The following is a 115,356-nucleotide window of genomic DNA, read 5'->3' as shown; positions in this document are numbered from 1 at the left end:
GCTTAGCTATAGTAATCTTAGTCAAGGCTCTCTCTCACCTTAGTAAGAAGAATCGGCAAGCGTTATGTGTTTCTTTTGTTGTCTTGATCAGTTCAACAATATTTAAGTCCACCTGTACTATTCTTCCCCAGCTTAGCTATAGCAACCTTGGCCAAGGGTTTCTTACTAAAGTAAAGAGCACCAACTAAGAAAGAATTTTCTATTTTTTGTGTTGTTTTGGTCAGCTAAACAAAATTTGACTCCTCTTAGCTGTAGTTATCTTGGCCAAGGCTCTCTTACTAAGGTGAAGAGAACCATCTTATCAAGAGTTCTTTATTTCTCGTGTTTTTTTGGTCAACTCAACAATATTTGAGTCCTACTGTCGCACTCTTTCACAGTTTCGCTATAGTAACTTTTGCCAAGGTTCTCGTACTATAGTGAGTTGACCTACCTTAGCAAGAGTCCTTTATGTCCTTAATTTTCTTGATCATCCCAAGACTGCCTAATCCGAACATTCATTCGGAGGTCATCAAAGATGAGATCGTCCAATCGGCAATTTACCATTTTTGATTTTATTTTATGTTTTTTAGTTACTTGTAAATGTTTGGCTAAGATACATGAAGTTTAGCTACCAAAAGTACAACATGAGTAAAATTAGATGTGATCCAGTCTGGGCGTGATGTCCCGTAAGCTAATGTGTACGAGGATCGTCTTCCCATTGCTACCAGGTCACTTGTACGAGGACACTTCAAGCGACTACACCAGCACAATCCGATAATATGTCCCAAATTCAAGCACGATTGTACAATTATAAAACTCGAAAGTAACCGATAGATGTCCAAACGACCAACAGATCTTTTCACGTATGGCTTTGAAGCACAGTCATTGACTTTTATTGGCACATTAGGCGCACTGGGTGTGTGCTTCCACCCGCATGGGATTGTTTCAACAGTCTCCCGGTTATAAAACACACCTGTCAAAACTTTCCACTTACACATTCCATCATATCATAGCGCTGGAGCACCGGAGGTGTGTTTGTTGACTCTTTTATAGTGCTTCAGCTGGCACAAAGCAGAGAGTTCCATTTAGTTCGCGTGAGTGGACCAGTGTCTTTGTTTGAGTTCTTCTTTTTTTTGGAATCGGGTTTGTACAGAACTTTGTTGTAAAACGCATCACAACAACAAAAACCACTCACAGACACATTTGAATGTGGACACAAGCGTTGCTCTACCAGGTTCGGAGTATAGTGCGCTGGATGCATATTTCAATCAGGATGAAGCAATTTGTGTTTGGTTTTGGTGAACGTATCTCAAACCGATCGGTACTTTGAATCACAGGAAGAGTTCCCATCGGGACGCGGTTCCGAACCGCGCATGGAGACGCCATTGCACATACGCTTTTTAAAATGCGGTTAAAAGCGGACACACTGGAACGCGGGGTGCCCGAAAAAAACCGGACCAAACAAGGGGTGTCGCTTTTTGTTTCCATGCTGCCAAAACGTACCGTGCACCCAATTCCAGGAGTTTGTGAAGTGCTGGAAAACGCACGCCAACGCCACAATAAAATCCTCCGGCAATAAAGGACATTTTAGAGGCGAAGCACGTACACCAGATGAAAATGCAATTAATGGCTTGGTTCGTCGTCTCTTTCATTTGCTTTGTTGGCTGTTTTTCTTTCCCCCTTTGTATGATTTGAGCACTGACACCCTCGCAAACTTGATCCGTGTGCCAAACTACCGAAATAGAAACAAACCTGTCCAGCGTCGGAAGGAACATCTTTACTAGAACAGGTTTTGTAAAAAAAAAAAGTTAAGAAACCCCCCTCTTCACCCCCCAGCATAGGGTAAAAATTTTCTTCCATTTTGCAAAAAGGTGATCTTCCTGGAAAAAGGTTCGACCACTCCTCCCCCCCAAAGTACGGTAGGCTTTGTGGTGGAGTGTGCTGGAAATTCGAGACTTTACTGCCGAACGATATTGCTTGTTATTTTTGCCGTAACCCGGCAAAAATCTTCACCTACGAACTCGAATCCCTCCCCCACCCACAAAACACCTTCAAGTCCGATTGACAAAGAACGCGCGACAAAAAAGGCACCTGGGGCGTAGGCAAAGGTACACGCCAACGAACCGAGAGGCGAAGCGTGACACGCGTCTGGTCAGTCGGGACCATTCTAATCTTCGCCACCAGTCGAAAACCGAAGCGGCAGCACCAAACTTCGACTTTACGGCGCAGTTCACAAAGTTGGAAAATCAATTTCAACTGATATTTTAATGCTGTTCGCTTTATCGCTTTACCATCTTCGCACCGCTTTACGGCACCCGGCGGCCCCTTTTGCATTCACTGCACCTAAATCCACTATTCGTTTAGAGGGGAGGCAAAGAATTTAATTTCTCTCTTGACAATCTCTCCTCGAAGACGTAGAAGGAAAGGAAAAAAAAAGCAAAAGTGAAATCACAAAAGAAAAAATTGCAAATTCAACGCGCTGTGTCGCAATGCTTTCCACGCCGAGTCGATTTAATCGCCCGTAATTGTAGCCCGTGCGGTGCATGTGCCGCGTGCATGCCACGGCAAGACGAAAACCGATCGCATAACGGCGAAAGCCGTGCGACAATTGCCCGCCAAACCACCACCGTAAGCTCATCAATATTTGTAAATGAGTGTGCGAGACGCGAGGTCATGATTGTGTTAAGTTGCGGATGATCCATCAATTATTCATCGCACAACCAATGCGCGCGACACGCGACACGAGAGTGAACTGCTTTAGGCGCTGCCATCGGCAGCAATTGGGTTGAGGCAAGCGGCATTGAGGTTTGGGGTTGCGAGCGAAGGGCAATCGTGACATAAGTATCGTAACGAAACCGAAAACGATTAACGCTGGGTTGATACCTAACTTTCGACTGTTAAATTGCTTTCGTGTAAAGACGCGGAACCATTTTACTTAATACGGATAAAGGCGGGAGAGGTGGAGGTCGATAGTGGAGTGAAGAACACAAGTGTGGAAACAGACTACAGCTGAGACCCACTTGAATAGCAGCACACCTAAAAAACATCCATTTCTCCCGTTTCAACTCACCAGTGACATCAATTGGTTTTAAATTGCAGGTGGACAGTTCGAGATGTTCGAGCATTTTCGAGCATTCGAGCATATTGGACGAAACATCACATTTGAAGATATCTGGACAAGATATAGAGAAACTCTCTGCGTCGCTGTTATTTGAGGTTAGCTCAGAAGCATCTCAGAGATCCTAAAATGCACCAGCTGAAGAATGTCATCAGCTTCCATTTCCTTCAAATAGACGAGAAATTCGTGGCTCTCGGGATAGTTGAAACATCTATCAGATGTGAAGCCGTGATACTTCCACGTCTTGCTTTTCACGAATTCTTGAGGTACTGTTCCAACATTTTGGTCCCCAAGAGTTTGGAGATCTTCACTGATATGCTGTACAAGATACATTGAAATTAATCTTCTCTATAATGTGGAGTTTTAGTTCATAGTTGAAGATATCTAGGGTAGATATTGACGAACTCTTTGCGTCACTGTTATTTGAGGTAAGCTCAGAAGCAGAAAATCTCAGAGATCCTAGAAAGCACTAGCCGAAGAATGTCATCAGCATCCATTCCCTTCAAATAGACGAGAAATTCGTGGCTCTCGGGATAGTTGAAACATCTGTCAGATGTGAAGCCGTGATACATCTACGTCTTGCTTTTCGCGAATTCTTAAGGTACTGTTCCAACATTTTGGTTCCCAAGAGTTTGGGGATCATTTGTATCTTCACTGATATGCTGTACAAGATACATTAAACTAAATCTAAAATTAAACTAAATAAAAAGTGAAGTTTTAAAACAATCAACTACTCTATACGGTTTCATATTTACTTTTTAAAGTAAAGATAATAACTAAACTATTAAAATATGGAATAGATATCAACTTCTAATGTTGTACGGTTTGTCCAATATCTGCAACAACTAAAAAAAGTTCTCCTTTAACTTTCTGTCTATCTTCAACCGCTCATCATTCATCAGCCAAATACCGTCAGCAAATAAACTCCAATTCCCTTCACGCATTATACCAACCCTTAGTCACCGCCTGCACCAACGTAACAGCTCAGAATCTGCTCCCTGTCGGTGGATCTACCGTCTGGATTCCAAGCACACCAGCTCTCCCTGGTGGCAGCTACCTTGGCCGTAATTAAAAAAGCAATTTAAAGTCCCGAACTTTGCACCGCTCCTGCAGGACGGACACACCACGGGCGTGACGGAACCTGCTCCGTAAATGGCAATGCTTTTAACTAATAAAAACGGCCATTTTGCAGCACCCCGGGAAATCGGACCCGAAAATTCATTATCTTGTCACCGTGCATTAGAATAACGCTCGCATCCCGATTTGCTGATTGAGTTTAACCAATAATTGCTCTTTCGGGCGAAGTTAGCCCTGCGTTCTTCGACGGGCGCCCGCTCGGTTAAATGGGATGCCAATTATCGACCACCTTGCACAAAAAGCTGGCCCCAAAAACACGGGATATGCAGCCCGGCACGGGCTGCAACTACTTCGTTTGCTATCAGTACCTGGCAATCAGATAAATTATTATGATGTGCGTAAGGTGGAGTCAACCGCAAAGCGTACTCACCGAACGCCTACCGGGTAAACCAACCCGAACCGTTTTTTTTTTAGGCCGATCGGGGGGAGTTGGGAGCGTTTGTTGATGGGTGTTGACAGCAAACGCTCCCAACTCGGCAAAACCCTCCGGCATCCGGGTCGACCATTACCCTGGACACTAATTGGATGCGAAGCATCCATGCCATCGGGCGCCCGGGCTCTCGCTCCGTTCAGCACGGATCACCGCTGCCGGTGCGTTGTGCCGGATGCAAATGCCTATGCGTTGCTCCACGCAACACAGTCCAACCCATCGAACGCAGCACCCTGCTGTGTGTGCGTGCGCTGTGATCGGTCGGCAAAATCCGACTCGAACTTCATGCTTCTTGGAAACTCGCTCGTCCGAAACGAGCTGATAACATGAGCCGATGCCAAACGGTAAAATATGCCTTAAATTACCAGCACCAAATATTGTAACGCATATTCCAGCTGTAATTGGGAACTGCAGCGTTCGAGTGCTCGGACTGGTTCATTATGCACTGAGGGTAGCAGTCGTGCAGTGATCGGATTGCCAATTCCAGAACCTCTATTTAGCTAGGACCAAATTTCTCGGAAGTGCTTTCGAAGCTAGTTCCAAAACAAGCTGTTGAGAGTTAAACAGGTGATGCAAGCATGAGGAGAAAACTCAGACAGATAACCACTTCAAAGAAGATTAATATAACAAAGGTGTTTTATTGGGAACACTGGCAGTACATCCATTGAAAACAAAACTCCCAACGTTAGCTTACACAAAACTCCACCCCACTGCCACGCCACGGAGTCTAGAAGTTGTACTTCAGCCCACCGCTACTGAACTTCACCTGCGACACCTCGTTCGACGGAGAGTAGGCAACACCGATCAGCTTTGCTCCGGTGGAGACATCGCCCTCGCTACCCGGTTGCTGCTGATGGCCCCGCACACCGAACGGTCCCGCTGCCGGTTGGTACTGCGGCTGGTCCTGTTGTGCGTCCGCACCGGTTGGCTGCTGCACGTACTCGTACTGTGGCTGTTGCTGCTGCAAGCGATAGCAAAGAGTGGATCACCCGTGGAAGCTGGGGACGCCTTGGTCAGCTGGTCCTTACCTGGTTGGTGGTCGCGTAAGCACCCGCATCCTGCGCCGTTGGAACGGGTTGGGCAAACGTTGGGCCGGTAAAGCCTTGATATTTGTTGGTTTGCGGCGCGGTGTACTGTTGCTGGGGCTGCTGCTGCTGCTGAAGAAGCCGCTGCTGCTGCAGGCGTAGACGAATGTTGGGGTTAATGTAGTTCTCCTGCACGGTGTAGTGCGGCTGGTCCGGGAACTGCGCCACGTAGCGGTTGAGTGACTCTGGTTGAGGTTGTTGTTGGGTTGCTGGCTGCTGATAGTACAGCGGTTGCTGCTGCTGCTGATAAGCCTGTGCCTGGCTACCGATAAGCGACGGATGCGTCTGGAATGGTGGCGTGGAGGAAAAGTTTCATCATGCTTAATTACAACCGTATAAACTTCAACTTTTTAGATAAAGATACGGTTCCCTCCTCTTCTCATTGGGAATGATCTATTCTTCAACGTCTTTCGTGCGGAATGTTCCCAGAACTTTCCACCCCATATCGCATCTTGTGCTCCATTTATTATTCTACCATTTTTTTCCCAATAGAGGGCAGCACTGTACAAGCGTATCCTCTGAGAACCTCAAATGTACAGCAGCGCAACCAAATACGCAGAGATAATTAAGCGGGTTCCGAACATCGAGCTGAAAACTCTCAACTGAAACAAAATACGACGCAGCGCCTTTTTCACTGCCCCGGTTTGGATGCTAGTTAATGAAGCACATTTTCGGCAACAGCACCCCGTAGCATACAGACTGGCTATCAATAGCTGATAGGGTTGCAAACCGCGGCACCGAAGCAGCTTCATTTCCGGTGGTAAAATATCGCGCAGCAAAACTACGAAACATTCCCCAGTGGGAAAACGCACCGCAATGCCAAAGCGCAATGCTGCCCGCCATGGCGGCGGGGGTGAAACATTCCACTTTTTGCTCCTTGCCGGAAGTTCGGTCGTGAGGTCGGTGGGCACCGGGCTGGTAGCAAGACTTGACAATTTATGCACCAGGTTTGGCGTCATCCGGTCCAAGACGCGACGCGACAGTGTGGTGATACGTCACCTGCAGCTTGCTTGCAACATGTACAAATGGCACTGGAAACATGGAAAATTCCACCCCACTCCCACCGGTCCTACCTATGTCTCTATCCCTTCGGCAGTAAGCCTTCTCGCTTGCTGCAAAGGTGAAACGGGAATGAATGTGCATTTGATTACGGTTGCTGGCGCTCGGCCCGGGTGTTGGGCTCGCCGGGATACACCACGGCAAGTACGCCATCTTGTGCGGTTCGTGCGAATCGGACCGGAAAGAAAGAAACGAGCTGTTGCTCGTGGCAAAGTAACGAAACTGACATTAAAAAGAGGGGCAGGGCGGTAAGAAAGAAACGCATAATCAACACCGGAAGGAAGTTCTTCTTCGTCCCGGGAGCATCTTCACTGCAGCGCACCGGCATGATGGGGTTGGGGCGAAGGTGAGGGTGTACAATAGATAAAATTTAAGTAGACACTTTCCACCAGGTGCTGGGGAAAAAGAAGCGCGACAAAAACTGCTACACAAGATACACAAAGAATTTCGCCCCCAAGACTTCGCCGGCTACATTTGCAGCAATTGCTTTCTACCCGTTTTTGTTTCTCCTCCTCCATTTTTTTTTTTGCTCGTTGCGTAACAATCTGTACATCGCATCGATATTTATTTCGATTTCGTGCCGCAGTTGATTTCCAGTGCTCGGCGGTACTATTTGCGCAACGGACTGCAACCAGAAAAGGCGCAGGTAGCGATGGGTCGCCGCCAGAGGGCGCCCTGCACTGCTAATGCAATTATGCAGCCAACGTTGATGGATTTGCCGGCGGGGTGGGAAACGATGCAACGAAAGCAGTCAATATAAAAATATAAGAAAAGAGGTAGTTTGTTATTGCATGCGGTAACGGAACACCCAACGGTAGGACCATTCTTTGCTTCCCTTTGTTATTCCTTACTTTGCTCCCTCCCCCCTCCCCCCGCCAAGCGTTGTACGTACAGCAAGCGGAGACCGGGAAATCGTACCGCGGCATTCGAATATTGTTTGCAATGTACTTTCCCGTGCTCGGTGAACAGTGTAACAAGCAGCACTCGGCAGCCACTTTACCGCGCTTGATAATATGCACAGCTTGAAAGGATTCGGAAGGATCTGATCGCCAAGGAAGGGCGGAACATCACAATGCTCCACAGTGCCGAAGCCCAGCGCTTGGCAAAATGGCACCGTTTTGGGGATGATTTTATCGTAAACATCGCACAATAACCATGCTGTTGACGTGAAGGGAGTCGGCACCGTATCTATTGGCGATAACGCTACGCCTCCGCACTGGGTCCGTATCCAATTTAGCTCTCGTTAGCCGCCCGTGTAGTCAATTTAATCAACGGTTAGTGATTCCTTTAAAGTTTGTATTGTTCATTGATGCTCGTTCCGTGTGGACATTTCTAAAGATTAGCAGTTGAGGAGGTTTCCTTTTTTTCAAAGCTTTCGAGCACAAGTGAGAAAGTTTCCACTATTATTGAATTCTTGTCACGTTGAAGTAGAATATTTAATGATAGAAATGAATGCTACTTTCTTTAATATCAATAACAAGATTAAAGCGTTTCTAAGCATTCTAGGTTTCTTGCTCAACTCACACTGTTCACTCAGAATGAAACTACTGATAAGCAAAGGTGTTTATCAACAAAACTCCCGATAAACAAAGTGTTGACAACTAGGAACGACAGACAGAAGCGAAAACGATCCAAGCGTGAGGCGAAAACGGCAGGCAGCAGCGCCATTTCGCAAAGATAGGAACAAAACAGGAACACATCGTATACGTAAACTAAAGTGCAATTCTCGTAATAGTACCAAAAATCGTTACGCGGCTAGCGCGCGAACACACTCCTTTCCTTAGCTTTCTGATAGGACGGGAAGTTGTGTTGAGAATCAATTTCAATTTGTATACTGTCAAGAAAATCGCTAAGTGGTACAACATGTACCTAAGATATCTCTAATCTTATCTTCAAAAGGTTTAGAATTGCTCTCAATCGTGCTGTTTTTTCACTAAAGATGTCGCTAGTAGTTTACTGCATGTTTGCTTTTTTCTGGCAACACTGCTCTGCTGCTGTCATGAGGCTTTCACTGTCTGCTCTTAAGCTAATACTCAACGCAGATACTTCACAAACATTAAAATCTGGAGTGGAGCTGATAAAAAGCTTTCCAATCACACGGTGGGACCAACTGGAAATAATGTATTATGAGTCGTTGAACATTTAAACATTTTTAATTTAAACATATTCAAAACCCTTCATCACATCATTTTTTTTTAGTAACGACTGTATTAAACGGGGTACTACCAGTGTGCTTGGAATTTGTTGCTGTAGCTGTTGCGGTTGTTGTTGCAACAGTGCACCCTGCGGTTGATTGCCGAAGTAACGCGTAAACGATTGCTGGAAGGCGGGCAGCTTGATCGAGAAGCTGTTCTGCGTGGGATCGTTGTGGAATGACAGCTGGGCGTACGATGCGGATGGCAGCAGCATTAGCAACAGTGCCACAAGCGACGTGCACGATTTGATCATTTTGTCGTTAAAAAATTCGGGAACACTTTCGTTACAGAATATATCAATTGGATTCTCACACGGCTACACAAACACACAGAGAACGGCGCACGCACTCACACAGAACAGTACTGTAACACCAACGGCACAGCAACTTCACTTTCTCGCAGCGCGTGTCGGATGTGTCGGAAGTCTAAGTCTCGGAGCATACCGGTTGCGGGTTAAATACACATTCCCGTACGGTACTCCCACCCATTTGAATATTGCGAGCCCAGTTGGGTGGACGGCGTTTTGGGGGTTGCGGCTGCGGTGGTGGGAATGTTCAACTCGGTGACATCAAAACAATGGTTGTTTAAATGCGGGTTTTTTTTTTATTTTGCTGTGTCGGAGTGGGAGACGAACTTTAGAGCGCCAGAACCGTAGACGCTTCTCGCTGGGAAGAAAGCATTTCCGGGTACGTTAATTCACTTTCAATTTAATTCGAACAACCACGCCGATGTTCGGTGCCGCCCTCTCGCATCACGATGGGCGACTTCGATTCTGCTTTTACGGCTAGTTTATCGCGCCAAAGCTTAGGGTAAGCCAGCAAAACGTGCACCGCACGGTGTTGGGATGATTTTCTTTCCCTCCCTCCGTCCTATGCTCCCCCCGGCTCCCTTCTCTACCCCTCAACAGCATAGAAAGTCTCGTTCGAATTATGTCGTCTGCCGGGTGGGAAGCTTTAAAATTCACCTCTCGACTAAGTCATCGAACTAAGGGTGTTTTTTTTTCCTCCCTTTGCTGCTTTTATTATTACATTTTTTCTTTCAGATTTTGTTTTGCTTCCTGCAACCGTGCGAACGTGACTGTGTTTCGATAATCGAACATTCAAACCCCAACCTAGTGTTGCCTTGCTTTGGTCGAAACATAGCGAAAACAAAACAGCGCAGAGCAAGAAGCATGTGGCGGTGTAGGAAAGTAAGGCTAGGTTCTCCATTTGGATCGGCGTCACGCACGCACCGGAGATATGGGAAGGCGAAAGGATAAACCACCACATCCTTATACACCACCGGTGTTAGCGCTTGCGGGCGATGATCGATCAGGAACTTTCACCAAATGGGTTTGTCGTCGCACGAAAGACGGGGAAAAAAGCAACAAAAAAGCATAAAAAAGTTGTAAAACAAAATGGAGGGGTACCGACGGCAAGGCATGATTTCTACCCTCTCGATCTTACCGAACTTATTTGATTCGCTGTTCTGTTCGCTGCTGCCAACCAACACACAACCCACGGTAAACACACACATGTCGGCGCTGGAAGCTTTGCGCATTGGTTTGCATTTAAATTTACCCATTCTTCCCGCACCCGACCGGGCAGGGTTCTTTCGCTGATCAGCGCACAGTGGGAACAGTAAATTAAACACCGGGACAGAAATTATTTTAAATGTTTTTGTTTTTTGTTTGGTTTTAGATAGACGAACAGTATAACATCCGTATAACAACTGTTATGTAACAAAATGTCATAACATTTATAACATCCGTATAACAACTGGATATAACATCGGAATATATTCTTTTTTTAAACCGAATAAAGCTGTTGTAACTTTCTGCTAGGAGAAATTGAGGAATTCGAAACGCCGTATGAGAAACTCCTATGAAAGCCTATAATTAAAAAGAAAGATGTAGAATAAGTTATGGCATTATGGGCTGGGTTGTCCGGTGTTATTGTAATGACAGTAATCAGCTCGCAGCAATCGAAAAGCTCACCATTGTAGTGGCTCCTACTCTGTTAAAATTCTATGAGACGCCTGGTATATCATGTTAATAAACTAAAATTACACTACAGACAGTATCTAGAATTTCCGCGTATGTCGAATCCTGGTGCAATATCATTTATACTTCAAAGTTACAGAGTCGATTTTCTTCTCGGCACTATATTTATTCAGCATTTCAGTCGACTTTTTTAATGAAAACATGAATAGATATTTAAAACATGTGACTTATTTGAAAATTGAAGGTATTTTTGATCAATTTGTCACCTTTTTAATTAGAGTGTTTTTTTCTATAACCTAACTTAACTGTCAAATTAAGAAAAAAACCTATCTCCGAATCTGCGTATAAGAGGAAACGCATATCTCGGGGACTGCCAGTTCGGAGACTACATGTTCCAAAACTTTCTGGAATCATTTTTTGTAAGCAATAAATAATTAAAATATTTAATTCCACACTTTGTTTTTGACGCTGACACCCGGAAAAAGACCACCGTGCGTTTGTCCCCCGTATCAAATGCTGTTTAAATCGCAGTGCTCCGTTTTCACTTTCGTACGGGGTTTGGTGCAGTACGAAGATTTCACCTCCACCTTCGAGCAGGAGCTGCCAAAATAATCCTTGCAAGTTTAATGCCGTTCAATTTTAAACGGTACAGCAAAAACCCCAACCCCCGGGGGGAAAGGGACGCGGGTGGCGTCTTTTTTGCATAATTTATGCCGGGCAGCAGATCGAATGGAAGAGTTCCTGCCCGTTTTCCGCACCGATATCGATGCAAAGCCCGCATCTTGCTACTGGGTTTTTGGGGTAGCACGGTCGGGTTAATGAACAGCTGACGAACCGGGCTCGAAGGCAGATGAGACGGCGCTCAAGAGCTCACGCAAATAATCGTACGTTGCAGCTAAGTCGCACGCTAGCGCCGGAAAGTTTGGCCGGCTGTTGGTAGAGCATCACCCAGAACAGTACACCCCAACCGGTGGCTGGCGGAGAGTTAGAAATTCCGTACCCCTTTTTCGTTTATAATTTATCTGCGAATGATTTAACAACCTGAATTGATTAATTTTTACGCATTTTAAAGCACAGCTGTTCATTTGATGGGTTTCCATTACTATCTTCCTGCCGCCTCGCGAATGGTTCCGGCATCAGGGCAGGATGCAACCTTCCCCAGCAGCCAAAGCCGCCCCAGTTGTGTGTCTTTCACTTGACGACATTCGCTTATTTAGATGCAAATCTTCGTGGCGTACATTCGCCGAGACGGCACACTTTCCGGTGCTTGACTTGAGCGAAAATTTACTTACTCCAGGGTTGAAGTGATTCATCTTACCGCCCGGGGAAGCTTTCGATCGCCGTGTTCCGCTGCGAAACTGGCGACCAAATTTTTGGCTGAGTGCGATTAAATTTTATTCCAGCAAATCCTGTCCGTACCATCATTCCCTCCCCCCGGCAATACAATTAGCTGTCAAGTGTAATGCTTCATTCTTTTGCCCGTGGCCCGCAGGCAAATGGAATTAAAATGCTGCTCCACCCAGCGGAACCATTTTTTTTTTTGAGAGTGTTTCATTTTATTTTCGCTCAAACTCAAACAGTGTCCATCGCGCGCTCGTGTAAAAAAATAACAAAGCAAAACAGTATCCTTGTACACCACCACGACCCCAACCGCTGTGGTTGTGAAGTTCAAGGGAGATGCGGGAACGGAGATTGTCGTTTTTTTTTCAAGCGACTCTGTTTGCTTCTTATCACCCAACATCGCTTCAGTGAGCATCCGAAGTCGATTTCATCGTTCGGGACAAAACAATTCTCCGTCATCGTCGTCTTTATCTAATCAATGTCGTTTGGAGTGTTCTCAGTAGTCGCGGTACTGGTATGCGCATGACAGTACAATTGTCAACAGGTGGTACGGTGTGTTTGTCCCTTTCAGGGAGTTAATAACCAGAGATGAAAGCTACGATAACATCACATCTTCGACTGTTACCTATAAATATGCTCAAATTTTCCTTGGTTGAATCAGTTGTTCGTATGCAATATCGTTGTCTTAGCATTGCCCTGAACAGTATGAAGTCCAATGTCCTTGGAAGTGATGTCCGGAGTGATTAATTAAGTCAATTAAAAGCAATGGAGGAACCGAAGAACATTTCAAAAGATGTTCACTGGAGGACGATTCCCAACATTTTAAGGACAAGTCAACAAGGCCAACCCAGTAATAATCACTTCTTCGCCGACGGATCCTCTTCGGAGGTCTTTGGGCTTTGATGTATTTAACACCGAAGCTTTCTACAAGCTTAGACAGCCATTCTCAATCTATGTGCATCTTCTTATAAGTGCCAGTCCTCCGAATCAGGCAGGAAATGAAAAGGCAATTTGGCTAAACGAGGTGCCTTCTGAGGGCAGCTTTTTTGAGAGGTCGACGATTCCCCCTCATGAGTTTCTCCGCACCCCACAACAGCTTTGTATAGTCCGCTAGCAGAGCATGTGGGATGAGCTCGAGAGGTTCTTTTATTCAACTTCAATACAGGTATCCGTGCGTCCCTGGGTTCACAGTCTCCAGGTAGGTCGTATGATGTGTCGGCTTATGTCGAACTTCAACGTATGTCCGACTCCAAGGTTTATAGCTTTGGATTCCATGACATCGACCACATCATCTGGTGATGTGAGGAATTCAATGCTGCAAGACCCGAACTTTGGGCATCAAGAAGGACCCCTGCTCTGCCAATGTCCGATATAGGTTGGGACAAACGCAACCATGACCAAGTAATAAATACAAACAGTATTTATCTGAGACATCAGCCCTCACGGACGACCACAAAGGCAAGGCCTCCAAGTTGCTGACTTGCAGGCTCGTCAAGACGTCGACTGTGCTTGACGATTGTAGAAAAAAATCAGTTGTCCAGTGTCTTTTAGTGAGAATCCACTAGTCAGAATGAGATGTACTACCGATACTATCGTATACTCAAATTTTCATAATTACTACAACGTCCTCGTCTGCAACGAAGAAACCACACCACACATCAAAACCAACTTCAAGCTCCAAAATCAAGCTAAAGAGGCTTCGCCATCTTGACTTTGTTGCGCTGCCTATTAGGGTCGGCTTGTGTCATTCTTCCTACAGGGTTCCTCATTGCCCACAAAAGCCCAAAAACCGAACCGAAACCGACCCACCTTCAAATACCTTTTAGATGTCCAACGGTTTGTCATTGAATTGAAGTTCATAACCACCGTACGCCGTTGAAGTTTCCTTACGTCCGGCGCACAACACTGCTGCGCCACTTCCGCATTTATTCTCATTCATTGCTCTTCTACGTTCCACTGCGTTCAGAACTTAAGAACTTAGGTACTAAGCTGCTGTTGACTTTGTGTGACTTGCTAAATGGTAAAGCTATTGCTACTGCCTGCCGGCGGCGACTCCGTTGTTCGTCTCAGCGCGGGTTATCAGTCCAGGTGTTATAGGGGGGGGGGAGGGGTTGTGAAGGTTGTTCGAGCTTCCTTACCAGGCGTAGCTGGCACCGAGACCGGCGAACTGGACGACCGATCCACCGTGCACGGCAGCTACAGGAGCGGCCAGCGGAGCCCTGCAAAGAGTGGAATGAAGACGGCATGTTCGGGTTGTTGACGCAACTCCTGGCTCTCAAATACTCACTTGTAGGCCAGCGGGGCGGCAATGGCTGGGTATGCGGCCTTAACGATCGGGGCGTGGGCAGCGTAGTGGACGGCGGGAGCGGCATAGTGGGCAGCCGGGTAGTGGACAGCGGGAGCGGCGTAGTGAGCTGCCGGGTAGTGGACGGCGGGAGCGGCGTAGTGAGCGGCAGCTGGGTAGTGGACGGCGGGAGCGGCATAGTGGGCAGCTGCGGATAAGCAGAAGAGACCGGAAGCACTGCGATTAGTCGGGTTCTCAGACGGCATCAAACCCCAACGAGATATCCGGTACAGCAGTGACGCTGAGGAACTCGGCACAACACACGTCCACACTTACCGTAGGCCGGAGCGGCGTACTTAACGGCCGGAGCGTAAGCGAATCCATCGTTGCTCAGACGAGAGCTGTGCACGCGGACCGACGAGTGTGCGGAGTCGACGGCTTTCGAGTACTGGGACAGCACATTCTGGCCGTACAGACCCTTGACGGTGTGCTCATGCGAGGCACCGACCGAGTGGTAGTCCACGCTCGGTGCGGCAATCGAATAGGCGGCCGGTCCACCAGCGCTGACGGCAGCGACGAGCGCAGCAAGGATGACAAACTGATAAAATGGACGGATCCATATTAGAATACACCAACGACAACACGCACGCGCAAACACACAGCATCCCAGAAACTCTCGACTATGAATAGAGACTTTGGAGAATTCTTGGCAAATCTAGCGAATTTTGGACAAACCTTGAGAGTTCTGACAATTCTTTAGGTTCATTGGCAATTCTTGAGAGTTCTTGACAATACTTGAGTATTCCTGACAATTCCTAATAACTCTTGGGAGTTCTTGACAATGCCTAAGAATTCTTGAGAGTTCTTGACAATGCCTAAGTTTTCTTGAGAATTCTTGATAATGCCTAAGATTCCTTGAGAATTATTGACAATGCCTAAGATTTCTTGAGAATTCTTGACAATTCCTAAGAATTCTTGACAATTCCTAAGAATTCTTAGGAATTCTTGAGAATTCCTAATAACTCTTGGGAATTCTTGACAATGCCTAAGATTTCTTGAGAATTCTTGACAATGCCTAAGATTTCTTGAGAATTCTTGACAATTCCTAAGATTTCTTGAGAATTCTTGACAATTCCTAAGAATTCTTGAGAGTTCTTGACATTTTTAGAGAATTCTACTATTCTCCAAAGAATACTAGCTCAGGAGCACTGTTGTACGCACTGTATCCACTGCAGTTGGAGAGTTTTGACCACATACTGGATGTACTTACCTTGAAGGCCATTTTTGCTAGAAGCTTAGGTTTTTTGGTTGATTGGAGTTGATTGAAGGCTGGAGTATACACTCGAAGAACTCAGCTGGTGAACTGATGCTGCCAAACCCTTCGCACCGGATCTTTTATACAGAGCAGCGATTTTCGACGCATACCCCTCTGCAGGCCACGATCGGGTTTTGCAAATCATCTGCCCCTCCCTTCGACCTCCTGGTTATCGCCGAGGTGCTTTGGAGCGCCTATACCCAGAACACACTCCCCAGCTCGGTATCCCTCCCATAGCCAACCGTGCATCTCACCATCCCCCAGTACGAACGGGTAAGAACTTATCTAAGCGCAGCGTACGTTCACTTTTGACACTTGCATTCAAAACTAGATGTGGACGAAAGCGAAGCCTGCAAGCCTGCTGGCGGGTTATCAGATCGCGCGCAGACCGTCGGCGGCAGGGCAACGCCTCTACGCAATACGCACACGCAATGTCGCTCTAGGGCGTGCCCTGCGCTGCAGCTAGCGCGTCCAACGCGTGGAGGTCAACGTGCGCCTTCGCCTAGAACCGGCTTTTGTTGCACCGGTGCAGCTGCAGTGCAACAGTTCCAGGCACCGCACGTGAGTATCACTTTCGCTTCTCTCTTTCTCCCTCTACCGCCGCCGATGTGTGCCGCACAGAGCGAACGGATGTTGGCCGAAATAGTAGTGCAAAGCTCAAAAAACATCAGCAAGCCTCCGTTCACTTCGGTGCGACCGCCCGACCACGCCAAAATCGAAGTGTGCAAAGTGCACGTGCAACTTACCGCCGCACTCCCGTACGCCATACCCGGCCCAAAACGGGTGGGGGCGCACCCAGTATTGCCGATCCGTCCCAAGAGGGCTGCACCGTACGACGGTGCGTCAGCGTGCGTCCAAAGTAGGTCGATCTCCGCTGTCTTGAGCGCCGCCTTGCGCTGGTGCGAGATGTAACCGCGTAACCTTTTTTTTGTTGCACGGGCGCCTTCGGCAAAATTTCAAGTAGATGCGGCAAAATTCAAACGATGTTCCTGTGAAGCTCAAACGCCCTTGGCTCGGTGTAAAAAAAGGCAGGCAGGAAGCAGAAATTCGTCCACATGATTTGCGTACGTTCTCGATTCGTTCTAGTCGCGTTGCTAGGGGAGGGGCAGCACTACGTCCCAACTCCCGGGGAGTTGACACAGTTATTTTCTATGTGAACCCTTTGTTGCACTGTCGGTTGGTTAGGGGATATTAAACTGATATAAGCAGAATGTTTAAGGATGTCTAATTCAGATATAGATGCATTCGGACCTATTGCCCACAGGGCCAAACTTCAAATTCTTCGCCTAGTGGTAAAACCAATATTGTTTTACTTTTTCTAGTTATTCTATGCTCCATTCACTTATTATTATTATAATTATTATTATTCTTCTTTATTGTTTGCCCCTTGGGCGGAACTTAGACCTTAGGCTCTAGAACCCTTAGGCTCTAGAGTAGTACACAGTACGAATGATTGAGAGATAAAAGAAAAGAAGTTCGGAAATAGGGGATAAAGAGATTGTAATGGAATAGATCAGAGAAACTGGAGGGAAAGACCAAGGAGCCTACGGACAACTAACCTGGCGAAGTAACGCTGAATTTGCTCCAGCTTAGAGATCCAAACTGAACCCGAAGGGCACCAGACGATGCTCGCTTATTTAAGGGTTGATCTTAACAAGCTGCAATAGAGCGACTTCAGGCAGAGAATCTGCGGATGAGACCCAGGATTATGTATGCTTTATGTTGCAATGTGGGTATAGTGGTCGTGGAAGGTCATTTTGAAGGTCGAGGATGACACCAAGGTCATAGACGACGTGTGGCCGGTTGAGGATTTGGGAGTTGATGGTGAGTAATATGGGGCTAGAAGATCTGCTGAAGGAAATTACGGAACACTTATCGAAACTTAAGGAAAGGGAGTTTGAAGAGCACCAAATGGAAAAGGAATCAAGGAGGCATTGCAGGGAGTTCATTTAGTTGGATGATAGAAAGGAAGATTTTAATGTCCTCAGCGTACATTAGGTGCGAGTTAGGAGGGAGAATATAGTTTATGTCATTAATTATGTGTTTATAGTTTATGTCATTAATTATAGTTTATGTGTGGGCCGCCTGACCGACATAACAGCACATGGGATACACAGGATTATTCTTGGAGAAACTGGTCACACCAGAAGGAACCTGAAACCTGAAGATTGGTCTGAAGCAATCAGGCTATCAGAAAGCGTTACGTCATGATCTGGTTGATTCCCACCATTTGTTCACGAAGAACGTCCTTGTGGAGATTTGTGATATGATCATCAAGTGCCTTCCCCGCAGCAGAAATGTGTTGTCTCTTCAGCTCCACGACGAATCTGATCTAGTCCACCGAACCAAGAAATCACTGGAAGATATGGGGCTGTTTAGACATACATATAGCATCGAAGAGGCCTTATCCTCCCAACAGGTCTCAGATGTAGCCCTGAGAACTCTTGTACAGAATCCTCAACCGGAGCATCTATTCCAAGAACTTTGAGGTTTAAAATGGAAGGTTACTCGACACTTCAAACTCTTTGAAATTATACAAAAAAAAATTGGAAACTCGTATCGTCTAAATCCTTGAAGAATTGTAGAAATTGCTTAATTAATGACTATTACATTATTCTCAAATCCAAAGTTTACCTCTCTGAGTTGTAAAGAATAAGAAGCGAATGCTTCACTCGAAAAGACTCATCCGGTAAATTGTATCGCATCAGGAAATGAGCTGTTAATTTCCATTCTGACATTTTTTCCTCCAAAACGCCCGGTGATGGTGGTGGCCTACACGTGCCGATGGCTTCATTGAGATGAATGTTTGCACACGCATCGCATAAATCATGCTTGATGCTTTCACTTTTAAATACCTTCCTACTTAAACGGAGCCGATCAAAACCATTTCATTTGCCACCATTCGTCGCCTAGTCTGCCAACGCCGGGCGGACCATTATTTACTTATCCCTCGCACTGGCAACCCATTTTGCCAGCAATAAATCACACTCAAAATCCCGTCTGCTCCATAAATATTAAAATCATCCGGCTACGTTCGGTAATCGATATGAACAGGCATCAAATCGAAGCCCACCCAATGAAAAAAAAAACATGGTCGGGTCGCTTTTCTTTTATTTAACCCCCACCCAACAGACACGGGCTCCTCGTCAAACCTTTGAAACACGATCACGGACGGCAAGGATCAGTATCGGGAGCCAGCGAGAGACACAGTGAGCAAAAAAAGTGTCTCGGATCAAACCAAAACACGGCATGGAACACAAGTCCCCCCGGGTGGGGGGAGGGAGGGGACAACATTTTCACTCCCCGTTCATGGCCCAAATAAACATGTGCAAACGAGGGTGTGTTTCCAATGTTGCTGGGAGTCCGAATGGAAATGTTTTACATGTTTGTTTCATCCTTTGAGCGACTCCACTCCAGACAAACATTGCCGGACGGCACTGCTAAAAGCAACCACTGTCCGGCGGTTGTGTTTGTTTCATTTTTATCGCTTTGTTTGCTTCCGTTTACCCCATTCGACAAGAGACGCTCGAAAAAGGGGGGGACGCATACAAGAAGCGAACAAATTAATGCAATAAAAAAAAGTACAACACCGAACACGAATTATCCGCCCATTACACAGCTGCGGGAAATTATCTGGAGAACCTTCAACAACGACAAACATATACAAAAAACACACACACACACACAAAACCACCATCACCATCGGATTCGTTGGGATGAATAATTGATCCTCATATCGCAGCGCCCTTGGCCCTTCGAGCCTTTGGGGAGAAAAAAAAAACCTCGGTGGGAAATTGTGACAAATATGGCCAGTATCGAAGCCATCAAAAGGAAAGCTAACTACCAACGGGCGCAACAGTCAGCCAGACTGATGGAAGGGGGAGGCGGGGCGGGGGGTTGTTGTTGCTTTTATGCGCTGTGCTGTCACTGTGTGAACGATAGATATTACTTTCATCCTACCGCTCTGAATGGCGTCGGTGAGGAAGGATACTGGATGGAGGAGAACGCATATTTTCCAATCACATCGACACTACCGAACACTTCACCACGTACGGATGAATCATGAAATGTGAAAACGATGTTTGTCCGACTGCTACTTTGCATTCATTTCTTCCGTTTGCACAGCTCTAGCGAAGCTAAAAGCTAATTCTTCGTCTTACTGGTTGGTCCTCTTCTTGTTGTCTTTAATATTACTGACAGCCATTAAAAACGTATTTGCTCTAAATTCACTTTCGTTTCTATTTTCCCAGATTTTTGTGTTAGTTGAATAATTTTTAAAGCAACCACAGTACAAGCAACAAACACCCCATCGAAACCATTTGGACGGCATCGGAAAATGACTGATTACATGCAATTACGACCTTACAATTACAAAACCCCCCAAGTGCCGGACGCTGGGGTCAGAAGCAACAACAGTCGAAAAACAAAAAGAAACAACCAAACCGAACCACCTGCCCTCGATAAGGGGCACCGGTTAATGAGATAATTATGGAGTGCGAACCATGGGCGCAGGTGAAAACGTGGTCAGGAGACGGCCCGCTGTGTTCGCCTTGCCAAATCACGCTGCCTTGTCACCTAGTCGCCGCACCGGCAACACCGCCATGTTGACAGTAAAGCGCCCATTGAATGTGCCGATGGAGTGGGCGTGCAGTTGGCGGCGGTTGGGTGAATGAACGACTCGCACAACGCTTATTGTTTAGCGTCCTGTTCGGGAGTGCACGTTGGGCAAATTCTTCAGGAATTTATTTAATTCATATCATGTTTCAAACACACCATGAAATAACATCAATATTCCTTCAAGATGGATAAAAGGATATTAATATATTGAGATGTTGAGAAATTGAGTTTATTCTTCACATTCAAACAATCATCTCAAAAGAGTCATTAAAGAGTGAAAGAGTATCAACAATATTTATACATTCTTCACATTGAAACAATATTGAATGGCTAAAATGGTTAAAAAGCGTTGGATGAATCTGATTCATATTCTGATTCATGAATCTGAATGAATCTTTAAACCCTACGAATGAATGGTGCTGAACCTTTCCTCATGACGCAGGAATCTCCAAGGACATTGCTCTTACCTCAAGTCTATGTTCTAGGCTTTTGAGTCAATGGTCTGACTTTTGATTCAGAGATTCATGAATCTTTTGAGAGTCGACTCATACCCATGGCGTTTCTTCGGAAAAGAGTCGTCAAAGAGTGAAAGAGTAGCAACAATATTCATACGCGCTTCATATTTAAGCAAGATTGAATGACTAAAAAGTTTAAACTAGCGTTGGGTGAATCTGATTCAGATTCGTGAATCCGAATGAATCTTTAAATCCAATGAATAGTGCTAAACCTTTCTTCATGACGCAGGAATCACCAAGGACATTGCTCTTACATACCTCAAGTCTATTTTCAAGACTCTTGAGCCTACGGTGTGACTGTCGATTCAGAGATTTATGAATCTTTTGAGAGTCGACTCATGTTTTTTAGTGACCCTTCTCAAAACATGTGATGCACTTCAGAAGCATAGCATTTAAATAACCCATTATAATAACGCTTGGAATTCCCGCAGCATTGAGTTTCTTTTTTTTTTTATAAAAAAGTCGATTTAAAACAAACTTCTGGCGAACTCTAGCCCAATAATGATGAATTTTGATTTTAACCTGTCGCTTGTACGCATGTTGCCCACTATTCAACGGCCCGCAGTTTCGCTGGTCATCCGCATGTCCACCGCCTAGGACAACTACGCGCAAACTGGACCGGGAGCCAACCGCCGAAACATTGTACTAATGCTCAGAAACTTGGAAAGCAATTAATAAACACCCGACGGCAGGTTTCGGTGCCTAACCAGAACCATTTGTTGTCGCGCACAATTACGCTTAGGAATTATGCATCAGTTTACCGGAGGGTGCGTAATCAATCAATTCATCGATTCGTTTCACCAAGTTTAATCTAATCGTTCGATACAGTATAATACGCTTTGTGAACTGCGTTTGGGGTTTGTTTGTTCCCTGCGTCCGACTGAACCGATCGCAAAAATCTTCAAGTTCTAGCGTCGGCAAAGCACCTTTCGCTACCCTAGGAACCCTCTGTTCACCACTCCTACCAGCCGTAACGGTGCCCACAATTGTGCAATCGCAAACCATCGTGTGCACCGCTAGTGTTCGCTTCCATTTCGAATGCTTCCAACACCGTTTGTCACTCGATAGGGTCGCCCATAAGCTCGCCGTCCTATTTTACCGTCTCTTCGTGCCAGTTTACCATTCCGTTCACGAGCGCAAGCGATGGAACGCCGTGACCGGCGCATTGCATTTGTAAAGCCAGGTCCAGTCCACGATGCATTTTACACTCCTCCGCTGATTTTGCATCCCGTCCACCCCCCGGGGGTTTGCATTATTCATCCAAGGCACGCGAGTGGCCCGGTCGAACTACGGCACGCGAACGAAGAATCAAACATCAACGGGAAAGGTGTTGTGTGTCGTTCTGCATATGCATATTTATTGACGTTGTAATCGATCACCAGCCCTGCCAGACACTGAGGTTTGCAAGATCTTAGATCAAACATGGTTTTTTTTTATAGCCCACACTTCACGCAATTAGCAAGGTTGTTCTTGAGGGCGCGATGAGTTATAGCAACTTCTAAATTCTGAAGTTTTTATTCTATTAAAATTATTTGTTCCAAGACACTTCGAGCTGTTCAGACAACTATAACTTATTATGTCGGAGCGGCCCGGCGGTTATGTTAAAGATTACGTGTTGGATGTGTCACACGTCATCCGAATAGGATATAATACTGATTTGATACAATGTATACTATACGTTGGTGCCGTGACCAGGATATATTCATCCTGCTCTAGCTATCTTTCAGGTCTAGTGATGAAGTCTATTATACTGCAATAAAACAAATATCGTTTTACATCTTACCAGAAGCGGTACTTCCGTACACTGTCACGGAAAATTATTTCCGTTTGAAATGCCAGCTCGTGACAGCGTACGGCCACACTACCCCAACACGTGACACTTTCTCCACCAGCGTTGACATTGTGCTGTGTGAGTGGATACCGGTTCGGGATGTATGTGTCTTTACGCACTGCATCGAAAGTGTCCTGTTATTCCAAGCAACAAAAAAAAAAACGTCTCCATTACAACCCGCGCCCGTACGAAATCAATAACACGGATCGATTAAATGGTGTCCCGCCTTTGACGGCGGTACTCCAGAGACTGTTTGTACACCGACAATTCAAGCCAACCGTGACATAAGTAGCAAAGCGGAATGGCGGGGCCACCCAAAATTTACAACCCATGCAGGAATCGATTGCATCACCGTGGATATACGATTACAATTCAATGCGCACACGTTTGTAGCGCAAGTGAAACCTCCCAAATAAAGTAGCCCGGTCTCTGTTCGGTTTCGTGTGCTCGTGAGGTTAATCGTACCGCCCGCACGAATCCAAAAAAAAAACTCCCGGCAAAAACCCGGAGCGTGTGCACGATTACGATCAAGCGGCACGCGTACTGGTGGCCGGTGTTGGCTGCGACACTCAGTGAATCAGTGGGTGAATCGACATGTCCGTTTGGAGTGACGTGCATGGGAGCAATGGAAGCATCTTTACGATTCATCTACTTTCCATGTCAGTAAGTGATTAAATGGACATGTAGAAACGAAAGGAACAAAGAGTGAATTTAAATTAGCACCAACCGAGTGTAACCTAGCTTAATTTACCTTTTGGAACTCGGAATTCATTTTCATATACCACCTTGGCGTGTAATATTGAAATAAAATAGCTAATACTCAAACAGATGGTAAACCTAATAGATGATCCCAAAATAAATGTTTCGCACGTAAATTCGTAGCTGCATATTTTTATATCTTTTAATTGAATTTCTTCACTTTTACTCCCAAGTCCCGCTGGGTAAGAATAAATGAGAAATGATAAAATTAATAGATACAGTGAAACAACACGTTCGCCTTCGCCCGGAGCAAACGGTTGGTCGGTGCCCTGATCATTCAAAATCAGAATGAAAAATGATGTTCCCTTGTGGGTGTTCCTTTCTGTGAAACATCTGAGCCAGGATTACGAGAATTCCTGGAAACGAAGCACTGCGTAGTGACAAAACATGTTCATCAAATACAAATTTGAAAAACTCCCACCCTCCGTCTTTCCCGCCCACAACGCCGTGCAATATATTACCAAAATATATTGCTGCCGAAATAAAAATAAAACATAACGTTAATTATTGACAACACAGTTTTGGGTTTTTGTTTCACCTTTTTTTCTTTTCTAGTCATCGCGTTGAGAAAACATTATTGTGTTTTTCGTGTAACATTAAAAACTACACCCACGTGAAGCGTTTCTCTTTGCAGTACAACAGCACGTTAAGCGTTTTCTGCTGCTCATGTTTGACGCTAGGCTATGGTCATGGAAAATAGAACCTTTTAATCGTTTCTTACATTATTTATGGAGCAAAAAAAGGGATCTAAACGTATATTTGCCCACTTTAGACGTACTCTTCAAAGCAAAAAGGTTTTTATGTTTTTATTTATCTTTTTTTTATTTTATTTTGTGGATCCAAACAGTCTCATAGAACATAGCCTAATCTGTTTTTATTTACCGCGCATTGACAGTAGAAATGTCATTTCGAGCGCAGGGGCTGTTATTCCAGTTTCAATGCAATTTTCCTCAAAAACTATTTTTACTAATGCCAAAAAGGTTAAAATAATTCGATTATTCTTTGGTTTCTTTGCATAACAGAGACATTTTCCAAATGTCTCAACGCTTACTCGGTCAAAAAAGGACCTAGGCAGGAAATTCAACTCGGATTTCTTTGTTCGCTTTGCGTACAAAGATGCGCGAACCCTGAGTCGTATGAATAAGCGGTGTTACGAGGAATAAGGAATTGTTTTCTTTAGCTACGATAGCGTTGTTTTAGGTTCGGCTAACATTGGCGACCGAAACTACGTAAGTTTTTGCTGAAAAAGTATTCAAAAGATGCGGAAAAATTAACCGAAACTTACCAAACAGCTGATCGTAAACGTAAACATAGGCACAAAGACGTCAAATCTGCTTCGGTTTATGCTGTCATACGGTCAGGCAAGAGATTCCGCGAATCCGGTCCACTTTCGGCTGTGTTGCCTGTTTTACTCACCTCACTCGCGTGCGTATGTTTCTGTGCCTTGGTGTGTGCTCGCTTTACTTACCTCATCCTCCGAAACCGGTTAAAAGTGAGTGGTCCGTCTAGATTGTCCAACATTAATTCGTGCAATCCGTAACCCGGCCGTGTGAGTTCGTGGTTCCCGTGTGTCCCTCGACAGGCAAGCGAGCGTTTCCTTTGTCGCAGTGTCCTTCGCGAATGTACGTGTGGATAGCCTATGCGCGCCTGTGCCACACTGCGGCACCGTAGGGGTTGCCGGGTCGGATAGCTGAATCCGTGAAGTGCATCCCTCGCTGTGCTCTCAAGCAACTTGTCCACCCTCCTCAGTTCCATCACTCAAACGTAGCTGCATCACCAGTGGTACACACATCTGCCACAAGAAAGAAACAAAGGCAAAGTTCCATTCAAACACAAACTACAGGTAAGCTTCCATTCGATTGTTTTTTTCATATCATCTTTCTTTTCCTATCACTGTCGCATCATCTTTTCATTGTACGACACGTTTTGCATTTGCTTTTAGTTTCGCCTGCGGTAATCCACAAATATGTTACTTTTATTTGCATAACATTGAAGTTGCATCAAACCGCATGGAAATATGCCAAGGATAAACACGAACGTTACCTTTACACGAACGTGAGATCGATTTTCCACCAATCGGTTGCAGCAAAAACACATATTCTAATTATTGCAGCAAAGATCCGTTTTTTTTTTTTTGTATTGGGGCCAATCCCGCGTAAGCTTATCTCGCCTCCCAATACAACGCGGTGACAACGATGGGATGACAATATGAAGCCAGAAAGCAGTATCGGAGTGTAAATAAGGTCACTGCGAAACACGTCGAGCGTATTTTTAGCGGCATTGCGATGAAATTAAAGATGAAAGATGTGTTGAAGACACATATCCACCCACGCTCCCATCTTTTCGGCGTGCATTCCATACGCGAAGGTCCCTTTTTGGCTGACCTTTACGTTTGGAGGTACGTTTGATGAGATGAGATGATGAAGGCTATTGGCGTACTCACGAATGAGAAGCACTCGGGGAAGTTTTCGAGGACATCAGCCACCATGCACTTGAAACTTGGACATCTATTCGATACTCGTTTGTCAATGTCAAACAGATAAAATTATCGTAATTTCTGAAGTCTGTATCTTTTCGAAGGTTAGCTGATAAAGTCCGGAGATATTTGAATTAACAGAAAACTAATTAAATCTTATCACCGTACCTTTGCAATCAAGTGAAATATTTCAAAATTTGCAATGGTTAAGCGCTTTATCTAGAGCAAAAACAAAGAAGACACGGTTGTAGAATATAGTTATTAGAATAACTTTTGCTAAAAAAAAAAACTCTCGTATAGACGATAGATGCTCATGCAACAGATTTATCTCTGTGGGTACGAAAATTTCAAAAGAATCGTCTCCAGATAACTAAGAAGTTTAAAAAAACAGCCACACAACAACAAAAAAACACATTTTCTCCATGTGTAAAGCTTCGCAAACACCATTTAGCAAAACTAGACCGTTGTCAACTGAACCATCGCAAAAGCTCGTGAAGGTACTGCATACATTCGTATCCCCCTTTTTTTTCTTATACGCACATCCTTTGGTAACTGTGGCCATGGGGACGATTCGCGGTCGACTTCCAAAATCGGCTTATCAGCTCCGGCAGAGAACAGCGGTAGGGAAAACCCATCGCTGCGCTGTCGTGATTTTCAGGCTTCTGGGCCCCCTTGCGTGGTGGTGTTATTATTATTTTATATATTTTTGGGCTATTCCGGTTTACGCCATACGCGACGGCCCCAGCAACCGGTTGAAATAGAGGGAGAAGAGTAGCAAAAGCATGTGGGATGGATTATCTTGGACTCGGTTTGCTACCTCATCATACCAGTAGAGATGTTTTCTCGCAGATGCTTTTTTCTTCCGCCCCGGAATAGGAATCCACACAGTGGATCCCCCCGAAGAGACGCTGTCCCAACGTACGATAACAAGCCGCAACTGGTAAAGTAGTTGAGGCAATTGTATACGCTGTTGTTGTTGGTTTTATACTTTATTTCCACTCCTATTTATCGCTCCGCATGTACTGTATTACACACCGTCGCTCTGTTTGTGCGCCGTTCTGAGGCGACATTCGAGCACGAACGCATGGCACAAAACAGCAAATCCACACGAGCCGTCCTCCGGTAAACTTCGCTCGATAAGGAGACGTCCCGTGTCTGGTAAATATGTACTTTACTGCAATGGTTGAATGAGTTTCTTTTCTTTTCCAGCTACGAAGTGTAACACAGCTGCGGTCGGTGGTGGAAGGCACACAGGCTGCAGCAAAGGGAAGAGCAAAACAAACGCAAGCCCCAGCTAATGGGTGGCATCGTTCATATAAGAAAGATATATCTATGTTCGGCATACTGGAATGATTAGATTCGACAAAATGAATGACGGCTCTCGTGGGGTGGTTGGATTTATAATGTCTGAGGAGCAATCGCCGGAAACTAGGTTAAAGCATTTTACACCAGACGCACCGGACAGCATTACTTGTTTTAGGTAACCGCAGGAAGAATATCAACTGCAAACCGTCATGTTTCGCTCGTAAGCAGAACCATGCCTGCCATAACTGACGTACTGAACTTAATTTTGGCACGTATGCCCTTCCTAAAAGGAAGTTCGGTATCTGGGTGGTAGTTTGTACCAGCTCTGTCGTGTACGATACCATAGGGAGATACAATTGGTTTGAATCTGTGGACCTAAACGCAAAAATGAGAGGATACAAAACACCATTTTACGTTTCTGGCTTCAAAATAAGCAGTCTCTGTTTAGCTACCTGTTGTAGATACCTCTTTCAGTGTGCCAAGTGGGTTAGTTTTCACAATTGAGCAACCAACGCATTGGGTGTGCCACCATTTCTCCATGGATTAACACCACCCAATCGGGTATCCAGTGTCGAGGCTCTAAATTGTATTCACTTAAGCATATAATCTCACCCGAACAGGATGGACCAGTTTTATTGTTTTAGCACAATAAAAAAGGCTTAACAGTGCCACATTATGACTCCCTTGTCATTCGTCCGGAGCTTCCGTGACTCTCGTGGGTTAGTTGTTCCCTTTTTTTCGCCTTTGGCTTTTGGGCCTTTCGGTGGTGTTTCATGGTACAACGACGTACCGTACGGCACTACGTTGGACAAATAGATTTTAATATAGATTGGTATAAATTTTTCTTTGTTCACCATACTCATGTTTTTGTTTTATCATATATTTTTTTAGGAAATGTTGAATTCTTCAAAGCATATCGACTTTCTTACCACCTGAGCCACACGGGAGCAAAGTGTGTAGCGTGACGTTTTAAGCCCTGACATAAGCTCATGATACGATTTGATACGACGGTTCCATGGGGTGGTGAAGCGTTATCGGCAGACAATAATGCACAAGCAAACACATAATACACCGAGTGAAAAAGCACCCAAGTAAGCCCCGAACTACTTTTTTCCGTTGAGCTACTCCTAAGCAGGTGTGTTAAATCTTGCACTATCTACAGCAATAGCGAAGCAGCTTCCACATATCTTCACCGGTGTGTATGTGTTTTTTTATTGTTAAACTTTATACGCACACATCTCAGCTGTAATCATGATTATCTGCTTTTCTGCGAAAAGCTTCACTCTCCACACAATTCTGAAATCATATTCCTTTAGGGCACCAAGGGACGGTGTGGAAAAATGTAACCCCACGTAGACTGCACATAAACAGGATCGTGCTGTGCAGAGATCTAGCTCTATTGTCGTATGATGAATTATCTCCATCTAACACAGGCTACCAAGTCTTTGATAAGAGCAAATTCTACTGTCCATAGGTGTGGCATCATCTCTTTTCATACCAACCAACTTTCCTAAACACGTGTTTTGCTGATTCTTCAATTTACAATCAGCGTTCTAGTTGCTACAAACGGTGATTGTTATCGTGCGTACTGCATCTGTGCAGGCTCGAGTGCGGGAAGTTCTGCTTCCAATTACGAGTACGTTCGCTTAAAATCAAACACCCAACCGTTCACGCTTACGGACTGCTTTGGTTCATAGCACCAGCATAATGAAGGTGAAAGCGATCCACCATGCGCGCTCAACAAAGCTTCATTGGTGAATGAGTGGTATCCGCAGCAACACTTTCATCATTCGTAATCATCGAACACGGGGAAATTGTTGGCAACAGTGCAGCGCTTCCCTAACGATTTTGTTGAAGAAAAGGATCCAGGAAATTATTGCTAATAACCATTCTGCAGCGGAGCAATTGCAATGCTAGCGGACACGACGCGGATGGAAACTTTTCCATTCCACGCTTGTTCAGGTTTCGTTCAATCATGGCACCCGGAATCGTTTCCGCGTTTTGCCATGCGGAACGTTGTATTCACGTGCGAGCAACGCATATAAATGCGGTACGCCCCCTGAGGGTAGTCAACCCGCAGTACATTAGCGCCTAACAGTATGCAATGTGGAACTTGTTTTGAATTTCATACAGTGTAACGACATTCATTATTCGCACCGCCTGGTTAGCTTCGTATTAAAAGAGTTTTCTACGTCTTTTCTTCTCTTTTTAGCTATCAATCAAAGCAGCTAAACGATCCAAACGGATATTGTTAATAAGTTACAAAAAAAAACACACAAACACACAGAAAATGTACTATCCAATATCGGAGCTACCGTCACCACAGACCTTCCCCACCAGCAGTATGGCCCCGGGCGAAGGTCATGTTAAAAAATACTACCGTAAAGCCGAACACAGGTAAGTTAAGCAACAACCAAAATAAGACTGAATTTTTTTAAATACAAAACCACCTCGCCGGGTTGATGGTCTAGTTCAACTAGCACCACTTCTCTTCGAATTATGATGTTAATTTTTACATTCATATTTTACATCAAACCCCCGAACCCGAATCCGGTACAGGTGTCCGTTCTGCTGATGATAGATGAACGCATACGCCGTGCCCCATACAAAGCGGCAAACGAATCTGACCGGATCACGTTCGTGGCGTGATTTTGTATCCCCGAAGAAGCAAAACTCTTTTGAACGGAAGGCACACGAGAGAAAAAAAATCGCGTTTGTATCCTTTTTTTTTGCTGGCCCGAGAACGGCACGGGATGGTTTTCCCAAATTTCCCACCGGTACGTGATCGAAAGATACGCCCAGGTCCGTCACAGTGAACGGCCGGGTGGGGTTGATGCTATAAACCGGTAACCGAGCGGATATACACATCGCGCAAGACAAAATGGGTTGCGGCAGGAAACACTTGGGAAACACGGTCGATTGGAGAGATAATGCACTATGCTGGCACGTGCGTGGGTGTGTCTCCGTGTGGGGTTTCGTTGCCAACGTTTCGCACATTTGCTGTGCTTTTAGTAGGAGGAATGAAATCGTTTGCTCAATCATATTCAAGTGCAAATACCGAATCGTAAATAGAATGCAATTTCCAATTGGTATACGCGTAGAACGGTAGAACAGCATTTGATACAAAGTGTTACAACCTCATCTGTTGTGATTGAATGCGTTAAACCATATCATGAAACAGCTGTAATGTTGGTCGAGACGTTCTCGTTGAGAAGTTGATAAGTTCATACAATAATAAAGTATTGGAATTGTTATTACTCAACCGCAAACGAGCAAAGCAAGTACGCAAATTGTGTTGTCCTTTGGTAGACAAGGACTTACTAAGCAGCATCCTTGATGTATTTAACGCACGACGGAATATTTGTTGGGACGCATACCAACCGATCGAGCTGAAGCACCATAATCACTGTGCTAAATCGCCACAAGCCACAATAAGGAGGCCACCAGCTTATCACCAACCTGACCCTGCGTCTCGGATACTGATAGTGGTGTGACCTTCACAAAAATATACGCGCAGCATCCCTTAGCTACCGTTACATATTGGTTTGCCGGCCCGAATCGGTTCTGTTGCTCTCGCTTTTGCTTCTCATTTTACAAACAAAAAAACTATTTAACCCTCATGCTTCGATGGTTGTTGAACCACCATTGGACCACTCAGCAGCGTTTCCTCGTGATCTGGTGCATTTATTTCGTTTGCTTCAGAAAAAAACTCTTGGCAAAACATTACAAATCTCACAAATGGCGCACCGTGTGTCGCGTGCCCCAGTTCCAATCGCGCAACACCGCGGAAGCGTTGCTCGTGCCACACGCAACATGGAACACTTGTTTGCTTCGTTCCGTTCTTCTGTTTGTTTGTTTTTTTTTTCTTTTCTTTCGCCCGCAACTGCTTCGAAATTTTGCGATTCGAACGAAAAAAAAAAAAACAAACGGCGCACTTTGTCCGGCAAATGCATTGCGACGGTCTTTGTGTGACGCTTCGACCAATGCACCGCGGCGACATTTCCCACAGGTGACAACAGCGTCCGAAGCAATGCAATTTATTGATTGTGATACAGTTTGCTCTGCTCGCTCTCTCTCTCTCTTTATCTCTTTTACCCTCCCTCGTCATCATCAACATTCACCGCAGCCTATTAGCTAGCGCTAGAGTATAAACGCATTTTAAAAAGCAAACATATGCTGCAGTTCACAGCACCATTCGACGCAGCAGATAAGGATAAAACAAACACCCGCAACACCACTTGTGTATCGAACAGCTCAATGGCGGCTTATCGCAAACAATTTTGTTGTTGAAAATCCCTATTGGTTTTGCTGTAAAATTGTAGCAATAAACTCCAAAGTTTGGTAAACATTTGTGGAATTAACAAGCAACATTTGGATGATTTCCGGACATGAATGTCCTCAATTTAAGTTGACAGATAAAACAACTTAAAGATTGACAGATATCTGTGAATGATGGAGCTCAAAACAATCCATTTTATTCGATAATGTCGCATCAGATAGACCAAAGAATTCACCAAGAAAGTTCATTAGATCGGACTAACTTTTCCAATGATATTGAAGAACCAGGGCTAATCATCTTTTGGGAGATTACGATTACTTCCAGTGTCCGGTGGATCTATCAATCAGCAAGATTGATAGGCAACCAACGGCCGACAAGGCTGTATGTGTGAATCGCGTGCAACGATAACCAGTTGCAAAGTTGACAGACGGTAGCAACTGCACCGGACACACCAGCGTGACGTCACGTTGGTGGTGCTGATATGCGAAATCTCCGTCACCGTCCGCCTCAGCGGCATCCCGTACAGCCACGGCTAATCTGTAAACGCGTTGTTTACACTGCTCATGGCTTGTTGAAGTCGTCCAAATTTTTGACTCACGATAGCAAGTGGAAGTTGACCAAACGACGATAAGGTTCCTGGTTGTCGATAAGATCTCCGGTATGGATTTCAACACTGTACCCATAAAGTTTGAAAGTGACCTAAAGCACTCCACAACGCGCTAGTGGTATATTGGAGATGGAATTAAAATCAAGTGTCTTACACCAAGGTTAGGAAATATAAATCACCATGATCGTCACTTTTTTTGTTGGGAGGGACAAGTATATCCGATCAGCTGGAGATACATTTCCGCTGCATCTGTGATGTACACTCAGTTTCCCAATGGCGAACCCCCTTATCAGTAATCCGCGTTACACTAAATCGCACCGATTCACTGTACGACGCCGATGCAACAGATGCGAGGTTTTAGCCTTCAAAAGAAAGAAGACGTCCCGTCCCCGCACAACTACCTGTGCCGTACATACACAGCCGCGGGCTGGCAGTGCTGGTGACCGAACACATGCCTCGCACACGCGCACCGTCAGGCGCAAGTGTTGCAAGGGAAAGTGTGTGCCTACCTAGCGCGGTGAATGCCTTCGGGGCCTGGGAAACGCGCAGCGCGTTAGTGCGCTTCGTACGGTCTATCCATATGTTATGATTCACAACCGCTACGTCGCTGTTATGCCTGCCTGCTTTTGGAACGGAGCGTTCCAGACACTGTACGAACGGTGCGATTTTGCACGCCTACCCCTCCGTCGCTAGGCGGACATTCCGGTGTTTGATTACGTGCGTTCCTGTGTGGAGATTACTCTCCGATGGCGCTGTCAAGATCGCGATCGACGGGCAGTTTGGTAGATGGGGAGATAAGCGTGTAGTTTGACGTGTGTGTCATCATGATCGTCAAACGGCACTTTTCAATTGCATTTGCCCGCTATCATCACCTCTCTCTCTCGCTCTCTCTCTCTCTCTCTCTTTTGGTTATCGTGATCGCTCCTCTTCCCTCTCTATTAATCCGCCTCCTTCTCTTTCGCTAAAGCCAACAGCCGTACTACCACCACTAGCGACAGCTCGAGGATGGTGGAATGCGTACGCTCTCAGTGTCAACTCAACTGTTGTGAAGAGTAGCACGCGTCTGCATGCTCTTATCTGCGCAAACTGCACCGCAATACCTCCCCCCCCACCCCCAACTGTTCAGCCATCTGAAATACGTGTTTAAATCGACAATTTGTGCCGCGTTCTGTTTTTGTGTCGGAGTTGCCGCAAAAAAAAAAAACGTCTTAGCCCTCGCGCATGTGAAATCTGACCGTTGTTGAACACTAGTCCCGCTCATCTTGCGTCCCAAAAAAGCCCAAAACCGTGCACCACCCACCATGCCGGACATATCGCAGGATGAGTTCGAGTCAAAGTTGCCCCATCTGGCGCCGGCGACCGCGGCCGAACTGCGCCAGCGGGCCAACTCGGGCGGGTCGCGGTCCGCCAGCTCCAGCGGCGCCCGTACGCCCATCAATCAATCACGCCCGACCGGAAGCGGTACCGAGCAGCGGACCGTATTGCGGGAACCTGCCTACGGCTACAAGCGTGAGATTAGTCACAGGTATGTTGCGGTGTACTTTAAGCAGGCAGAAGGGAAGGATAGGGGGGTCATTTCAATCAAACTTCCGGAGAACTCGCAGTGCTCGAAGCGTACGGCGTTTCATCGAGTTTCGGACAGTGAATCTTCTACCCCCATCGTGCAAAGGCACCCGACGACCACTCGCGCATAACCTTGCCCTATTGACCTTCGCTGTGCCCAGTGCTGATATACTGGGGGGAGGAGGGGTGGGGGGAGGAGGGTTTTGCTAGCAGAAGAGTTAAAAATCTATGCCTTTTTTAGGTTCCACTTGCGTTGGGGCGCAACTCGATTACGAAAATTCCACTCGGACATAAAACCGATAGTGTGTTCTCCACGAGTGCCAACGGCCACATGCCCCGCGGGACGGTTTATGGCGCGATTAGCCGCTCGTCGTGGGGCACGCGCTTAACCCCAGCGAACTTCTCGGTAATTACAGTGCCGTCATCTCCCGGTGATAGGGCTCCCACCGATTTGGTCGTTTCGAAACCCTTGCTTTTTATAATTATTTGCCGATATGCCGCACGTAACGGGTTGGATAGTTTTATTGCCGCCCTGCAAAACCCGGTGCTAATGTAGCTTCGTCGACAAACAGATGTGTCACTGATACCGGGTGGGACCATACGGGGCCAGCGGTGCACGTGCGGGTACGTGGGCAAATATCTGCAGCTCGCAGTGCAGGCGGCAATCAAACGTATTTCGGTTGCCGGAGGTCCTTCACGTGTCACGCGGGGGGGGGGGGGGGGGGGGGGGTTTTTTTTTTGGATCAACTCACTCTATATGCAAATGAGCTCACCTCTCAACTCCGAATCGAACCAGTGCGGTACCGAAAAATGAAAATCCATCGCCCACTTCGCCGGAACACCCGAAGGTGAAATGGAAAGTGGAATCTATGCACAATGTGTGTGTGTGTGTTTGGAATGGATGGATAATAACCACGGATTGTTGATGTGATTGCGGGCCGACACAACCGTCCCACCATCCCTTAGGTAACGGCCATCGCTTAGGCGCTATGGTCGTATCAGATGTGTTGATAACGCCTGTCCTGATCGGCAGCGATTTCTTAATTAACCTCCCCCGGCTGAATCTTCCCATCCCCTATCCACCTGCTGCGCGTTGGGCTCTTGGGCTGACCTCTCAATGCTCCTTTCCCATAAAAGTGCATTCTAGACAACGTCTCTCCAAGAAAATGGAATAAAGGGACACGGTAATTGAAGATCCTCTTGCCGTCCCTTCTACCGAACTGGACCGAACTGAATAATTTTCCAATTTGTCTGATGCAAACAAACAAAACAAAAACCCGTTTGCCCTGTACGCTGAACCTGCCCATAACTCCTCGCTAGTGGCATGCCAACCAACTCCAACCAGGCTGGCTGGACTCCAGCTTGCCCCTTTTCGAATGGTAATCCGATCGGGAATCTGCTGAATTACGCGCCATGAAGCGAACACCGCATCGCGCCAGATAAGACACGGCCTCCGCTGGCTCCTCTGCGTGTTATGGAATGATGTCTACACGATCCGCCTTCCTGCACCATTTCTAGCAGTTTTTGTTTTTTTGAATTCGAAAACAAAGCAGCAAGCGGACGACAACACCCGACCGCTCGGTGTGTTCGCCCCTTTGGACGAGATCCGGCCCCGGCGGCAGCGTTGTAAACGGCGACCCTGTTGCTACACAGCGTGTCCGTTTTGATGTTGTTTTGATGCTGCTGTACGGTTGTTGTCGTACGGCAACGGCGGCAGCACGGCAGGAAAGCAAAACAAAACCGCGAGCTGCTGCAAGCATAACATCGTCTTTGCGGGCATTCACACAACGCCCATGTGGCAGACAGCTTCCTCTGTGGTAGCTGACGTCTAGGTTTGTTTTGTAACTCCGATACTCCGAGTTGTTGATGTCCGCACGCCAAGTTGCCCGAAACCTACCAACATTAACTGCAATCATTCGAAGATATCCTGTACAGGATGACGTACAACAATATAGCTGATTGTTTGATGTTTGAAGTTGGTTAGGCTTAGACTACATGTGAAGCGAGATCTCTTGTCTGTTTTGAAAGATTTCATATACAGTCAAGTCTCTCTAACCTGCAAGCTGAAGGGACCGCTATCTTAAAGAGACTTGCAGCTTTGGGAAACAAGAACACTTGGATGGTATACTATTTATGCATGGCAAAAGACTTCAACCATACTCTGTAAACGCACCCATCACGAACTGTCATTAGAAAACTCCAAAACACGGCTATCTTAGAGAGACATTGGTGTACAAACATGTGGAGCTTAAAGAATGCCATGTTAGGGAGATTTTGCAGCCTTGAGAGAAATTTATATCTCTCTGTTTTATGTCTCAAGTCTCTCTTTTGTATTGATAAACAAGGAACTGTCAAAAATGTTCACCCTAGAGAGACTTGCTATCTTTGAGAGATACTACCTCAGGGAGACTTGACATACGAACCTAATGGGAATCGTATATCTCACTGCATTTATCAATAGGATCAAAAGTCTCTTTGAGACTTTGAGAGACATAAAATGTATTGAAAATTAAGGAATTATCAAAAATATGCATATTAGAGAGACTTGCTATCTTTGAGAGATACTACCTCAGGGAGACTTGACATACGAACCTAATGGGAATCGTATATCTCACTGCATTTATCAATAGGATCAAAAGTCTCTTTGAGACTTTGAGAGACATAAAATGTATTGAAAATTAAGGAATTATCAAAAATATGCATATTAGAGAGACTTGCTATCTTTGAAAGATATTACCTCAGGGAGACTTGACTGCATCTGATAGGAATCGTATATAGGGGGATTGGCTCTTCCGGATTGTCAGAGTAGAGAATCTTCATTGACAACCCATTTCCTTGTCAGAGAAGTCTGCACAGGTAGAAGGCACCACTCCGAGGGAACTGCCAGATTCGCCGAAGCACCTACGAATTAACAACTCTTCAAACCTCAGAATACCGGATGTCTTGCTAGATCGTTTACGTCAGTAATCAGGGACATTTGGAGCGAGTAATCTTCAAGATTCATTCTTAGGGCGATCTATAGAAGTAGATACTTTATTGGAACTCTCAAGAAGTCTGTCTGTATCTGGAACGGTGTAGGGAAGCAAGCGGACATTGCACAGATTATCTACCAACTCGCTGGAAGTACTGGAATTCCTCTTTAGTGAGTTCCAGGTTTAGTCCAGCCCTAGCTGTAAACAGGAACTGGTAGATTTGGGCATACAGAGCTGAAAACTAAAACATGGACATCGCAACGTCATCATCAGGCCCTGGTGACGCTATTAATATTCAATTGTTTGTTTCGCTTTAGCAACTACTGTCGCTTCGGCAGACATGTGTCCAAGAAACTATCATTACTGACTTCGGTTGTTCCTCGGCTGCCAAATCGGAACCCGCCACAGATACCTCCGATTAGTGATTGCTGAATGACTAAAAATAATTATTTGATATTTGACGCATCCCGTACTTAGCATACCTCCGTTTACTTGCTTGTACCACCGGGGAGTATTATTAGATCGTATAGATAAAACCTCATGCATATGGGCAGATAGAGCGGCCAGTTTTTTGGCTAGTTGATCATGAAGATCGACGCGACAGGATGATTGGATGATTTAATCCCGCTCGATAAATGTCAATATTTTCGGGCGTTGGGGAATTGAACATTTGATCGAATCTCCCACCATCTGGTTAACACCTTCTTCTGCAACAGAGCAATTTGAGCCGCGCTAGCACAGAATTCACACAACGCATTATGGAGCGAGGTCCGGTTTTAATTAGCTTTTCGCGAGGGGCGTGGGTTTCCAAAAAGGATGCAATCCGCGGTGGGTCGCTCAATTTGTTTGGCCCCACTCCAACACCTTCACGGTCGGTTTGCAATGGAAAAAAAAACCCGTTTCGGGCGTGAAATCATGCTTGCAAGTTCAGGGCAGCAAGACCCACTCCACCGTCGGAGTGAATCACGCGCGCAGTTGACATTCCATAAATTGCGACCACTGGCTGACCCTTGCCATCGCTTCCGCCCCTAGACCAAGCCGGTCTGGAAATTGGTTTTATCCACTGTGTGTTGTAGCGCGTTGTCGGCACACTTTCATCATCCCAAGTCTTTGGACCGTTGCGTTGCTGTTATTGTTGCGCGCCGCTCGCATTGGCCACGCACCGAAGGGTTAACACATGTGGGAACACTGTGCGCGGCCAATTCACGCGATTTTACACAGACCATTCGAGTGGGTTAGGTGCTCGGTAGAGGTCTAGCAACTCCCAGCGAGACGGCGGTCGATTGCTGTGTGCTATACCTTCCAGCTTCCAGCCCAAGCCAAGCTCGGACATTGTGTGTTTTTGGTGTGCGTAAGGCAACGATGCCGTACGGCTGTGACTTGTCGTGCTCCTCCAGCCACTCATCCAGTTCGGAGGATGATCTGTGCGACCACTCGACGCTACCGGGCAGTCTCTGTACCGTTCGCCACCGCGCAAAGTAAGTGGCGCATGGCAACGCGAGATGACGGCTCGCGCCGCTCTAGCGACAAGACCGTTACGCTACAATCCCACGGGTTACTACGTCTAGTATCTGCAGACCGGCACCAATTACCGTCGCCAACGTGATAGATTCGCTCTGTCCGCCCTTAATCCAATCGACGGTTGCATTAACCGTAGCGATAAATTGGGCACAATTTGCCATCAATCAACGGTGACCGTGACTGGTGCGATGGTCCAAGCGGGCTTGAACACACGTCCCATTATCCTACCATCTCCATCCCGCAGAATCTTCGTCAATCGATCGATGCACCTGGAGAACATCAAGTTCTACGGCTTCGATATGGACTACACGATCGCGGAGTACAAGTCACCGCAGTACGAACAGCTCGGGTTCGATCTGGTGAAGGAGCGGCTGGTGAACCTTGGCTATCCGGCGGAAATACGCCAGTTCGAGTACGACCCCTCGTTCCCGGTGCGCGGTCTCTGGTTCGACTCGCTGTACGGGAACCTGCTGAAGGTCGACGCGTACGGCAACATACTCGTGTGCGTCCACGGCTTCGAGTTCCTCAAGCAGTAAGTATCCGGCAGGGTGACTCCTTGGTGGAAATCGTTGGATCCTTGATTAACGTTAACGTTCCGTTCCCCAATACGTGCCAGCCACCAGGTGTACGAGCTGTACCCGAACAAGTTCCTGCAGCTGGACGAGAGCCGCGTGTACGTGCTGAACACGCTGTTCAACCTGCCGGAGACGTATCTGCTCGCGTGTCTGGTGGACTTCTTCACACACTCGCCGCAGTACGCGGAGCAGGTCGATCGCACTGGCGTGAAGTACGGTGAGCTGTTCATGTCGTTCAAGTCGATCTTCCAGGATGTGCGCGGTGCCGTCGACTGGGTGCATATCTACGGCGATCTGAAGAAGAAAACGCTCGAGGTAAGGCACATCCGTGGAGTCGGTAGACCGGCCGCTTGATCGTATAGTAACCGCATTCATTCCATTGCAGAACCTCGACGAGTACGTGAAGAAGGACGAGCGGCTGCCGATGGTGCTGTCGCGCATACGCGAGTCGGGTGCGAAGCTCTTCCTGCTGACGAACAGCGACTACACGTTCACCGATCGCATCATGACGTTCCTGTTCGACTTCCCGCACGGTGGCAAACCGGACGAACCGCACCGCGATTGGAAGACGTACTTCGACACGATCGTGGTGGACGCCCGCAAACCACTGTTCTTCGGCGAGGGCACCATACTGCGTCAGGTCGACACCAGCACCGGGGCACTGAAGGTCGGCACCCACATGGGTCCGCTGCAGGCGAACCAGGTGTACTCCGGCGGTTCGTGCGATGTGTTCACCAAGCTGATCGGGGCGAAGGGCAAGGACGTGCTGTACATCGGCGACCACATCTTCGGCGACATTCTGAAGAGCAAAAAGATCCGGGGCTGGCGCACGTTCCTGATCGTGCCGGAGCTGGTACAGGAGCTGCACGTCTGGACGGACAAGTGTCAGCTGTTTGCGCAGCTGCAGCAGCTGGACGTGCGGCTCGGCGATCTGTACAAGAACCTCGATTCGAGCGCGAAGGAAAAGCCGGACATTCGGTCGGTGCGCACCGCAATACGGGACGTGACGCACAAGATGGATCTGGCGTACGGTATGATGGGTTCGCTGTTCCGTTCCGGCTCCCGGCAGACGTTCTTCGCCGGGCAGGTGGTGCGGTACGCGGACCTGTACGCGGCCACCATACTCAACCTGATGTACTACCCGTTCTCGTACATGTTCCGGGCGCCCGCCATGCTGCTACCGCACGAGTCGACCGTTGCGCACGAGCAGCGGTTCACGCTCGACACGCCGATGATTCAGCGTACCAGACCGCCACGCACCGAGCAGGCGGCACCGGTGGCACCCGCACCGCACGAGCTGGATGACGAGGAGGAGACCGAGGGTGACGCTCGCGATCCGCAGGGCGATGATTCCAAGGAGCTGGGCCGGGTAGGGGAAATTTAATCTTAGTGGCCCCCCACGCACGCTTCCGCTCTGTAACGCGCATTGACTAATGGTTGCTCTTTACTCTGCCACACAGCTGCTGCCTGGTACGCCGCAACCTTCTTCGCTACCGTCCGCGACCGGGTCGGAACTGAGCGTGTCGGTACCGCACACACGTCCCGAAACGCCACGCTCCGTCACGCACACGCACGACGAGGACTATTCGGACGAGGACAGCGATGATCAGAAGCGCACCAAAGCGGTCGATGGCCATACGCCCGGTGAAGTGTCCACCACGCAATCATAATCACACCCACCCCGTACTCTCCAACTCCCTACGCGATTGCTCCACCTCCACCAATTGCTTCGCTGGATTTTTTTCTTCCAAACCCCCTGTCCCGTTCCAAATACTTTACGTTATTCACACAAGTCACCATTGAAGGGGTCAAGCGAAATGGTCTCTCTCTTCTTGCTGGCGTAACGACCTTCTAGGTCATGCATGGCTTCCTAGACTTGATTTTACCACGTAGCTTGACAATCAGTCCATGCTACGGAGGATTGAATCTGAAGGGGGTTTTGGACACCGGTCCTGTCGTGTGAAGGCCGGCGCCGCCCCCAGGCAGAAAAGTCTACAGCACAAAACCAGCTGCAGCTGGAATTTCCCCTCCACCAATCCCGAATTCACTATACCTTCCCGATATCCTTTCCTTCCACCATGGTCCTGGAACAGATAGCGCCAGCTTAATTTATTTGTATGAGGTATGAACGATATGACCTGATTGAAACATCCATTTGCTTCTAACCGATTTCCTTTTTTTTTAGATTGCCGATCCGGACTCTATAATCCGTTTATCTACCGGTCCCAACAAGGGGAAGCGTTTACATCATTATTACCCTCCCCATGATATAACATTGAGGTTGGCTTTGAGGCTTTGTAGGAGTCGTTGCCTACTAGGGGAAACTACTGAACATATTTAACACTTAAAATCGAGATAAGGGCGTTTGTTTTAGAGTTAGCTTTCCTTGAAACCAACCACACCCTAGACGGAGTGTTGGGCTTGTTGCGGCGTTATTATGATATAGGAGCGGTTAACAAATTTTTCACGTACGTTACAGGGAGCTAAAGGTAGCAAATTTACTGGCTAGCGGTGAATACCGAAAACGGAAGACGAAGAGATGCGTGTGGTTCGTACAAAGCAGAAAATGGTTATTTACCCGTATAGGCTGCGGTGTTACGAGCGATGAAACTTAGTCTCAAGCTTCGCTCAGTCGCTCAAAATCAAAGGCTCCCGTGGCTCTTGATGTTTTACCTTACAGTCACTTTCAGCGGCTATGCTGGGTCTCTGTTTGACATGTAACAACGCACAGCGTATGACGTGTAAAATGCGCTTCATTCTGTAGTGTTGGAGAGGTTTTGAGCTTTCCTTCTTCGTCCGTGGTCCCGCAGCTATAGGGTAGATTAGCAATAGGGCACCCCGAAACGGCACACACGCACACAACAGTGTAACTCCTTCAAATTACAAACGCGCTACACCTAGTAATAGCGAACCAGGCAACGAATCTCTTAACAAAACAAAAAAACACACGATAAAAAAAATGTTAGATAAAAATAATATTGTGCGCCATTGTTGCCCCATGGATCAAACACTGAACGCGTTCTTTTAGAGATGTTTGCGTGTGTGTGTGTGTGTGTGCATTAGAGTGAGTTTTCTCCGTTGTTGCTTTAAAACAAAAACTCTACCGCACGACGCGGTCCGCTTTTTAGCTATCACACATTAACCCACGATTCGTTACGAAACAAACCAACATAACAAAACAATGTAATAACAAATCCACTTGGTTTTCCTCTGGTTAGTTTTTTTTTTTTGCTTACAGGGCGCGAACGCAGGGTGGGGTATGTTTTGTTCATATAATACCCTCCGTAATGCACACCCTTCGGGTTACACATTGTCCGGGAGATCTAGTTTAGTTTGCATTTCCGCATTACCTGTTTTCACCCCACCAGTAATGTGTGGGTGGGGGAAAAGTTAAGCAAGTAAAGTAATAACAAACAAAAAGAATGTAATAAAAACGTCGTTGAAACATACTCTTTTCTCGTTTTCTTTCACTTTTCCGCAATTTGTTTTCTCACGTCTTTGTCTGTTGTCCCTTTTCTCGCGTAAATCTCATCATCAATTACTGTGTTTCATATATACTTTTTTGTTTTGCTTTATTTCGATTTCTTCGCTTACCGTCTAAGAAAAGAGAAACGTTCCCTTTATTAACTTTCGTATCATACTTAATAGATTTGTGGGTTGTTTTTGTTTATGTTATTTAGTAAGCTGTTGCTCTCCATTCCGTTCCGTTTACATTTTTCTTTGCCATCATGCGGCCACCGATGTGCGAATGAAGATAAACAGGGAAAGTGTGTAGGAGGGGGGGTGGGAGAAGAGAAAGGGATGGATGGGTTGAAAAGCTTTTATAATGCTTTTTCTCTCTCTTTTTTTTTTGTTTGTTTTCAAAAAGGACATACCTTCTCGTCATCGAATTACAGATAAGCTTTTGGTTTTAACACTAGAACTACCGGACCAGTCCTTTTGACTGGAACGATTCATTTTAGTTACATTAAATTTTGGGGTAAAACTATTCTACCCTAGCTGTTGCGTGCCTTTTCTGTAGTATAAACTCAAACACGTATGACCATCAAACGTAAAGTTAACGCTTCAAACGCTTGGTAGTTCTAGTGTTAAAGTCCACAATATAGGTGAAAGAAAAAGTTATCTGTATGCATACGTGCCCACACATAACATTTCAACAGCTGCACACCTTTGCTTCTGCCATTCGCATCAAACATTGTTAACAAAGTTAATCAATCCCCTTACGTTCGCTTTTCAACCCAGCAAAATTATGCGACATTTCTTCATCCAATCTCGTTGCCTGTCTAGTAAATGCCTCCCTCACTGGATCAATGTTGTTCGCTTCAGCTTTCCCCACTCACAACGTCAAATATACAAAATACTACGAAAGAAAAAAGGGAAATGAAATCTCATAATGATTGAAAACAACACCGACCGGTAGGTGTAGAATGGAAAGCCCTTCACGCGGTTGTTTGCAAGTTTTGGCCCCGACAAGAGGCTTCATTGCGTTAGCATCGTACTTCGTAATCAAGTTGCGTCTTAAAAACAATTATGGCCGTTACACAGAACAAGAATGGATTAATTATTACCGATACCAGTGCGTAAAGCGACACGACACCATCCGAAGGCTCCTTTGCCCTTACACGCAACTGAACTGTTTTTTTTGTTTAAAGAATTGTTCGATTGGGAGATGTTTGCCGGTGTGCATCATGCCCGTTGTGTGTCTAAAACGGAGCGTTTGAAGTCTTATGATGCTATCCATATACGATATCAATTGCGATGTTTTCGCCTGCCTATTCATCCTATCCCTGACTGACTGGCTGTTAAAGGAACACGCGTGAATATTTCTCTAAAACGTAAAGAAAAACCGAAAACATAAGATATTTTACTATCCTTTTTAACACTAGAACTACCGGACCAGTCATTTTGATTGGAACGCTCCATCTTTAATACATAAATTTTTGGGGTAAAACAATTCTACCACAGCTGATGCATGATTTTTACATATCTTTTCTGTATGTACGAACTCAAAAACGTATTAAATCATAATTCAAGACATCGAAATTGCTTATAAAGTAACCATCAATGAAAAACGCTTGGTAGTTCTAGTGTTAAAGGAAATCTCTCTGTCCCTGACCCTCACTCTCTATCTCTCTTTCTTTTCTTTTGTGTATCGTGTTTACATATTATAAAAGCAAAACTTGCTCCGAACGATTAAATGCAAATGAGTTTTACCAAACTTTTGCCTTTCACGCACGTTCCCCTGCTACGTGCAATATGTGTGTGAGTGTGTGGCAAGTATAGGAAATAGGATGGCGCTAATGCGATGGTCCCACTAAGGTCCTGTTGCTTGGGACTGGGGCCTCAAGGTAAGCATCGTGGAAGATGGGTTTCATCATGGTGTGTGGGTGTTGTTCATCCAGTTCATTTGCTGCATTACATTAAGTTGCTTTGCGTTTTATTCCGAAGTTTACAATAATTATGTCGCGCCGCTTTTGCCTTTTCGTTTCTTCCACCTTCCAATTTCAAAAAAAAAACCGCTCCGGTTGCATAAATTAAGGCGGTCGCTCCCTGAAATGTTTTTTTTTCTCTTTTTTCCACCCCGAAACGAGATAAGAAAAAGGGTTTTCAGCGCACGGACCATAGGTCGGGTTAGGAAACAATGTTTGGTAGCGCTAGAGAGAAATAAGGGACCATTAGCAACCTGTTGATTGCTTGATTATTCCCTGCACTGGGGTATTGAAAATTAATCTATTCCGCGCTATTCGTACATGTTCATACCCTTCACAATTGCTCACTGTAGCTAATCTTTAATGGCGGGGGGGGGGCCTGCTAAGTCGCAACCTAATCCGGCGCACATGATCCTTCCCTGACGCAAAAAAGCCTAGCGCAAATACGTTTACAGTATATACCAGTAAGTTTGTTTGTTTGTTTGTGATTAAATTCATGGATAAGGTTTAAATTTAGCCCTGATGCTGTTGTTTGTTTTCGTTAGAGGTACATTTTACCGCACAATAAGGAAAATAATAGAATGAAAATGAATAAAACAGGAAATAGTGGCACTCCCACTGAGGAGCACACATTTGACGCGCAAAAACCTTTCCGTGTGTGATTGGCGAACTAATTGTTCCTCTCCTTGCTGTTCGCTTTTTGTTTTTCTTGCAAAAACCTTTTCCTTCCTCAGCCTTTTCGCGCGTGCCTCCAAAAAAAAAAACCTTTAGTAATAGTTCTCTCGTCCTCACAAAACACACTCTTGCTTTCCCAACCTTGCCCCCTCCTCCTGCCCCCACACCGTGCCTTAAGATTTTCCGTATCATTCTCGCGTTCCTTCACGTTGCTTTCATCCGTTAATTCAACCATTCCAAAGTGACCCACGGGTAGGGGGTGGATGGCGCCTGAGAGTGTTGGGTAATTGGAGCGAGAGAGATGGAGGGAAACATTTTACAAATCACGGTGGAAATTGATCTGTTTGATCATGCCACCATCACCCTCGGACACGAAACGTTTGCGTCCCCTGGAATGGAAAAGGAGAGAAAGAGAGAAAGAAAATTGATTAGTCCTACGTGCTTTGCATTATGTGTGGTAAAGTAATTTTTATTATAGAGACAAATTTTAAACTTTAACTACGCATCAACGATAAAATATGCAATAAAATATGAATATTTTATGTTTTAATACACACAAGTTTATAGTTTACAGATACGGGACAGCGTAAATCATTAGAAGACCCAATCAATCCACTGGCAGAAGGGCAAGCAATGAGGAGCACATATGCTCTCGCCTCCATATTATTACATCGTGCACCTTTGACACCCCAAAAGCATCAATATCATAAAAAACCGGTTTCCCCTCTCACGTCCGATGCAAAATTCGACCAGTATTGCGGATAGCGAAGCATCAAGTGCAATAACGCAACGCCACAACAACGCCGCTGTGTGCCGCTTTTACAAACACTTCCATCGGACCAAATAAGCAAATGTCGATTTCTCGGAGCTCAACAGTCGGTCCCTAGCGTGTTGTTATGTTACTTGCATCGCTTCATACAACCCCACGCGTGTGTGTGTGTGTGTGCAAACACCCTTTTACCGGTATACAATTATTTGTTTGTTTTCCTTCACTCGGCATGTAATTCCGTAACTGCGGGCGAATAACGGAGGGATAAAGGAGCTAATATTTCCAAGGACAGGCTGACCTTGAAAACCGACGAAGCATTAGGCGCGCGCAACCGAGAAAATACGCCTCGCCTTTTAAGGGATGACCCGCCCGCTATAGGGCACATTGTAATAGTGTGTTGTTTTTGTTGATAACTTTTCTTTTATATACTATATATAGTATTTGATTTGAAAATTTATATATAAATGTTTATATTGACACACTTGTTCATTGATATTTCCTTATTAAATCTGCACTGAGAGCAAGGTGTTATACCATTACTTTAGGCAAGTAACTTCCATGACACAGAACATAAACAAACAGCATTTTGCCATCCATTCGTTTTGAAATTTTAACAAATAGTAAAGTATTATTTCTGTTGTTAACACCGAGAGCCATGTTTTCACGCACGTACGCAGTTTGTTTTCGTTGCAGCATGGCCCAGTGAAGACTTTATAGATTAATAACAATAACAACACCAATACTACGCAACTGGGGGTTCAAAATACCGGGGAAACAAATAGAAGCGCGACTGCGCAGGTCACTGCATACCGCGAACGTTAAACTCGCGTCCAACCGAAACCAACACTAGGCCAGAAGCGAGCCGGCTTACCTACACCATTCAACGCCAAGCCCCGAACGATATGTTTTTGTACATTTGTTGGACGTGGGTGAGAGAGCTATATTATGTAAAGAAAATAGGGGGGTGAATTATTATTTTATCGCTGCAATGTGTCTCCCTGATAATATTATACAATAAGAAGTTATTGCCAGTTTATGTCAAAGCTTACTAGCAAACTAATTCGTTAACGCTAGCATTAACGCCCACCGTGATACACATCCCTTTACCGGTGGGCAGGTAAACATGGGAACTTATGTATGTGTGGAAAGCATGTTTGACGAACAGCGCTGGGCACAGTGTTGTTTTGGTTTTGCGCCGTGTTTCAAACACTCTCGTCCGCTCAGGGCCATATGCTGTGACTGGGTGGGCAACAGAGCAGTGTTATCAACAACAAATTGATAACTGCACAGTGTTATGAGAGTAATTTGAAATAATTTTCTTCGAGATTGAGTAATATCGGCACCGTGGCAAAGATGTTCAAGACCGTATTTTAAGGTGTGTCCCGAAGGTATTTTGTCCATATGCAATATGGTACTCTACTCTTCTTGCTCTCACGAGTATTAAATTCCATGTTCTATTTGGTATCGATTATGTACGCAAAAATCTCAAACATCAGCAATCAAGTATCGCATATTGTCGCATTACTATTGCACGATAAACAAACTTTTACTATTACTTTAACATAACCACAATACTGGACATATAAGTGTTTTCTGCCTGAACTGTCGACTGACTAACTATGAACTGACTATTAACTATTGAATGACCAGAGAAAGATCATGTTCATGTTTGTCGCAATAGTAGGTTGATTGATAAACGTTTTAGAATGTAGAAAACTACTTCAAATGCCCTACCGACTGCTAACATTGTGAAATTTTACCATTAAAAAACACATTGTCTCACACAACGTAGCTGAAATTTAGCTATGCTTCATTGGTCCTAATATTCGTCCATCGTCGTTTCGGTCGCCACTCTCCGCCGGGTAGTGTTGCTGTGGTTGGCACGGTGCCTGTTTGCGGGCTCAATTCAAGGCCAACCCAACGAAAACAAAGAGCACACACCGTGGCCCCATCAATAACAACAGAATTGCGTCGCAGTACAGCATTTGAGAAAAGTGCTATGTTTTTCCTCTCACCCCACCCGATTATGGTTGGGTGGGTTGAGGCGATAAAACTTCCGGTGGTAACCTTGTACGGCGATCAAAACAAAAACATAGCAAACACCTGGGGACCGTGCATACGGGGGAAACGGGATAGCAGAAGGGGTATAGAAGAGCAAAAAACACAAGGAGATCGAAAATAACCGGTACATTTGCGGCCAAAACCCGTGCTGGGACCAGCAACCAAAATTCTCCAGCTCGCACCATCGTATAATACACGTGGGTACGCGTGTGTACGTGTGTTTTGTGGGTTACCGAAAGGCGACAGTGTGCCGTGGTGTTTGTGTGTGTGTGTGCATGGTGAAGTTCAAATTGCGACGCAAAAGACGAATCTCCCGCAAAGGCACATAAAAACAACATCGCTAACACTTTTTTTCCAAGCGCCAGTTCGATCCGTGAGCGTGTGCGTGAGCGAGAAGCAGCGCACTGAGAGGCACAAAGAGAGAGAGATAGAAAGAGGTATAAAAGGCGGCCTGTTACATCATGGCGAATGCGTGTGTACCAATACATGCGCAACATTTCATATCCCGTGGCGGGTTTGTATCCGGCGGCTGCGAAGGTTAAACAAATTTGCTTTCGATTTCGTTTTCTAGCCGCAATCTATCGTTGTAATCTTCCCATCTTCGTCACTCTCATTTTCCCTGCAGCGAACAGCGGCAAACAACATATCTTTGCTCTCTGTCTTCCTCCACACAACATAGGAATGAAGGTATGTTGAAATAAACGGAAAGTTTCGGAACATGCGTTGACGAAACCAGACCGTGTATTTCCGGGAGAAACATGGAAAACGGCACGTAGACCAACCCAAGTGTGTTGGTGGCGAGCAGAGAATGGGTTTAAGAGGCGGATTTTATCACTTACCGGGTGGGAATATCTTTGATGAGTGCTTCGCTGAGGAACGAACCAGCCCGCTGGCAGTGCTGCATGAAGCGATCCAGGATCGAGTAAGCGAGCGGGATGTCGAGAACGATGTCAGTCATGTCCTCGTAGACGCGCCGGAACCCTTGCTCCATCTGCTCCGGCGTCACAATGCAGGTACTGTCGAGTGTACGGAACAGATCGCAAATGGCCACCTCGGTGGACTCGTTGAACGCTTCCAGTGTCATTATGATTGCCTGTAAGACGAGGTGAGGACCAACAGAGATGGCGAGTTAGACCTCGATGCTACCGTATGCATACACACACCGCACAGGCATTATTACCTCGTAAATCAGTTCATGGTGGAAATGCGGCACCTCCAGCTCCTTGATGGAGCGCTGGGCTTCGCTGAGATCGCGTGAACACAAGTACTCCTGCAGCAGATACGACATCTGCTGGGTGATGGTCTGCACCGGACGTAGGGCACCACCGACACCCCAGACGTTGTCGAGCTGGCCCCAACCGTCGTGCATCGAAAGCAGTGTGGTTGCGCGCACCAGCGCCGACTGTGCATTTTGATCCAGATCCTCCCGATCCGACTGGTAAGCGTATTTCGGCGGAATGCAATCGTCGGCGACCGCACGCGCAATAAAGTTGCCCAGCAGATGGGGCGCATCCGGTGTGTCCAACATAATATCGGCCATGTTTAGCAGCAACAAATCGAACCCTTTTGTATGGAGCGCGGTGGTCAAAAGAAAAAAAAAACATAATCAATTAGGAACAACGATGCATGCTACAGCACGGGTAAGCTTACCGGCACAGATGTCATCACGTGTCACGATGCGCCCATACAGATCGGAAATCAGCACCGACGTTAGCTCGCGCTGCGACTGCTTGTGTTCGAATGCGACGGCAACAACGGTTTTTGTCACCAGCGGCTTCATGCCCGGCTGCAGCAGATCGTCCAGCGCGTCCGCCACCTCGTGTGTGTCACCGTGCTCGAAGTACTCGAGTATGATCGCTTCCAGCTTCTTCACGACCTCCGCCTCGGTCAGCTGCGGCACAATTTCCTTCAGCTCCACGTTGTGCGTGCTGTTGTACGCGTCGATGTCAAAGTTCGGATCGTTCGGATCCTCGTCCAGCTCATCATACACCTCCGATCCCGGCTTACCCCACACACCCTTCCGGCCGGCGCCACCCTTCTTCGGCAGGCCCCGCCCGTAACCGTTTCGGGACCGGCGACTGTTCTTCCACTTCCGGTGCGGTGACACAAAGTTCGGCGTACCGGCCACTCCCAGCACACCGTCCTTGCTGTTCGAGCGCGACATCTTACGCACGCGCTTCTTCAGCTTATCGTCGAGCAAGCCGATCGGTTTCTTCATCAATTCCATCCCATCGGTACCCTTGCTGGAACCTTCACCGCTGTTCGGGGAACCGGGACCGCTACCTTCACCACCCGGTGCGGTACCGTTGCGCCCATGATGGTCGGCAGCACCATTTTGCTTGTCTTTGTCCATAAACAACACACTCTCGCTTGCGAGATCCATCCTGCAGCGCACGATGGCGTAAAATGGCGTGTACCAAGAAAATAAAAAACAAAACAAAAAAAAACAAGAAAACCAAAAAAAAACTCAATAACACTATTCAAAACAACGAAGAGACAAAAAAAACAATCGCGTACTTACCTGTTACCCTTTTTACCGCACAAGCAGCTCGCACTTAGTTCGCCAGGCACAACGCCTTTGCCTTAGCTGTACCAACTTTGGTCGTTTTGTTTTTCAACCACAAAATGTCTGCGCTCGCTGATTGAGAGAGGTTTGGTGTGTGCGTTTTAGTAATAATGTGCTCTGGTTGATACGAAGGGAACAAATGGAACGCGTGCAGGCGACGGTGTGTACTTCTTCTTCTCACCGTGGCTCGGATGAAGTTTTTGGTGTTCGCTGCGTCTGTTGATCGTGTTGTGATATGCGAGCGACCGGGGAAGCAAAACAAAATCTCACTGCTCTTTCCAACGATGCCGATGGTACAAAGAAAACGAAACTCCCCACAGCAAATGAAAGAACTCCAAAGAGCAGGTCTCTCTGAGCCCGACGAACCGGATGGGGCCGGTACTACACCACCAACATCTACGCACACCTTCGCTCTTTTTTTGCTGGTGTGGAGCAAACTTCCAACTGCGTAGTACAAGTCCCTATGGGCGCAAAAAACCAACACTCGCGCACGTGGAAAACGTTCGTTCCAAACTTCCGCGCTTCGCAGGACCGAACTATTGCGGAAATCGTGGTTACAGACTTATTGGGACAAATAACCTAACGGATGAAACTCTATTTTTCTTGCGTTCCGCATACACCCACACACACACACGTACGCCCACCCGAAACCAGGACCAGGCAGCCCTTGGAGTGGTGTGTGATTGTACTTCGCGAAACAATTCTGAATGCTTCTTCTTTTCCACGATGGACTAATCTGTTAGCGAAGGGCAAAATTTCTATTCCTCACTGCACTGAATGTTACAGAAACGATATTGTATTGCCTGTACACCACGTTTTGCTTTCGTCCGACACAAACTAACCACTCAAGAAGCCGGCTTTAGCACAACCTTTGCAGCGTACTACACCACACCGCGGCCTACGCTTGCATATGTATGTGTGTACGTGTGGTTAAACACCGACAAAAATTGCAATCCACAAGCTTCTTTCTGCTTAAATGTACTTATTTTCAATTATGCACTGTAGTTTCACAAACGCTGAAGCATTACTTTGTCAACTGATGGTCAGAAGTACTAGATTCCGTGTCATGAATAAACACACAACAGCACTGATAGGCAAACCTTCACCGATGGCGACTGTTTTACGAATGAGTTGAAAGTTGCGTGGTGAATTCGGTATCCGCCTATGAGCGTATAAGCATGTGTGAGTGTGGCACTCGTCGCTGCACAGCTACATACGCAGCGTTTACAGGAAAAAAAACAACACAGTTATAGGCATATTATTTCTCAAGCGTCGTGAAATAAAAGGGTACGTACGGTGGGTATTGGTATTTATTTTTGTCCAGAAATTATAGATAATTTTTCATTTTTATTAACCAATTTTATTTTACAACAACTTCACGTGGAATATCACCTTTACCAATTTGTTTTTATCAAGTATTAATCAGAGATATTGAGTTTAATTTGCACAACCACACGCACAGAATATATACGGCCGTTCTTCAGATAAATAAAAAAAAAACAACCACACGCACAGGAATAATTTCGCTAATAAAACATTATTCCTTCTGTTTTAATATGAACAACCCTGTGATAGACCTCCCATCCCGAAATGAGTTCCCGCTGTTTTCGGGAAGTACGTGTGCTTCAGGCGGTAATAAAAAGTGTAGTAGTGTTTGTGCCATCCAGTGCTGACACATTTTTGTATTTCCACACGCTATCCAAAACAATACGACGACTTCCCAAAAACTTCTCGAGAATGGTCTTTACCACCGGGAAAGTTCCAGAATGCTCGGGAAGCAAACTTTCTACCTCACTAGCATAAAAAAACACACACACACACAAGAAATATGATATGTAACAATCGAATCTATTTTCATAATGTAAACAATCATTGGAGATACACTTTTACCGGCTTTATTGAGACACGAATTTGCCAATGTTTGTTCAAACGTGATTGCTAGAAGGTTATCAGGCGCGATAGAATTCTGCACAGATAGAACAATGGCAAAGCTCGAAACACTGTGATAGATCAAGGGCTGCGCAGTAGAGAAAGATAAACGGCAAATATCTGGCAAAAAAAAAAACCAAGCGAAGTAGACATTCTATTGCGAGTGACTTCGTAATGGTCGGGGAATAACGACGGTGTGTCCCGCTTTCGGACGAAACCAAAATAACACACAACGCATGAGAGTGGAGCGCATGTGGTCAATGTGTGACTGCCCCTACCAAGCGGCAGAATGCGAGAACTTCAGTTGCACATATTTTACATTCTATTTTACCCCAATTGTGCATCGCCCCACAAGATTACCGGCCTGGCACGTAAAGAGCTAGAATTGGAAAATATTGCCCGTGACCGAAAACCCGGAGGGGAGTAGGTTTAACCGAACTGGAAGATTACCAGGGAGGGGAGGCCGTTCGTTCCCTGTCCTGATGACGCCATCCCTAATCCCTAATCCCATTTAACACTGCCCACGTAAGCACCCGTTCCTGCAGTACGCCAAAGGGTGAAAACGGTCAGCCACAACCGGGCTCGATAATCGATCGTGTCCGACCGTGAAGCGCGAACCACTCCGCTGTGGAGGCTAAATGCGGAAGTACTGCTCCACAAGAAGCCCAAAAGGAGGGGGAATTTAGAAACGGTACGAACAGAGGGAGAGAAGGGATGGGTGGTGTGGACTGTTGTGCACTGTTTTTATTTGGAAGGTACCTGTTGGATGGCGGCGCATTGATTGCCGAAAGCCGCAACGTTCGTCGCAATGGCGGTGATGATTGATAAGATAAACCGATCCAGAATGCCCCGATACCGATCGGGGCAATGCGATGGGTGTCGTCCAGCACAACGAAAGAGAGAAGAGAGAGAGGCGTTAGGTGGGCGATGAACCTGAGTGAGTTGGTGGAGATAGCTGCACCACAAGTCCGATGATACGGTTCGTTGCAGCACACGGTCAGTAGTTGCTGCAGTGTCGTTGAGTTCGGTACGCTCGGCTTATCCACCCAGTGAACGTGAGACCCTTCGGCGAGTGTCCACAATCAATCGGATTAAAGATGGAAGCCTCCACCACTCAAGCGGATGGGTTTCAGGCCGATCTGGCCGATCCGGAGCTGGCAGTGGTGCGGATGCGGACTCTGGAGGAGCCTCAATCGCCGAGCATCCAGTCCGACGGTTCCGGATGCCGTAAGTCGTCGCTGTACGTGTACGGGGACGGCCAGTTCAGCATCACGCTCAAACACTACGACAGCATCGTAAGCGAGGTGAAATGTCCGGGTTGTGCGGAACCGATGGACGGGCCCATCACCATGTGCGGCACCGGTCACAGCATCTGCGCCATCTGCCGTGTGAAGCGGGGTATCTGTCCGCTGTGCGGGGACCGTGTTACCGAGCTGCGCAACTACACGCTCGAAGCCATCGTGTCCAAAGTGCAGTTCCCGTGCAAAAACGCCGCCAAGGGCTGTGCGGTGCGGCTGCCGCTGCAGCTGCTGCGCTGGCACCGGGAACGGTGCGGGTACAAGCTGATCGAGTGCTTCATGGGTAAGGTGTGGGGGTCTTGCGGATGGCATGGTTGCGAGCGGGACTGGATGGGCCACTGCCTGGTGGCACACGCCGACCACGTGCACCAGGAGCCGACGGTGGAGCTGCGCTGGGAGTTTGGGGCCGAAGCTAACCAGCGCGCCTCGGAACTGCAGCTGGTAGTGGCTTACCACGTGCTGCGTGCCTACGGTGAAGCATTTAACCTTTACCAGGTGTACGATCAGGACAGTCGCACCGCACTGTGGACGGTTATTTGCGCTACCAAGGAAACGAAGGTGAGCGCACGGTTCGCGTTCGAGCTGGAGCTATATTCGCCGGTGGACAGCTGGAAGCTTTTGGTACAGCGCTTCCCGTGCCATTCGGAGCTCGATCCCGACTTTCTGAAGGATGGGCACTGTGCCAAGATTCCGCTCGCGGATGCGCTACGCTTCATGACGGACGACAAGGTACGACTTACGGATACGAGATATGCATGTCCATTGCCCTGAGCTTCTGTTTCAATTATTCAACCCGCAGGTTTTACACTACCGTGTGCGAGTGCTCGAGGTTGGTCCGTCACGCAGCCAAAGCTTGATGAAGCTGAGCACCGCGTCGTCTTCGCATCTGCCAACCGACTACTGCTGCAAGCACATCGAAAATGTTAACCTCAAGGCAGTCCCCGAAGGGAACATCATCTGTCGGAAGCAACCGTCTTGCAACACCGATCCGACCTTCCCACTGGATGATGACGATGAAGTGTTTCTACCGTACGCGGATGCTGAGCAGGAGCCGCTCGACGGCACACCCGGAAGCGCAGTTCGGCCACGGTGCGAACACAACTCGCCTAGTCGATCGTCCAGCCTGAGGTTGGCTGCCTCAGTTCCTATGTTGGCGCAACCGGCCCTGCCGGATGCTGCCGCACCGCGGCAGGAGGTCGAGTTGCAACCGATCCAGCAGCTAGTGCGGGTGAAGGTCGCCGAACGGGAGCAGGCCGTGCGGATGCATGCCCAGTACGCGGTGCGTAAAACCTCGCCCAAGGCAAACGGCAGTGTGGAACGGGGCTCCAGCGAGAGCCTCGCCTTGAAACCCGCAAAGGGCACGGGATTATCAAAGTTTTACAACGTCACGGTGTACAAGGCAGCCAAATTTCTCGACAAGAAGGGCATTAAGTGAGCTGCCCGGATGTAACGGCTCTGCCTATTCTGCCTATCTGGTTTATGCTGCTGCTTTTTTACGGAGCAACAAACCGCGTTAGCTAGTTTCTAAGGTGAGGAAGTAAGATAACAATCAACCAGTCAACAATCAACAGTAAACCAGTGAAGATAATAATCAACCGTAGATGAAGTTCAATATGGAGGTGGTAAAAGAGTGCGACACTTTATCTCGCTTCTTTATAGCGGCTCAGTACATTCGTAAAAGGTGTTTTTTTTTTTTTGGTGTAAAATGAGCACCATAATGTTAATAAAACAATCAAATACTAGCACCTTTTTGATGTTTTGTCGTCGAATAATCAAGAAGCTTTATTTATGATTCGTTAGCACAAGGGAACGGCGCAGCACTTGCAGTGCATAAGCGCCGTGATAAGCTAATATGAGTTGTGTTCTTCATCCTTGCATCCGTAATAGATTGATGAAGTTGCTAAAAAGCACACACATTTAGAACACTAAATATAGCCCGCAACGGCAGGGGGCAGCAGTTGTGATAGGTTTGTTCGTTAGATCCTTTCGCGAGCTATCGATTATTTGCTCACGGTCAGCTCGGATGCGTAGTCGTGGAAGATCAGATGTGGTTTCACCTCACCGTTCTGCAGTCGGAACGGTCCAAACATTCGGAACACCTGCTCCTTCGGCTGTCCGCGTCCGAACGCTTCCGACATGGCAGTGAACGCGTGTACGACACTATCCCGCAAGGCGTCATCCACCTGCTTCCGGACGTAGATGGCGGCTGCGTTGCGCTCGGCGTTCACGGTCGACTCCAGGTGGCAGTTCGCTGCGTTCGTGAGTGGTTGGAAGCTGAGGTCCAGACAAACGAGCACTTTGTCTGCATTCGGACCACCAGCGGTCAGTGTTTTCGAACGGACGATACGGATCGGTGCGGATGCACCGTCCGGCGAGCTGATGTCTACCGTGCGCAGGGAGGGTAACTTCGAGGAGAGCACGCGTGCCGCTCCGACGGCCTGCTCGTTCGATGTATCCAGAGCACTGGAAAAAGAAAACAAACGATAAGATCCGTGAGCCGTAATCTTGCGTGTAATCTTAAGCTATCTGGAGGTGGTTTGGGTCGTACTTACACCGGACCATCATGCAGACGTTCCTTGGTAATTGTCTTATCAGCAACCGCTACCATTACGTCATCATATGTTTCCCACAGGAGCGGCTTCAGCTGCCCGTTCGGTTGTCTCAACACCACCACGTCGGCATCGGTACCATCCCGCACTGCGGCCACACATGCGTCGACCGTCTTCAGGACGCACTGCAGTGCCGGTCGAATATCGCGCGAATAGGCAGCCTGGCGCATCAGGTCGCATTTCTGACGTTCATCCTCGGACACCACGCAGAGGCGCAGCGTGTTACCAAACCGTCCTTCACGTTCGATCACCTCGGCATAGTTCGCCTGGGCGAGGTATTCGCGTGGTGCGACCGTTTGCTGTCGATCTACTATCGGTGCGTTCTTATCGATCCAGAGCTTCTGGGCCGTGCGGCGGTCCGCGTCGGATATCTGATTGTTTGGCTCGGTCCAGTAGCGACGCAGCTGTTGACTGAGCGCCTGCAGTTCGCGCAATCCTGCGCCGCTTAGATCACCATTGCCGAGCAGTACCTGCCACGGACGCTGAGCCCAGGAACAAACTGGCAGCCCGTCGCCAATCGGACGTGTGGTGCCGTCCTCGCACAGGTAAGCGTAGTCTTCCGTACGAGCGTTCGGGTTAAGCGCAGGCGCTGCGGTTCCACCGGGCGTCACGGGCAGTCCGAAGTACTTGCGGACGTATATAGTCTTGCTGAATGCCACGTCACCACCGTTCTCCACCAAGCAGCGGATCGCACCCTCATACCCGGCGAACCGATCATCCTTGGCACAGCGTTGAGGTTGATCGCACCGCTCGCAGAGGTTCGCATACCGACCCTTCAGCAGCCGATCGATACCAGCGTCGGAGGAGTAGCTGCCCGGTAGACATGACGCACTGAACAACTCCGACAGGCCAGCCAGCTCCCGCTCAACAGGCGACAACGAAACGTCCCCGACAGGGAGCTTCAGCACACCCGCACGCAGCAAACGTGTTACCGGAATTTTGTAGCCCACATTCCGCCCGAAGCCGGTGTGGCACGAACGCTTGCCGCGCAGGTCGGCCAAGCTGTGGAAGTTATCGGAAGCACGAACCAGCATGATGCCCTCGTACCGGAACATGGCGGTCGGTTCCTCGGACGTGCGCAGTTCACTGAACACGGTGAAATCCTGATTGTCGAAGTGTGATGCAACGTACACATCCTCCGGATCTGCCGCAACGTAGTCCGCCTGGCGGTGCTGCACTTTACGCAAACAGTCCAACCGGTCAATACCAGCGACGCACCCGATCGACACGTCTGCTGCGCGGGTTATACGCACGCAGTCGTCGAATAATTCTGCCGGAACACACCAACGATATTTGGCAGCATCCTGGACATCCTGCCTGTCTACCGCAGGTCCACCGTAAACACCTGCTACCAATAGCACGAACCACAGCGCGACACAGGAATTCATCCTGAAGACAGTGAGAGCGTTCCTTCCGCCAAATGTGTACGATCGTCACTGGTGCCGTAGCAACTCGTTCACTGATCATTACTACTGATCTCAGGCCCATTTTATACTGCGCTGCCGTACCAGCGTCCACACGCGCGTCCATGTTGATAATTTTTGCCGTTGTCCCAAGCCCGTAACCCCAGTGTTTCTCAATCAATGATCATCCTGATCATTTTGTACTTTACTAAAAGCGAATCTGCTTTGTTGCTAGGCCGATATATCTCATAAATACAGACGATAGATAGTGGAATCTCAGAATGCAATTAGTTATATAAATTTTCTTTATTGATTGAATTGTTTAAATATGAGTTTTGTTTCCCGACAGAACATTTCGGGACAAACTATTGCAACAAACTATTGCTGTAAGTTAATCTCTTAATTGCTTTTTAAATTGGTCTTACTGCTTTGGACGTTTATTTGGTTATATATTATGGCTTAAGAGCCACTGCTTACAGAGGGGATTTTGTATACTATTTTTGTAAGGTTTGAGATTTCAACGGGATTTCCCCTTAATTATGCTTCTATCTATCAAGGCTCATCCTGCCTTGCAACTTCGTTGTTATGATTATCTAAACGAAAATATAATATGGCACTGAACGTTTGAACTAAGGACCATTTATAACAGATAGCGCAATCTATTTAAAAGATTGAATTTTTGGTTGCCTTTCTGCGTTATACTGTAGTTAATCGCATCGATTTTTCCCCACGAATTTTTAATTAAAACAAACCGAAGAGATACCTTAATAATATATCTGTGAAGAAATAGTCGAAGCCCTCAGAATCAATACTCATATCACTGGAATGAACCATGAACCAAGATACAACTTTAAACTGTTTAGATTTGAATAGCGAAGCTAATTTTATGTGAAGAAAGTTAAGGCAAGTATGCATTGGTGCATGAGATTATGAAATTTTCAACCACAATATTGTTGCAAAAACAGTCTCAATTGAACTCATGCCTTTGATGGTCATAATTACTTTTATCTTTATTTTCTTTTTTAATAATTCCCCAATGCCAATAATCCCTTGTTTTAAGCTCGTTGGAAACGATAATGCGTGTCACAAAAATGTAACCTCTTCATGCCTGCTATCATCTTTAATTATTAAACTTTATAAAGTATGGACAGTAGACGAATAAATATTTGAACCGTAGGTTAAAACGTAATCAAGTAAAAAAGGCTGTGCCGTGCTAGATTTAATGGAAATGTCACCAGTTCTCGTTTTACTTAAAGCACTAATAATTATTATTAATATAGCAGCGGGAATATAGTAGAAAAAAAGAATACGAAAAACCTTCATCCGGTACATCGTTTGATTTTGATTTTATATTTACAAACGAATAAATGAATCGAGAACATTCTCGCTAGACAAACACTCGAAAGGGGAAGAGGCATAAGCAACGATTACGCAGCTGAACGACATTAAGAGCTGGAGCCCTAGTCGCATCGATGGATCACCATTGTAGTGGGTATGTTGTTTAGTTGAGGTGACGTGCCGTGTGAACGTGTGTGTTCTGCCTGCCTCCGTTCGGACCTTTTACTTCTTTTCATTGTCGGCCGCTGTACGCTGCTGCAGCAGCTGAATTCGGTGCTGGTTGACACAGTCAGTGAACTGCTTTACCTCTTCAGCACAGCGCAGCGTCTCGTGTGGATTTTGCCGGTAGCATGCGATTACCTTCGCCTTCAGATCCTGGCAGGGTGGCAGCTGCTGCTGAACGGCGGTCGTAGCGAATCGTTTCTTTACGTCAGAAACCTGTACCAATGATGCAAGTTAATAGCTACAGAATAAAAAAAAACCTATCCTATTTTAGTTCGCCTTACCGCATCGCTGTATTCCTTCTCCAGCACCTGGTTCGTCTTGGCGAGATTAGCTTCGAGCGCCTTCAGCCGTTGGGTCCAGTAAACGTCGTTCTCACGCAGCTCCCGTTCTTTTTCCTGCAGTACCTGCATCGAGGTAAGCGGATGTTCACCCTGATACACTATCGACGGTGGAACCGGCGGATTTGGGTAGGAGCTTGGGCCGCGAACTGGGGGCGCACTGCCATCGTCACTACCCTGCTGCGCCTGTTGGTGTTGCTGAGCATCCGCATTCCTACCTGGTGGTTGATTGATGCAGAAAAATCATTTTAATCGCCTGCAATCGTCCTGTCATGCCTTCGATGCACCTTCCAGCCTGGGGCCACAGGTGACAGCGAGTTTTCCCCCTTTTGCGGTTGCATAACCGGGATTATAACAAGTACGCGAACGCGTCGGCATATTTCATTTGGCCAAGCGATTAGCGACCAGAAAGCCGAATGGAAAGAATTACATGTGCGGAAGAAGAATAGGGGGGTGGAGGGGTTCTGCTTGCAGATCGATCCGGTGCAATGCAATTGCCGAATTGCAAGGTAGGGTGCACCAACGTAGCAGTACTCACCTTGCGCCTTGGACGGAAGGCCACTCTTGAGCCGCTGGACTACATCATCGGAAATGTCAATCAGGCCGGCGGGTGAGTCGTTGTTCACCACCAGCGTTCTCGGATTGCTGGATGCGGCCCCCATCGCGTACGGCCCTTGAAATCGAAGCGTAAAACCCTACTCAACAGCTGTGTTACTTCTTGCTTTTGCTTTCAAGCTTCGCCTTTTGCACGGGATTTTCAACAGATAATGTTTTGACAGCTGTCACTTCCATCAGTCAGGAAACGAAATTTCCCAACCAACATATTTCATGACGGACGTCAGGCCTCCTCCAAACGGGAAGCGGTCCCCGCGGTACGGATACAGCAGAACCTATACAGCTTAAGAAAATTATAAGCAATTTTTTTCAATGGTTTTATCAACTTCATGTGTCTAAAAACTAGTTTGAAGTGCCTGACCCACTTTTTAAAAAAACTTTAAAAAAAGTTTTCATCCGAATAAAGCATCAATATTGATTAACGCTTTCAAAAGTTATTCGATTTGAAAGTTGTGATCTTGCCCGTTTGCCAGATCGCGCAAAATGTTTGTTGCTATTGTGTTTTGGTTTCTTAGTTGTCATCCGCACCCAAGCAACCTATGCGGTTGTACCTATACATACACCGGCTTCCCCATCATTAGAGTGGTGTTGTAGGTTATTTCTTTAGCGGCTTACGTGCTTCTACTGTTCGTTATTGTTTAATTACTTGCCGAAGACAACATTCCCGTAAGAAAATAACACACAATTCGAAATTGAACTAGTCTCTCTTTTCGGTCGTTTTTTGTTTGGTTATGTTTCGACCATTACCACCGTCGTCGACGCCGCCGGCCGGATAAGTTTGCAAATCTGGATGATAAAAAGGAAACAATGATTACCGCCACGGAACCGCTGGTATGAGCATAGCACTGCGCGTACGCGTACTTTGTAAACGGGCACATTTTCATGTATATTACTCGTTTCCCTTTCAGGAATACTTTCCACGAGGCCGTCAGGTGGTGGAAAATCATCCTGGGCCGAATGTAGAGGACGAGCATGCAATAACCGGACATCCAGTAGACTTTGTGTTGCTACAGCGCTTGCAAAACGTGAACATCTCGTTGGATGAGAACGAACCGGTCGAAACTTTTCGACTGCGTGAAAAGCCTATCGAAACGGGCTTGCAGAACATTGACTGCGATGGAGTGTCAACACCGTATCTTTGCAAGGAAGAAGAATTATATGTGAAAGGTCACACTGCCGTGTGGACGCACTGTATGGGCAACGAAACCCAAGGTCTACCGCAAACTACCTTTACATGTGATACTCCAATCAGATTTGCGTTTTTCTGCCCAAAACAGTTCATTCGACCAGATACGACCTTGCCGGGGAAGAGCCAGTCCGACCAGGACGCTATTTGCTTGATCGATAAGGACACGATACAAGTATACCTTGATGGTGGTGAGACTTACAAAGCAATGCTGCAATGTCCGGTGTCTGCAGTCTGGATGATACCAGAAGGTATAATGCTCGAGCGTAACGCAAGCCATTCGGTAACGACAAGCCGGGAAGGCGTATCATGGCCCCGACTGTTTACACTTACCTTTCCGCTAGAAGAAATGAAACCTGTAATGTTGGCGATCGGTTCCAAATATGACTTTTTGGATTCACCGAACTACCGTATGGTGTTCTCATGTGAAAAAGTATCGCTCGTGCTGCTGTATGATGAAATATGCGGCAAGCACTATGTGTACAATTTGCGGCCGGCTGGCGAGGAAGAAATTGACATGATAGAATGCGTAGATAACATTGCCGATGCGGAGTCGGAAGACGATAACAGCAATCAACTGCCCTCAGACGCAGGGCATGAATCAGCCACCGATCATAGACAAACGCAGACGAAGATTTTGGGATCAAGCACGAAACTAGAGCAGACGTTCGGTTCGACCGTATCGTCTTGGATCAACTCGTTCCCGTTGGGCAATAATCCATTCTCCGAGCAACCGACTCGCACCGGTGATGATGTTATGTCTGGAATGGATCGTAATTGTATTATGCTTGAACAGCCGGAAACGCGAAGCACTAAGCTAGCACCACAATTCTTCCTGGAACATGTGTGGACTGTGGATGCAATTAGAAGCACCGAAGCCGGCAGAATGTCCATTCCACGATGGAGGTAAGTGATTTTTCTTCTTTTAATTATTTTATGGAGATTGCAGTGGTCACATTAAATTTTGCTACTAGTGTCTAGTGTTTTGCTATTAGTGTCGAACGCAATATTTGTGTGATATTCAATAAAATAACGATTTTTTAAAATTGAAATGAATGAAATCTTATGATTTCTATTAAGCAGGATTATTGTTAATTATTAATTATTCCTGTTGTTTTTTCGTATTTTAGTTCAATGGACGGCGAGATGGGTTCTGAAGGATTTATGCACACCGATCTCGTGGGCAACACTTACATTTGTTTCCTGCAATCCCGTGCCTGCCGGCTTACGCTTGTTCAATACAACAAAACCAACCTAAGCGAATGCCGAAGCTATATGATACCGGCCCGTTCCGCGATCGCGCTCGACCACATAAATATGATCGTGGTGCTAGAGCCCTCGGGAAGATTGGTGCTGTACAGTGGCCCACAGACAGTAGGTAAGCTACACGTAACAGGGCTCCATACTGACTGTTTCCGTGCGAACATTGTTGGATCCGGCCAGACACCAGGGGCGCCCTTTATTCCGCTGCGTACAAACCAAACATCAAGCACTACGAAAAGCGCGTCGTCAGTGGGTTCAGCTTCCTTGCTGGAAGGATTCCCGCGCCGTAGCACATTACTGCCGAACGTATCAGTCGCGGATGGAAAATTTGAGGAGGAATTTCATTTTTTATCGCCCGTACGTCCAGTCCATTGCGGATCTGTGGCCAGCGGGACGAAGCCAATACATTCTTCCACCGGAAGCGTACGCATGGCTCCCGACACGAGCACAATTGTAAAGTTGCGTGATGCGACCGGGTCGCGCTTTACGTTGGTGCTGGGCAATGACAGACTGGTGCGGTTGGCATTGGCACCGGTAGCTGAATCGCAGCTCGTGCTGAGCTGCCTGAAAGTGATGCGGCTTGCGTTACCGAATGCGATCATTCATGAATTTCTGATTCATTGGTATGGTACACGTAACGTGCCTGGTTCACATGCCGGATTCAGCGCACATCAAGAATGGGATCTATTCTGTACACTGCTGTTCACGATGATGGGTAGACCGATTGGGCCCCCGGATGCGGATGATCGGGTGTCGGCTAGTGGACATCAGCCAACCGGTGCTGGCAGTACTGCCTGTATCGACGAACCAAAGAAACGTCGCCGTGGTGAAAATTCGCACGGTCAAGCTGCCGATTGGGAATTTCTGGTGCGTATTGCTACAGCGGAACCGTTAGAGGATGTACCAGTGCGTCCGGAATCGATCAGCGGTAGTCGACCATACCAAAATCACGAGCAAAACGGTCTGTACCCATTCATTCCAGTTATCCTGGAAATGTTCCATCTGCTGTACGAGGATTTAAAAATGAATGTGTGTCGGACGGACGAGTTGCGGTTGCTAGCGGACTTCCTGTATTGTCTTACAGCCGATGCAAAGCTGGAATCCTACCAGCTGCACTACCTAACCGACTTTCCCGAGCTACTTCACCGGTACCGACGGCATGACGGATGTCTTATTGCCGATTCCACCATATTCAATCGGCTTGGTGCAGCGCGAACTTCACCACCGCACGTGCTCCGCTACATCGAGCGAATGCTGGAAGGGTTGCACGATGAAACGCCCTTTCCTTACCGACCCGGCGTCAATGATTTTAGCTACGATACATTAACGCTGGTGGCTTATATCTATCGCATCCCCGTAGCACACGATTGGGTCCATGCACACCTGAAAGCGGTGATGTCGAGCGAATTCTTCGAACAGCAACACTCGAGACAGCTGTGCCTGCAGCGTCCGTTGCAAACGAATCCGGGCGGCGGTACGGATCCAAACACGATGGACAGCTTTACCCGCACGGGAGACACCGTGTTGGCGTTTCTTGTCGAACGTGGTTATACACGGCACCGGCTAGATCAGTTGCCGATCGCGTTGCGCTATATAATGTTGCACTATTTGGAGGGGTGCCGTGAGTATCTGATCCATGGGCTGCAAGCCGTCTTCTACAACTTGCTGATGCGGCCAGAACTGCGCGCCCACAGTGTCTGCAGCGGGTTGCAAGAATGGGTGCCCGATCTGGAGCTGAACGCGCACGACAACATGCAGCAGCGATACATAACCAAGCCGAAGTACGACGAGATCGACACCTGGCAAAAGGATATGAGCGAAATCGAGATACGCGGCACGGGTGGTGGAGGAGTGACGGCTGTTGGTGCATCGGCAAGCGGTACGGGTACGAGCGCCCAGAAGGAGGACGCCTTTCGCCATGGTCGCGATGAGGACGGTATGGGTGGACTGGACGATGAGTTTCTTCAGCTACGCTTCCCGGACGATCGGCGCATGGACGATGTGCGGGCGTTTCTTAACAGCTCGCAACGCATACAGATCAACATACCGCAGCCACCGAACGTGCCCGATCACGAGTTTCTTGAGGAGCAGGAACGCCGGCTGTACATGCTATGCCTGCGCACAATGGCGCTGCCGATCGGTCGCGGCATGTTTACCGTCTTCTCGAGTCGACCGAGCGAAACGCAAACCGTCCCAATACCCCGCCTCTGCCTTTCCGGGCGCGATGTGGTGCGTGGCACCACGATTGAAATTCAGCAGATAGAAGTACCGGCCAACATGAGCCTCTGGCCCGCCTTCCACAACGGTGTGGCGGCCGGCTTACGCATCTGTCCCGACACGCCCCATCTGACCTCGACGTGGATTTCCAACAATCGGCAGGGTGTGCGCAACACGGTGCCGGGCACGGATAGCTCCACCGAGCATGGCGGGTTCCTGATGGCACTAGGCCTCACCGGCCACCTGGGCAAGCTGTCCATCTACAGCATCTTCGACTATATGGTACGGTCCGATGAGATGGTACGGCTCGGGCTGCTTCTGGGCCTGGCCGCAGCACATCGTGGCACGGGTAACCTCGCAACGACGCGGCTGCTCGCGATACACGTGGAAGCGTTGCTGCCACCGACTTCCGTGGAGCTGGACGTGTCGCAAAATCTGCAGGTGGCGGCCCTGTTGGGCGTCGGACTCCTATACCAGGGGACGGCAAAGCGCCATATGGTGGAGATACTGCTACAGGAGATTGGTCGCCCGCCCGGCCCGGAAATGGAGAACTACGTCGAGCGTGAATCGTTCTCACTGACCGCCGGGCTTGCCCTTGGGCTGGTGACGCTCGGTCTCGGCGATAGTTGCTCCTCGCTGCATGATCTTGCACTGCCGGACACGCTGTACTACTACATGAACGGTAACAACCGGCGCCTGATGGTGGGTGCGCAGAAGGAAAAGTATCGGTTGCCCTCGTTCCAGATCAAGGAGGGCCCGGCAGTCAATTTGGACGTGACCGCACCGGGTGCGACGCTCGCCCTCGGGCTCATGTACTTTGCGACGGGTAATGAGGCCATCTCCCAGCTGCTGGAACCGCCGACCACCAACTACATACTGCAGTTCGTGCGGCCCGATCTGCTACAGTTGCGCACTATCGCGCTGCACCTGATCCACTGGCACCGTATAGAGCCGACGCCCGAATGGGTGGACAAGCAGATACCGGATCTGTTACAGCAGAATGTGTCACCGCTGGACGAAGCGATGGCAGAGCCGGAACCCTCGGCTGACCAGCAACCGGACCAGATGGAGAAGGTGCTCTACGCGCAGGCATACTGTAGCGTTATGTGTGGCAGTGCGATAGCGATTGGATTGCGGTTCGCCGGCACGGCAGATGAAGCCGCAGTCAAAACGTTGAACTATTTTCTGCTGTACTTTATCGACCAGGGTAACAGGCTGCACAAATTTTCCACCGAAACACAGTCCAAATTTGCCCGCGCCGTCGGTCGTCAGATGGTTGAAAATTGTAGCATGGTACTGCTGCTGTCCCTGTCGCTCGTGCTGGCCGGAACGGGAGATTTGCGCGTGCTGCGTGCGGTCAGAATGTTACGCTCGCGCATCGGCGTACTGCAGGTGACGTACGGTTCCCACATGGCTATCCATATGGCGCTCGGGTTTCTGTTTCTCGGTGGCGGCCGGTTTACCCTCTCACGCTCACCGACCGCAATCGCTGCCCTCGTCTGTACGATCTTCCCGAAGTTTCCCACCTATAGCAACGACAATCGGTACCATCTGCAGGCCTTCCGGCATCTGTACGTGCTGGCGATAGAACCGCGCATATTTATACCTCGCAGCATCGACACGGGCAAGCTGTGCATGTGTCGCATTCGGTATGCATTGCTCGGTAAGGAAATGGCGCCGATGGAAAAGCTTGCACCATGCCTGCTGCCCGAGTTCGACACGCTGGCGTGGATCGAGGTATGCGATGAAAACTTTTGGCACATTCGCTTCGATCGGCAGTTCAATTGGGAGATTTTGGAGTAAGTAAATGCCGTGCAACGCATCATTGGTGCCTCATTAACAATTGATTGTTTTTGTTGTTGTGGGGTTATTTAACCTTCTCCAGGACTATCTTCAAGAAATACGAGCGGGTGGATGTGAAACAGCGCACTAGATGTTTGTCTTATCAGGAAGATCCAGCGCGCCCCATAACGAGCCAGCTACCTGCAACCTCCCACAGCCTTGCAGCAAAGAGCCTTTGGCACTATGAGCCGTTGAAGCTGTTGGAACTCGTCGGACAGACGGAGGTGATCAATGCCACGCGAATGTTGCTGATACCGCCCGATACGCGTAAACTGCGTTGCTTGCTGGAACCGGCCGGTTCGGTCGAACACGAGCGTCATTACATGAGCTTGTACGCATACCACGTGACCGATTGCGTGTTGGGCGATCGGCTCCATGCACTACCTATATATCTAGGGCTTACGCAGGTACGCATTCACTAGCCGCGTGTTTCTGCTCCTCTTCTAACCAAACCCATTCCGTTGCCTTTTGCAGATTTTACAGGATAATCCACAACGAACGTACAAAGCGATGGACGCCTGGCAACTACGACTGTTCACAGTCGCACTCGACAAAAGTCATTGGCCGTACAAGATACCTGGCACACGATGCTTACTGTCCGGCAGCTTGTTGCAGTCACTGCTCAAGCGCATCTGGAAGCGGTATGATGAGCAGTTTTATCGCTACAAACCTATCATTTGCCAATATTTGGGCCTGGATGCGATCCCGATCAACGATCCAACTGAAGGGTTACTGCAGAGCGACTGTCAGCAGCCACCGGCAGAAGAATCGGATCCCGAGCATCGTCGGGAGCAGTTAGGTAATCTGATGAAACTGCTCGTACTGTACGATATACCGCACGGTACGCTACTTAGCGCCGGTCGGGTATGAGGGAACGGTGTGCCAGAGAAGATTGTTGTTATTTTGCCCAACAAAAAAGACATGATAGAAACCACGGCTAGACCTACCAATTGCAGGAAATAAGCCAAGGAATGTTACCTGTTTGTGTAGCGCAAGTTGCAGTTGAAGATGAAGAAGTATTTACGAATAACATAAGCTCTCTATTGAGTATAAGGAAGATTAGAAGCCAGGGTAGAAAACATCATACGAAACAGAATCACACGAACTCAAACAAACATATTTTTAAAAGGACATCTCTTTTAAAAGCTAACGGGGAAACAACTACAACACATTTGCCCAGTTACAAATCATTCCTAGCGCGTGCCGCAATATTCCGTTGGGTTTCAAACATTTGTTACGTTTCGTAGAACCCGGAATTTAACACATTATGCAGTACAATTATTCACAATATGTTGAAATTCATGCAAATAAACATTAAACTACTGTATTCCTTGCTGTGGGATAAGTGTTTTTGGTTGCTAAGTAGATGTTACAACGTATTGAAATTATTTTGAAGTATTCAAGGAGTCAGTGAAAGTCTGAAATGGCAGACCGTGGTTACCATGTGTCCTCTGAGTCTGTAGTACCGGAAAGAAGAATAAAGCAAGAATGAAAAATTCAGAACCTCATTTTTATATAGCTTACGTTTAAACTTAAAACTTCTATCACATGTCTTCACGAATCAACTGTTTGCTAACATTGTTTTAAATTGGACTTTTCCGATAAGAATATCCAGCTTGCAGCTTTAAATTAATTACAAACATAACTTTTGTAACAATCATCCAAACAGAAGTAATCAAAGGTCGTTGTTGTGAAATTTTTTTTTTGAAAGAGAGCCTTTTTTTGTTTCTAAACGATATTTAACATTTTTTTAAACATCACCGCTGTACAGGCAGTTCCCGAGATACACGATTATAATCCGGGGAAGCGGATCAACAGAAATTAAAAACAAACATTTTATATGGAAAAGGAAGGTATTTTCGACCGTTTCATCTTTTTTGCCTAGATTTTGTGCTATTAATCTAAGTTGCCACATTTTCAAAAACCGCGTATCTCAGGAACATCCTGTATATTCTAGGATCCAAACGATCGCAGTAAAAGTGAGAGAACACACAACAGAGAAAGAGATACCCGTGAAGTTGGTTAGCCAGAAAGAGAGCGCTGGCATCACAAAGCCGCGGCTCCAATAAATTCTCGAAAAACGATCAGTCGGAGAAAGAGGACTCTCTTTCGCTCTATCCCTCTCTCACTTCACGCAGAAACAATGGAAACATTCTCAGAGCAGCGCTGTCGGCGGAAAGAATCTGGCAGCTCAGCGGTGCGCACACTGCTCAAACTGTTGTGTGAGCTCGTAGCCGTTGGACGTGTACCGGCCGGGCAGTCGCGCCGCTGAAACTCAAAAAACTCTGCAAAGTCGTGCGCGCAGTTCGCCGTTGCGTGATTTAATTCGGTTGGCATCGATAAAGCAGTTCCACCGGTTGGCACATGTGGTAGGCTGTACTTGTGTGTAAGTGCACCACCTAAACGACCATTTTGTGCGGCATCGCTCGGAAGCATTTTACTGCAGGCGAACGCTTAGTGCGAAACACATCCCGGTGGCTAGGAAAACAAGTTTGCACACTGCTGTTGTGCGGCGTCTGAGTGTGTGGTGTTTTGTGTTTTGTTTGTGCTACGTACAATTCGAGAACAAAACCTAATCATAGCCACGCGGTTGAAGTTCTGTTGATGAATTTCATCGCGATGTGTTGGGTATGCAAGCGATCGTGCTCTGCGGTGTGTGCGTGTGTAAGTAGTCAGACACGTGGTTGTGTGTAGATCCCACTGCCCGGTGCGAAAATGAAATTCAATCGAAACGTTGTGTTGTTTTTCTGATTCCGTATGCTGTTTTCGCCGAATAAATAATGACCTGGACTAGCGTGAACTGATCTTTTGTTGCTGCAGCTATTTCGATCTTTTTTTTGCTTTGATTTAACGAGCTTAGACAAAAGAAGATCTATCCGTGTTTGTGAAACCGGCTTATAAATTATAAACGAAGAATGTGTACTAGAAGAAGTAGAGTAGGTTGTGTATACGCGGTTCTGGAATATTAAGATTTTGTTTTAACAGATTGCTTTTTCTTCTTTTCATTTTAATCTCAACCTAGACTAGAGATGTTCAACGATCGTTCCTTATTAAAGTATCTTGTGAAGGTCAATTCTTTGGTTGTATTGTGATTTTTTTCTGAGCGTTGTTCTGAAATTACGGGCCACATCTATCAACGAGAGATCACTGAGTCTTTCAGCGAAAAATTAAAAACCTCCACGGTCCTTCAGAAACCAAAAAAAGAATTATTCGATTTACCGATAATGATTTAACTAGTTGATTTTGTTACCACACTCTCAATAATTAGATCTATTCTTGTGCACCTTCAATGTACAAAAAATATCATTACTGCTGATTTTTAACGGCTTGAAAACTGTTAGAGAGTTCTTCCTATGATTAATCTTATTTTAGCGTGAATTGTTTGTGCCAAACAGAGAAGAATGTGGACGCAAACAGTCGTGTGATAAACGGCCTGATGGTGTTCGAAAGAGTAAACGGGAGAGTTGCGACATGTTTGTGTTGCGTACGGGTGAAGCAGACGGAGAGATATATGTGCGTGTGTGCTAGCTGCCGAGTGAAGTGATAACACAAACGAAAGGTGAACTCTGCCGTGTCCTTCGCTAGCGATATACACCCGAAGCTAATATTTTGTTTCCCTTTTCCTTCTTTGATGATAAGCTTCTTTCTCACTCATTTTCGTACCCGTGATGCAATCCGGCAACCAAGCGATAGATAATGCGCGTTCGTGTGAGTGAAACAGCAGACAGGAGAGAATTATAAATAACAAAACATATCGATAACACAGTGTGTGGAAGAAAGGAAGGGAAGGGAAGAGCAGGAGGGGCAGGGGAGAGACATCACACCGGTAACGTTCTCTGTTTGCCTCTCGTTCACATTAGCGATTTGCGTCTAGTTGCTAGCGATAATGCTACTGGAGACGAAACCACAGCGGGTGTATGGTGAAAATTTGCAAGAGTGAGACAGAGCCGCGTGTTCGTGCTCTTTCTGCTATCAAGCGATCACCGTCTGTGTCTCTCGGCAACGATCTTTGGACTCCCGGTTGAATGTTTTGCGTGTGTATGCGGGTGTGCGCGCGAGCGCACACACGCGGCTGTTTAAGAAGATAGTAGTATGTGAATATTGCCCCGGATGTATCGCATATCGCAAGATATTTGCACATGGGACAAAAAGTAAGGGGGACTAGAACGCGGAAAAAAATGTGACAAGCAAACAAAACGTCCGCAAGCTGTCTTAAGCTACAGGCGCATGTTTCGTCGCCACAAATGCCACAATCTAAGCACACGTTTAGTGGATTCTTTACCTAACTTTGTGTGTGATATGATGAGTACGGAATCGCTACCTTTTCACTTCCCGGAAACATCCCAATAGGAAATAATTGTTTGCAGGAGTGCCGCGCAAATAGACCCGGAGGGTGTAGTGGTGTATTCAAGCATTCAACACAATGTTCCGAAAATCGGTTTCTGCGAATTCAATTTTGTACCGAGTGAACCGATGACAGTTGTCATCATTGTGTGCGGAGAAAAAAAAACGTTACAAAATTAAAGGGATCCTATCGTTGGGGCGGTTCTTATTGCATCTCTATTATTCAATATCTTGGAAATCGTTCTTTGTTTAAGAAAACGTGTCTCATATTCGGAAAGTTTCTCATGTCGCTCTAATGATTGTTCTGTATATTGTTTGTAGATATTTTTCTTCTTCTAATTCTCACAATCAAACTGGGAAGAAGTGTGAAGTGCTTCGTGAAGTGAAGTAGTGAAAAGAAAACAGGAAGTGGTGCGAAACGTGTTTGGAGTTCGGTGAATATCACAGACACAAACTTAAAGTTAAGAAACGTCACCTCAACCGCCAAAAGTATACGTCCATCAACAAAAGTCCATTCGATGCATCATGCAATTAGCATCAATCAATCGTACTGCTGCACAGCTGCTCGCGTTGTGCCAAATTCATGACCTGTAAGCCAACGTGTCCTCGCGCACCTACGATTTGGGTTAGTATATTTTACTCACTTTTCAATATTTTTTATTCATAAATGTCATTTTGTAGGGTTGTTATCAATATGTAATGAAATGTGACATCATCCTTGGGTTCGCGTTCCTATTGTCACCGGAATGGGTGTAGAACCCATCGTTGGTTGTTCCGGCCCAAATCTCTCTCTTCTTGGCGTAATGGACCTTCTAGGACCTGTCTGTCATTTCTGGCTTACTAGACTTAGTTTTACCACGTAGACGGATAGTCCTGGTCCAGATGGGATTTTGGACCGATCCTGTCGCGTGAAGTCCGACGCCGCTACCAATACAATAGCAGCCGACCCAAATATTCATGTTAAATCTAGAGTCGCCTACCATAGTATGTCGCAACGCTACCTTCACGGTGAAGTAGTAATGAGCAGATATCTCAGAACTCGTGTAAAGATCTGTACATTCTAACCTTCGTAAGGCCACGTGTTACATCCCGGTACGGATTTTTGTTGTTGCTTCTGTCCCAGGACGCAAACGAGAACAAGCTGATGTGTCGCATAAGGAATAATTTTTGGGGGGGAACTATATTTATAGCCGAAGATTCACTTCAAATTTTCCACCGGTTCGCACCCTTGCATTTATCCATTGCGACATCCTTTCTTCTCTCCCTCTCTCTCTCTCTCCTTCATGATAATAACAGATAGAGCTGGTCATTTTTGGGGAGGACATTGCACACATGTGGAGGTGCGAAATGTAACGAGTTGCGCTTCACGTTTTAGCTGCTAGTTTGCAGAAGTTTAAGATACCCCCGGTACAGTATGCCACGCTCACGTACGGTCGCTAATATTCTGGTTTTTTTTTTACGAAATTCCAGCCATTTGCAATTGCTGTATGAGTCATCGCGCCATCGGTCATCTCAAACACACCTCAGCCTCTCTGTGGACGGCCATTGAAGACGTTTGCGGTCTGAGGGGTACCAAAGTGACATTCTTGTTGCGTAACCAGTGCATACTAAATGCTGGCGATTCTAATTTGCTGCATGAGAGAATGATAGCACCAGGTGTGTTCCTATTACATCTTCATTGCGGTTCCTCGCAAGCAAACGCCAAAAATCTTGAACTTGTTCTGCTATAGGCACCATGCAATGTTCTGCATCAACACACAGCATGCAAACTCAATGTCTCGTATTGTTTAATGATTTTACTTTTACTCGAACGATTTTTTTGTTTGTTTGGGTGACCTCATAATATGTTGGGTAGCGTCGTGGAGCGGGTGAGTCAACCGTCAATGTGCCCCCCATGTTCGCTGTATTGCAATTCCTGACGTTCTGTGTAGGCTTGTGAGAGTTTTCCATCCCGCTCTTATAAAAGCATTCCCAAACAAGTTTATGCTATGTATCGAAGCAGAGGGTTGATCCCAATCTGAGTATTTTCGTTTCGCACGTGAGCTCATTAGGGAGTCGTTTGATGTCAGTCGCTCCCCTTTGCTGTTTGGGGAGGTCGTTCGGAGGATGTTTCTTTTTTATTATTTCTCCTTCAATTCCTCGTCCTGTTGCTTTGACGCATACGATCACGCTCTTGTACGTGGGAATGCGCCTTGCAGCAGACAGGGGAGGAAGGTGAATCTGCAAGTGCATCCCACCGTCACCGAGTTTATTAGCCGCCGCGTGCCATTGTTGCCCAGAGGAAGCGTACGATCGTGCGATAGCAAAAAAGAGAAACAGATTTTGGGTTTCGTGGTGCGTTTTCGCCATTGCTACTGTCGCGACGACCGTTCCACGTTAGCGCGTACAGGCCTGTACAGTCGCGGTCGCGAGAGCAACGGTTTTGCTCGCTTGAAGATGCCGCTTGGACCGGGGGTGGAGCGGGTCTGGTTGGTTTTCCGGGAGATGCACATTACGCTTATCCGCCTGATGGGTACTACGAGACGCCATTCTGGTGAAAGAATACGATGGATTCCCTTCATTGCCGGTCGTTTCTTTTCTTGACCCGTTTTTGTTTGCCGGTCTCTGGATGTAATCTTCTTCGCACATTTCCACCATTAGAAGATGGAATTCTAACGGTCGCGATATGAAATAACATCTCGCGCTACCGTCTGGTTGGTCTCGCCTCCTGTAGCGTGATTAACGCTGGACTTAAAGATAGCTACGCTAAACATGCCTCCACCAGCAATGGACATCTTTCCTTCATGTGTGTTTGTGGAGATTAGATTAGGCGATTGATTTTTCTTGTGATCTCTCGTATAGTCTTCTTGGTACCTTGGTTCGTCTAGGTCTAGCTAATTGGTTACTGAGGTTGAGCTTTACCAATTAGCCAGATAATCAGGTCGGTGCATCTCGGGCAGGGCCGGTCCAGTTGGGATTAGATCCACGATCTTGGGTGTATTAGCATCCGAACGTCAAGACGAGTGTTTTGTTTTTGAGAAGAGTTATTAATATGAATATTTAGTTAGGAGTGATTCAAATCAGGAATTGACTCCCAAAAGATTCATCTCTAAGATAGAACGCTGAAACGATTCATGAATCCTCGAGCCGAGTGGCGGATCTTGTCCCTTGTGGAGGTTCTAAGCGAAATGGTAGTTTGGAAACTGTTGAACGGGGACAGGAGGGAGGGGGAGGGGGGGGGGGGGGGGGAAAGCTCTTTGGACGAGTTCCTTGGAGTTCATGAACCTTTGAGAATTAAAAAATCTTTGAGGATTTGAGGATTTATTATTTGTGGATCTTCGAAATTCAGATTCAGATAGAGATTCAGATTCATTCATTCAGTTTAAAGTTTAAAGACATTCAGTTTCATGACTCACGCAGTATTATTGTGAAGACTATAGCCGAATAGATTGCTTTGGAATAGAAGACATGCTTCCGTGCGAAAAAGATCAATAAACCCGCGATTAAAGACTACAGTCAGCCATTAATTAGGCAACGTTTGTTTATCGTGCTTTCAATACTTCTGCTCCCAGATGTTTCCCCCGTGTGCGCAAAATAGACCCCCCTCTCCCCCCCACTCCCAGAACCCTTTCAGGTTCTGGGGTTCCCTTTGCGCTTAAGTTTTGTCCGGCTAGGGGCCTCTGTTTCGCCTAAGTCCCTGTCACTCGCCGGAATGTGCGTCACCCCAATCGTCAAGCTGTACATTGCCGCATCCCTCCCCCTTCTCTCCCCCACCCCCCCCCCCAAAACTTAACCTTATCGACGATGCATATCGGAACTCGATCGCGATAGATGAGTTGCCCCTCTCGCCCAGCTAAAATGCGATCATTTCGCTCACGGGCAGTTCGCCGTGTGTCCTCTTTCGCTTTCTTCCCCCCCCCCCCCCAATGTCCTGTGTCTTGGGGCTCGCCTTTAGACGCGTGTGGACGCTTGTTTATTTCGTGTTTCACTGGGGAGTAATTGGTCTACGGTCGCCAAGTGCCGCTGAACTGGCAGGGCAACATGAAAAGGCTATTTTTAAACACACTGCCTCTCACTCTCACCGTTTTGGACAAACACAACACACACACGCAGAGCACACAGCACAGGGTAGTGTGCGCAAGGCGGACGGAGACCGTGTTAAGGTTTTTGTATTTGATTAAACCGCGTATTCAGCATAAACAATGAAGGCAAATGAAAGCAAACAAACGATCACAGTACACCCGCTTCTCCCCGTTCGCATCACCTCCCCCAGGCCTCAGACCCAATCAACTGCCCACCAGACGGGTAGCTAAATTCGTGGCACACACAAGCGGCACGTTGTTTGTTTAATTTGTTAATTTCTTTTCTTTTTTTTCTCCCCCTGATTTTTATCACCCTTCGCTTTTTCACTCTACCCTACACTTCTCCTTCACGCACCCTACACTCCTTCGCTGGTTGTAATACGCTGCAATGTTTTCCATCTTCGCGCAACCATTTTTTTTTTATCATCCTGTGCTGAAAATGGAATTGATAGAATTACTGTTGGTTTTGCAATTTAATGCACCAGCAGGACAAATACCTGATGAAGGTGCGAAACAACTTCTGATGCTTGTTACTTTTCAACGTGTTTCATTTACTCTCGGCGCGGGTGTCAAATTTACTATCGCTGGTTTTATTGAGTGCATTGTTCATTTTTACCACCAACCGATGGGAATTGTTACAAAAAAAAGCAATAGCACCAACATGCAATGTATCTTGCATTAGTTATTGTTTTATGCTCATGTCCAAACGCACTTCAGACGCGGGAGATGCCTCCATTGTTCCTGTCCGGTTTATAAAAAAAAAGGCAATAATCAATCTGCTGGCTGGTTCATTGGCACCCTTCGGAACAAAAGGAACAGCATCCCACCGCTCGACAGGGACAGTTTCTCTGAATTCCATAAAAGGGATTAGAATAAAGGTTGAAGTGGTTTGTTTCGTCAACCACACGCTCACTTTTCTTTTTTTTTTTTTTTGGCCGGTTGTTCTTCAGAAAAAAGGGCATTCGTAATGCATAATAGGTGTAAGCGTGGGATAGAAAGGTCAAACAATTTTTAAAGTGTGTCCTTATTATGGAGCAGCGAAGAGAAGCATAAGGTGAGGGAAATCGTTTGAAACGAACGACGCTGAAAAGGATGTGACGAAAGGTATTATTTTTACGTGTTTTCCTTGGAAACACTTGAACAATACCAAGTCCCGCTTCATGAGAGCAAGTGTGAGATACCGCCGCAGCACAAGAATAGGACGAAAAAAAAAATGGTGGCGCAACAATGAAAGGTAGTAAAGATAATCTAATACCTTTTTTTGACCACTGGCTCTCAAGTGCGTATTTATTGGCCACGTTCAAAACATAGAAAAAAGATAGTTTTTTATGTTTCTTTTTGAACAATTCTATATTAAAAATTATTGTTGAGCTTGAAGAATTTTTTTTTTAGGAAGAGTCATTCATTGGAGGCTTCAACGAGGAGTCATTCATATCTAGAGGCAACGATTCAAAGGTTCATGAATCCTCTATATCAAGGGACTGTTTTCAAAATTTTCATGAATCCTCAAAGAGTTGGTAGATATTCAAAGATTGATGAATCCTCAAAGAGTACATAGATGTTCAACGATTTCGTGTCTAAAATAAATCTTCCATGAGGAGTCATTCATGTTATGAGAGGGCGACAATCGAAAGATTAATGAAACCTCAACGAATTGATAGATTCTCAAAGATGAAAGAATTGTCAAAAATAAATCCTGATTCATTCGCAGATTCCTTTAGGAATGTATAATTCTTTGAGGATTCATGAATCTTTACAATAAAGATGTAGAGTCTTTGGTCCAGTCGAAAAATTCATTCCGTTTTACAAATCTAAATCAGATTCATCCAACATGAATTGAATCCGTTCTGTGATATCCGTCTGATGGCAGTAAACGTTAGTTTGGAAAAGTTGAAGACAAAAACTCATCGTAAGCGGATGACTCACTCCGCTTTCGCGAACAGTGAGAACGTTGGTGGATACTACATTCGTTTTTTTTTTGTTTTTAGCTTTGGAATGATGTCCACACACCTTCAGCAGGCGGGCAACAGTGGAGATGATCGGTTAAGATCAAAGCGAAAACGGGAGAGAGCATACTTCATCCCGAGCGCGCCTCTTCGCGACCATGATCCACACACTATAATAGCGCCTGTGTGACCGAAGACACGCAAAGATGTGTGTAGACGGTTGAACGACGCCAGACATGTCTCTCGTACTTCTGTTTTCATCCCGTCTGTCTGGTGTTTTTTTTTTGCGTGCCGCGCAAAGATGATATACAGCGATTAGGGAAGGCAAAGCAAGTGTAGAAGAATGGACCGTCTGAACCGGATTAGGGGATCAGAAGGCCCAATCCCGGTGACGTCGCGCGGTGAACCATGATGGGCGATAGGCTTTGGGCAGAATTTAACATTTGCTGTAAAAAGTATCTATTGTTAGTTCTGTAACAACTTAAAGAAGGCATCAGCCTTAGAGACTTCATGAAGTTAATAAGATAAACATAAGTGCTTGTTATTTGTTGCACATCGGAAAGCCTTTAAGATCGTAGAATCGAACAAGACCGTGTTGAGAAGACTATTCTTATTAGCCTATAAATATTGAGACTTCCAAGCTGGAATAGATTTGACCCGATTGACAGGATTATTCTCAAAAAAAGACCTTCATAATTTCATTTTTTTAATCAATACAACATCTTAACCCCCCCACCCCCACCCAAATGTACGTCGGTCGCAAGCAACATTCTAAAAAGGAGATCTCGATGGCGTCAGAATCCGGCGAGCAAGTTGTGTTCGCACCGCCGGCAGAAGAGGAGGTCACGTTGCGTTTTGGACGTCAGCACACTCCGGGCGAGTGTGTAGCTGTTATTTATGCTGCCGCTCGGAGCCCATGCTTGGTTAATTGGGTTCTTCTTAACTACCGGTCATCATCGCTTCTTTCCTTCTCTTTCATTGAGTTGCGCGTTCCCGTTTCGCTTATAGTTCGCAATTTTCTATGGTTAGGTTAATGACTGAGAGTCTGAGAATGCGAAACGATCGGGTTGAGAGATCGGTGGTTTGTTTGCCTCCTTCTTTTGATTCTTCTTTTTTCGATTCTTCTTCTTTTTCTTCTTCAGTTCAAAAATTCACCTTCGCAAAAAGGAACTGATTCGTGATTACGTTCCATTTTAGGGGTTCTCGCTCTCTCTGGTAAAGCAATTATAAGAATATCGTGCCTCCGTTTCGAAATTTCCAAAATCGAACTCCAGCTAAGATTGTTGCACCAAACGCACATTCGCAGGATATTTTGAACGGTTGTAACGGTTCATCAATCCTTGTGAGGTGTTAGCCCTTAAATCCCTAAACTCTACTATTCGCTTCTTCTGTCGTACATTTTTTTCTCCCCTCCATCTCGCACTCACAGCCCTGAGCACGCTTCACAATCTCTCGGACTCTTGGTTGAATCTTTTCCGCTATCCATCATTTCAGACTTCAATGCGATTTTTTCCAAGAATCTGTTTGGACATTGTGTGAAGGTATTCTGAGGGTCAAGGGAAAGAGAGAGAGAGAGCGAGAAAAAAAACGGTTGAAAAGAATCAACGATCGAAAGGGCTTGAACAAAACAGGAATGCTTCCAGCATACAAACTGGAACAAAACGAACCACAAGAAAATAACTAAGCAACAACAAAAAAAAACACAGAAATCCCCGAGAAATGTCTTCCAACGGTCACATGTTCGCTTGGCCGTGTAAAGCTCAGGAGATCGGGGGTGGCAAGACGTTCGACGGACGTTCGCGCAGGAAAGCAGAGTAGGCCCCGCTGATGCTGGCTCTTCGACGTGAAACGAATTCGTTGCGTGGAAGAGAGAGAGAGAGCAAGGGATGCTTGGCGCGATCAAGGGCAAGGTCTTCCAGCTTCTTCCAGCTTTCAGCATATTTTTGGGGTCCGTGTAGTATTCGTGCGATCGTCATCGTGTAGCTTTTCCACGAATAATTGATCCTTCTGCCTGTGTAGACGTTTTTCTAACTCACGAAGCGTAACGATCCTCGAAAACAGGCCGGGCGGGGGGGGGGGGGGGGGGGGGTCAATGAAGAAGCTCTCCGACATGGGGATAACCGGGATTGTAGATAAGAGTGTGCGTGTGTGTGTGTGTGTGAGAGAGAGAAAGAAAGAGAGAGAGAGAGAGAGAGAGAGAGAAAAGGTAAAATTACTGGTGGGTTTCTGGGAAGAAGGCCCGCATTCTTGGTTACATTCCTACGTGCCTTCGCCTTTACACACGGTTGTCATTGTCTCTCGGTCGGATCGAGACGATCGACTTAGCGGCGTTGCCGCGAGAGAGCCGTACGGTAACGCCGACGTTGTTTTATGGCAGCATCAAGATCATCTCGCAACAGAAGCGGACACACATATGCGTACCTTCTTAGAAACAAAAAAAAAACCGGCCTGCTAAGCAGAGAGGAACACATCGAGCGGGAGGGGGAGGGGGCGGTGGTTGCACCTTATACAGCTTATCAAGCGAAAAAGAAGAAGCCGCCGTTAAAACCGCAGGCGCGCGAGAAAGAAACGACCGGAGGGACCGGAGAGCAGGAGAATTGATTGAAGCAATCATTGCTCATTCCCAATCCCGCCTGCTGTATGGTGTCCGCGGAGTTCTTTTAATGCCTTTCTTTAACCCCACCGTGTTCCACCGGTGCTCTTAAAATCCTCACCTGATGCCGCATCCTTCATTCGGTGCGGCTGATGGGCAACAAGCATAGTTCTTCGACATTTGTAATCGGTGGTCGTGTTTTTTTTTCGTTGTTGTTGTTTGGGAGATCGCAAATGTTAAGCCGCACTTTTATGCTGCTTCGCCCGCACCACCACTAACCCCTCCCTTGTCAGCGAGTTTGCATAAATCATCATACATCAAACGAAATCGACATTTTCTCGTTGCGAAACCTTTGCAATGATTGTAAAAATGTAACTTTACGCAACTTTTTATTTTACGATCATGCTAATGCACACATTTTACAACACTTTTCATAATTAATGAACGGATGGAGCTTTACGAAGTTTTGCCCGAAGCGAAAATCCAGGAGCCCTCTTATGCTTCTCTCAGATAAACCCAATGGCAAAGCTAGACTTACTGATAATTAGCATCAGTTAATGCGATTCTTAATGAAATGCTGAAAGGATATGCTCATGATGCTGAAAAATAATGAATGAGAATGTTGCATTGTCACTGTTGCAAATGTGAATGGCGAAAAAATTCTCTCCAGACATCCGAGATCGATTGATTGATGGGAAATTCGGCTTCGACAAATGAGCTCGAGTTGAGAAAATCATTAGTTGTGATAGAATTTGAGCGAACTAGAACGTTCGTTGTAAAGAACTGAACGAACTGTACAGATTCGTTCGTTCGTGCTTTTGTTTCTCATAAAAAAAAATGTGTCTTTCATCCTTTATTTCGTTCATATATAGTTCGCTCAACCTGTCGTCCTAGGTCGCTTCGTCGGGTAGCTCACTCTACTTACCGTTCCAAGTCGCTCACTAAATGCTCCTACATCCCACAGACAATTTCGTTCAATTTGTCGTTCCAGGTCGTTCACTGAATGTTCCTACATTCACTAGTTCGCTCAACCTGTCATTCCACATCGCTCACCAAATGAACCTGCTGAATGAATGATTCAAATCTTCCTAGAGAGTGAGTTAATTCAAATTCTCAAGAAGAGTATGGGTAACTCGTACGATTTTACTCATTCACAGAGAATTAAATCATTTTATATAATTAAGATTTAACTGTTAAGACGAACTTCAACTCACGATTTAAATTGTGAGTTCACTCTTGTGGGAGTTGACTCCGGATTTAATTCTTCACGACGACCTTCAACTCACAATTTAAGTCTTTAATAACTCCCAAAAGAGTTAACTCACGATTAAGATTAAAAGATCGCGTAATTATTTCTGCAATGAAAGCATTCAACCGATCTATCGGTACAAATATCTCATCCTGGGGATTAGACGCGAACTGCAATAAAAGAATTTGAAGGATGAAGTTCGTTCATTTATTTAAAAGAACGGATTCAACTGTGCAGCTTTAGTTCGTCTTCTTCTTCATCGGCAACCAACAACCTCAAGATGTCTTCTTCTTCTTCTTTATCTGGCACAACAATTTCAAGAGGATGTCTGCCATTTCTGGCTTTCTGTGACTTTATTTACCCGCAGTTGGATAGTCAGTCCCCTGCGTACGGGAGCTTGGTCCGAATGGGATTTTGGACTGGTCCTGGCGTGTGAAGACCCGGCACCGCTACCAATACACCACCACCCCTTACACCTGCAGGATTAGTTCCTGCGATTCAATTCTCAAATGTATGCTCATTGTTCATATCTGGAAGATAGCAAAACTTTAACTTCCTTGAGAAAGTCATCAAGAACTGATAACTTATCTGGTGTGGACCCAATCAATGACAGAGCCTCAAGCATATATTTTCTAACCCTGTATCCAAGATATCATCCGCAAATTGAGGAAATTAAAAATCGAACGATCGGATGTCGTTGTGATGGGATGCATCTTGAAGTATCTCTACAAGAGCTTGTCACAGAGGGGATGAATATTGCAGTACACACAGTTCACCACAGAATCTTGCAGTCTAAACACCTCTGTTAATGCATGGAAGGGACAAGGTTCTTGAAGAATTCTTGCCAAAAGTCCTGCTGACTCGCCAGATGTCAGCTATTCAAGGATTTTTGAAGGTTTCTTCTATGATGCTTTTGTTGTTCTGATCTCTTTTATCGGTTCTGGTGACGATCGAAGTGCTTCTTCCACCGTAGTGTGGGAAGTGTACGTCCGTCAGTATATCCACCTGTGCACATATAGCGATCTTGGGATTAATATTTGCTACTAGTAGTATATTTGCCTTGTTCATCCATTCATCCATTTTTAAAATGCTACATTTAACGTGATGTCGAACATAAAAATATAAAATCTAAAACCTTTTGTCGTGGAGATTTCCGATTGGAAAATCTCGGAAAAATCCGCCCCATATTTGTATTAGCAACCGTAGCAAAGCAAAACTAGCGCTTGTGCTATGCTCTCGGGAAACAAGTGCTCATTAAATACGCGCTTCGTGGTAGGTGCGCTTTTCTCTTAGTTTTCAAAACAAAACAACAATAATAAAATCAAAGAAGCGAACAAAAAAAAAAGAACAAGGAACACTTGCGCCAGGACTTTCGCCATCCGCGCGCCCCGGCCAAAAGGATAATGATGTTGCTCGTTAGCGGACCCAGTTGGTAAACAGGAATGCATCGCGCTTAGTGTTCCTGCGCTGTGTTATTTGTTGTTTGAGCGAACCTCCACGTCCTTCACGATTTCCTCGCCCTCTTTTACTACCGTTCGCATACATCCGTCCATTGTTGCTGCGGGATGCATCCAGAATGAAGTATCCACTTGCACACAATTTTTTTACATAGGTGGGCGTACGAAGGAAAACTTTCTAATCATTAGAGATCCCCAGGCAGGTTCCAATCTCACATTGGTGTTTATATCCGATTAAAACACGGTTCGATAATGAAGCGCCTGATCGGATTTGTTTATTTCCACTAGTTTGCTCGCTTTTTGCTAACGCTGCAGGCCGTTCTTGCCTTTCGCAGTAGTGACAGTGGGATGTTTTGCGTCGTTCCATGCAAGCATGGAGTTTTTCTTTAATTAGCCTGTAGGAAATTGTAGCGCATCCAATTATGATTGCCCGTCCTGTTATGCTGATTAACGTACCTTCTTGTCGTTAGCAATGTTTTGACGGGTTTGAACAATGCGAACATCTTGTTGTCGACTCTCATTATTTGGTTTTTATCTAATTGTTTTGAACTTTACAGAAATTGATCCTTTTTTTTAATTCTTCACCTCAATCAACAGTCCGTTGTTAGTGAATTTCCAACACTCTTTGTTTTTACTGTTCAAGCGCACGCACAATGACGATGGAAAATGTTCCCGTGCTATTTGTGTGAAGCGTGTTCATATTGAGATCTCTTTACACGTCTCGACGCTCGTCTATGCGTGGAATGTGTAAACGCACCGCCTCTTCCCGTTGCGCTATAGAATAGTTCACCTTACGCACTTGGTCACGCATTTATGCTTTTTTTTAAACAATTCTTCCCATCCGAAATTAGTTCCAACGTTTTAACCCTCTCGTCGTCGTCATCGTTGACTCTGGATGAACGCTTTATTTAGGTGGTGATGTGTGTTGTGCAAAAGTTGGGCACATGTTTATATAACAGCTTGCGATTTCTCGTAGCAAACATTTTCGGCGGAATTGATTGGTTTCAGTTCATTCAGTTAATTCTTATTGTCGTAAGCCGCTCGCTCAATTTTGGATTAGAAAAGGTAGATAGAGAGGACACAAACCTATTCCTTGATAGAATTTTAAGATGATAAAGCACATACGAAGAATGAATTAATGTCCAATGTGTCCAATAGGGTTGATAGAACTTGAGCGAACTGGTTCGTTCGCTGTGAAGAACTGAACGAACGGAACAGATCGTTAGTTCTTTTGTCTCACATAAAAAAGTGTCTATCATGCTTTACCTCACTCATATAGTTCGCTCTACTTACTGTTACGCTCACTGAATGGCGACAGTTCGTTCACCAAATGTTCCTACATTAGACGGGCAGTTCGATCTACTTACCGCTTCAGCTCGTTTACTGAAAGCTTCTACATTCGACGGGCAGTTCACTGATCCTTTCGTTCCAGGTCGTTCACTGAATTCTCCTACATTCGGCGGGCAGTTCGCTGATTCTTTCGTTCCAGGTCGTTCACTGAATGCTCCTACATTCGGCGGACAGTTCGCTGAACCTGTCGTTCCAGGTCGTTCACTGAATGCTCCTACCTTCGACAGGCAGTTCGCTGAACCTGTCGTTCCAGGTCGTTCACCAAATCCTACATTAGACGGGCAGTTCAGCAACACGGCCTGGCCGTTCTTATTGAATAAAAAAAAAAAGACGGGCAGTTCGTTCAACCTTTCGTTCCATGTTGGCTCACCAAATGTACCTACATTAGACGGGTAGTTCGCTGATCCTTTCGTTCCAGGTCGTTCACTGAATGCTCCTACATTCGACGGGCAGTTCGCTGATCCTTTCGTTCCAGGTCGTTCACTGAATGCTCCTACATTCGGCGGGCAGTTCGCTGAACCTGTCGTTCCAGGTCGTTCACTGAATGCTCCTACATTCGGCGGGCAGTTCGCTCAACCTTTTGTTCCATGTTGGCTCACCAAATGATCCTACACTAGACGGGCAGTTCGCTAGAGGTCCAGGTCGTTCACTGAATGCTCCTACATTAGACGGGCAGTTCGCTGATCCTTTCGTTCCAGGTCGTTCCACCCACGTTACTTTCCGTTCCACCAACATTTACAATCCTGGTGGTGTAAAACATTGACTTTGACATTTAAAATTATGGTCATCCGACCTGTATTTATAGATAGTTCATCCTGGGTACTAGTCGCGAATTGCAGTCATATAATTTTACAAACAAACTTCGTTCGTTCACTTAAAAAACAACTGATCGAACTGTGCAGGTTAAGTTCTTGTAACCGAACTCAAGTGTCCAAGCGCCGGTCCTTGAGATTCTTCAGAAAACAGGACCATAAAACAGAGGGAGACAATTCGGAGTCGCTCTGTGACCGGTGGGTTGCCGGAACCATTGACAAAGCCACCGATCCTCAAAGAGTGTGCATTTACCCGCGATAAGTGAGACGAAGGCAGTGAAGCCATTGCGCGCTTCTTCCCTAAGGTGGGCAAACATAATCGCTTACTACAGCCCCAATAAAATATCTTTCCCAAGGCGATCGTAAAACTGATGAAGGAAGAGACATCGTGTCTCGCATCTTCGTTTGGGCTGGTTGGGAAAGATTCGTTCAGGTTTCCCGCAAAGCCATTCGAGAAAGATCTGTGTGTCCCTGTATGTGCCTGGCGAATGAACAGCGGGGGCGGGGAGAGCAGGGTTTGTTGTATGCAGCCGATTGCTGGTTGTGCTGCTAGCAGAACCAGTAGTAAGGTTCACACCGGTATGTTTGTACCTGCGGCATGTTCTGGCTGCCGTTGCTGCACCCCGTCGACAAGGGCTTGGGTTTGCCCTTTTCCTTGCACCTATGTAACACCTCTTGAGTGTTTTATGGTGGAGATTTTTTTTTTTTCGCCTCCTCCAGGAGGTCCTCCGCTCCTTTTCAGATGCACCATGTTGCTGGCAATAAGATCGACATTGAGCAGAGTTTTGCAAAGCGTTTTTATTACTTTTAAAACGGACGAAGGAACGGTTCTCAGGCGCTTGTGGAGATGTCCGCGTTCGTACACACACCCCGTGAGCTTTCACCTCTGTGCATCGCCGGTTCAGCCAACCAGATATGTACTGCAAATAGATAGCTAATTGAACAACGGCAATAAAGGTGTTATGAGTATGCTAAAATTCGCGCCAAAGGCGCGCAAACTCGAATCCTTAGTTGGGAGAAGCGACCAGTAAAGGTTATTCGGTGGATAACCTTTAAAGAGGGCAAATTCTTTGAAGGTTTTGTCACTGTTGATGTTTGGTTTTTTTGAACCTTAAGTTTGTTGTGCACAGCGACATGTTATACATAATTCTCTGCCACACACCGGCCTTGGTTTACACCGTGTTGTGGCCTCTTGAGTGACAGTTGATACATGTTTACTTTTCACCAACGCTTTTTTTTTTCGACCTGGAGCAACTCTTCTGCTTGGGTTTGTTTATCCTTCTTTAGTTAGGGCAACCTTTTACTTTTACTTGAGCAATTTTCCCATTGAGCCCGGAATTATCTGACGCAGCAGCAATTTAAAAAAAAAAACCGTGCGACATGGAGTTTGGCAAAAACAAGGGAAACAAAAAAGTCACAACTTTACACAGCTATTTTGACGCACCTACCTTGAACCGATCAGTTGCTCAACTCGGACGATAAAATAGTGCTTTTCTCTGTGTTTTTATTGCTTGCTATGGATGATTTTATTGCTTTTTTATTGCACAATTGCACTCTTTTCACAGGAATGCGCCCAACTATGCACATCCAGAACATGGCCGGTGCTTGTTTTTTACGCAAGTATAACAGTTTTGCATTTGTCTAGCGCAGTGATTTCCACTGGTGGGCGCTGGGAAATATTGGCTGGGCGATGAGCTTCGAATAATTCACAGAAGAACAATGCTCTTTTTCAGTACCATATTGTTATAGAGTTCTGATTTTAGTAATTGCTTATATTTAATTGAATTCCATTTCCAGAATTCCAGGTGACATGATGGTAGCGCCGTTATCAGGTCTTCATACGAACGGACCGCGCTAAAATCCCACCCCCTGTAGCAAGAACTGACTATCCGGCTACGCGATAAAATAAGTCGACACGGTCCGTTCTAAAAAAAATATTAAATTAAATTGACGAATTAATAATTCTTGTGATTGAAATTATCGATCAATCACAGATGAAAATTGAGGAACTTAAAACATACAGTAGAGTATCAAAAATTATAGAAAATTTAATTGACATTCTCTCATGTTATCGGTTCTTTTTAGCGCAGTTGGTGCCGTTCGAGCGGAGCGTTTCAAAGTGTTACTAAATTAGAAATAATTAGGCGACAAATCGCAGCGTATGACCTCAACGCATGCGGCCGAGTTGTTGTTTCTAAAGGGGCTTGCCTTACAACTAAAAAGTCCTTTATCGGTCGAAAAATAAAAAAATTATAGCAGTTATTTCTGTATTCACATCTAAAGTTGCGTATTTTTAACACTAGAACTACCAAGCGTTTTTAATTGATGGTCACTTTATAAACAATTTCGATGTCGTGAATTATTTTTTAATAAGTTCTTGAGTTCATACTACAGAAAAGATATGTAAAAGTCATGCATCAGCTATGGTAGAATTGTTTTACGCCCAAAAAAATAGTTTAATGAAAATGAAGCGTTCCAATCAAAATGACTGGTCCGGTAGTTCTAGTGTTGAAAGAATGTTGAACGTAAGGAATTGTGTCCTTTTTTGTATATTTGAAACAACATCAAGTAAAACTGAAAGACGACGATATACAAGCATTTTGCTCACTTTTAGAAATGCTACAGGAGGACTTTAACACACGATTTAACGACATTTTAAAAGTAGATGTCCAAGGGATCCGAGATCCTTTGCAAAATGGGGAGGGACATAAATGCGATTTTGCAAGAAGAACTCATTGCGTTTCAAACTAATGAAGAATTAAAGAAAAAGTACACTTGTCCGAGTATCAACATTTTTGGCTGCAAAATAGCGTGCAACAACTTTACCCCTATTTATGGAGACTAGCTAAGACATTCTTGGTATCTTTTACCTAACCTAACCATCGCCTAACCTAACCTATACCTAACAAAAATCATAAAATGGGCGATGGCATTATTAATATCGGTGCAAGCGTGGGCGCTGAATTAGACAAAGTTTGAGAACATCACTGTTTTAAACGATCTGCAATTGTCTCGGCGCTAGAGGCAATGCTCGAATCAATTGCTGTCAAATGTTATCCGTTTGGCAGCAGGCAGCACAATTTTGGTCGAATTCTTTTCGCCATTCCGCGTAAAGATCAGTTTCAAGATGGTTTGTGTGTGGTAAAATAAGAGCACGGAAAGAGTGTCTGAGTTCCTGCAACGGAGTTCCACGGTATATCGGCACTTGTGCGTCTATTTTCTCGCGTGTATCACCTCGTCCGTGCTCGTTGTATGATGACCTTGAATGTACAGTTCTCTTCTTTTTTTTTCCTATGAATCAGATTTGTTCTTGTTTTTTGCTTTTACAACGGAACTCACGCAAATTTTGTTTGTATTCATGCAAGAAAAAAAACCTCCCGTGCTCTTAATGCGTACCATGTTTGGGCTTTGCCCAAAAAAGGAAGAATTTCCACACCTTCAAATGATTCAGGTTTCGAACACCTTTCACATTTAGATTCGAACACCTTCTTCCTGTAGCAAATCTTGGCAAATTTGTTCAAGAGACGACGAGATTTCAAGAGGAAAGCGAATTATGAACAAAAAAATACAACAAAATTTGTATAAATGTTACAAACAGTTCAAACGACTCCTTGTGAAACTTCCGTACCTGATGCCCATTGGGAAACAGTCAGACGAGAAGGGTTTCACCCTCAGCTTCAGATATTCTGAACGAGGTTGTTCTGACGACCGCGAACGCCAAGTTCTAGAAAAAACACGCGAGATTGCTCCTTCATTATCAGCTTTTTGAAGCAAACAAACGCATCGGTGTTACACCTGTTAGATGTTTGAGTTACGTCTGTTTATCATTGGTGAGTGCCGACCGTTGCATTATGGAAGATGCTTTGGTGAAAAATCACCAGAAGCAATATGTTGCTAAGAATCATCCAACAAACTCCTCATGCTCAGCTGTATCTTTAAATTCCACAGAAGATTAGCGGGAACATCTTTCATATCCGTTCTGCAATGATAAAACCCTCGTATGATGAAGTAGTCATACAATGTCACATGCCAGGAACGCTGATAACTCTCAAGGTTCTTTGTGTTTGCGTCAAGAAGTTTGCACCAGGAATGTCTATTCTTCAACGTTAGCACTTGTGAAAACTTTTCGAGACTCTCTAAGTGGAAATTGGAAAGATCATCTTCTAAAAGTCGAGCGAGATCCTCCAGACATCTTGGTCTATGATAACTCCAATTGCTAGAGAAACCCATCAGAGACTTCGAGACTTCTAAAAGTCCCAGATCTTGCTGCAAAAGTATAAATTGGTCAGATAATCTTCTATAAGTAGAGGGAGATCCTTCAGACATCTTGGTCTATGATACCTCCAATTGCTTAAGAAACCCATCAGAGACTTCGAGACTTCTAAAATTCCAAGATCCTGCTGCAAAAGTGGAAATTGGTAAGATAATCTTCTAAAAGTCCCGTGAGATCCTCTAGACATCTTGGTCTATGATACTTACAATTGTTAGAGAAACCCATCAGAGACTTTGAGACTTCTAAAAATCCAAGATCCTGCTGCAAAACATGCCAAGATCATCCAGACATTGTATTCTGGAGTTCAACAAATCTTGGCGAACTGTAGCACGCGACTTCATCTGCGTTTTGAGGACTTTATCCGCAGGTCAAGACCCTTCAGGTATCAGGACTCTCATCACATTTCTTTTCTATCATTGATTATTGGACATCGTCCAATAGGAAGAGCATAATTGGGTATGTTCTGATCCAATAGGAGTTGTATTGTTGGATAGAAAAGCAGATCTTTCCCACTGTGCCAAAGTTACTCACCCAAGGATATTTCCCGCTCGGAGAGTTGCGTTCTGCTCTAGGGGTTTCGCGTATCGCGTGCGTGTTTCTGTAGTTGATATAGCTCTGGCAGAACTCACACCCCCCCCCCCCCCCCCCCCCCTCCATTCCAATCAATACTCCTCCCCCTCCTTTTCGTCCGTGTCCGTCACGTCCTTTCGGTCGGTTTTGTTGTTGGTGCTGCTGTTATCCTCTCCGAAGCTTTTCGAACCGATGGGCTTTTTTCCGGTGAGCTCCCCGGTGTGTTTGGGTGTTGTTTTGTTGTGCAGCAGCCGCAACCAGCCGAGAGGATCGATACAGCTGAGATTATATTTAGCCACGGTACAGGGGACCGGCAATCGGGCCAGCCCGATAACAACACGGTCGGGCAGACACGGGCTGCGTTGCCAGTGACCGGTGGTTCGCATATTATATCCCGCCCCGTGGAAAACGGCGAATCTGGGTGCCTGTGTGTGCGTGTGTTTTTTTTTGTTTGTTCGCTGTTATCGCTTGTTGGTGTTGCGTCCTCATCGGCTCTGTATCGGTAAGTGCCATCCGGTTGGCTGGAAACGCGCGGAAGGAAATTTGATCTTTGCGAGTATGAAAAGCAACAATTAGGGCAAACCATGGTTATCCTTTCCAGGGGGAGAGATGTTAGCGGCCGTTTCTGATCGTTAGTTAACGCAGTTGTGCATTCGAGCAGGGCGTCAGGAAGAAACGCTTTTCATATTGGATGGCCAGTGTTTAGGAATCAATCAAAGGCAGGTTTGGCAGAAACGTTAGGCAAACATGCTACAATTATAATGAAACAAAACAACAACAAAAAAATCGTTACGTACACGCGTGGTGGAAGGCACGAAATCCTTCGACAAGGACATTGGTATCGGCATGTCGGCAACGCGTTGGAGGCTGAAAAATGGGTGGGAAACAGGAAGGGGGAAGGAGGGGGGGGGGGGGGGAGGGAGTGCATCCTCCAATGGAAATGAATCTGTCCATCTGGTTGTGTGTGCGTGCGATTGTCCTCCTCCCCCGCACCATCCCCCCACGTGTGTACCCGTTGTTGTGCGGGAGGCAAATTGAGGCGGGCTCTCTCTCTTTCTTTCTCTCTCCCTCTATCTATCTATTTATCTTTCTTTCTCTTTTCACTTCCTTCCGTAGGTGTTAGTAGTTTGGTGGAAAATAAAGAGGAGCCTACCGACAGAGAGAGAGAGAGAGCGAGAGAGTGTGTGTGTGAAGGAGTGAGAGATCCTTTATAACGGATCGCACCGGCAAACCGGCGATTACTTCCCATTCGAACACCATTCAACACGGTCCGTTCCGAACCGTGGGACAGGGGGACCACAGTTGATATTCGGTGGCCACCATCCCCGCATATTTCAACCAGGGCCGCGCGGGTGTTTGTAAGTTTGGTTTCTCCTCCGCTGCAGTGTTGGGTAATTGGATCGCAGCGGTTAAACAGTCCAATAACGGGGCGAACCTGCTTCCTTCCGTTTTTGACGGTCGAGGAGGGTGTGTTTTTTTTGTTTAGTGAAGCTACTTCATAGTGTTTCCAACAGAGTTGACCATGTACGCTGGACAAGGCAAGTGAAGTGCGCGCGTGTTCCGGAACGAAAGTGAAATTATGGGCTTACGTAGGGAGTCAGTGCAGGGAAGTGAAATCAAAGAAATCCAGCGTTTGGTAGAAGTTTTCTTTTAAAAGAATAGGGTCCGGTACGCCGGAGATAGTTGAGGAGTGCCTAGGGGCAAAGCAACTTCTTCGGTTAGCTGAAAGGAATTTATAGAAAAGGACCTTAATACATGGCAACTCTTCTCTTTTAGTCTTTAGACAGACTTTCCGCATTGTCTAATTATTTGCGATTCGTTCGTGCCCGCCACTTCTCCGTTCAGCGTATGATAATATCAGACATGGTTCGATTCCCCATGCTCTCTCTCCAGACACGGCTGGAATAATTTAGCTGCTTAATGATGCTGTACTTCGGCCTAGCCGGCTTCTTCCGTTTTTGAAGTGCCTGGTGGGTGTACAATTGTTTACCAAATCGTTTTGAAGAAGTGGAGTTTGAGAAACAGCCACTGATCGATTTAGATAATACCGGCCGGTTAGGGGAGCTTTTGATGTTTTTAAGCCGCACTAGCCCGTGCCGTGTGCTTCATTGTAGTACGAACGGTGAAATTTAAAGTAGAAAGATGTACGTGAGCTGTTCACCAAACACCTGTTGCCGTACCGCATACGTCAAGGGAGTTCTGGTAGTTCACCTTGTCATTGTCTCTTGCTCCAACAAAAAGTCATTAGATCCTGCATGTGTACTATTAATTGGTAACTTTGAAATTATATTAAAGTTCGAACCACACACACGGACGGAGAGGGAGAGAAAGAGAAAGAGAGAGGAATCTTTTCCTTCTCTTTTTATTTTGAATTGTTCTAAATCCGAATGCACATCAAGGCGAGAACAAGGCCAAACGAATTAAAGGGCATCACCAAAACTGTTAGTCGTACGAAAATTGATCCAACAATTGTCCTGAGCAGTCCCAACAGAGCCGGGCTTCTCCATGGTGTGTCGGAAGACATTCTGTGTAACCTTTTTGGTTTTTTTTTCTGCTCATTCATTCATTATCGATGCAGCGCATTATTGCCGGGTGGAAGGTGTTGTTTTCTCGCGTTGATTGCAGCTACTCTTATCAAAATCGAATATTGATCACAACGCAACGCTACTGTGGTCCCCAGGATCGCCCGTTTACGGCAATAGCAATACATTTGAAAAGAAAAACCCCCCAATTTGGGTTTCTTTTTCACGTTCTCTCACTTGTGGTGCGTATAAGGCAACTCTTCCCCCTCCCTTCCCCCTCACACGCCACCCACTTCCTTCCGGCGCGATTATACACTATGCTGTTCCAATCTACATCCTGTTTGGTTTCTAACTTATTTATGGGCACGAGCGCAGCACCAGAGCGCCAGAGAGTGAGTGCCCACTCCGCCGTGAGTTACCCACAGGTTGTTGCGGCTCGGGAGCTTTTCCTGATCCTGACGCGACCTGTTGCTTCACTTGTTTACTATTTTTCCACATCGCCCCAAATGTGTGTGTGTTAGTTTTTTTGTTCTTGCTAGTTTGAGAGAGGGAAAATGAAACATTATGGTAAATTAGTGAATGTTGGAAGGTCTTACCGGTCGCCGGTGTTTAGTAGAACGGAAGATTTGGTAATCAATTTAAAAAAATATTCAAACTGGACAAATATTTTTCACTGCATTTTTTTAAATATATTTATAATATTTCTTTCTTATCATTTTTTTTTCTCTTTCTCTTTTTAGGTTTGTTGGCGGCGTCTTTTTTTTTGAGACATTTTTCATCGAAATTGGTAGACCGTAAGGGTTTGGAAAAATGTTACCCCGAGCCAGCCTGTCGCTACGCATGCTGCACGAGTTTCGCACCCCGTTCCGAGCGGGCAGTGGTGTGGAGGAGGGGTGAAGAGAAGGGGATATGAAAACGGAGTGGTGCATAGTGTAAGCAAATGTGCCCAAACAATCAAAAGTGAGAGTGCAGTTGATTGGAAGAAGCAGCAGGGAATTTTATTTTTTTGGAGGGAAAACCAATGCTTAAAGGACAAAAAAAGTATTGCGAACGCACAACGTGTGTTGTACCGTTGAAATGGTGAACGAACCGTGAAGTAATACTAAAACAGCTACTATCAATCGAAGCAAAAGTACGGATTAAAGAAAAAAAGAAATAGAAAACAAATGGCTATTCGTGCCGGTTTCACAATCAGCGCCACATCAAACAACAAGTACGAAAATACTTCGATGGCTTGAGAAGGACTACTTTATCACAACTTCCAGAGATCAAATCAACCGCAAAAAGAATTACAGTTACACCTCTGATACCCATCGTGCCACAACATCATCGCACTATAGGGGGAGGGGGAGGGTGGGGGAGTGGGGGATTGCGAGTCGTGCGTGTGCGGGGGACTAGAAAATGTTGTCGGCGGTGGAGAATTTGGGTACTGCCGGTCCGGGCCGTGTGCCGTATTCACGCCACCATGCGCATCAACCGCAGCATCAGCATCCGGCGCAGCATCATGGGTATCATCCGCTGCACACGATACTGTCACCATCACCAATCGGACAGCTGCAGCTGCCACCGATGCTCGGTGCGCAAACATCCCGGCCCCATCCGATGCCATCGGTCGGCAACGAGTTTGCCCGGCCCTACCCAAAGCAACGGTAATAAGCGTTAAATTATGCTCTGTGAAGTATCATTAGTGAAGAATCTTTGGAGCTTTTGGAGGTTTATGGCCATCTTTGAATCATTGAATCATTGCAGGAGGTTCCTAAGTCTACCGAGATTCATGAATCTTCATAATATTTCGCTTCAAAGATTCATTCGATCCATGGCTCTAAAGTGGATTTATCTAACACTATCAATGCAGGTTTAATAGAGATTGGTTGTAAATTTAAAAATTCATATTTGTTTTATCTTCTCTCCCTCCGACAGGTACGAAGAAAATCGTGGCTTCGGGATACCGTCCGCATTAACAGTGGAGCAACGGCTTAAGTACGGTGATCCACCACCATCCTCTGCTCCTGGTACAAATATACCAACGCACACGCAAACCGGTCCAGTGAACCTGGCCGTCAGCAATGGTGGAAGTGCCGTTGGGAGGGACGAGTTTAGTTCCATCGCTTACACGCAATGTCATCAAAGCGCAAACCCACCAATCCAATCGGAAGCAGGCGGTTCGAAATATCCGTCCGGTGCACTTCAACCAGGTGGCGCTTATCAACAAAAGTATCAGCAGGAACAGCATCAGCAAATGCTAGACTATCTTGGTGCGCAGCAGCAAACGAGCGGAAACCGTATGGTTTGCTACCCGGCAATTGGGTCGCTCGATGTGTTTGGAGGTTATCCACCGCTAAATTACGACATGTATCCGTACAGGTATGTAGAATAATTTACGTGTTTTCCTTAAGTTACAAAATACTCATGTGTGTTTTTTTTCTTCAATAATTTTTCATTTAGACGTGCTTATAGACGTTCGACGTACGTACCACCGCCAAATCATCGACCACTGGAGGCACGGTACACTGGTGGAGCGGCCGCTTTTTTGCCACCACGTGCGCCACCACCATCACCGGACGCAGGCACTAGCCGGCTTCCGAAAGCAGCCGCAGCGCCGATTGCTATCAAATCAAAAATGTGGCATTTGCCATCATCATCGCCACCAGCACCACCTACGCCATCGTCGCTGGTCTCATCGCATTATGCTGGCAGAGATATTGCGATGCCGACAGCATCTAGCAGTGTGATCGCCACCAGCGGGGTTGATACACTCATTGAATCGTACCGGGCGCTGAAATCCGCTCACATGCAACATCCGTACCCTAGAATGTGGGCACCCGATCCGCTACAGCCATCGCAGGCGAACGCCGCATATCTGAACGATCTGCCCAATGTCGCCGGGCACGATGAGGATAATAATGGCCCACAGTATCCGATGATTACACACGGTACGCCTGTAAGTCACATGCCAACACTTCAGGATACGTATATGGCTGCCATACAGCAGCGTCATCGACCGAAATTCGGTTCCATGCCATCTGCTAGCACGGACACATCGTCCACCGCCAGTCTAATTCAGCAGGAGTTTAAGGTACCGCAAGGTCAAGGTATGGAAGGCTTACAAAAGTCACGCCTGGGAAATATACGAGTAGCTGATCCACAGCTAATGGTTGGGAATGGCACGTCGTACGCCACTGCACTCGGTGCATTCGACGGAGCAGCCAATACTCGCCGCAGCAACATCGAGATCGAGTCGCACGAGCTACCGGAGGGTAGCGGTGGCGCCCATCACCAGTAAGTCGATCGATTGTAAAGGGAATCTGTTTATTTGGTTCTCATTACCCGTTTCCATCTATCGTAGAATTTTGCACACGACAGTACTGAAGCCGAAAATGTTTCTACGGGGATCTTTGATTTCCTTCCGGAACGGTGTGAAGAAACCGGTCGAACAAGTACGACTGGAGGATTTCCTGCTTACAGCTGCCATTTCGCCGGACGTGCGCCTAACGGAGGCACAAACGCGTCGTATCACACCGCGCTACAGCGGTAGTCCGGGAGATTCGGTCAAGAGAATACTGGTGCGCTTCGCCTACGACCAGCAGCAGCGTCATGTAAGTGGGCTGTACTTTACACCTGTTCCAAAAGTATCTGCTACATTGTCTCTTTCTCTCTTTTCGTGCAACTTTTTCTTTCTAGGGTGCCCTCGAGACGACCATCGACTATCCGTTCTTTGTTACGACCAAGGGTTGGACTTCGTATAGTCCGGAGCGCACATTCAACAGCTACGGGTTGGAATGCGCCCCGATGGAGGTTGGTGACGTGTTTATCGTACTTGTGCCGCGTCATCTGTCGCCCGAAAGTATTCGCCAGGAAGAGTTATCGGAATGCCACGAGCGAGCATCCGATCACTTCCCAACGCAGCAGAACAGTGAGAGTCTGCATTTATTAAACGTCTTTTCGATGCATCCAAACGGTACTCAAAGCTCGCCCACAGAGGAGCACTTGTGCCTTCAGCATCTGCTGCAACAACAGCAGCAGCGGAGTAAAGCATCCGTTGCGGAAATGGAAAATGCATCGGCTGAGGAACAACAGCGTGAAGAAAATGGTGGCAGTCCTACGATCCTGGTCGACGATAATTCTCCAATTACGCGCGATTGGATGGCGGCAACCACTTCCGACGCTTCCAAAGCATTCGGGTCTGGAAAGCGGCACCAGGACGGACAACGGCGAGCTACCGGCAAGCGTAAGCTTGCAGAGATGCAGTCGCAGGAAATTTTCCGTCAGGGCATTCCGGACAACTCCCGCGCCGAACAGCAAACGCCGTAGCAGAGCCGCTGGCCCACTGATACTGTATATTAAAAACCGTGGAAGATGGAAACGTCATCCCGTTCTCGTCGTCGTATTTAACTTAATTGTAAGGCCTTAGCACGAGTTTCGGGTTGAAACTGTAAAACTGTTTGAAAATGGAGAGAGAGAGACATAGATTTTAAAGCGCACAATTGGAGGAAACATGATCGTGAATCAAAAATCAACACTATTATGAAAATGGATGAAACTTTGTAAAAGTTGGCTAAAGATTATTCGTACGGGGAGGGCGTAAAAAGTGCGCAAAAACGCCATTGAAGAAAAACGTGCGCTGCCGTAATAGAGATAGAGATAAACACAAAGTTAAGTATCGTGGTGAAGCTCCTCAGCTATAGTAATGAAGCTTTGTGTGGAGTAGAGCTTACTGATAAAAAACGCGATGACTGCCATCGTATTTAGTTTCCTTTTTCCCATATATCTTTCTTTAAGACATTTGAAAAGAAAAAAAGCATAATTACAAAACCATTCTTCGCCCATCTATGTATCATGCGACGAAAGTCCAAAGAGGAGAGGAAGGAGAACCGTTTATGGAAGGGGTCTCCGAAAAGACTGATAAAAGACGAATATAGGTTTACTGCAAAGGTTTCAGAACAATAGCCCCCCCCTCCCCCTCCCCTCAACATGAATTGCCATAAATTATGGCACAATTATTACATACGCGCTGCAGGAAAGGAAACACACACTCACACCACCACCCATTAGGCAGCCTAAAATAGAGGAAAGGGTGGTTGGTAAGGGGAGAAAATTTCGTCCGTTTTGGGAGCTACTCCAAATATGAATAGTATGCGTACGTTTTCGCGTACTGTGATATATTATGGCCACCGTTCACGGTTAACACTTCCGTATGTAGTTTTCCCGTCCATGTAAGAATAGGTTCATAGCGGCATTTCAAGCCTAAAATTACTTTTTTTTTACTTTCATTATCTGTATCTAAATAGCCAGCTAAGCGATCGGAAAATTATGAATTTTGATTAAGAGCTCAATGCGTTAGCGGTTCAAGATGGAATTTTGTTTAGGACTTTAATGCGTTAGCGGTTCAATTCGGATAACATTGTAAAACGGAGAGTGAATTCTAGGTTTTTTTTTTAATATATAATTTTCTTTTTCTTTACTATTCCAATCTTCACTTTCAAACAAATGAGGCAAATAGGAAGGACTGCCATATAAGAAAACCTCCGGTGTATTAGGGCTTAGGAGGCTACGCCTATTCAAATTTATATAACTATACAGATGAAATTGAACTAATCGAAACACTTCCCCTCGAACTAAATGCGTACACAGGTTAGGAACGTGATGTTACGAAGGCGGTTATTAGCATTAGCAGAACAGTGCGTAAACACTTTCATGGTTCCTTCGCTCCATTACTCTCATCGTATTGGGACTAAAGTATGTTAACTGTTGCAGTGTCATTGTGTGCGTTTAAGCAGAATAAGAAGCTCGAATTATGTGCTGTTCCCTGCGAACGGAAGGAAATATATTTTTGCTACTTTCATGCCGCCCGCTCAAAAAATGGGCCAAAGTAGGCGAAAGCAGATACGAAGAAAAGCATTTTTATTGCTTTTATAGCAAACAGAAGATAAAAATCAAAACAAAGGACAATGTCGTGTGTATGAAACGTAAGCAAAACTACCGCATTAAACAAACAAACAAAAACCCTCAACACGCACACTGATCCGCATGTCAAAAATCAGGGACTAAACTAAAGATAGGTATGCCTAGGTATTTTGATATTAGATGTGTTTCCCATAAGCTAGTACGATGCAACGCAAAGGTTCATACATAGTAGAAGCAAGGGGTTTTTTTTAATAAGCTTCTCCTTTTTTCCATTCCTTGGCAACCGGATCGTTCTGGATCGAGCAGCGTGCGTGATCAACGGAAGGGTTGGATGCGAAGTTTGGCGAATGGGAGAATGGGGAGTTGGTTAGTGCAGTGTGCAGTTCAATACATACACACACACACATACACATATATGCGCACACAACGCTCACTCTCATGGTTGGTTTCATGGAAACAAAAAAAGGGGGCAACACACAAACGTTTCTATACAACGAAAGAGGCAGTAGGGACGGTGTTTTGGGAAGGGAAAAGGGGGAGAGGGGTTAAAGATGGAAAGTGTAAAAGTAGACGGAAGAAGCAAAAAAACAAAAAGATGCGTGTGTTGGTTGTGTGTATGTCCGGCGATGTAAATGTGTTAGCTTTTATCTCCCCCAAAGCTTTTACTTCCAACGTTCCAGCCGTAGACAGAGATTCAGTGTGAAACCCAGCATGTCAAGGATATATTGTGTATATTATATCCGTTTCAAAAGGAAAAAAAAAACTTTAGTATAACAAGTACTCGATTATGAGCCGTTTGTGAATGTTTGGAAGAGCATCAGTAAGCAGATTGGGATGCACCCGAGAACCAAACACACGTACAAATACACACACACACACACATATATATACACACTTCCAGTCATTTAAGCCGCGTGCGCGCGCGCTCTTCGGTTGTGCATTATTCGCTGTGCCGTGAAACTAATAAAACACAAATATAACTCAAAAATAACAAGCTATAAGTAAATGTTATGTAAAAAATACCATATAAAACAAAAAAAAAACTATAAATAAATGAAGATAGTACACTTGAAACGGTTGCGTGTCGTGACAGATTCTGCTAGTGTTAATTTATGTGCTTTTCAGCCGGCAAGAAACTTCTACATTGACGATCGTTTTTATATGAGTAGTGTTCGACGACCGCATTATAGCCATGGATCACATTCGCTAAGCTAAGGCGATCTTGGCGAATTATGTTTGTGGCGTTGAAGTGTTACATCTGAAATGATAATTAGCGTACTTGTATGTATAGAAAAACAACCACACTGGCACACACTTTTCATTGCTCAAAATTTTAATTTATTTACTGTACACTGTTCGTCCTATTAATGGTAAATAATGAACGATGAAATGAAAACAAAACTAGATTGTGCGCACGGTAGCACACAAACATACATTTGCACACCGACACAATACAATTATACAATTTACACAGTTTCGAAAATATACTCGCAAATCAGAGCAACTAAAAAATGACCATATTTAAACTAACCTTACTTAACTACAATCCGGATTGCTTGGTACTATGTTCAAACTAGCCTAATATGCCTAGGTAGTTCCTTCGACAGAGTTTTGTTTTTTTTTTTCAGCGCAAACAGAATATATTTGTTTCTGCGGGCTTTGTATTTGTTTTTGCTTAGTAGTGAACTCATGCCTAATTCTGAATTATAACAAACTGCTTTGCGTGCCAACAAAACCGCTAGCTGTGTTTCTTCGCTACGCAAAAATGTGTACCAACACGATACGAATTTCGTGTTAGATTTACACTACAAGTCGTACCTTTACAGAGCAAAATGTACAATCAAACTCAACAGCAAACTATGAGCACGGTCATAAGAGGGGAAAAAAATAAAAACGTGTAAAAGTGTAAAAAATATAGTAACTTTGACATGTGAGTGTGACGCCAATGTATGGCCCACCAGGCGCCTCCATTCAGCAAGCAGCAAACGAATCACGCCGCCGAGGCACATATCGTTATGGAAAATGGTGAACTTTCAAACGTAACATTTATGTTTTATGTCGTAGCGTTTTGCTTTTTTTTTAGACCCACGGTGTCCAGCCTTCGTAAAGCACGGCAAGGTTACTCGGGTCCATAGCTTCATCGATCATCCAGGTCACCTGGTCGGAGATACCACAGCGCCGTGCCGGGTCCGGATCGCGCCCCTCCAATTTCATGCGAATGCGACGCCAAACCGATACGGCGTAAGCGTTACGCTTTTGCTCCTTTTGTTCCTTCTGTTTCTGTTCTTCTGAAAAGGGGTAAGTTGAGTAATAAAAACAACAACCGTTTTAACAATGTTCAGAGCCTGAGTCGTTTCATTGTTTTTACTTACTTTTTTCAGGTGGAGCGGTATCATGGATGTGGACGGAGGAGGAGGCACCGTCTGTGCAGCTCGCATCGTCATCATCCTCCTCGCCTTCCCCGTTGTCCCCTTCGTCCAGTTCCACATCATCCGGTGGTTCGTCGAACTGGAACAGCTGCTCGAACACGTCCTCAATCAGCGTAAGCATTTCGTCCACCATCTCAACAGCATCGTCAACCGTATAGGTCGGTGCAGCTGCATCGGCTGCATCATGCGGCGGTGTGACGGTTGCCACTACCGCCTCGGGCGCATTCTGCAACAGATCGAGAAAGCGTCGATAGCGCTGAAGGTAGTCGCGCAACGCCGACGAACCACCGATCCGCAGTTGCGTGCGCAACAGCGACCGAATGTCACCGACAATGTCATCGTGCGTGTGCTCGAGCGTTAGCAGTCGCTTGGCGGCGGCATGCAGTGCCGTATGCAGCGTACGCTCATCCTGCTCCAGGCGCGCAATGTTCGTCAGCACCTGGTCGGTCATGTCGTCGATCAGTGCCCGGACGTTGCTGATCCAGGTCGGATCGATCGAACCTTCCGGATCGAGCAACTCCACCAGCGCTTCCTCCGTCGGTGAGACAAAAGATGCACCGCGCAACGTGTACCCGCTAAGCGTCTTTTGCCACCGCTCCATCAGCTTGCCAAACTCATCGGCGAGCGTTGGATCGTCGAACCGGCTTGTGCTTTCATAGCGTAGTACCGCCTGCCCGTAGCCGAGTAAACGCTCCAGCGACCCTATCCAGCTGCTGCTGCTGTCGATGTTGTGCGAACTGTTCCGCTCGAACGCAACCGGAAGTTCCAGCGGGCAAAGTGGCGGATGGGCGGCAGATGCCCACGCCAATCGATTGCGCAGTGCTTCGGTGTGACGCTTCAACTCGTCCAGCGCGGTCAGCAGCAGCGGCAGTATTGGTACGAGCGATTGAACCGCATCGGACAAGTGCTGCATCCACAGCGCATTGGTCGCGTCGTCCGGATTATGACCTCGGGCGGATGTGTTCGCCATTGCATCGTGCACCGCACCGATAACCGCCAACGGGCCACGCCCTGCCAAACGTAACCGAATAAACCGTTGAATGAAGCGATCTACCGAGGTGAATATGGTTGTATCGTCGTGCTGGTTTTGATGGGGCAGTGCCCCATTCCGCAACTCGTACATCGTTTGCAGTTTGGCCGCTTCTATAAGGCTTTCGCTGAGCACGGTTATTTGGTTCGTCGCACGTTTGTGATGGTTGTAGTGCCAGATCTAAAAGAACCAAGATTAATAGAGTTAGACGAATAGGCAGGCACAGTTGTCTACAGTTTAGAAGGATACTTACGCTCAGTAGCGTTGCTTCGTCCAGCTGATTGATTGTCTCACTTTGGTTGGTCAGTGTCAGCGGACATACTTCCAGCCAGGGTACGCCCGTTGTCTTGAGTAGCTCATCGAACGCTGACTCTACATCGTCGGCCATCGCCTCTTCCCTCATCAGCTCAGTCCAGCTGTCCACTAGCATGCGAGACATCTCAACCGCTTCGCGTATAACCGCGTCATCCGTTTGGCCTTGCCGTAGGCACTGTTCTACGTTCAGCACTAGCTGCTCGAACTGCTCATTCAGCTGCAGCTCACGATCACTAGTTTCGTTCTGACATCGATTTAGTACCGGCAGCAACAGCTCATAACACCGCTCCAAAGACCGGTACTCCGCCGCCGTACGGCGCAAACAGTCCAGCACATGACCGGCGATACCACGTTGGCTGACGCATTCTTCCAGCAGGTGATTGGTTAGGTGTGATACCATCTGCACCTGCACCATCGTCCCATCCACGGTGGTACGCTCCGCATCGATCAAGGCACGATTCAGCACCATAATGTTCCGCAGCCCCGCCAGGATGTCTTTCGTTTCGAGTTCATCCGCTGCGTGCGTCGGCTGTAAGTCAAGAGTTCGCACCTTCTCCTGTTCGCGTGCGATCTGTTGTGCCCGTTCGAGCGCCACCGCCGGCTCGAGACCACCCTCGGTAAGCTGCCTGTACCAGGTGGCGTAATGATGCAGCGGATGGTTACCGTTCGCGTCGTTTGGCAACCGTTCGCCGTACTGCTCGAGCAGGGTGAAGATGTTTGCCGCAACGGGAGCGGCACGCCGCTGCAGCTCACTGAGCTCCGTGCGGGCGAAGGAGTACTGTACGTATCCTGGATCGTCCTTCGGCAGGAAGGCCACTAACAGCTGTTGCGTATCGTCGTCCGGCTGGACAAGCTCAGGTACGTCGGCGAGCGCGTACCTCAAGCGGTCCAGCTGCTTCTCCTCGATTGCTTTGCAGCACTGCTCGTACTCCGCTAGCTGGTGCGCGAACAACTCCGCCCGCTGGACGAGCTGTTCCCGCTGGCCGGCGTACACCTCCTGCAGGCGGGCCCGCGCACTCAGCCTATGCGCCAGGCTCGCCAACGGGTGACTGCTGAATGCCGTGTCGAGGTACTCCACCTCGCCGATCAGCTGCGACTGCTGCGACAGGGACGTGCGCAACCGTTCCGACTCCGCCAGCTCGTGCCGCACCGCGCACAGGTTACGCAGATACTTCTGCAGGCAGACGAGCTGCTGCAGCAAATCGTCCCGGTTCCGGTGCCAGTCGTGGCGACATTCGGCAAAACGCACCGCAAGCGTGTCGCGCGTCACCTCACGATCCAGCTGCTTCTTCGCCTGGCTGATGTAGCGCGACGCACCGCCACCGGGCGCGTTGGAGGCGACGGCTGCGGTGGAGACGGTAATGTCGGTGGCCGTCATCGGTAACCCGCTGCCGATCTCCTCCCCAATCGCCCAATCAACCAGCGGATCGTACACGAACGCTTCCAGCAGCGTGAGCAGCGTTTCTCTGCCCTTTTTAAGCGACTTCAGCACGTGCTCACACGCTAATCGGAAGGTGCCCTAGGGAATAGAAGAACAGACAGAGAGAGAGCGAGTGAGTCGTTGAATGACGATATCAACAGCAAAACGAAGGTGATAAATCTTTCGCAGGAGAGAGAATAATATAATAATTTGTAAGTTTGACGCACAGCAACAACAAAAAAAGCCGCGTGTGCACGACTTCCTAGCGCGGAAGTTCAAACAAGTTGCGCTGTTTGTTTGCCTTGCCCCTCGCCAAGCGAAAGATAAACACAAGTCAACCGCACACCGTGCATCTGTTGCGGGAAGATATTATTTATAACGCTGCAAAAACCTAAAGTTGTGGGAGTTTAACAATACAACAAGTAGACTGTTTTATGGACGGAATTGTGTCCAACAATATTATCCTCTTAGTCCTCAGATAATGTTTAATGAAGTAGAGCAGCTCCTCAGTTGCAGATATACTGAAGACAGCTTAGACATCTCTCTGGAGTAACGTTCATAGTTAATAATTCTCCAATCATGGGTTGCTCCACGGCATATTTCGACCCCCACAGTGGTGCCTGTATGAGACATTTTTATGAACTTCCGCGACACGAAACGGAAAACATCCCCCCTGTTTGGTGGGGAAGGTCGCCCAGCGCACGGGTTTACAACCAGACCCTCGCCGACCGGGGCTAAAATGGTGCTCCAACTTATCATGCCCGGTTGTTATCGCTAAATCTAGTACCGTAATTGTCTCTTTGCCGAACCGAACCACACATCACCACCCATGGACTCACGCACTCGCAATCGATTATTCATTAGCCGAGGTTCAACAGTTATCGTGAACACCCCCTGCTATGTCCTTCCGTTCCGGGCGTGGGGTGTTGGATCGCCAAAAAAAAAAACGATGACGTGTGCCCGACTACGGACTTACGCACCTGAAACATTCGCACGGATCTTTACATCTTTGATCCGATAAAGCTGACGAGGATGAAGAGACCCCCCCCCCCACCCCCCCACCCCTTCTTCTCGATTAGCGAAAATACACATTGGGTGAAAAAAATGCGATACACTGGCTAGAGTTCCAAGTAGATAATTGAAAAATAATAATGCATACAACCGTGCGACCTACTTGGCAAATGGTACGAGTGTGTAGCGTGTTTGCATACATTCGGGCTGCTTCGGGGATCTCTCCATGGGCTGGAAGTGATTAGTTGCTGCCTGTTGAGTGTGACCGAGCAGATTTGCTGCAGGAAGACATCATTGCCGTGGCGTAAAAATTTACTTATGCGAGGGGGGGGGGGGGGGGGGGGCCCTTCCCGGGTGCGAAGAAGCGAAGGAAAACAAATAAAATGGAGGAAGCGTTACGCGCTTTACAACACAGGGGCTGCTGATGATGGTTTTCGCTTTAATTTGATGATGGACTGTGTATGTGTGTGTGTGTCTGTTGGAGCACCACAATATCCATCGATATTCGCTCGCATCTTGTTCGCTTTTGTCTTTGCATACTTTTTTCGGTGCCTGAAATGCTAACTCATGTACACTTGGTAGCGCCTCGTGTATGACCGCTGGAAGATTTTGTGTTATTTTTGTTTTTTGTTGGTTAACAAAACAAAACAAAAACTCCGCACGAGGATGGCCCAAGCACTGAGCAATTGGATCGCATATGTTGGCCGATCCAGCCGAAGACGCAGCGGGTGACGGGGGGGGCGGCGGAAACAAAGAAAACCCCCGGTGCGGGTAGTAGCGAATTGAACCGGTTCTTCAGTGTCTGCAGCTAGACGCCCAGGAGGGTTTGAATGTTTTGGCAGCTGTGGAGTACTCGCTTGAGCTAGGCGAGTGAGCGCGAAGTGATCACGCACCGGAAATCCATCAGACATCAGACGGTTTGAACTGAAACCGTCTATCATCTGTTTTAGATTGGCGATCTTTTCACCATTATTGACGGGTTTTTTTGACGTTTTGAGCAGTGTTGCAAGCATTAGAGCAGTAGTCGGCGAATATGCTGGTAGTGACTGCAGTAGATGTTGGCCGTTGTTGGCCAGCAAGTGACAGAAAATAACTAACCAAAAAAACTTCGTGTACTACGGGTTCCAACATCCACTTCCGTGATTACACGGTTGCACACGACTAAAACACATCTGGTGGAAAGATGTACGGCATTACAACGAGCGGAATACAGGTGTTGCAAAATCGCGTATAGCGAGTATGGCCTACTGCGGGCATTTGCTGTTCTCCTAAACGTGCGGCATTTTGTTTTTTGTCCCACACGATTCGGCACACGAACGCGTTGTTCTGCACCTGTGCCCGACGAGGGCTTCGACTGTTTACCGTACGACGTCACCGTCGTGTAGCACACGTTACGCACACGAAGACAGTTTCACGAGTGAGTGGTAGAATTCGATCGAGCGCTTGTGTGTGGCTGTGGTCAAAGGAGGCGCGCCAGTGACAGGCTATCGGCAACGTACGACGGTTGCAAGCGCATCCCGCGACACTGTAAGGCCTGGATCTTTACGCGGCGTGTGCGGTTTGTGTGATACCCCCGGCACTCGCGGCAGTGTAACGTTGTGGAGTGATTCCCTAACCACGTGCCGAACTATCTCTCATACACATTTGGTTTTTGAAGTGTTTACAATACCGGTGGGCAGAGTGTTGCGACATGTAATCACCTCAAAGATAGTCAATTTGGCGTATTTTGGTTAGATGTTTTATCACAAAAAGAAAAGGAACCAGAAGAGAAAGATCAAGCAACAAACAACCGTTCAAGGCAGCAAGGAGATCGAGGCGTTCCTTCGTTACCAAACGCGACCATCAACGTACAGATCAGCTCCAGCGTCGGGGTTATGGCATTGCTGCGGGATGGTGTGATGGCCACCACCGATATACCGAGCAGCAGTATGATCCCGTTCGCCGACAGGGTGAACGAAATCCATCAGGATCTCATCATCTGGATCGCCATCGACGGCATCCTGATGGTGTGCATCTTCAGCGGCAACATACTGACGATCATTGCCGTGTGGTACTATAGGCGTCTGCAATGGTTAATATCGAACCTGTTCGTGCTGTCGCTCGCCATCTCGGACATCTTTGTCGGGCTCACGCTACCGTACCATCTAGCGTTCTACATGGGTGTGGATCTTGGCCACCACAAGCATCTCTGCCTGTTGCGCTTTTTCGTGCTTATCATAGCGTGCAGCGTTTCGATCTGGAACCTGATAGCTATTGCCGTCGATCGTTACATCGCTATCTGTTACCCGCTCCACTACACGAGGTAGCGTGTCGCGCGCAGCTATAGTTCAAGGAATTTGCCAGGCAGCAATGCATTGTTCTGATGTTTTTTTTTTGCTTTGTTTTAGATTGATGACTAAGCGTACGGCCCTGACGATACTCGGATTTGGCTGGTGTCTGGCAATCTCTATTGCGACCATACCGTTGATATGGAACAAATGGGAAACCGCGCAGGAGTGTGAATTCGACGAGCTGTTGCATCCGTGGTATGTGGCCGGTGTGATAACGCCAATCTTTTCCGTCGTTTGGCTCTGCCTGTTTGTCGTCTACTGGCGTATCTGGCGTGAAGCTTCCAAGCACGCGAAGCAACTGCGAGCCCACGGTGGCGCATCGGAGCGTTCGTCTAGCGACTGGAAGTCGGTACAGGTGAGTGGTGTGGTTTAGCCGAGTGGAAGTTTGTCATGCGAGTTCGACCACTGATCATACCCCCCTTCCCCACAGGTGGTACTGCTCATCATGGGGTGTTTTACCTTCTGCTGGATACCGTACTTCGTAGTGGTGCTGACGCAGATATTCGCATTCGTCGAGGACAGCTCACCAACGCTGTACAAAGCGGCATTTTCCCTAGCCATGGCCAACTCGATGATGAATCCGATTATCTACGCGTGGAAGAATACGCACTTTCGGCATGCGTTCAAACAGCTGCTCACCTGCCACAAACCGGTCGTCCCGCTGGAGTTCGCCAACAACGGCGTCGGTGCGTTGGAGCTGGCAGCGGCAAAATCGTGCCCGGAAATGGCAACCGAATCGATCGGTCCCGTCGGTACGCACGGGACAGCACCATCGATACTTACCAACCATAGCAGCCTGGCGAGTGTGTCGACCATAACACCGGCGGTGCCCTCGTCCGAACCGGGCCGTTTCGAATCGCTGGTCGTACTTGCACAGCTCGCGGGCGGAGAGCTTGTCCGGTCGACGGACATCACCGCCAACACGACTATAAGGGTATCGCTGAGCAACGAAGAATTGCCCGCCATGGGTAGCAACAGAGAGGGACCCGGAATACCAGCAAATCCACCGGACGTCACATCGGACCCGCAAACACCTTCCCCGTTTCCACCGGCAAAGTCGGGCAACGCATCCACCCACATAATCGCAGGGAATATTATCATCAACAACTTCAACCTTTACGATCAGGCGCGCATGGAGCGATTGTTGCGAGGCGAGTGGGCCAACAGCTCACCGAATGGGGCGCCGGAAAGTACTTCCGATACGGTCAGACCACCAGTGGGAACAACGGTGCAGCCCCCCGAAACTGACACTTCCTTGACTGAGCAAGAGGTAGCTAAAAACGTAACGAAGCTTTAAACGTAAATTAATGCACAAAACACGCGGCAATGTTTTGTAACAATTCGCAAAGCAGAAGTAAGCAAGATGTAACAGCCGGGCCATTACGAAATGTTTGGCAAAAGAAACCCAACGCACGGAAAACAGATCGTTTCTGTTAGCTCTTTTACCTATCAAGACTTTTAAGATTAAGTAAACTAAACATTACACAACTACCTTCGTCACGGCTTTGAAATCATTTAAATTGTAATGTCACTAATGCAGAGAAACGTCTCTTACCTCGATGCCGGTTAAGCCCAATGCCTCCTCCAAGTTGGGCGTCATCCGGAACGGTACCTTTTCCGGCACGCGCAGCGTTTTGCCCTTCTCGAAACAGACGTTGTAGTCGATGTGCACGATCTCCCCGGTTGCCAGCTTCACCAGCACGTTGTCCAGGTGCCGGTCGCCCAACCCGATGATGTAGCCGATCACGCTCATGACGGCGAGCGACAGCGAATAGCTGCGGATGACCTGCCGCCAGCTGGATGCCGTCGCACTGTGACACCATAGCTCCTTCGCTAGCAGGTCGCGTGGTGTTTCCTGCTGCAGCTCAGCCAACACCTGTTTCAGCACCGGCAGTGGCCATTCGCGCCGGCTCGCACTAGACTTCAGGCCGTGGCTTTGCAGCAGCGGTGTAAGCTTGCTAAAATGGCAAACAACCGAACGTTAAATCTCTCGTCACCCGGTATCAACGGTGCACGCGGATACTCACTTGTAGAACAGCTCCGATGGGCGTAGTGCGGCACCGCGGCCACCCTTCGATTCCTTCTTCTGCAACGCTTCGCGCTGTTGCCATTTTTTGTACAGCGAAAATATCGGTACCGTGTTGTCGACCCAGGTAATAAGCCCCGACCGCGGCCCGAGCGGTATGACCGAGTAGTGTTCCGCACGGTAGTGCGTCACGTTACCGTTGCAATCGATCGATTTGGTCATCATGAGGTTCGCTATCGACAGGAACTGCATGATGCGTTCGTCCAGGTGCAAATCCTCCAACCCCTTCGACAGATACCCGAACCGGCGCCCGTCGTTGCCGCAGAACGTGAGCTTCTTCGGGCGCGTCTTCGTTGGCAGTATCTGTATGTTGTTGTCCACCGAGCGTATCAGGATCGGCTGCCGGCTGCCGGCGAGCGTTGTGTCGATACCGGGCATCGCAATCGCCGTGTTGGACAACCGCAGCAGGTTCGGGCTAACGTCGCCGAGGCGCAGAAAGAGCGAGAAGCGCTTCTGGCTGCGCTGCTGCAGCTGCGTGTAGAGCGTCCGGAACCGTTTCCAGCCCTCGATCGGTCGGCTAAAGTCGGCCGGTTCGCGCAGCTTCGCTAGCATGTGGCGGATGTAGCGATGGTAGCGCGTCTGGAAATGGCGCTCGTGGCTGGTTTCGGCCTTCCGCGAGGTGATACCGTACAGCTGCTCCAGCACAAACAGCAACGGGCGCAACAGCAGCCGATGCTTCTCCGCGAGCAGGGTGCGCCGCTGGTCGGTGAGCTGACCGGACGCGTACAGCCGCCGGTACTCGCCCTCGAACGTCGGGATGCGCTTGGTGTAGTCGGAGTAGATCTGGTGCAGCGACACCACCCAAAGCTCCTCCCACAGCAGGGAAATTCGCCGCAGCTCGTGCACGAGCGTTTGCACCTGCTGGACCGTGTCGGGGATTTCGCACGACAGTATGTCGAGCAGTGCGTTGAAGCAGAAGCCCAACCCGGATGCACCGGCAGCCGGTGGCGGTACCGGTTCGGTGGTGTCATTAATTCTGCTCGACACCTCCTCGACACCGTCCCGCAGCACATCCACCACGGTTAGCTGGCCCGGTTCCTCCTGCACCGAACCGACCACGGCCGGGAAGATGATCAGGTGCGGTGCGTCCTTGGCGACGCGGCAAAGCAGCTCCGATACGCGCCGCCGTACGTACGGTTCGTGATGGGCGAGGCGCGAAAACAGCTGCGGCGTGATGACGCGCCACGGCTCGCTGGGTGTCGTGGCCAAACCCTCCTCCAGCACCTCCTTCAGCCCGAGCGCATGCTTCACGATCAGGCGCAGCAGCCGCAGCGTCACCGTGACCGACCGGGCCCGTTCACTGTCGACACCCTCGGACGTGGTGTCGTTCCTTCCGGTGGACAGTTGCAGAAAGCGAAAGTACGCTTCGGCCGCCGCCTCGTAGTAGCCGTACACGGCCCGATGATTGCTGCGCCAGATGTCGATGATCGCGTGCAGCCGCTCCGGCGGTACGTTGCTTTCCAGCCCGGGCATGGCACGGTGCAACGCGTCGAGCAGCCCGATCGACCCGATCGTTGCTGAGCTGTCCAGCTCTAGCTCGTCCGCATCGTCCGTGTCCCGGTCACCATCCACACCGACCACGATGCGGGCCGGCTCGTGCTCGTTCAGTATCTCCACGATACGCTCGCAGTCGTCGAGCGTGACGCTCGGTCCGGCCAGTATCGCCACCACCTGATCCACGCTGATGCGCGCACTCGACCCATCCGCCGCACTGTGCTCCACGATGCGCTTGCCCCACCGGTACAGCCACGAACCCAGCGCGAACCAGGCTTTCGCCAACGGTGGGCAACGGTCCACCGCCCCCTTCAGCATCGTGCCGATCAGCCGATCGGACGGGCCAAAGATCCCATCATGCTGCGTCGCCAGCGGCTTCACATCGATCGAGGGCAGCAGATGGCCCAGCCGCTTCACGCTTGCCAGCTCATCGGCCGTCGACGGTTCGCCAGCCTCGCCCGCCATCCAGTCGCTGATGGTGAGCAGAAATCGTGCGACCCGCTCCGACAGCTGGGCCGTCCGTTGGCCTTCCTGCTCGGCCCGGCGCCGCTGCAGCACACCGTCGATGGCGACCGTCGCACAGGCGGCAAAGTCCATCGCCTCCAGCCGCTTGCCCGGCTGACAGTACAGCCACTTGCAGTGCTCGTACACCGCCCGGGACAGGTTCTCGTCCCACAGCCCGTTCGGTGGCGATGGGTCGTGCCGGGTGAGTGCGGCCGCGACCTGCTCGAGCGTGATTCGCTGCTGCGTCCCACCACCATCCGCCCAACCGTCCAGCCGCCCAACCAGGTTCGACTTGTGGTAGTACTTCTCCAGCTCCCGTCTGCTGAGCGCGTAATTCTTCTCCTTGCGCCCACTCGATACCATGTCGAGCCGCAGGTCGATGTTCTGCTGCTTGCCCTCGTAGCCGGCCCCTGCATCCGCGAGCAGAAACTCGGACCACGCCAGCAGCCGCATTAGCGTGAGCGTGCCGTAGAACTTCTCCACATTCAGCGAACCAAGGCCCGCACCGCCCCCATCAACCGTGCCGGCGGTGGCATCCGGCGCCCGTATGCGCTGCGCTATCTTGTACAGGATGTGGTTGGTGATGGTCAGCTGGAACAGGTACTCGCGGCACCGCGTCAACAGACACTCCTGCAGATAGCACTGGATCAGCTCCGTGCTCGCGTCGATCATGCGCTCGCGCTGCTCTATCTGCTCCTGCAGTATGATGCCGGACAGGCTGTTCTCGACCGCGCAGATCATCTTGTGGCAGGAGAAATCGTTCGGGATGTTGTTCCCGACGTCCACCAGCTCCCACTGGCTGATATCGATCACGCTCACGTCGTGCGTTTCCTCGTACCGTATGATCGAACGGATCTGGGCCGCCGTCACCGTGATCAGCGGGATGGTAGCCCGCGGCGAACCGCTGCCTTCTTCCGCGAGCAGAAACTCGTGCAGCTGCCGGTAGTCGCCGGTAAACAGCAGCGACAGTATCGTTTGATCCACGATAAAGTCGCGTATGTGTCGGTCCATCCCGACGCTACCGGGATCGGACAGTATGCTGCGGAACCCGCTCGCTGCCGTCTCGCGATGACCGGACGCTTCCTCGGCCGCCATCCGTATCCAGGAGTATTTGCGACCGGTTAGCCGTTTGCTCCAGACGTACACACCGTACAGCGCATCCGACTCCCAGTTCCTGACCAGCGCCCACACCAACGACATCAGCATGTGCTCGAAGATCGGATCGGCCGTCTTGCTGGCGGCGACCAGCTCCCGCAGCACGGCCTCCGAATATCGGATCACCATCTCCGGCTCCATGCAGTGCAGCGCGACCAGATCGACCGCGGTGCGGATGCGCGTAAACCATTCCGCGCACGTTTGCTGGTTGACGCGGAAAAAGGTACGGGCCGGTTTTTCCGGCGCTGGCAACGCGTACGCCGTACCCTCGGCCGCGTTGTAGATGGACTTTTCGAGCGCTTCGAGAAACCCGAGCAGTATGCGGGCGTGCCGTTGGTTCACGATGGACGTCCCAATGTCACGGACGGGAAATTTGTCCGTCAGCGCCAATATGCGGGCACACTGCTTCACGATCGACTCGATGCGCAGAAAGGTGCTCTGGGGTTTGCCGAACGGGGTGCGCAGCTTGTGGTTCACGCAGAGTTGGGCTGCCTCCCACTGGGCCCACGGTATCAGGCAACGCAGGTCCCGCAGTGCCATCTCGCCGTACCGGGACGGTTGATCGAACGAACGGGTGAGCAGCTCGTGCAGAAACCCGCCAGCATACCCCGCCCCATCACGGCTGAACGTGATCCGGTTGAACAGGCTGCGAAGATCTGCCATGCGCAGGGTGGCGGAATGCTGCAACCCATAACCACCACCGCCCTGGTAGAGCCCGTTTTTCAGCTCACCAATCTGCTCCCATCGTCGCCTGTTCACGCCGGTAAATTCGTTCACCTGGCGCAGCGAGTGGCGCAATGGGAGCTTCGAGAAGAGGACGGTGTACCGGGTCCGCAAGCTACCGTACACCGAACACAGCTGAACACAGCACGCTTCGGCAATCGCTTGGTAGGCGGACGCGTGCAGGCTCGTGTACTGGCAGGCAGCATCCAGACAGTCAGCACACCGTAAACCGATCGTTTCGCTCTCGCTGCCCTCCTCGACGGCAACCGTCCCAACGTGTACCAGCAATTGATTGAAATCGTCGCAGTCGTGCAGTACGTCATGGTAACGGGTGGTTTGCGTTACAATCGCCAAACTCCAATCGAGCAGCAGTAGCAGCAGATTCGTCCTGCGTGGTTCGTATCTGTTCGACGGACGAAAGCTTCGCCACTGTCCAAGAATTGTGCCGAGAAACCGCAACACTAGCCCAAAATGATCTGCCGTAGGGCTTTCCGGTGGTGCGTCCCCATCACCATCGGATGATTCAGCACGGCTGCCACGCCGAAAGCGATCCACCATACCGTACGGCCGTGCCGGCTGTAGCAAACTGCTGGACGAGATGAAGTGATTGTTAGCGCTGCAGTGATGAAAAGCGGTTAGCAGCACAGCATAGTGCAGGTGCGTGTGCACCCGCTGATCCCACAGTCGACCATCGGTCGGTGCTAAACGTTCCAGCAGTACGTGCAGCACCGGTTCATCCTTGAGAGTCCACGTGATAAAGATGGAATTTCGTGCCATGGCCAGCGGGGAAAAGAGCAGTAAACTAAACTGTATGCGGTACTGCAATCGTAGGATGTTGGCATTCGACAGCGTCCGGCTTCCAATTGCTCGCAGTTTCCCTAGCGCATCGTCGATATCGGCCAGAATGGAACTGTAAGCGGTCTGGAGTATCTCCACGTGTTTAAGCGTTAATATGTGATGGCACAGCAGTAACAGCACCCTTTGGACCGTTCGATTTTGGCGGTAGCGCAACGCATACAACGATCCTTCCTGGAAAAGCAACGGCAGTAACGCCCGTACACGGCGTTGCTGTACGTCGGCACCTTCTGCATCGGTGTAGCGGAATAGCAGATGTAGCAGCGCGCCGACTTGCTCGTCGCTATAAGTATCGATGTACTGCACCAGCTTCCTGATCAGACGATCTAAATCCTCCTCGGTGGTTGGCTGGATCGTTGGCGAATGTATCGTTAACTTCAGCATTGTAAACTCACATATAGCGGCAATCACTAAACCGGTAGGCTGTGCATCCAACAGGCGAAAAACAATCTCCATAATGGTGATACTACAACAGTCAAACCGTGTCAGCTCGTCCTCTTGCAGCACAAAAGCATCTGCTGTTGGTGGGGTCGTGGAATCAGCCAAACACTTCAGCACGCTATTGAATGCGGTCAACAGTGCACCAAACAGACGGTTCGCATCGTCTCGTTGCCGTTGGTCGTTGTAGTCGACGTCACCGCATAGCCCATCGATGTCTTCGCTGAACTGTTCGAGCAGATTGAACGTAACGTCACGCTTTTCGTACCAGTACTGCTGAAACGCCAGCAATACCCGTGCGCAATGCAGCTTCACCTTTGCTGATTGTGTATTTTCCAACTGCCAGCCGACGACAATGTCCACGATGTCGCTAAAGTGCGGGGCAAATGCACTCGGGTAGCCTTCCGCTAGTTCCACCATCACATCTGTTACCAGCACAAACACTTCTAGCACGTCGGTGGTTTCCAGGATCTCCTGCAAAATTCCCAGCAACCAGTTAATAACACCGTCGAGCTTTAGGCCATCTCGGTCCAGTACGATCGCCTGCCTAAGTGCAATAAGTGCCGACCGGCGAATCGATTTTGTCTGGTTCAGGTAGCGACCGATCCAGCTACGCAGAATGGAGTTGTCGGTCGAATTGCACAGTAACACATACAGCATCATGCCAAACAGCTGCGCAACTCGATCCTGATACTCACGAAGTCCACTCTCCAATATGGAATTTACCGTGTTTGCGAGGATGTCGAACGATTTGCGGACGTACGTGGCATTTGACGGGTCAAGTATTACCAGCTCTAGTCGATCGCACACCTTTAGGAACACTTCTGGATTTGTCTCAACCGTCAACCGTCGCAGCAACTTCGAGATGCGCATATCCGCCGGTATGTTCGCTACCTCGTGAGGCGACGAACCTCGCGCATCCAACCCGGTTCGATCCGTTTCCGCCGCCAGTTTACGAGCACGGTCGCGCCGCTGGGATGCCACCTGTGTGCGTGTGCTCTGGTAACGTTTACCACCGGTTGGAGCTCCCGCCGTGCCCAAGGATTGCTGGTCGGAGTCATGGTTTTCGCCCGGTGATGTGCGGTTCGGTTTGGTTTGCTGCAAAACAAACGTACGTTAGAGTTACGAAATTACCCGTGCAAAACATTATGTGCCCTTACCCGCTGATGTTCCGTTGGCTTCTTTTTATTACGGCGCGAAACCCGTGACGATTTTGTGTCTGTTTTGCCTCCCATGGTCTATCCTGCGACATGTCGGACCTTACGGATAAAGATTTTCTACCTTCTTGACATGGAAAATCTGCAATGATCTGTAAAAGAAAGTGCGAAAAATGATCATGTGTCACATGGACTTCATTTCAAATTACCGGTATATTTATATTTCTTCGAGACAAGATTACGTTCTTGTTCTATTGTAACACTTTGAGCTAGAATATGTATATGCTTTTCCTAGGGGAATCTTAGCCACTTACCCGATGCCGAACTACATCTGTTTGAGAGCTTTCAACTGTTAAACTTTCTTGGTCAGTTGTAGCTCAAAATGACCGTATCTCGATGGCCACGCACAAGAATGGGCAGCTTGTGTCCTGGTCGCTTCAGGTCTCAAAATTGTTCGTCCAACCGCCTGACAAGCATCTGGCCGTTCGAGACCGATGCCGGCGTACCCGCAGTACGGACGACGCGGTCACAAATCGCTATTTATTCCTTTGTTATCGAATGTGGTGGCGATGCTACTCCATCCGGTAATCAAAATATGATGTGATAAACGGTGCCCTTGTT

At 47.3% G+C, this 115,356-nt stretch overlaps 11 protein-coding genes across 11 annotated transcripts; 5 read left to right on the top strand and 6 right to left on the bottom strand.

The window, feature by feature from the left end:
- Positions 1-5,391: 5,391 nt before the first annotated feature.
- Positions 5,392-9,256, bottom strand: LOC128719219 (uncharacterized). Its single transcript, XM_053812845.1, has 3 exons — positions 9,035-9,256; positions 5,693-6,034; positions 5,392-5,625 (listed from the first exon to the last, which is right to left on the bottom strand). The coding sequence occupies exons 1-3, from the start codon at positions 9,254-9,256 to the stop codon at positions 5,392-5,394; spliced, it is 798 nt and encodes a 265-aa protein (XP_053668820.1).
- Positions 9,257-14,459: 5,203 nt separating this feature from the next.
- Positions 14,460-15,891, bottom strand: LOC128708673 (cuticle protein 16.5). The gene is made up of 4 exons (XM_053803656.1): positions 15,880-15,891; positions 14,946-15,207; positions 14,613-14,817; positions 14,460-14,544 (listed from the first exon to the last, which is right to left on the bottom strand). Exons 1-4 carry the CDS (start codon positions 15,889-15,891, stop codon positions 14,460-14,462), a joined length of 564 nt encoding a protein of 187 aa, XP_053659631.1.
- A 17,723-nt stretch (positions 15,892-33,614) lies between these two features.
- LOC128714622 (cytosolic purine 5'-nucleotidase) lies at positions 33,615-40,614 on the top strand. Its single transcript, XM_053809499.1, has 5 exons — positions 33,615-33,838; positions 38,614-38,901; positions 38,986-39,259; positions 39,330-40,313; positions 40,405-40,614. Exons 1-5 carry the CDS (start codon positions 33,615-33,617, stop codon positions 40,612-40,614), a joined length of 1,980 nt encoding a protein of 659 aa, XP_053665474.1.
- A 4,750-nt stretch (positions 40,615-45,364) lies between these two features.
- LOC128708383 (programmed cell death protein 4) lies at positions 45,365-50,261 on the bottom strand. The gene is made up of 4 exons (XM_053803363.1): positions 49,529-50,261; positions 49,059-49,441; positions 48,718-48,971; positions 45,365-45,437 (listed from the first exon to the last, which is right to left on the bottom strand). Exons 1-4 carry the CDS (start codon positions 50,259-50,261, stop codon positions 45,365-45,367), a joined length of 1,443 nt encoding a protein of 480 aa, XP_053659338.1.
- Positions 50,262-53,470: 3,209 nt separating this feature from the next.
- Positions 53,471-55,106, top strand: LOC128711580 (uncharacterized). Its single transcript, XM_053806465.1, has 2 exons — positions 53,471-54,400; positions 54,471-55,106. Exons 1-2 carry the CDS (start codon positions 53,471-53,473, stop codon positions 55,104-55,106), a joined length of 1,566 nt encoding a protein of 521 aa, XP_053662440.1.
- Positions 55,107-55,671: 565 nt separating this feature from the next.
- On the bottom strand, positions 55,672-57,668 carry LOC128714099 (transferrin). The gene is made up of 2 exons (XM_053808978.1): positions 56,224-57,668; positions 55,672-56,134 (listed from the first exon to the last, which is right to left on the bottom strand). Exons 1-2 carry the CDS (start codon positions 57,666-57,668, stop codon positions 55,672-55,674), a joined length of 1,908 nt encoding a protein of 635 aa, XP_053664953.1.
- Positions 57,669-59,243: 1,575 nt separating this feature from the next.
- Positions 59,244-60,246, bottom strand: LOC128709698 (MICOS complex subunit MIC25). The gene is made up of 3 exons (XM_053804711.1): positions 60,123-60,246; positions 59,528-59,802; positions 59,244-59,459 (listed from the first exon to the last, which is right to left on the bottom strand). The coding sequence occupies exons 1-3, from the start codon at positions 60,244-60,246 to the stop codon at positions 59,244-59,246; spliced, it is 615 nt and encodes a 204-aa protein (XP_053660686.1).
- A 760-nt stretch (positions 60,247-61,006) lies between these two features.
- Positions 61,007-67,577, top strand: LOC128719208 (anaphase-promoting complex subunit 1). The gene is made up of 5 exons (XM_053812834.1): positions 61,007-61,030; positions 61,108-62,291; positions 62,516-66,664; positions 66,751-67,114; positions 67,182-67,577. Exons 1-5 carry the CDS (start codon positions 61,007-61,009, stop codon positions 67,575-67,577), a joined length of 6,117 nt encoding a protein of 2,038 aa, XP_053668809.1.
- A 25,708-nt stretch (positions 67,578-93,285) lies between these two features.
- LOC128719197 (ataxin-1-like) lies at positions 93,286-96,195 on the top strand. The gene is made up of 5 exons (XM_053812823.1): positions 93,286-93,533; positions 93,805-94,248; positions 94,330-95,163; positions 95,231-95,480; positions 95,566-96,195. The coding sequence occupies exons 1-5, from the start codon at positions 93,286-93,288 to the stop codon at positions 96,193-96,195; spliced, it is 2,406 nt and encodes an 801-aa protein (XP_053668798.1).
- Positions 96,196-99,867: 3,672 nt separating this feature from the next.
- LOC128716085 (serine/threonine-protein kinase Smg1) lies at positions 99,868-114,813 on the bottom strand. The gene is made up of 6 exons (XM_053811041.1): positions 114,739-114,813; positions 108,351-114,676; positions 107,879-108,281; positions 101,501-103,081; positions 100,161-101,427; positions 99,868-100,076 (listed from the first exon to the last, which is right to left on the bottom strand). Exons 1-6 carry the CDS (start codon positions 114,811-114,813, stop codon positions 99,868-99,870), a joined length of 9,861 nt encoding a protein of 3,286 aa, XP_053667016.1.
- Positions 105,868-107,620, top strand: LOC128713504 (adenosine receptor A2b). The gene is made up of 3 exons (XM_053808368.1): positions 105,868-106,295; positions 106,381-106,678; positions 106,754-107,620. Exons 1-3 carry the CDS (start codon positions 105,868-105,870, stop codon positions 107,618-107,620), a joined length of 1,593 nt encoding a protein of 530 aa, XP_053664343.1.
- Positions 114,814-115,356: the final 543 nt, after the last annotated feature.

The sequence above is a fragment of the Anopheles marshallii genome, chromosome X (assembly GCF_943734725.1).
Source record: "Anopheles marshallii chromosome X, idAnoMarsDA_429_01, whole genome shotgun sequence".
In the NCBI taxonomy this organism is placed as follows: Eukaryota; Metazoa; Arthropoda; class Insecta; order Diptera; family Culicidae; genus Anopheles; species Anopheles marshallii.
This window is presented reverse-complemented; position numbering and strand designations above follow the sequence as displayed.

What these genes read in the sequence shown, in the direction of transcription:
- LOC128709698 (XM_053804711.1), bottom strand. Translation starts at nt 60,246, where the DNA reads ATGGGGGCCGCATCCAGCAATCCGAGAACGCTGGTGGTGAACAACGAC. An exon ending in CCTTCCGTCCAAGGCGCAAG is followed by an intron (nt 59,803 to 60,122) that starts GTGAGTACTGCT and finishes ATCAACCACCAG; the next exon opens with GTAGGAATGCGGATGCTCAG. An exon ending in AGAAGGAATACAGCGATGCG is followed by an intron (nt 59,460 to 59,527) that starts GTAAGGCGAACT and finishes TCATTGGTACAG; the next exon opens with GTTTCTGACGTAAAGAAACG.
- LOC128711580 (XM_053806465.1), top strand. Translation starts at nt 53,471, where the DNA reads ATGGAAGCCTCCACCACTCAAGCGGATGGGTTTCAGGCCGATCTGGCC. An exon ending in GCTTCATGACGGACGACAAG is followed by an intron (nt 54,401 to 54,470) that starts GTACGACTTACG and finishes TTCAACCCGCAG; the next exon opens with GTTTTACACTACCGTGTGCG.
- LOC128719219 (XM_053812845.1), bottom strand. Translation starts at nt 9,256, where the DNA reads ATGATCAAATCGTGCACGTCGCTTGTGGCACTGTTGCTAATGCTGCTG. An exon ending in AACAAATTCCAAGCACACTG is followed by an intron (nt 6,035 to 9,034) that starts GTAGTACCCCGT and finishes CCACCATTCCAG; the next exon opens with ACGCATCCGTCGCTTATCGG. An exon ending in CTTACGCGACCACCAACCAG is followed by an intron (nt 5,626 to 5,692) that starts GTAAGGACCAGC and finishes TATCGCTTGCAG; the next exon opens with CAGCAACAGCCACAGTACGA.
- LOC128708673 (XM_053803656.1), bottom strand. An exon ending in GTACGCCGCTCCGGCCTACG is followed by an intron (nt 14,818 to 14,945) that starts GTAAGTGTGGAC and finishes GCTTATCCGCAG; the next exon opens with CTGCCCACTATGCCGCTCCC. An exon ending in GCCGCCCCGCTGGCCTACAA is followed by an intron (nt 14,545 to 14,612) that starts GTGAGTATTTGA and finishes CACTCTTTGCAG; the next exon opens with GGCTCCGCTGGCCGCTCCTG.
- LOC128719208 (XM_053812834.1), top strand. Translation starts at nt 61,007, where the DNA reads ATGATTACCGCCACGGAACCGCTG. An exon ending in ATGTCCATTCCACGATGGAG is followed by an intron (nt 62,292 to 62,515) that starts GTAAGTGATTTT and finishes TTCGTATTTTAG; the next exon opens with TTCAATGGACGGCGAGATGG. An exon ending in TTCAATTGGGAGATTTTGGA is followed by an intron (nt 66,665 to 66,750) that starts GTAAGTAAATGC and finishes AACCTTCTCCAG; the next exon opens with GACTATCTTCAAGAAATACG.
- LOC128713504 (XM_053808368.1), top strand. Translation starts at nt 105,868, where the DNA reads ATGGCATTGCTGCGGGATGGTGTGATGGCCACCACCGATATACCGAGC. An exon ending in TACCCGCTCCACTACACGAG is followed by an intron (nt 106,296 to 106,380) that starts GTAGCGTGTCGC and finishes GCTTTGTTTTAG; the next exon opens with ATTGATGACTAAGCGTACGG. An exon ending in GCGACTGGAAGTCGGTACAG is followed by an intron (nt 106,679 to 106,753) that starts GTGAGTGGTGTG and finishes CCTTCCCCACAG; the next exon opens with GTGGTACTGCTCATCATGGG.
- LOC128719197 (XM_053812823.1), top strand. Translation starts at nt 93,286, where the DNA reads ATGTTGTCGGCGGTGGAGAATTTGGGTACTGCCGGTCCGGGCCGTGTG. An exon ending in CGGCCCTACCCAAAGCAACG is followed by an intron (nt 93,534 to 93,804) that starts GTAATAAGCGTT and finishes TCCCTCCGACAG; the next exon opens with GTACGAAGAAAATCGTGGCT. An exon ending in TACGACATGTATCCGTACAG is followed by an intron (nt 94,249 to 94,329) that starts GTATGTAGAATA and finishes TTTTTCATTTAG; the next exon opens with ACGTGCTTATAGACGTTCGA.
- LOC128716085 (XM_053811041.1), bottom strand. Translation starts at nt 114,813, where the DNA reads ATGGGAGGCAAAACAGACACAAAATCGTCACGGGTTTCGCGCCGTAAT. An exon ending in AGCCAACGGAACATCAGCGG is followed by an intron (nt 114,677 to 114,738) that starts GTAAGGGCACAT and finishes TTTGTTTTGCAG; the next exon opens with CAAACCAAACCGAACCGCAC. An exon ending in TACCGCTCCACCTGAAAAAA is followed by an intron (nt 100,077 to 100,160) that starts GTAAGTAAAAAC and finishes ACCCCTTTTCAG; the next exon opens with AAGAACAGAAACAGAAGGAA.
- LOC128714099 (XM_053808978.1), bottom strand. Translation starts at nt 57,668, where the DNA reads ATGAATTCCTGTGTCGCGCTGTGGTTCGTGCTATTGGTAGCAGGTGTT. An exon ending in CGTCTGCATGATGGTCCGGT is followed by an intron (nt 56,135 to 56,223) that starts GTAAGTACGACC and finishes TTCTTTTTCCAG; the next exon opens with TGCTCTGGATACATCGAACG.
- LOC128708383 (XM_053803363.1), bottom strand. Translation starts at nt 50,261, where the DNA reads ATGGATCTCGCAAGCGAGAGTGTGTTGTTTATGGACAAAGACAAGCAA. An exon ending in ACCATGAACTGATTTACGAG is followed by an intron (nt 48,972 to 49,058) that starts GTAATAATGCCT and finishes CTCGTCTTACAG; the next exon opens with GCAATCATAATGACACTGGA. An exon ending in ATCAAAGATATTCCCACCCG is followed by an intron (nt 45,438 to 48,717) that starts GTAAGTGATAAA and finishes TTTCCATTCCAG; the next exon opens with GGGACGCAAACGTTTCGTGT.
- LOC128714622 (XM_053809499.1), top strand. Translation starts at nt 33,615, where the DNA reads ATGCCGGACATATCGCAGGATGAGTTCGAGTCAAAGTTGCCCCATCTG. An exon ending in GGCTTCGAGTTCCTCAAGCA is followed by an intron (nt 38,902 to 38,985) that starts GTAAGTATCCGG and finishes AATACGTGCCAG; the next exon opens with CCACCAGGTGTACGAGCTGT. An exon ending in TGAAGAAGAAAACGCTCGAG is followed by an intron (nt 39,260 to 39,329) that starts GTAAGGCACATC and finishes ATTCCATTGCAG; the next exon opens with AACCTCGACGAGTACGTGAA.